The sequence below is a fragment of the Oculina patagonica genome, chromosome 1 (genome assembly GCF_052425735.1).
Source record: "Oculina patagonica isolate OP01 chromosome 1, crgOcupat, whole genome shotgun sequence".
Lineage (NCBI taxonomy): Eukaryota > Metazoa > Cnidaria > Anthozoa > Scleractinia > Oculinidae > Oculina > Oculina patagonica.
The window spans coordinates 17,463,892-17,599,465 of NC_135758.1; the positions used below are offsets into that span (position 1 = coordinate 17,463,892).

General features: G+C 37.8%; 6 protein-coding genes and 1 long non-coding RNA gene across 8 annotated transcripts; 4 read left to right on the top strand and 3 right to left on the bottom strand.

Moving 5' to 3' along the window:
- Positions 1–922: 922 nt before the first annotated feature.
- Positions 923–6,723, top strand: LOC144659674 (uncharacterized). Its single transcript, XM_078520167.1, has 6 exons — positions 923–3,045; positions 3,494–3,745; positions 3,863–4,114; positions 4,514–4,621; positions 5,046–5,218; positions 5,833–6,723. Exons 1-6 carry the CDS (start codon positions 2,802–2,804, stop codon positions 6,178–6,180), a joined length of 1,377 nt encoding a protein of 458 aa, XP_078376293.1. The 5' UTR covers positions 923–2,801; the 3' UTR covers positions 6,181–6,723.
- A 993-nt stretch (positions 6,724–7,716) lies between these two features.
- Positions 7,717–20,023, top strand: LOC144659684 (uncharacterized). Of its 2 annotated transcripts, XM_078520177.1 has the most exons (6): positions 7,717–9,657; positions 10,096–10,347; positions 10,468–10,719; positions 11,577–11,696; positions 13,208–13,395; positions 18,270–20,023. In XM_078520177.1, exons 1-6 carry the CDS (start codon positions 9,468–9,470, stop codon positions 18,615–18,617), a joined length of 1,350 nt encoding a protein of 449 aa, XP_078376303.1. In that variant the 5' UTR covers positions 7,717–9,467; the 3' UTR covers positions 18,618–20,023. The 2 variants fall into 2 exon arrangements, with proteins under 2 accessions (XP_078376303.1, XP_078376309.1); XM_078520183.1 differs by lacking the exon at positions 11,577–11,696.
- Positions 20,024–23,279: 3,256 nt separating this feature from the next.
- On the top strand, positions 23,280–62,161 carry LOC144659700 (uncharacterized). The gene is made up of 6 exons (XM_078520196.1): positions 23,280–24,247; positions 49,251–49,502; positions 51,236–51,487; positions 57,468–57,587; positions 59,353–59,540; positions 61,729–62,161. The coding sequence occupies exons 1-6, from the start codon at positions 24,061–24,063 to the stop codon at positions 61,969–61,971; spliced, it is 1,242 nt and encodes a 413-aa protein (XP_078376322.1). The 5' UTR covers positions 23,280–24,060; the 3' UTR covers positions 61,972–62,161.
- On the top strand, positions 24,110–32,893 carry LOC144636785 (uncharacterized). Its single transcript, XM_078495989.1, has 3 exons — positions 24,110–24,945; positions 30,906–31,157; positions 32,682–32,893. The coding sequence occupies exons 1-3, from the start codon at positions 24,714–24,716 to the stop codon at positions 32,891–32,893; spliced, it is 696 nt and encodes a 231-aa protein (XP_078352115.1). The 5' UTR covers positions 24,110–24,713.
- LOC144659718 (uncharacterized) lies at positions 25,931–27,496 on the bottom strand. Its single transcript, XR_013571949.1, has 3 exons — positions 27,369–27,496; positions 26,448–27,323; positions 25,931–26,096 (listed from the first exon to the last, which is right to left on the bottom strand). It is a non-coding gene; the product is annotated as an uncharacterized LOC144659718 (long non-coding RNA).
- An 11,024-nt stretch (positions 62,162–73,185) lies between the features above and the next one.
- On the bottom strand, positions 73,186–86,211 carry LOC144659724 (uncharacterized). Its single transcript, XM_078520223.1, has 6 exons — positions 83,220–86,211; positions 77,714–77,986; positions 76,775–77,044; positions 75,855–75,959; positions 75,452–75,627; positions 73,186–75,023 (listed from the first exon to the last, which is right to left on the bottom strand). The coding sequence occupies exons 1-6, from the start codon at positions 83,389–83,391 to the stop codon at positions 74,652–74,654; spliced, it is 1,368 nt and encodes a 455-aa protein (XP_078376349.1). The 5' UTR covers positions 83,392–86,211; the 3' UTR covers positions 73,186–74,651.
- Positions 86,212–103,121: 16,910 nt separating this feature from the next.
- LOC144659732 (uncharacterized) lies at positions 103,122–111,792 on the bottom strand. Its single transcript, XM_078520236.1, has 6 exons — positions 111,477–111,792; positions 107,236–107,511; positions 106,516–106,761; positions 105,599–105,718; positions 105,220–105,419; positions 103,122–104,822 (listed from the first exon to the last, which is right to left on the bottom strand). The coding sequence occupies exons 1-6, from the start codon at positions 111,730–111,732 to the stop codon at positions 104,460–104,462; spliced, it is 1,461 nt and encodes a 486-aa protein (XP_078376362.1). The 5' UTR covers positions 111,733–111,792; the 3' UTR covers positions 103,122–104,459.
- Between the last annotated feature and the right edge of the window lie 23,782 nt (positions 111,793–135,574).

The following is a 135,574-nucleotide window of genomic DNA, read 5'->3' on the forward strand; positions in this document are numbered from 1 at the left end:
GGCAGTCAAAAATTCATGAATAATCAATACATTCAATATCCACAAAAATGATCATTGAAACCTAGCTCCCGAGAGTATTTCAGTATTTCAATTTTCGGTCGGAAATACCAAGCGAGCCCCGGCTTTTACAATGTCAGTTTGGTTTTGCACAAATTGTACGAACTTTATGTGACTCACGGGCACGATTTTTCAAAGACTACATACCCGGCAGTCAAAAATGCTTCCCGTTTTTCCATCAAAATTTCCATTTGAACCTGCTGAGATGTCGGTGTAGAAATACCAAGCGATTTTCCAACTTAAGGCCTCAACAATTGCCTCGGCAAAGTAGTACAAAATAGCTACAAAACGCTTGAGCGTTCGGTGACGAAAGTCCGCCACCGATGTAACTTCCGGTGTGACACTTTAGTGGCGTGACAAAGGTGGCACGTGGTGGACGTGGTGTTGGTTTTCGCGCCAAAACGAACTCAGCGTTGGAAGCGACGAAGTTCTTCTGTGGGCTAAACGGCTTAGCGTTGGAAGCGACGAAGCTCTCGGTTTATTTAGTCATTTGTAAGGTAAGTTAAACGTTTTATCGATAAGGTAAGAAACTTGAAAAACCGACTGAACCGGGAGCAGCATGATCATGTGGAGTGTTGAATCATGTGACTGCCGGGATCAGTTTGAACAACCGTGCCCGTGAGCGAGGAATGTACGCCGAGCAAGAGAACGTCACACAAAGAAAACTTATTAGAATCGCCGCCGCAACCCTCGCAGGGTCCGTAGAAATATTCATAGAGGACACCGGGCGAAGAAAAGAGAGTATGCCCAAGCCGAATCCACAAGCCAAAACACGCGGCAAAGAAGTGAGGAGGATGGATGGCCGGGCAGAGGCCGGGGAGGAACCTTCCCGGCTGCCGGGTATCTAGACACAATGTTTATTTTTTTCCATCTCCGATTTCTTTGACATCTCAATTAGACTTCAGAATTTATTTTTTACATTAATTAAGGCCCATTATTAAGTCAAAGATGTCTTATTATAGCAGGGTGTATTTATCCCTTGTTTGCTTTAAAAAAGGAACAGTGTTTTTTTTCACCTCCAGCTATGTGATTGTCTGCTGGTCAGAACAGAGTTTGTTTTACGCTATCAATACCGTGTCAGTGTCACTCTCAAACACTTCACTAATGTAAATACACACATGACAGAAACTTCAAGGCGTTTCCTTGTGCAAGAAAGATAGCATTTGTTTGATGGTCGATGTAAATAAAAAATGTTTGCCTTTTTTGTCCTCTGTCAATCCAGTTAGGCATTTCAGCAAAGAAATTGTTTAATTTGTGTAGACCCTGTGAAGTACATGTACAAAAGATTGCTTTGGTGTCGAATGTTTTCTCTGACTGCCTCCTGCACCGCCTCAGAGGTACTCAAATTTCAAAAGAATCAAATTATAATTATTCATAAATTATTGGAAAAGTTTAGTTCAAAATAAGGAAGAATCTTCGATATAATTTGTCACTTACAGACTTATGACTTTTAGACACACCGAACTGTAATAATAAAGGAAGTTAAAAAAACAGGAAGAAGACATAGGGAAAAAAATTCATGTGTCGAAATAATGTTACATTACAGCGAAAGGCCAATTTTGTTGTCGATATTTAATTGCCTAGGTCAACCTAGCCAAGGCCGAGTGCCAAACGTGATAGTAAATGACAGATGCCGACAAGTATTTACCACTGGTAATGAATCTATTCTTCGACCTTTTATCTTGCATGCAAAATAATTGCTCCACCACCGATATTACCCAATACATAACATCAAAACCGCAGCACACAAAATAGGAACCCAAAGCGATTTATAAGGTTCAATAGTTTGTACATGTAAAAATTTATATAGTGTATGGACATTCATAATTATTGATTAGGAGTGCACTAGCTTTTGTAGTTGTGTATAAAACTGGGTCGCAATATGTAAAACTTATTTCATCAGGAAACTAGAATGTTAAAAAAATACCACTCTTGGTCGTTTGACAAGAGGATAATAACAGAACACGAGTCTTTCGTTATGCGCGATGTCTCGTGACTTTATTTACACTTCCGCTGTCAACTTCCGGTTGCGATTGCACAATCGACAACGTTTTACATTTCAGAACGAAAACTCGTGACTAGTTTCACGCGAGTTTCGCAACACACATTTCCTGAAGGCCGACAAAAAAATCTTCACGAATGCTCTGCATTTGAGCTTTCGTGTTCCGGTTTCACTGCCAAATCTTCTTCATTGGGCTGCCTAAAAGATAAATTTTCAGTCTGTGATTTTCCCAAGTTTTCCCAATAGGATTCAGTCGTCAAAAAGAAAAGAAGCTTTTTAAAATACCCATGCGAACTAATGGAGCTCCTGGACAACTTTTTAAAGGATCTTGCCGATAAAATAAGATACATTTAGGATTCGTCTGCCTTTGCGTACGACAGATCGCGATTTTCATCAGTTGAATCATGATTTCAATTTAAATTATCAATATAAACCATCCTTTGCTAGGTCTCAACAGCACATATACCAATAACCTGCGGTTTGTTCGCAAGGTCGTTATTACTTTGTTGATATTGCCTGTGTTATATTTCAACCTGAACTGAAATAAAATACTGCGCGAAAGCAAGTTATATAAAACGGTTTTACTTGGCTCGTCACGTAAGCCACTTTCCTCGCCACTGCACACGTATGCGTGGGCGGATGTAATGTAATATGCAAACACCCGCCCGCCTGTCTAGATCAACAAACTTCCTGCGTGTGTGGAAGCAGTACTTAACAGAAATGCCACGGGAAGTTCAGCAGAATGGATCCAAATCATTTCAAAGTTCAGAGAACAACGTACAAGTTACTTTTTGCGAAGATGAGCTGCACAATTGATAACGTCTTGGAAGAAACACTAAGCGATATTGACGAGTTTATCCAGTCTGAGCTGGGGTTTGCACCTCTCATTGTTACTGAACCACTTACAGCTGCAGAATTACACGATTTGAGCTCCCTTCTGCAAACTCGGGAATCGTCGAATGGACCACTCTTACGTTGTACGCCAGGTGAGTACAAGTTTTATAAGTACACATGTAGTGCAGAGCGCTGGCAAAAGCTAAGGTTGTTAACGCAGCATTGCCTTATGTAATCTGCGATACAATTGCCATCAGCTCATATAAAGTCGTGTTTTTTTCCATTAGCGTTTCTTGACAAAAGATTTAAAGCGACGTAAATCAGGTGTTATACTAAATTCCGTGAATAGGGATTAGGGAACACAACTGAATACAATAATTAATAGTTTGCGAAACTCCATATTGTTCCGACTACCTAATTGTTTTAGAATCCTTGTCAGACTAAAAAAGTCGGTATTAACCATTTTGCAGTTAAAACCCGGAAAGAACGTTAATTCAGTAACTCTAGTTCCTTTTGCTATAGGAAATGTTCATAGCCAGGAAACGAACGTATATCGATCCTGTCTTTGGAGCTCTTGTAAAATGTGATGTTGATTTGCAGGGAACGAGACAATTGGCAATGTGTCCAGTCCTGAGACGCCAAACAAGTTTCTTGAAGTTGAAGTAGAAGTTCAGATCGTGGGCCTCAAAGATGTTTACGACAAAAAGACCAAGAAAACAAATAACGGATTAGAATATCGTTTGGAAAACTCAGAAGTAACTGTTGCGGTGCGAGCATCTGATGAAATCACCAGTGTTCGGGCTTATACTCAAAGATGCGCCGAAGCTGCGATCAGGACACACGACACTATTGGTAAGCGATGCAAGCTGAGATCTTTATTAAAATGATACCTGTACTTGTAAGCTCTCGTTAAATAGCTGAGGGTTTTCCTGGCTATAATGTATTAACAGAAGTTTTTGAACAATTTAGGTCCAGTTGAACTAGATGTGAATACTCTGCAAAGTGACCAGAGATGTCGAGTTGTCACCGTAGATCTTGGGTCGGTGTACAAAACACAAGAGGGCGATCCAGTGTACTGGCTAGAAAAGGCAGAAGTCATGCAAAGGAATAAATGGGAAATGATAATTGCAATGGAATTCAGTTCAGGCTTGAAAGGAAGTGTTAAGTCAGAAGCATTCAGAGTTACGACTAAAGCAAGTTACAAGATGAGAAGAAATGGAGGTTAGTATAGTACATGTACTTACCGCCAGCAGGAACGAGTGAATAGAAAGTAAACATTGTATTGCTGCAAGCCCAAGTCTATGCGAGCTATTTTTTTTAAACTTATTGGCTGATTGATAGTCAATCTGATCTGATTGAACTGTATTTTGCACGGTCAAGGAAAAACAGTAATCGGTTAGCATAGCAAGTAGATATTTAAAGTTCAATCGCTCCAGACTGTTTAAGGAACAAGAATACTGTAGTCCTATGCGTTCAATTTGACTCCAATGAATGACTTCTCTTTCCGCCAACCTCATTTGCTGGTATTGCATTTCTTATGTGAACAGTTTGGTCGCGTAACGTTTTGAGATGTGTCAGTATGTATCAGAAAGATAGACAAGTTATTGTTTTCTTTTACAGATGTGCCTAGTTGCAGTAACGTGCAGCGACTATTCCGCAAATTCACTTGGTCCGACTACCACGACGTCGCTAATCCTTCTTTTCACCTCAACCATGGAATTAAACAAGGTTCGTTGCTAATTGTTTTCCATTTGTGTATGTGTTGCTGAACATCCCAGCAGTGATGATTGTACGCGCGAAAAATAGTTTGTTGTTTTACGAGATTTAAAGTTCATAATTTCCCTTTAAAAAAGATCCGGCTATTTTATGCATGTCTAAGAGGGAATTTAGTGGGGAAAGCGAATTTAGTGAGGAAGGCGTGAAAGAAGGAGCAGCCCTTAGGCAGCCGTTATTTCGGTCGTTAAGCAAATAAAAATGAGCGACGCGTGAACGATCCAGTTTACAAAAACAAACGCTTTTGACAACTTCAAGATACCATCTCCGTTTTGCATTTGGAACTTTCCGCAGTCACGAATTCCGTTTAAAGGTTTTCCATTTAATTTACCCTTTGAAGAAATCCATAGCTTATTGAATTGTATGCATTTCTCCTCAGAAATTCCAGATCATGCTGATTGTGCTTTGAGTCGAGAGCTTATGGGATTTAGCTTAAAGGAGGAAAATGACTGCTGGGTAACAGAGCAACAATCTGTTGAGAATTCTGGGCTAGGCCCCTCGGCTGAAAAGAAGATCTTGTTTCAACATCACACAGTTTTAGATAGACACATGGTAAGTTGTATTCGGAGTAACCAAGAGAAAATAAGTAACCTTCCATGTATTTCGAATTCAAATTATTTGGACAAATATTGACCTTGTTATGACATTATGTGCAAATTGGCTCTCTAAGGGATCAAAGGGTTAAGAGGCACATTTGTAATACTGATTACTCGCAGTGGAGTTTCTTTGATGTAGTAATCTGCATCACAAGACCTCAGTAGCGCCAAGACTTTTCTTTTTTAACCTCGTTCTTTCTTTGATAAAGAGAACTAACAAATGATATAGTTTAGGGGTATAACTACTATAAACAGAGATAAGCAACTTTTTAAAAACTTTTTCTTCGGAGGCGTGCGTGGTATCGTGGTTAGGGCGCTGGACTTATAATCCGGAGGTGACGGGTTGAAGTCCTCCTCCCTGCTACTGGATGGAATTGTGTACGGTGGTCCCGAAATCAGCTTCCCCACGCTTTGTAAATAGCCAACTGGGCAGCCTCCTACCAGTTAGGATTTTAAACAAATTTCTGTTCTATTTACAATGCTTCTTTCCATATTTGGAGTGCGTTCCACAATTACCACAGCAGTGCTAAATACTCTGACACTTAAATAAAATGATTTTTCTTATTCCAGGTCACAACGTATTACGGACATAACCCTAAGATTCATTACGTTGTTGAGCAGCCTGAACTTCCTGGTTTGTTAAAGCTGGTCGGGAAACGAGCTACGCTGGTGAATATGCGTCGCAAGGCAAATGGACACAAGAACGCTGAAGAAGATTTCTGGTGGGCTTGTGGGCATTGTTTCTTCGAACGTCGCAAGAAATCGACCATAAAAGCTCATGTCATCCAAGGGGTTTGTCAGAAGTCAATAGAAAATAAAAAATCCAGAAGAAAATTAATAAACCGTCACTTCAGTCAGAGTGACTTGGAAGAAAAAATGTTTGAAGGTTATTCGTGGAAAAGCTCCCTTTCTGTCTAAGAAAATGACAATGAGAGGTTCTCTTAATATTTTTTGTAAACCTTGGACTTCTAGAGAGAATTATGTCTGCTTCATGTAATTATATTAAATGCTGTTTGCTTTTTTCAATAACGTGCTGCTTTGTAGTCAAACTTTTATGTGACACCATAGAATGGTAAATAAGTTATCCTTTTTCGCTGGCCGAGAATTTGAAATCAACGACACTCGTTATGATATTTATGTACATATGTTATTTTTGTAATAATGAAAGTTAGTTTGGCGAATATCCTAAATATAATGATCTCGATAGCCAAGTAATATAAAGCGTTTGTAATATATGATGCAATGAAGAATTGTAAATATGAAGCTGCAGTAAGTGGCAGGTCCACGTAAGTAAGTTATAAATCTTTATGTATGTATATTTGTTGAAATTGTGTATATATATAAATATGCCAGATGATTTTTTTTGATATTTTTTGAATCCATTTTATGGAATACCTCGTTTTACGAGAAACATCAGCCTGTCATTGATGTTGTTAACTGTTATACTTCTTTGATTCTGATAGCTGGGGGGGGGGGGGGGGTTGAGGGTCAAGACCGAAAACTATAGAAAATGTACTGGAAAAGTTGAGAGTTCGATGCTCAGTAATTTGAGAATGATTTTCAAATTTAGGGGTATCAAATGGTCTTTGCGAGCATTTGCGAGCATGTGAGCACAGCGTTTTTCTTTGCGAGCACGAGCATTGACAAAAGCCAGCCTTGCGAGCAACGAGCACTTTCAAAAAACCACCCCACTAAAAAAACCGAGCATGCGAGCACTTGTAAAAACGTGCGAGCACGAGCAAACGAGCATCCATTAAAATTTTGCGAGCATTGCGAGCAGAAGCTTAGTTTTGCGAGCACTGCGACATCTTGAGGTACCATTCATGACCCCTAAGTTTTCATGAGCAAATCATGCGTTTTTACTCGTCAGTCATTCCACTTCACATACATCAACCTTTTGTTCTGGTTCCTCTTTATACACGACAGAAATTTTTGGCACGGATCGGGACAAAGGTACGCATATCCAAAAAATTGGTTCGGCACGGGTAAATTTTGTCGTTTAAATGACTCTGCCCCATCCGTGCTGAACCAAAATTTCACCCGTGCTCGAATGAAATGTGGTGACAATGATTAGCCGTGCAGAACCAACTCTATTCTGATGAAACTTCTTTACAAACATTTGCTGAAATTACACTCGATCGACATGGCTGTGAGTGAAACGTTTATTTTAAGACAAAGGTTTCCAAGAAAATCATGTGAACATTCATGGAACAACTAGCGTGTAATAAGAGTTATAAAAGAAAAAAATATATAGAAAGGATTACATTATCTTAATGTTTTTACGTATAATGATGATAATAATAATAATAATAATAATAATAATAATAATAATAATAATAATAATAATAATAATAATAATAATAACTTCGCGGCGCTGCGGCTTTTTTTTTAAAAAAAACTTATGCTCGGTATACTTATAATCTTTATATAATATAAGCTCATGTACTTCTGAAGCTTCACGGCCCCGAGGCGTCTTTTTTTCACCTTATGCTTTTAAGCTTACGCAATATTCCACACAATGGAGAGTGCTCTTGATTTATTTCTTACTCTCAAACCCATTTTCCTATTTTTATACGCGACAACTGTTTCTGAAATAGCTGCATTTGTATTGAAATTTCTAAAACTTCGCGGCCCCGAGGCTTTTTTTAATTAAAAAAACTTGTGCTCGTTATGCTTATAATCTTTTATAATATCAGCTCATGTAATATTTTCGTTCCACGTGTTTGTGCAGATTAGATTTGTCTGCGGCGAAATTTCGAAATTGGATTCAAGAAACAAGACTTGCTTAATTTGCTCTTTTAAAGCCGACGATTTTAATAAGCGATGCGTATCCTACTTTAGCATGCAAATGCAGATTGATTTCCACCTGTCAATCGTCATTTATTATTAGTACACATACAAGAAATTAAAAGATCGTTCGCTAAATACACGATCATTTATGATAATGTGGGCCAGTACTAATACATTCACATAGTTCTATTACTGCATCCAAAAATAAACAACTCCGGCTCTTGACTCAGTGATATCACGCAAAAAATCATTTTTTCAAGCATTGCAGAAGTGGACTGCAGAGCCCGCCGACTTCTTTTTCCACGCTTCTCCATACCGAAGCTCTTGTTGTGGGGACTGTTTAAACGAAAAAAGAAAAAAACATGTGCTTCAAACAAACCGTGACTGCAGTGTGCAGGGGGGGTGGGGATGGTTGAACAATCGAGTGTAAGTTTGGGTAAACAGGAATATTAACTAATTTTCCTGTCTTTCGCAATTCGCGCTTCGCTCTTTCGTTTCCTCTTCTTCATCACCGATCTCTCCTCCTTAGGCACTTGCTATGCAGGCTGTGAGATGACGGTAAACATGAGTACGTTAGTACTGTTTACCGCTATACTGTTTACAGCCACAAGCACCCCCGCTCTTTGGACTCGTCACGTTGCGTTACAGTAGCCGTTCTCCTTGCATGCTGGTATTATTTACCTTGTGTTTAGGTTGTGTGGCTACGCGGCTGTTTTCTATTAAGCTTATTCAGCTTTCATTATTCTGATAAGTAGTATTATCATAGTTTGTAGACATACCTTTAGTAAATGTCTTTAACAATTCTCTTCTCGCTGCCCCGGAACGCGGAAGGTTGCGTAACAAGCTCAGCGTCTGCGTTGGAGACTAGTTCAGAGCAGAACTTAAAGCTCTTAGGTCCGAATTTGAAATTATGAACCAAATAAAAACCATCTCGGCAAGCGTGAGATTTATCTAGGACGCGATAAAACAAATTCAATTGATTTTATAACTTTTAGATATATTTTTTTGTATTTTTTTCTTTATTTTATTTTACAGGTGTTTCACTACACGACACTACATTACACTACATTACAGTATGCTGAAAAACAAACTGACAAAATATTTACAAAGTAGTATTATTACAGTTTGTAGACATACCTTTTGTAACTCTATTTAACATTTTGCAGTAGCACTTTCACAGGCCTGTCTTATTGCTGCTACGGGAACGAAGTTGCGTAACGAGCTCAGCGTCTGAGACGCCCCCTCTGCTTCTTCAGTGGTTTCTGTACCGGGGCCCCCTCCTACATGTACTCTACCACCTATCGCGCTATTAAAGCTCGTTAGGCCAAACAGTTCAGCAATCACTTCCTCTGTGGTCAAAAGCCGGCACATGCAATTTAAGATCACAAATCGTTTCAAAATTTTTAAGGATCAGGATGAGCGGTCAGGAGATTGACACCGTTTTGGAGGAAACAGTGGGTGATATTGACAACTTTATCCAGTCTGAGCTGGGATTTGATCCCCTAAGTGTAACAGAGCCATTTACAGCTGCAGAAATACACAGTTTAAGCTCAATTCTGGAAACACGGGGAGCGTCGACTGAATCACCCTTTCCTTATGCGCTAGGTAAGCACGCACACTTTTGTGTATTGTATTTTATCTCCTAATCATTGCTACTGCTAAGCGAAGGTTGTCAATTAAAGCAGCCACGCTTAACTTTTGCGAAGCAATATTCGTCGGTAATTTCACTTAGTACAGTGTTGTGTTTAATTCCTTATTTTTTATATCACGAGCATCCTTTTTTAAAAACAACATAAATAAGTAGTAATTATTGATCATAGCGAAGTGATCCGGAACAAACTGTAATCATGTATCAGATGTTAAATGCAGTGCGGTATTTTTCCACATATCTTTTACGCTTTATATAGGATCCAGGAAAAAACTTTAATTCACTAACTTGATTCTTTATCTTTAGTCATGATCAGTTCCTAATATCTATTGGTCATCAAAATATCTGAAGAGCTTTAGTAGAATGTAGTGTTCGTTGATTTTTATGTTCTGCAGAAAACGAGGCAACGAGCTTCATGCCCAGTCGTGAGACGTCAAACAGGGCCAAAGAAGTTGAAGTAGAAATACAAATAATTGACCTCAAAGATGTTTACGACAAAAAGACCAAGAAAACTTATAACGGAATAGAATATCGCTTGGAAAACTCAGTAGTAACTGTTGTGGTGCGAGCATCCGATGAAATCACTAGTGTTCGAGCTTATACTCAGAGATGCGCCGAAGCTGCGATCAGGACACACGACACTATTGGTAAGCGATTATTAAGTGATATATTTATTTTGTAAACGTCGTTTAACACATTTCTCGTTTAATGAATGGTAGGGCTCTGCTGGCTTTAATGTATTAATGCAAGGTTTTGAAACCTTCTAGGTCCAGTTGAACTGGATGTAAATATTGTACAAAGCGACCCAAGATGTCGAGTTGTTACCGTAGATCTTGGGTCGGTGTGCAAGACACGAGAGGGCGATCCAGTGTACTGGCTAGAAAAGGCAGAAGTCATGCAAAGGAATAAATGGGAAATGATAATTGCAATGGAATTCAGTTCAGGCTTGAAAGGAAGTGTTAAGTCAGAAGCATTCAGAGTTACGACTAAAGCAAGTTACAAGATGAAAAGGACCGGAGGTTAGTAATGAGTGTTAAAGCATCTTCAGAAAAGATTGTGATAGCCAGTTTATTTAAGTGGACAGGGAAAGTAAACAACGAACTACAAGATAAATTTGTTTCAAATATGAAATTTAAAGGAGTTATCACTTTTGGAGCGAAATTCTCGGGAAATTCTGAGTGCCCAAAATGTGCCATAGACGCTTTCGTCTACAATCAGGTTCGAATTCACGACGGGGACTAAGGAGCAATTGCTCATCAGTTCAGACGGTGTTCTTGCATGAATCGTAATTTGCGTTCGTAAACAATTCTCATAAATTGGCCGATAATCCTGAATAAAACAGCAGAAAAGAATTTACGCTGCAGGATTGCTTTCTTGCAGTTACGTTTCTTTGGCACTGAAAGTTATAAGGCGAGCTCAGATAAGGGACAGTCGTTTTGATAGTGTAATATTTTCCTAGTTTGCAAGATCAAGCTCCTTGCATTACTGGTCATGTTGCAAGTCTTGCACCAAATCACGAGGGTTGTCAGTATATGACAAATAAACTCACTAGTTTTTCTTTCAGCACACGAGAAAAAACCGTGTTTCTAATTCTGGCACACTTTGTTCGATCCATGCCGGAGCGGAGCGGCGTTTGAATCGGTCCATATTCTTCACTGTGCGAAGAGTGTGAAAGTCTCTTGATTATCTGGCAAAAATGTATTAAAGATGGACGAGTTACCATGATAAGACATATTTGTTTTTATAACAATTTTATTTTTAATTCTGATAGCTGAGATGAAGTCATCTCCATTGTCCCCACCCTCACCGAGACGGCCAATCTTTGGTTCAAACCATTAGACTCTATTTAATATGATCCATTGTCTTTTTTTCTCAGATTCGTCTTGTAATGTTAAGGAACAACGGATACGGCGCAAGTTTACGTGGTCTGACAACCACGACGTGAGTGACCTTGCGGGAAGGAATAACTTTCTTCCAAGCTTTGAAATAAAACAAGGTTCGTTTATAACTGCGTGGGTAAATTTCGTTTTTGCACGATATGAATAAATATTCCAAGCGTCCAAGTGATGGTTTCGTGGGTGAGCAAATTTATACTGTAGCAAAATGGAACTTTCCTCAGATCTCAGTAAAGCTTTTGTATATTTGACATAAGATTTAAGCGTGCTTGAATTTTAGCACCTTTATAACCCCCTTTAGCTCACTTTCACGAGCCTGCACCCTGTAACACGAAACAGTCTTTTGACTCGTTTGATATAAACCGAATTTGTGCTAATGTTCTGGGGTTTTTTTTTTTCCTGCGGGCGAAAAAATAATTTTGTATAACGAAACTTTATCACCGCGAGATGTACGTTCTTAAATAAATAGTCGGGCTCTAAATAGTAGAAAAGCAGAGTTTTATATAGTAACCGCATAAGTAGAACTAGTTGATTGCGAAATTTTCGGCGGTCACCACTTCCGCTCCAAAGTCAACAAATTTAATAGAAAGAAAAAATAAGTCTCATCTTTATGGAAAATTTAGTAGGTGAGTGACAGATTCTGTCGTCCAGAAAAAGAATTCTGTCTAAGAAAAATTAATCTCTGCGAGATGTATGCGCTAAATTAAATAGTCCGGCTCTAAATAGTAGAAAAGCAGAACGGCTAAATTTATAAGCGGCTATAAATAGTAAAGGTTTGATTGCGAAATCTTCTGCAGTCACGACTTCCGCTACAGAGGAAACAAATTTTATAGCAACTATATATTTTAATTGCACACGAAAGAAAACTTATTTGAAAAGCTCAAATTATTGTATCCAATCTGGACAAATATAAGGTATAAATATTTTCATTTAAGATGTCATGTGCGATTATACGTGCGTGGTATTCCTCTCGCGCTCTCGAACAATTTAAACCTAACCACGCGTGCCCGTTTCGAAAGGTTGACCCCTTACCGGAACCAAATCAAAAACCAATCTTCAGACTTCCTAGTCAAGAAGGCTCAAGAATTATTTCTAGACATTTTAAATTTGGCGATAATGCCCAAGATAGCCTCTGGGATCACCATAAACCGCACGCCGTTCTGAGACCTTTCTGACAAAGAACAAGCACTGAATTTGAGCATGTTATATTTGAGCATCCAGCACCGTTTTGAAGCCACTTCAGCACTTCCCACGCATAAGCTGTTAAACTTGCTTCTCGACTTTCTCCCTTAACTTTTTTCGGCGGGCTCTCTTAGGGCGCGTTCGTTTGGGAATATTCTGGAAAAAGAATGTATTCCTGAATATATTCCGGCTATTCTGCTCCTGGGAGCCGAATAGCCGGAATGGAAATCCAAGTATTCCGGAATAGGAAGAGCAGACAAGCGAACGGTAACTCGCATTATTCCAATTATTCTAATTCCGGATTGATCCCAAACGAACGCGCCCTTAGTCATCTCCGCGTGCGTTGTAACACAACAGAACAGGGTTTAAAGTTTTCATTTGCTTATGGAGGAAGCCTTTAGAGTACTGAACTGTATGTATCTACACGCAGAATATCCGGACCATGACGCTTGTGCTTTGAATCGAGAGTTAGTGGCATTTAGCTTAATGGAGGAAGACGATTGTGCAACACAATGTCAGTTTGCTGAAAAGTGTAGGACTGAGTTAAAGTCTAAATCAGGCCCTTTGGTTGAAGAGAAGATCTTGTTTCAACATCACACTCTTTTAGATAGACATATGGTGAGTGTTTCGCAGAGTAAACATAACTCTAGTCGTAGCTTAACAAGGAATGCTGACAGTGGAACCTTGCAGGGAAGAAAATTATGGATTAGTAGCTCTAGGTCATCTTACTGAGAATCTTGCAAACGTCTTATGATGCAGGGATGTTATTGTAATGATAGCTCCAACAAAAAATATCATATTCATAAAGGTTTTTTTTTTGGGATGCATATATATAAACGTTTGGGAACTTTACTCCTGCACTGCAGCTTAGGAGGGTGCACTCCTCTTTGTAAGATGTAAAAGCACTTGCCTTTGTGCCAGGTGTAACACTGTGCAGGGTGTAACATTGAGGCCATGGTATGCAAGTGTCTCCATATTGAATTGTAAAGGTACCGGTAGATCTTTTTCTAGCGTGGGAAAAGGTTTGTGTTTATACGTCAAACTTGAAGAAATAATTCCCATTTCAGAAAGCTAAAAAGGCCTCTACATCGTTAACTAGTAATAAAGCCAAACCTCTCTTTTATTAAGAATTAACTTGACAGACTCAGACTGATGAAATGTACTCCAGTAATTTATATTTTTATTTTTTATTTTTGTTTGGAGCTTGTTTTGTATCCACAATTATCACAATGATCGTAGACCTTCTGTTTCATGTAACATTTAAATCAGAGAATTGATTTTTATTAGACACTTCCCAAATTGCATTTTTATATGCACCTTTAAAGTTTGAGGGTGAAAATAGAGTATATTATCAACTAACTATTCGGATCAGTGGGTGCCATACTGACACTTCTCACAATACAAGATGAGGCATCCAAGAAACAGGTAGGACTTACTGCTACGCACGAAACAACGGTGCCATTTGTATCGATAACTGACTTATAAATGGTATTACTACAAGAGAAAGTAATCGATGAAATTATAGTAACGTATACTTATAACATAACTAAATACCCATAATCCTTAAACTGAGGTGTCAAGATAATTTATACTCGTCGTTCGTTTTCATTTGTAATTTCAAATGGTGTACATTATTACATTATAAGGTTTTGTTTTCGATTTATTTGATTTTACATAGGTAATAGTTTACAGGTTATTTTGAAATTTGGTGTTTTTGTAGACTATGGTGGCCATTCTAAATTTAGCAGTTATTATAATTATTATTATTATTATTATTATTATTATTATTATTATTTGTGCTGACAGTTTTAAATTTGATGCAGTAATGGTTTTTTAATTTTTTGGTTAAAGTTTGATGTGGTGATGGTTTTGTATCCTTTTGGTTTAAATTTGATGCAGTAATGGTTTTTAACTTTTTGGTTTATATTTGATGTGCTGATGGTTTTGTATCCTTTTGGTTTAAATTTGATGTGGTGATGGTTTTGTATCCCTTTGGTTTAAATTTGATGTGGTGATGGTTTTGTAGCCTTTTGGTTTAAATTTGATGCAGTGATGGTTTTTAACTTTTTGGTTTAAATTTGATGTGGTGATGGTTTTTAACTTTTTGGTTTAAATTTGATGTGGTGATGGTTTTGTGTCCTTTTGGTTTATATTTGATGCAGTAATGGTTTTTAACTTTTTGGTTTAAATTTGATGTGGTGATGGTTTTGTATCGTTTTGGTTTAAATTTGATGTGGTATGGTTTTGTATCCTTTTGGTTTAAATTTGATGTGGTGATGGTTTCGTATCCTTTTGGTTTAAATTTGATTTGGTGATGGTTTTTTTATCCCTTTAGTTAAGTATCTTTTATTATTGTTTTTTTTTGTGCTGACAGTTTTAAATTTGATCCTTTTGGTTTAAATTTGATGTGGTGATGGTTTTTTATCCTTTTAGTTAAGTATCTTTTATTATTATTTTTTGTGCTGACAGTTTTAAATTTGATCCTTTTGGTTTAAATTTGATATGGTGATGGTTTTTTATCCTTTTAGTTAAGTATCTTTTATTATTATTCTTTTGTGCTGACAGTTTTAAATTTGATCCTTTTGGTTTAAATTTGATGTGATGATGGTTTTGTATTCTTTTGGTTTAAATTTGATGTGATCCTTGTAGCCTTTGATGTGTGATGGTCTTGAAATCATTTGGTTTAAATTTGATATGGTGATGGTTTTTTATCCTTTAAGTTAAGTATCTTTTATTATTATTCTTTTGTGCTGACAGTTTTAAATTTGATCCTTTTGGTTTAAATTTGATGTGGTGATGGTTTTGAATTCTTTTGGTTTAAATTTGACGTGGTCCTTTTAGCCTTTGATGTGGTGATGGTTTTGTATCCTTTTGGTTTAAATTTGATATGGTGATGGTTTTTTTTATCCTTTTAGTTAAGTATCTTTTATTATTTTTTTTGTGCTGACAGTCTTAAATTTGATTCTTTTGGTTTAAATTTGATGTGGTGATGGTTTTGTATTCTTTTGGTTTAAATTTGATGTGGTCCTTTTAGCCTTTGATGTGGTGATGGTTTTGTATCCATTTGGTTTAAATTTGATATGGTGATGGTTTTTTATCCTTTAAGTTAAGTATCTTTTATTATTATTCTTTTGTGCTGACAGTTTTAAATTTGATCCTTTTGGTTTAAATTTGATGTGGTGATGGTTTTGAATTCTTTTGGTTTAAATTTGACGTGGTCCTTTTAGCCTTTGATGTGGTGATGGTTTTGTATCCTTTTGGTTTAAATTTGATATGGTGATGGTTTTTTTTATCCTTTTAGTTAAGTATCTTTTATTATTTTTTTTGTGCTGACAGTCTTAAATTTGATTCTTTTGGTTTAAATTTGATGTGGTGATGGTTTTGTATTCTTTTGGTTTAAATTTGATGTGGTCCTTTTAGCCTTTGATGTGGTGATGGTTTTGTATCCATTTGGTTTAAATTTGATATGGTGATGGTTTTTTATCCTTTAAGTTAAGTATCTTTTATTATTATTCTTTTGTGCTGACAGTTTTAAATTTGATCCTTTTGGTTTAAATTTGATGTGGTGATGGTTTTGAATTCTTTTGGTTTAAATTTGACGTGGTCCTTTTAGCCTTTGATGTGGTGATGGTTTTGTATCCTTTTGGTTTAAATTTGATATGGTGATGGTTTTTTTTATCCTTTTAGTTAAGTATCTTTTATTATTTTTTTTTTGTGCTGACAGTCTTAAATTTGATTCTTTTGGTTTAAATTTGATGTGGTGATGGTTTTGTATTCTTTTGGTTTAAATTTGATCTGGTCCTTTTAGCCTTTGATGTGGTGATGGTTTTGTATCCATTTGGTTTAAATTTGGTGTGGTGATGGAGTTGTATCTTTTTCGTTTAACTTTGATGTCGTTTTTGACATATGTTTATATATACAGTCATATAGGAGTAAACTAAAAGTGTTAAAGAGTTTGTCGCTAATGAAGATTAGAAGTTGAGACAAATTAAGAATTGCTTCTAATAAACAACAACGACAACGACCAGAAACTCTGCTGAAAAGGTTCCCTTGGTAAGTTCTGGGCTACAGAATTTGAGTAGTGAAGGAATAAGGAAATTATTGTTAGATTCTTGCACCTTATTTTGCGTTTCTTCTGACCGAGGAGCTTTTTGTTTTGTAAGGCATCTGACTAATTTTTTAATTTTGCTTAAGGAAATGGGTTTGTTGTGTAGTTGTTTGTTGCATTAAAGGCTTGTTAGGTTTTCAATTAAATTGAGATGTCATTGAGACAAAGAATTTGGATAAGGTTAAGGTTACAATGTCTTAAAGTGGTTAAAGAGATTATCGATCGGTATATATGACGTTTTTATTTGGATTGTTGTTTTCATTGATGAATTTTAGAAAGCCATTAAAAGGGTGGGTCTTTAGGTATCACTTGGTCTTCAATTTTAGATAAAAAAAAGTATTGCTTTTAAATTCTTTATTGGATTGATGGCACACACTCGTTAAATTAATGTTAGAACTATTGATTTTGAGTTATTTTTACGTTTTTTTTTTACCGAAAGCTAAACATGACTTCTTTCAGACCCAAAAATCATAAGCCAGTCGCTAGTTTTTTCCGCCGTGATGCCAAAGCAGTGTCCATTTTTTAATTCCTCGCTCTTTTTATTAGTGATACTGCAACTGTAAAGGCAGAACTGTGGAAATTGCTAAATCGATTTGTTATTAAGTAAAAACAAATCACAAGGCTTACACCCTCGGGACCAATTCAGGCTGTCTGCCTTCGAGTGGTGTCGAAAAAAAAAAGTGAAATTGGGTCAGGACTAGACAGCGTTTTGAAAGGTTCGATTGTATTCACATAATTTATTTGGAAAGTGATCGCAAAAGTACCCATTAAATAAAGTGACTGTTACGTAGATTGTACTCAGATTGAACAGTCAACCCTCGCATAGTGGGTACCACTGTGAGTTGGGCACCTCCCTAAGGAGTACATGGTTGGCTGGCTAGTCCTGGCCGAATTTCACTTGTTTGTCTTTTTAACGTGGACACCTCTTTAAAGCGGAAAGTTTCAGTTTGTCCCCAGACAGTACGCCGCGTAGGGAAAATTCACTGCAATTTACCCTCAACAACGCGGGAGGCACCGAGGCCTGTGTTGGACTCCTGTTTGGGAGGTCCGGCTTTGAAAGCTGGCCAAGCCAGGTCATTTTGTTATGTTCTTTGCAAGATTCTCGCGGTGCATCTCTCCGCCGGTGAATTGGTTAGAGAGTAGCAATACTCCTAGTAGCTCCATTCTACGGAAATTCGCAACAGTGTTGGGCTACTACGCTCTTGAGTTTCCGCAGAGGTCTACGGTGGTGTGGGCCAATTTGGGCCAAATTCCGCCTTAAATTCTTTAACACCCCTTGGTGAAGATTTCTTGTTATAGAAATCTTCCTCACAAGGTGGCTAAAGTAAACTAAAGATACTTGTTATGCCTCAGTCGAATAAACGAATGGATTTATTTTTTTCAGGTCACTACCTATTACGGTCATAACCCAAAGGTTCACTATGTTGTTGAGCAGCCTGAGCTCGCTGGTTTGTTGAAGCTGGTTGGGAAACGATCTCTGCAGGTTAGCGCTGGTCACAAGGCAAATGGGCGCAAAGGTGCCGAAGCCGTTTTCTGGTGGGCTTGCGGGCATTGTTTCTTCGAACGTCGCAAGAAATCGACCATAAAAGCTCATATCATTCAAAGGGTTTGTCAAAAGCCAACAGAAGTTAAAACATCAAGAAAAAAAATAACAAGCCGACACTTAAGTCAGAGCGAATTAGAGGAAGATGGGTTTAAAGGTTATTCGTGGAAAAGGTCCCTTTCTGTCTAAAACAACGACAGATGAGAGGTTATTGCCTAATGTTCATTGTTTTGCCTGGGCCTTCTGACTCAATCTATAATGATATGATACAAAATTGTAAAAAGTTAAAGAAGCTTTTTTGGTGAAAGTGTTTTTTTGTAAATATGAAAATTTGTGAAGTGCCACATACGCTCATCTCTAAATGGTGGGGTGTTCAAGTTATGTATAGAATTTGTGGTCAGTTTGGAATTGTTATTTATGACCCAATGGTCAACATCTCTATAAGTGTTGTACACTTGGAGATGTTCAGTAGAAGGTGACTGGTCCACGAAAGAAGTAACAATTATGCAATATTTTTGACTATACACACTTTATATAATCAATACTGTTATGTACTTTAACTTGACAATAATGACATGAAGTTATCAAAACGTCTCTCTAACACCTCTTGATTCCTAAATATTTCACACTTTTTTGCCTCTTGTCGTGTCACGTGTCTAGAGTAAAGACACGTGCCACGTGATGATAGTGGAAACTTTCTGTATTCCTGTGTAAGAATTGTTCGAAATCCTAATGCAAGTTTCCTAATGCAAGATTACATTGGAATTCTTCGGAATTTGGAGGGCTAATCAAGTAAACAATCTCGCATGGGGCTACTGAACGGATTTAAGTAAAATACAGACCTGCGTTACCGTTCTTAGAATGATATTCTAGCCTTTGTGACAAGATTCTAGCCTGTGTGAAAAGCTGTTTTAGAAACCCTTCCGATTGAATTGAAACTGTAAATACACGGGTATTACATACGGGTAGATGAAGTGTAACTCAACAAGAAACCGCTTAGAACACAAAGCAAAATGCACCCGGGAAGTTAGAAAGTACTAACACTAGGTATAATCGAAAAAGAGAACTTCTGTTCGCCATCACCAAGTTGACCCTCTGCAGTTCGAAATTGGGTGATAATGTGTCACGAGGCGGCCAAAAAAGCCTTTTGGTTTTCTATATAATATATATGTAATCGATTCCATTATGTTCTTTTAAAAAAAACGCAATTGCGAAATGTAAATAATAGGAAAACAGACTGAAAAGGTGTTTCTAAAAAGTCAAATGTTAAATAGATAGGTAGATATAAATAAAAGTAAGATCGGAAAATCCCAGTTTGGCGTTTTGTTTTAAAGTGCGAGGGAAGAGGAGATGAAAATGCTTCCATCTCCCAAATGTCCACTTAGCTCTTTATTTGATGTCTTAACGGTAAAACTTGTGCGCATTAAGGTCATTCGAGCTTGTCTTCATCGCTCTCATCCCCTCGCTAATTTTAACACGTTTTTAAGACAACTCGTTCGTTCTGTAAATGTAACGATATGAAAACCAAAACAAGTCCTACAGTTGCTCTGAGCATCCTCTAACAAGGTAAAATACAAAACAAGCCCTACAATAGAAGATTCTAATCGGTAAAAGGTATAACTAAATATAAGCCCATTCCATGGGCTTCGGTCGGCAGGGATTATTTTCAGCAGGACTCTTGCGTCTGAAGCCAATGATGCACAGTTGAACATTTGCTGAGCAACAAATGCTGTGACAACAAATGTTCCGACTTGAACGTTATAGACCTTGGCTCTATTTTGGTTTAACAACGTTTGACATATTGAATGGCATACCGTAAAATTCCGGTTTTAAGCCCCCCCCTCCCCCCCCCCGCTTATAAGCCTCCCCGGTTATAAGCCCATCTACTTGGAAACAAAAAAATACATCCGATTATAAGTTCCCCCGGATATAAGCCCCCTTCTACTGGATGACAGGACTGAACAGGGCTAAATGTTGCTTTATTATGCGTTTTTAACTTAAAAACGGATAAGCTCCTCCATTTATAAGCCCACCCAAAACCTCTTACGAAGTTGCATAAGCCCAGGGCTTATAACCGGAATTCTACGGTATTTCTACATCACATGATACACTACATTTTAACATTTGTTGAACAGCAGTCGCAACATTTGGTGCTCAACATGTCGGTATCATTGCGATTTGGTGGGCTTATTTATTTTTGACGTGGGGGGGGGGGGGGGTATTTTCGAGGGGGGTGGGGAAAGCTTAAGGCTTATTTTCAGAATTTTACATTATAAAACGAAACTGAAAATGCCGGTTACACACGTTTCCTTTCCGCTTCTAAGCGATGTCTATTACCTCACACGGCTCTTTGCTTCTATCTCTGCTCTCTTCTCCAAACGTCTAAAGAAAATAAAACTGAAATCCAGAAGAAAACTAACAATCCATCATTTGAGTCAAAGTGACTTGGAAGAAAAAATGTTTGAAGGTTATTCGTGGAAAAGCTCCCTTTCTGTCTAAGAAAATGGCAGATGCGAGGTTATCTTAGTGTTCTTTGTAAACCGTTGCCTTCTGGAGAGAATTATGTTAACTTGATAAAATATTAATATAAAAGTAGTATAACATTAATTGCTGTTTCAATAATGTTTTGCTTTGTAATTAAATTCTCATTTGTCACCATATAATGGCAAAGAAGTTATCCTTTTTTCAAGATTTCATACAGTGAAGCGTGCTCTGTTTTTTTTTTCTATCTCTCATACCCAATTTCCTATTTCCATACATGACAACTGTTTTTGATGTTTTGCATTTGTTTTAAAATTTCTGCTTCATGGCCCCAAGGGTTTATTTTTTTTAGGCGATGACGTCGCCTATATGCAGGGAACGATGGAAGATTCGGGTGAGGTACTAGTTAATAATTAATCGAACCAGAGAGGATTGGTAACTAAGCACAGAAGCATTGTCATTTCGTTCCGCCAGTGATTGTGTTTCGCAGCAGTCTGCAAGAGCACGGCAAACACGCAGAGTTGACGAGATTTCGGGGGAAGACCAGACACGGAAATTGACCCACTTCCGGTACTGAGTTTAATACGCGATACTGACTGAAGCTGATGAGAAGTGGAGAAGGCCGAGAAGTGTGAACTTGAGTGTAACTGAGTGCGCCAACCGAACTGACAGATGATTGAAAGGGTGAGCCATTTATGAGCGTGCATCGAAATATTGAGCTATTTTTTGCTTTAACACGACTCGCCATCTTAGTTGTGGCGAGTAAGTAAGAATTTCTGTTACTTCTTGCTTAGATCAGCTTGAAGAGGTAGTGTAGTGAGTCGAAGTAGGGTAGTTGAGGTGAGTGGTAGTGCGAAGTGTTTGAGAAGAAGGATGATGAGAAGAGAAAAGGTGGGGAGGTGGACGTTAGATGCCTGGATGTCACAATTGAAGCGCGAGGTGTAGGTGTAGAAAGAAAAAAGGTTGGCTTGACCAAGCACTGCACCACTGTTCACTTTCTTGACTATTTACTTGTTGCCAATGAAAATTGGAAGTGCCTGAGTTAGTTCATCAACATGTTTTGTGATCACTTAATAGATTGCAATCAAGATGCTAGAATCAAGGGGCAAGTGGAGGCTCTCTGTCCTCCGACTGGCAAAGTACTGACTGACTGGAGTCGCCTGCATGCATTGCATGCCGGTTATTTTTAAAGTTATGCTTTTAAGCTTATGCTCAATGAGCCTGATTTTTTTGCGCTACGTTCACAATCTCATAGAAAACGTGGGCGGGTAGTCTAATTGTTTTAGAAGAAATACTTAAGGTATGCAGTCCATAACCTACAATTATACGCACTTTTAAGCCAAAAATCAAGAAAAATTAGCCTTTTTAAGAGCGACGCGCGCGCGATCTTGTTGTCTCGGCGAATAGAAAACAATGAGAGAACCAATCAGATTGGCGGGTTTCCAATAGAACACGTCTGAGTTTCGATAAGCTCACGTGTATTATTTATGGTCCATGTGCTTGTGAACATTAGATTTGCCTGCGGCGAAATTTCGAATTTGAAGGCAAGAAACAAGACTTGCTTAATTTCTTCTTTTAAAGTCGATGATTTTAAGCGATGCCTATGCTACTTTAGCATGCAAAAGTAGCAATGAAAAGATCTTTCACTAAAATATACGAACATTTATGGAAATATGGACCAGTACTTATACATTTTCCTAATTCTATTATTGCATGCAAGAGTAAACAACTCGGACACGCGACTGCTATCAATTAAAAATTCACTTTTTCAAACACTGCAGAAGGGGACTGTAGAGTCCGTCTACTTCTCTTGCACGCCGCATTTATACTGACCGTACTCTGACATTTGTTGTGGTGACTGTATAAACGAGTAAACTATGTGCCCCAAACACAAGCCAAGACAGCGGTGCGCCGGGGATGCATGGGAGGGAGGGGGGGGGGGGGCATGGTGCGGTGGTTGAACAATCGAGTAGAGATTTGGGACAATGAAAACGTTAACTAATATCTCGTCCGCACTTTGTGTTTCTTTCTCTTTCACAATCGCTGTTGGATGACAGCAAAATATGAGTACTTATTATAATAACTATTCTGATTAGTAGTATTATTGCAGTTTGTAGACATACCTTTTGCAACTAAATTTCTTTAGCATTTTGCAGTAGTACTTTAACAGGCCCCCTCTTCTTGCTGCTTCGGGAACGAAGTTGCGTAACAAACTCAGCGTCTGCGTAGGAGGTCATTAAAGCTCTGCTTCAGAGCAGAGCTTTAATGTTTTAGGTCCAAATTTAAAATTATGTCGTCTTAACTGAACCAAAATAAAAAACTCTCTTTGCAATCGCGAGATCCTTCTAGGAGATGACTGAACTTATTCAATCGACTTTATGACTTTTTAATACCATCACTACTACTGCAAAATGTTAAAAAAAAATTGCAAAAAGTATGCCTGCAAACTACAATAATACTTATCAGAATAAATGATATAATAAGATTAGAATAATAGAAATAATTAAAAGCAGCCGTGTTGCCACTTAATCTGTTCACAGGTCAAATAATACCAGCATACAAGAAAAATTGACGTTTGTATTCATCTTCTTAAACAACGGGATCTTTGCAAAGGGAATATTGACGTAGCCTTAAATTGCAAACAAAAAGGAGGCAATTGTTTTACCTCCAGCCGCGCCGTCCGCTTGTCTAAACATAATTTGTTTTTGATACGTTGCTAATTTCTTGTTAGTCTGTGTAGCGAACACTTCACGCACTTATCTACAAACATGACAGAATATGCCAGACGTTTCGCTAGACATAACAGAGGTAGCTTATGTTGTATGTCCGACATAAATAATGTTTTCTTTTTTTAAGTCAAATGTTCTTTTCTCCAGGGTGATACAAGAAAGTGCACATCTTGTAAAAAGTTGGAAAATAAGAAATAAGAATCAATCGACCGTTTTCACTTCCGCTGTCAAGCCGTCCACCGTTGATTTCCCCGCCCCCTCTGCTCCTTCAGTGGTTCACACCCCCCCCCCCCCTACTTCCTACCACGTGTAATCTCCTACCAATTGTAGTTATGAAATAATTTCCTCTGTGGTCAGTAGCACAATTTAAGATAATAAAGCATTCCAAAATTTGAAGGACAACACATAATTTTTTTGTCAAAATGAGCGACCGCCGGATTGACGCCTTGGAGGAAACAGTGAGCGATATTGACAAGTTTATCCAGTCTGAGCTGGGATTTGATCCTCTAAGTGTAACAGAGCCATTTACAGCTGCAGAAATACACAGTTTAAGCTCCATTCTGGAAACACGAGGAACGTCGACTGAATCATTCTTTCCTTATGCGCTAGGTAAGCACACTTTGAAGTGTATCGTATTTTGTCTCCTAATCATATGGAGTATTTTATTGGTAGTGCCAAGCGAAGCCTTTCTACAGGTGGTCAATTGAAGCAGCCACGCTTTTGCGAAGCAATATTCGGCGGTAATTTCACTTAGAGCAGTGTTACGTTTTATTCCTTATTTTTTTATATCACGGGCATCCTTTTTAAAAATAACATAAATAAGGAGTAATTTATTGAACATAGTGAAGCGATCCGAAACGCACTACAATCATGTATAATGCAATGCGGCGTATCTTCCACAAGTATTATAAAGGACCCAGGAAAAACTTTAATTCACAATCTTGTTTCTTTATTTTTGGAGTCAGTTCCTAATGACTAATGACTTTTGGCTATGTAACAAAATATCTGAAGAGCTTTAGTAGAATTTAGTGTTCCTTGATTTTTATGATCTGCAGGAAACGAGACAACGAGCTTCATGCCCAGTCGTGAGACGTCAAACAGGGCCCCAGAAGTTGAAGTAGAAATTCAAATAATTGACCTCAAAGATGTTTACGACAAAAAGACCAAGAAAACTAATAACGGATTAGAATATCGCTTGGAAAACTCAGAAGTAACTGTTGTGGTGCGAGCATCTGATGAAATCACCAGTGTTCGGGCTTATACTCAGAGATGCGCCGAAGCTGCGATCAGGACACACGACACTATTGGTAAGCGATTATTAAGTGATATTTTTATTGTTTCGAAAGGGTTTACTTCTGTTAACAGCGGATCACGAGAACGGGCACCATTCAACATCTGTATAATACTATTGTCGGGCAATTGTTAAGGATGTTTCCGACGTCCTAATTGTTTCCACAGTAATGGTGTAGTGCTGCTCAAGGACCCTCTAGAATGAAGTTTTTGTAAAAATAGCTTAAAGGGGGACTTAACGTAAATTTGAGTGAAATTTGTAGTAATTTAAAAAAAGGAATAAAAGGAAAAAAATATTCAAGGAACACCAACACCCACGCAACAGCACTCCAGGTTGTCAGGGGGACTGCGTGGTGTACGTCCGCTAATTTTAAACTTCAAATTCTAATTCTTAAACTACATCAAATCTTCAATATTTCTTATTTCTCTAATTTTACACAACACTCCTAAACATAGATTTTTGGGACGAGCATAGGGTTTTTGCATTGCTTTAAAAGCGAACGAGATATTTCCAAAAAACTCATGAACAGCGACAGAAAAAGAACTTTTATGTTAAGTCCCGCCTTAAGGTGGCCGAATACAGTTTTGAGGCATTAAAATCTACACGCGCGGTCACACGCGCGAAAGCAGTCACGTAAGTCCTTTCGCGTGAGCAAAAATCACGCGAGCGCTCAAGGAAAACCCAAAACAAACATAGCGTCCGCGAGAAAATTTTTTAATTTTGGTTGGCGATGCGGTAAGTTTTATGTGAACGGTTATTCCCTAGCACGAAGAGGCATGAAAAACTTACCTTTAAAAAGTAGTCGGAGTTTACGTTTTGAAAACAAATTGTTTGCCCCCGTACGAGCGTGACCCGAATGACCTGGTCTTTATCAATAACATCGTCAAATGAAGAGAGTCACGAAGAGAAAGAATCACCATTTCCTTCGTTTTGGCTATTTTTTGCTACAACAGCCGCAGCGTATGGTTGGCTTGAAAGCCATAAAAGTGTAGTGTATGCAGCCGGGAAAGACGAGAGTAGCACCAGTACAACGCTAACAGATATCCGTCTGCAAAAGAAACGAAAGCAAGCTTCACGCATGCATATAAATATGCGGATGAACAGAGAAAACGAGCCTCCTGCCAAACAACTCTACCACGAAGACTCTGGAGATGATCAGGTGATTACCTCAACATTTTTTGTGTGTACAATTCATTAAATTGTTCAATTTTTACCCAACATTCCACGACTGACTGCAGTGTTTGTTTGCTCTGCGCGCCGCAATTTTGCCGCGACGGTCCCGGGAAAAATGTTGTAGATTTCCTCCCCAAAACATTCCCAACCTTCAGCTTCTATTCTTTTGCTTTGTCTCGCTCACTTAAAACTCTTCAGCTTCAGTACGAAAATAACACTGTATATAGACCTAGGATCACTTTCACTAGTATAGACCCAAAAATTGTTTAATTAAAAGTGCCAACATTTAGTTTTCACTTCAACTCCTTCAATGAAGTAATAAACATTTGTGCTCTTGTGTTGCACAACAAGGTCAACAAGAAGCATGAACAGAAAAGAGCTTCTAGAGACAAATCTGTCTTTGGAAGGATTTAGGATTCTCGACATAGGAAAGCTCCAAAGGGAACTCGAAAAATGCCAGCTTTGCGGAAAAGATATTCATGTAAACAGATAAAAGTACCCATCAGTACTGGAACTGTTATATTTGTGGAAAAGGGGGCAAGGGCGACGAAAGAAAAGAGGATGGGATGCAGAAATCCTAAGGGCGAATGTGACTATTGGCCAACATTATATTTTTGACAGCACGAGGACTAAGGTGGAAACCACCAATGAAGGGCTTGTACATATGTACATGTAACTGTGGAGTACAGGGAGCAGTGTGAATTTACACCCCCTCTCCATCTTCCTCAGAAAAAAGTAACCAATGCTCCAAGATAATAAAGCAGGAAATCACACACTTCTTTTCTGTGCCCAAATTTTTTCAAGTTTTAACAAAGAGAGAAATGGGCTGCCTTTATTGAACTACTGAAAACAATAATATGCCCAATTTAAAAACAGCTGTGGAACAACTGTTCATTATTACCACTCAATGGGGATCTGGCAGGAAATTGTTATGCCCATGCAATATTATACATACCCCCTACTACTGAACATAGGGAAAAGCATACATCTCCCCTTCATGACTGAAGAAAAAAGAAAACACCGCCTTCTCCCATCACCACAAATCAAATGCTTTCCTTCTCCCCAGCTTTATGAAACAAAAAAAGACCAAAAAATTTCAATCTCTTGGTAACTGATTTTGTTGGTTTTACTCTGTCTTGTACTTTTGATTTAAAAAAAAATAGTGCCATGATTTTGCTTGCACAGTAAAACCCCGGGAGTAAGAACCAAACATTTAAGAGCCTGTTAGGCTAAAACTTGCAAATCAGATACCATTTTTATAAGAACCTATTTAGCCTGAAATTTGAAAACAGGTTCTTATTTTCTAAAACATAAGTTTAATTATGTTTTATTTTTATTTAAAAATAACATAATTTACTTTTGGGAAAATGTGATAAGTCAACATAGCATTCTGGAGAGGATACCTAAACTTCGAGCCAGGATCCGAGCCAGGATTCGAGCCAAGATTCGAGCCAAGATTCGAGCCAGGATTCGAGCCAGGATTCGAGCCAGGATTCGAGCTAGGATAATTAAAAATGGGACTAACTATTAATTAAGCGCTCCGGTTAGCCTGAATGGCACTCCGGTTAGCGTAAATAGCGTTCGGTTAGCCTAACTAGCACTCTGGTTAGCCTAAATAGCATTCCTTTAGCCTAACTAGCACTCTGGTTAGCCTAAATAGCACTACGGTTAGCCTACTTTAGCTTGGGGTGCTTGCGGTTAGCTTTTATAATAGGGTTAAGATTTCTATCTGAAAAAAAGGGTAGATCCTAGCTCTGATTCTAGCTCAGATCCTGGTTCGAATCCTGGCTCGGATTCTGGCCCGAATCCTGGCTCGAATCCTGGCTCAAATCCTGGCTCGAATCCTGGCTCGAATCCTGGCTCGAATCCTGGCTCGGATCCTGGCTCGGATCCTGGCTCGAATCCTGGCTCGAATCCTGGCTCGAATCCTGGCTCGGATTCTGGCCCGAATCCTGGCTCGAATCCTGGCTCGAATCCTGGCTCGAATCCTGGCTCGAATCCTGGCTCGAATCCTGGCTCGAATCCTGGCTTTATCATTAGTTTAGTTCTGGATCCTCTTTGGAGATATGTAACCTGGAAGCCTTTTTGCCCCAGATTCAATGTAATGCAAATTTTATACAAGAAAAAGGCCAAAATATATTTTCCTAAGAACCTATATCCGAAAATGGATTAATCTTGGATTTTTAGGATTCGTGATCCGTGCGTTTCTTTGGGAAAGGATTCGAAAAAAGTACCATGGCCCAGCGGTCTTTGCTGTGAAAATACAGGTGCGCTCTTTGTAAACACTGTCATACGGTAAGTTTTCAGGCGTTATTTCGATCAAAATACAAAAATATTTCACGATAAAAGGAAACGGTAGCTTGATAGGTATGAAGTGTCATTTTAAACTGGATACAGGTTTTCTAGAACAGCCACCGTGTGCCTACGGAAGTTGTATCCTTTTGAAATTGTCACGAGTGAAGTTTGCATTCGCAAACATTCTTCGCTCTCAGATGCTTTCTCGCCACATTGTGCTTGAGGCTAAAGAAGAACTATTTCAACGTGTGATTTTTGTAAAAGATTTTGTATGCTGAAATTAAGCTTATTTTAGCTAGGATACATTCAACAAAAAAATAAATTTGTGCTGATATTTTATGTTCTGTGCGAAATGTGTTTACGGGGTTGTCATGGCAAAAAATCCATTTTCGGATTCTGCGTTTCTTTGGGAGCAAAGTATCCGTATGATCTGAGATCAATGATCCAATTTTGGATTTTCCCAAAGAAACGCACCCTAAGTAGCCTAAATTTGTGTTAACAAACCTGTAAGAACCTATTTAGACTAATCTGAAAAACAATAGGTGTTTACTCACAGGTTTTAACGCAGAGTTAGGCTATTTAGGTTGTAAATAGGTTTTATTTCCGAAGACACCTTTACGTGGTTGCTAATATAATTTTCATTGTTTCATTGTGTACTCCTCTGGAAATTCAAATTAAGCTTCATACAATTCCTTATTTTTTTTTGTCTTTGAGAACCCTCCCACCCCCAGGAATTTTTAATCCCTTCTCTTGGAGGAGTATGGACATTTTCTGGAACCACACCTTTATATTTCAAGAGACATTATAAACAACAGTCAAGTGATGAACTTCCCGACACTCGAGGTTGACGTGAAATATCGATAATTCCCATGACAGACTTCGGACATTTAAAAACCAGCTTTATAGTGAAACCGGGCAAACAGTGGTGAAAAGAAGCCTGGCGAAAAAATTGGCAGATTCAGGATTAACCATGACTGACCTGAGGAAAGTGTACACGTCTACTGGTCTGCGAGGCATCGCAGCTTTGTTGTCTCAACCACCTTCCTCTTCGAACGGAACATCTCCTCGAGGAACAAAATGCGCTATCACCCTTCAGAAAATAGTTGACTTTTTGAAGACGGCTACGTAGGCTTCGTAATTTTAAAATGGCATAAGCTTATTAAAGTTGTTGTAGTAGAAAGGCGTAAAATAAAACGACATTGTGGATTTAGAATGAACAAGTCTCCTATTCAATCTTGTTGTCCAGCTTGACTGTTTTTCTTCAATAGATTCAGTTCTAGTGTATTTACCAGCAAATATCCATTAAGCATCAAGGTAAATTGTTGTGAAACAACGCAAAACGCTGAAGTCCAACGACGAAGCTGTGACATCGTGCACGTAGTGACTAATGCGCGCGCAGGATAGTGAATGGGTTTTCCCCGCGCGGTATGCAGTAGTGCGCATGCTCAAAATGGAGGTCGTACGAAACGATTTTTAGTCGTTCGTTTTTCGAAATCTAGCCGTACGACCTCAGGGACGGCGGAGCCGGGGGGGCTGGGGGGCTTTAGCCCCCCCCCCCACTTTTTCAGAAAAAATAAAGACTTACTAACGATTTGTAAAGCGCCTAGAGCAGACCTGGATAGGCGCTACAAAAATGTTTTTTTATTATTATTTTATTATTATTATTATTATTATTATTATTATTATTATTATTATTATTATTATTATTATTATTATTATTATTATTATTATTATTATTATTATTATTATAAGAGAAAAGTCTCTTAAGCCCCCCCACTTAAAGTCACTAGTCAGCCCCCCCACCTGGAAAGCTGCTCCGCCGTCCCTGGACCTATCCTAAATTTTTGATATTTTTAAATATACATCAACCTCGATCTACAGACATTTTTTTTTCAAAATCTGTAAGACAGAATTTGAAATATTTTTCGAAATTCCTATATTTGACATTTTCTTCGATATGCAAAAATCTCTCTTACAGATTTTTGTTTTAACATGTATGAATGGGGGGTAGGGGGAGCCAAGACGGGGGAGCATATTGCTCAAATTATTTTTCGTTTTTTGTTTTTTCCTTCATTGTTATATTAACATGTTAAAACGCGCGTTTTAACTTGAATGGATGTAAGAAGATGAAAAACATTTTCCACCACATAAATTTTTTTGAAATTTTCTGTAAGTAACGAATCTTATTTGTATACAAAAAATCCTGAAAGGCCACCGAGCTAGCTTTCGGGATAAAGCTAACAAAAACTAACAAACCCGATTTCCGATTGTCACAATCCTCGTATACGTTTTTATTTCCGGTCATGCGTTTTGAGCAATACCGCTGATTGTTCTGTCGTTTTTGTCTCATCCGCGCCTCGCTAGCAGCTTCAGTGTTAACTATCCTTCGTGGTACACGTAGGCGATACAATCCAAGATTCTTAAGTGATAGTGTATTTGTAAGCTCCCTTAAATAGCGGAGAGTTCTGCCCGCTATAATAAATTAACACAGGTTTTTGAACCTTCTAGGTCCAGTTGAACTACGTATAAATACTCTACAAAGTGTCCCAAGATGTCGAGTTGTCGCCGTAGATCTTGGGTCGGTGTGCAAGACACGAGAGGGCGATCCAGTGTACTGGCTAGAAAAGGCAGACGTCATGCAAAGGAATAAATGGGAAATGATAGTCGCAGTAGAATTTAGTTCAGGCTTGAAAGGAATTGTTAAGTCAGAAGCATTCAGAGTTACGACTAAAGCAAGGTACAAGATGAAAAGGACCGGAGGTTAGTAATTTATGTTTTTATTGCATCTTCAGTGAAGAGGGTGATAGCCAGCAGAAGACGGGGAATGTAAACAATGAACTATCAGTTAAAAATATGAACTTCAAAGAAGAATTTCCCAGTTAATGGCCCCAAAAGGTGCCATAGACGCTTTCGTCCACTGGCTTTACTGTCTTCTTAGATTCTTCTAAATCGATTATTTTAATCGTTTCATTGACTGCAAGGGAGGCCGGACAGCAATCTTCATGCCCTTAAGGAACTCTGAAGCAACTACTAATTCAGACGGCGTTCTTGCATCGAACATAATTTCCGTTCATAAACAACTCTCAAAAGTTGGCCTATAATCCTGAATAAAACAGCAGAAATAAATTAACGCAGCAGGAATGCTTTCTTGCAGTTACGCTTCTTTTGAACTGAAAGCTATAAAGCGAGCTCAGATAAGGGACAGTAGTTTTGATAATGTTGTTAAAATTATTTTTTTTTACTTAGTAAAACTAAGTTAGAGTGTTGTATTGACCTTATAAGGCTCAAAAAAATATTATCACAGCTACGTTTGAGGCTTGGGTAAAAGTCAAATTAGAGCAAGATTATAGATTATATGCGTCCAATGGCGCGATAAGGACAGATGATGATGATAGAGGGAATAAAAAAAAGATAGAAGGAGTAAACTTTTAGGGTGCATAGTACTTTATAGGAGTATATAGTACTGCATAGGAGTGTGAAGTGCTGTATAGGGTTGTATAGCGTTGAAAGGAGTGTATAGTGCGGTATATAGTGCTTTATAGGAGTGTTTTTTACTATGCCATAGAAAATACAGCCAATCAGAATTCAGGAAAGCCGTTCTATATTATGCGGTATTCAACTTAACCTTCCCATCGTGTGCAACACTTTCTTCGCGGTATACTTAACAATTATTCCACGAACGCGCGTAAGATATGAGATGGTAGACTGAAATTTCGACGACCTAAGTGGAAGTCATCTCCACTCTCCCTTCCCTCCCCCGATGATGATGATGATGATGATATTAATAATGTCTTTATTCATTTGATAAAAATACATATCAAAAGTTACATGAATAAATAAATAAATTAATTTTCGGAAATTGTCCCCCCCTTTTTCGTAACCTTCGGATGACAGCCTAATTCGAGGTAAATGAGTGTACAATGAATGCGCTGAGTCGACTTTTATCATACTGATCTAAAATTTCATGAACATCGTACAAGGTGGAGGTATAGCGCCTCTAAAAGCACCTTTTAAAAAGGATTGTGCAGTATTCAGATCGCCTTTACTTGCTCCGTATATATGAATGCCATACATACCCTTGGAGAGGAAGATTGATCTAAAGAGGAAACCAATTTCGTCCTGATTATACCCTTCCTTCCTTAGCCCCCTAAGTACACACAAACATTTATTGGCTTCACACAGTTTGCTCTTTACTTGCTCTGTAAACCTACAGTTAGACTGAAGGGTGACACCAAGGATAGTTAAGTTCTCTAACTGACTATATACATTGTATTTTGTTCTTAGATTGGCCTAGTAATGGTAAGGAACAACGGATACTGCGCAAGTTTACGTGGTCTGACAACCACGACGCGAGCGACCTTTCGAGAAGGAATAACTTTCTTCCAAGGCTTGGAATTAAACAAGGTTCGTTTATATTTCGTAGTTTTTTATTTGTGCATGAGATGATTTCAAGCGTCCAAGTGATGGTTGGGAGCATGAGCAAATTTATACTGTAGCAAAGTGGACGTTTCCTTGCAGACCCCAGTAAAGCTTTCATATTTTAGACATTTTGAGTTTTAGCGTGCTTGAGATTTAGCGCAATTTTTATGTCATTTTTACTTGCCTGCTCCCTGTAACACGTAACTCGCTTGATGTAAAGCGAATTTCCGCTGATCTTCTGCATGGGAACCTGTTTTTGCTTGGCGTGATAAACCCAAATGAATAACATTTAGTAGGAAGTGACAGAATCTTCGCGCCAGAAAAGGAATTTTGTATAAGAAAGTTAATCACTGCAGTAAGCGATGAATTAAATAGTAGAACAGCAGAGCGGCTTACAGAACGGTTTATAACCAGCCGGTATAAAAAGTGCTAGTTTGATTGCGAAACTTTCAGCAGCATTACTTTCTCTTAAGAGACTTAACTGAATAGCTCTATACTTCTTATCCAATCTGGAACCTAACCACGCGTGTCCCTTTTGAAAACGGTGAACTCTTACCGGAACCAAATGAAAAAGACAATCTGTAAACTTCCTAGTCAAGACGGCTCGAGATTTTTTTCTTGGACTTTTGAATTTGACGAAAATGCCCAAAATAGTCCCTAGTATATGATATATCCGCCAAAGAACAAGCCCTGAATTTGAGCGTGCTTTATTTTAGCATTTTTCATGCTGTTAAAACCTAGCCAACTGCTCGACTTTCTCCTCCTCCTAATCATATCCTTTATTTAAATACGATAAGGGTTTTAAGCACAATGCTTGTGACGTCGTTTGCTAAACTACTATATTACTAAATACTGATACTAATAATAATTACTGCTAAATACTAATGCATTACATTGGATCATAATAACTATAAAAATAAACAAATATATAACTTACAATAAGTAACATATGTCTCGCTTCGCTCGCGTAAAAACCCCACTCGGGAGCCTGTTCGCAGGCTACTGTTCCCAAGCTGTCTGCCTTTCTCCCGTTTGCAATTTTTTACAAAGGTTCTCTGACTTTTTACCGCATTCACAACCAATCTCGACTCACTCTTTGTATCTCCAGACTCTTAAAATCAAATTCCATCCTTTGGATAGCGGGGAAAGGGAAGGTTTTATACGGGTGTTGGGTGGGTCAAGGTTTATTTTGTCATTGATCTTATTGTCCCACGAAGTGACTGACCAGATTACCTGGAGTAATCAGTTACCTTAAGGTTTAAGATGGTAGTAATTTTAGCGATTTTTTTGAGCAATATTTAGCGACAATGTTATTATTTAGCGATTTTCAGATTTTTTAAAAAAAAATCAGCAGGCCCTAGAAAAAAAAAAAATACCCAGTGTAAACCAGTATTTCATAAAGTAATAGCTAAGATGGAAATAAATGTTCAGTAAAAGAACAGAATCACTAGACGGCATTGTCAGAAAGAACAAAGTTTCGATATCCATTTCTTGAAGAATTTTTGATGTCGACTATGATTAATTTATTTTCCTTTGGGGAGGGGGGAGGGAGGTACTAAAATTTAACGAGTATTAAATTTGACGAAGACTAATTTTAGCGTACTTAATTTAGCGATTTTCGTGCTACTCGCTCAAATCACTGAAATTAGAAGCCGTTAAAAATTGCACCCTTGAGGTATGTTGTACTGACAGCAGCCTGGAAACTAGCTAAGGGTTGGCCCTCAGCCCTCAGATACTGAGGTGGACAGGAATTCAGGAAGAGAGGTTTAACCACAGGGAACCCAAACGCTGTATTAGTTATTCGTAATCTTAAAATAAAAATGTCCTTATTTACCTGCGTTCCTGTGTTTTTTACCGGTTTTGGGGCGATTTGAATCAGACCGAAAGCGGTTTACGTTGCGAGTTTTAAACGGTAATAGATCTGTCGCAATGTTAATACGACGCGCCTCAAGTTTCAATTGTTATTAACTCAAGTTACTAACACCATTAACTATTAATACTCCTCGCGGGGAGTTTCGTGTTTCAATTTAATGGTCCCGCGAGGGGAGTTAATAGTTAATAATAACAGTTAAAGTAAAACTTGAGACATAATTGAGGCGTGTCGTATTGACATTGCGACAGATCGATTACCGTTTAAAACTCGCAACATAAACCACCTTCGCTCTGATTCAAATCGCCCCCAAAACCGGTTAAAAAAAACACAGGAACGCAGGTAAATAAGGACATTTTTATTTTAAGATTATGAATAACTAATACAGCGTTTGGGTTCCCTGTGGTTTAACTTAAAAAAAAAAAAACAGCGAGAAAAACCTTGTAGTAGAGAGAAGAAAAGGACCAACCTTGCAGAAAAAAATTGGTCGGAAATCATCTCCTGTCTCCACTTTTCAGTATTTAAAGGTTTGCCCCTTGCCTTATTTTAGGATATGTGGGACGATTAAATGCAGAGGGCCACACAACGTTAGGAAGACTTTGGCACAATTCTTTGTCGGATCTCACGTAGCTTGGAGATGCGTGTACTAGAAGTCACTCGAGTGTATAAAACAGTAATTTTAAATGCACGGCTAGTACGACGACACTTAGTATTGGACAATTTATTAGGAGCTAGCTTACCGTATTTTCTCGATTAAACGCCGGCCACCGAATAAACGCCGGGTCTTCAAGGTAGAGTGGTAAGTAAGTCTTTTAGGCATTTATTTGAGGTGTAATATGCTTAAGGTATGATGGCAAGATACATTCCTGTCACAAATAATGATTAAAACCCCTTGTTTAATAAACATTTTGCTCAAATAAACTGCACCATTCAAATAAACGCCGGATCCACGGAGCCAAGTTTGAAATAAACGCCGGGGGCGTTTAATTGAGAAAATACGGTATGTGTACTAAACAGTGGCGGATCCAGACCTTTAGGTAGGTGGGGGCTCCAATCATCCTGACCTGAAATTAGCTCTTGAAGATGATTTTTCTTGGTCCCGTGGGCCTCGGTTTAGCCTAAAAATAATGGGGACCAGGGCCCAATGGCTTCTCCCCTTGATCCGCCACTGCTTTTAATAGTTGCAGACGCAACAGAACACAGAGCATTTTAACTTGGTCCCGCATTAATGCAACTACATTCCTGGACAAGTTTTTGCAACAGGACCACATAAAGAGCCCTTTTCCTCACTTGTGGAACATGAACAGCTAGTCCAAGTTCATTGCAAAAGAATTGTAGCTGCCACAGTTTTTTCTTCGAAAGAGAGTTTGCCTAGACCATTTCCCACACAAGGGCCTGGTTTAAAAAAACAAATTCTGAAATCGCTAAATTAAATAGTCACTAAATCTTGCTCAGAAAAATGGCTTAAATAAGTAGCCGCTAAAAATAGCAACCTTAAGGTAACGATTACTTCTGCAATTCTGGTAATCTGGTCAGTCACTTTGTGGGACAATAAGAGCAATGACAAAATAAACCTTGACCCCCTACCCCCCCCCCCCCCTCCCACCAACACTCGTATATAACCTTCCCTTTCCCCGCTATCCAAAGGATGGAATTTGATTTTAAGAGTCTGGAGGTACAAAGAGTGAGTCGAGATTGGTTGTGAATGCGGTAAAAAGTCAGAGAACCTTTGTAAAAATTGCAAACGGGAGAAAGGCAGACAGCTTGGGAACAGTGGAGCGAAGTGGAGAGCGTGACGACGGCTGACAACGGCTGGGAGATCGAATGTGTTTGGTATTTGCTCAACTAGCCGAGAATCGTTACTTGTTATGTTTGGACATGTATGGTAAGCTGCTGCTGGTGGTATAGTATCTTTTGCTTTATAGCCAAGAGTGTTTTTTTCTTATTGTTATTGTTAAACAGTAAATCAACAGACATTCAGACAGACATCTAATTCCAGTTCTTGCAGTTCTTGGTAAACATGTACATGTATCAGTTCTGGCGTATAATATCAAGTCGAGGACCCGCACTCTTAAAAGGAAAATATACAAGCAGTTGAACACAGTTACTTCATTTTTCGATGTTCTCCTATAGATACGCTTGTCGATAATATCATCATCTTGTTTATGAACACATACTGTATTTGCAAAATTCATGTTGTTGACACACAGACTGAGGTATTCGAAAAACTTTACAGAATCGATACAGCCGGAACTAAAAATAACTTTTAACAGTGTTAAATAGTTAGTAATTTAATGAAACAGAACCACCAGGATAAAATATGACACGCTTCGAGACTACTTTGTGAAGACATTTTGCTTTGAATTGTTTTATTTCTTTCACAGTGCGAGTTACACAGTGTGAGCGGCAAAGTCGGTAAATATGACACGAAACTTGACCTTTGTATTTTTGCGGTCAGATCAATTATCCCATCCTGTAAAATTAATTTTTATATGAATACAAAACAGTAAATTATACATAAGATAGGTAGATTTTTTCGAGCATAAACTGTAGCCAAAGTGAGCAAAACTAAAACACATTGAATAAATCAGATCGAAATGTGTTTACTAGTGTTGCGTGACCGTGACAATTTTTGTAGTCAATACATGAAATATTCACTATGCGTTTACTTCTCTCAAAGGGTGGTTTTTCAATTGCCCGGGCTGGATTTTTTATATGTTACAGTACCATAATAGTACTTGACGCCGATCTATTTTTTATTCCAAATTTCGATGTACCAGGACACGATTATTGCCACCAAAGTTACCCTTGTTTCAAGTGTTTACCAAAGTGCTCAAAATACCAATTTTCGGGCTTTAAAAAAGATCTGTTTAATTGCATCGTTTTGCAATATTTTTAGGTTTCTGTGTAGTATATTGGATGCCCCGCATACCTGCCAAAGATAAATTTCATAAGTTCAACCTTCTTTTCGTACGAGTGTTTTGAATAACCACAAAAATTCGACAAAATTTTATGGCGGCGGGGACGCGAAAACGGCCTTTTAACCTTTTGCCGATTTTCTCAAATATAAAATCCCTTTGAAAATTTTAAATGTCATTTTCGTAAATAGTTCACCAAAGGGTTTCTTTTGAGTGAATATGAAGAAATGCGAATTAGGAGTTTTGAAATTTTATTCTCGAAAATTCCAGTCGGTAGCACTTAAGCCTTACCCTCCCCACCCCCCATGTATATATTACCCAGCATGACACTGGAGCTTTGATGATTAAATGTACACGAGTGTAATGGCGTCGTTCTCTTTTACTGTTGGTTACATCCGGATCATCCACGGTTAAATCCGCACATCCACTACATTTTGGCAACGAGGACGGTCGTTGGGAAAGATCCTCTGCGATGGCAAGTGTATATTTGAGCGATACACAAGGTTTAAAGCCATTTGACTGTACCGAAACTGCTGGTATTTCTGCACGCTGGGAAAGATGGCTGAGTGCTTTTGAATTGTATGCTGTTGGAAAAGGAGTCAAGAATGTCGATCAGAAGAAGGCTTTATTGCTGCATACTGCTGGTTTTAGTGTTCAAGATATTTATTTCACGTTAAACGAAGAAGGAGGAACAGATAGTTATCAGAAAGTGAAGGCGACTTTGAACAAATATTTCAAACCGCAAGCGAATGTTCCGTATGAAAGGCTTTGTTTTCGTGAGACGAGTCAACTGGCCAACGAAACCATCGAACAGTTTGTGACCAGATTGAGACAGAAAGCCCAAACCTGTGAATTTGGAGATGGTGCTGCTGTGGATGAACAAATTCGTGATCAAGTTATTAGCAAGTGTTTGTCACACGAACTCCGTCGAAAATTACTTCAGAAAGGTCGAGCCTTGACACTGCCACAATTAAGAGAAATTGCCTGGTCCATGGAAGAATCTGAGAAACAGGCACGTTCAATCGAAGGAGCAAGTGGCGAGGTCAGTAGTGAGGTGAATAGTGTGAGTGGAAAGTCTGATTACAAAGGAGATGCGAGCACAAAGAATGTCAAATGTTTTTGTTGTGGAAATGTGGGACATAAAGCAAGTGAACACCGATGTCCAGCGAGAGGGAAACAGTGCAGATGGTGTAAGGGAACTGGACATTTTGAGGCTGTGTGTAAAACTAAGAAGAAACAAAACACTGGTCGTGGAAATGGAGGAGCTAGAGGACCACGTAGACCAGATGCCAGAAGAAAGGATGGTCCGCCTCATCATGTAAGGCAAGTAGAAGCTGAAGATAAGCAGAGTGATGACTGTGAATATGCCTTTGGCATTTCAGACGATTGTATTGTTTCAAGTGATGGCACAATTTCTGTGAAAATAGGAGGTTTGCCAGTAACAATGATTATTGATTCGGGTGCTAGTTGCAATGTCATAGGTTGTAATGTGTGGGAGTACCTGAAAGCAAATAAGGTTGAATGTGTGTCGAGCAAGGTGTCCAAGAAGTTATTTGCATATGGTAGTAATCAGCCATTACAAGTTGCAGGCACATTTACTGCAAAAGTGTCTGTTGGAGAGAGAGTGTTGAGTGGGGTCGAATTTGTTGTTATTGAAAATGAGGGACACGCCCTCCTTGGGCGAGAAACTGCCATTGCCTTAGAAGTTTTGAAGTTGGGTCCTCAAGTTAACTCACTAAAGGTATCTACAGATGGAGCAGAAGGGGTACCAAGCATTTTTGAAAAATTTCCCGGATGTTGTGAAGGTATTGGCAAATTGAAGGATTTTCAGCTAAAAGTCCCAATTGATTCAGAGGTACAACCCATTGCACAACCAATTAGACGAGTTCCATACCACCTTCGCGATAAGCTGAGTGACAAACTGGATGAACTTGTTAAGCTAGACATAATTGAGAAAGTGAGTGGTCCAAGTTCGTGGGTATCACCAGTGGTAGTCGTACCCAAGCCCTCAGGTGACATCCGTTTGTGTGTCGATATGCGTCAAGCCAACATGGCAGTAAAGCGGGAACGTTACCCAATACCCACCATCGATGAAGTTTTACAAGATTTGAATCAGGGCAAGTTTTTCAGCAAATTGGATCTCAACTCTGCCTACCATCAGATAGAGCTGTCACCTGAATCAAGAGATATCACTACATTTTACACACACAAAGGACTGTACCGATACAAGCGACTCATGTTCGGTATAAGTTTTGCGCCTGAGATGTACCAGAAGGTTCTCCAGCAAGTTCTGCAAGATTGTGATGGCGCCCATAACATCCTTGATGATGTGATAGTGCATGCAGCTACTGAGGAGGAGCATGACAGAAGATTTGAGAATGTGGTCCGAGTATTGGGCAGCAAGGGGTTGACATTGAACCGCGACAAGTGTCAATTTAAGATGTCGCATTTGGAATTCATGTGTTGTCAGCACGTGGAATTGGTCCAGCGGATGTTAAACTAAAGACAGTTGTTGACGCCCGGGAACCAACGAGTGCTGCGGAAGTGAGGAGCTTCCTGGGACTGGTCAATTTTACTGCACGTTTTATTCCTGACCTGGCAACGGTATCTGCACCTCTCCGCCAGCTAACAAAGAATGGTGAACCCTTCGTGTGGGGACTGGAGCAACAGAAATCATTTGAAGAGTTAAAGAAGCGATTGTCCAGTGCAGAGACACTTGGATACTTTGATAAGAATGCCCCGACTAAGGTGATTGCTGACGCAAGCCCTGTAGGATTAGGAGCTGTACTAATCCAACAGCAAGGAGAAGAGCAACGAGTTATTAGCTATGCAAGCCGAAGCTTGTCCGATACAGAACGCCGGTATTCTCAAACGGAGAAAGAGGCTTTGGCAATAGTGTGGTCCTGCGAAAGATTTCATGCCTATTTATATGGTGCTGAATTTGAACTAATGACTGACCACAAACCTTTGGAATGTATTTTCTCCCCTAAATCCAAGACCTGTGCTAGGATCGAGCGATGGCTTCTCAGAATGCAACCTTACAGATTTACCGTGAAATACGTCCCAGGTCCTCAGAATATTGCAGATTCTTTGCCACGCCTCCTGCATCCAGTGCCGTCGTCAAGAGACGAAGACCAAACAGAGGAGTATGTGAAGTGGGTAGCTCAAGAATCAACGCCTGTTGCCTTGACAACTCGTGAAATTGAGAGAGCATCAGAACATGACCCAGAGCTGAAAATTGTACGAGAATGTCTCTTGAATGGAAAGTGGCATGCCATAGAATTCAAAGAGTACCTACCTGTGCGAGGCGAATTAAGTGCAATTGGAAAGCTAGTTCTTCGTGGAACTCGAATTGTTATACCAAAGCAACTTCGTAGTCAAGTACTAAAGTTGGCACATGAAGGTCATCCTGGAATTGTATCAATGAAGCAACGTTTGCGAACCAAAGTGTGGTGGCCAGGCATCGACAAAGAAGCGGAGAAAGCTTGTAAGACCTGTCATGGCTGTCAGTTAGCTTCACAACCATCTAAACCTGAGCCGATGTCACGTACAGAGTTGCCTTCTGCACCATGGCAACACCTATCGGCTGACTTGTTGGGTCCACTTCCTTCCGGTGATTATGTCTTTGTCGTGGTGGACTACTACAGTCGATTCTTCGAGATGGAATTTACCAAATCGACTACTTCTGAGAAGATTGTATCAATACTGTCCAAGATTCTCGTCACTCACGGTCTTCCTTTGTCCCTAAGGACTGACAATGGACCGCAGTTTGTCAGTGACTATTTCGAGAAGTACTTGGAGGAGAACGGAATTGAACACAGGAGAACCACACCCTTATGGCCACAGGCCAACGGTGAAATCGAAAGTGAAGACAAACCAGTTGAATACAAACATGCCATGGAACAAAGTGATGTTACTACCCTACGCTCGTCAAGAGTCAAGAGAGTGCCCTCTAGATTTCAAGATTATGTTCTAGGCTGCGTTCAAATGGTCACAGGGTAGAACTTTTAGATCCAGATGTGAACTGGAACTTTGAACTGAACTGGAACTATTAGTTGTTGTGTTACATTTGTACCTATGCCAGTTTTAAAATGTTCCGCAATTGTTAGTTTTGGAAAAGACATTTAGAGACATTTGCATGCATATAATGTTGGTTAGGTTTTTTTCTGTTTTTGTTGACTTCCAACACAACGAGTTATTCGAAGAAGGGAGGAATGTAGTGTTTGTTACTTAAGCCTTACCCTCCCCACCCCCATGTATATATTACCAAGGATTATAATCGTTTTTTCGTATATTGTTATATACAGTCATACAGAATGAATGAAATACTTTATTATAGTGTCAAGGTTTTAGCTTTAAAAAACTAATTGGGGACACTATTTACATTAAAATGTACTAAGATACATAAAGTAGCTTAACCTAAAAGTGTTAAAGAGTTTGTCGCTGATGAAAATTGGAAGTGGAGGCAAATTAAGATATTGCCTCTTGTAAAAAAAAAAGAAAAAACACCAACAACAAGAAACGTCTTTCAGTTTTGTCTTTCACATCAATATGTTGACTCTCAGTCTCTCTCTCATGGTGGATTTCCACTGACGCGTAATTTTTTACGTGCGTAAAAAAATTAGAGACAATGTATGAACGGCTTGCGTACACGTTTACGCAGGCCGCTCATACATTGTCTCTAATTTTTTTCACGCACGTAAAAATTTACGCGTCAGTGGAAATCCACCATTAGTCTCTTACTCTTAGTCCCTTCATTCTGCGGAAAATGGCAACAGTGTTGACCTTCGTGATAGGGGAATGGTTGCGTGACGAGCCTAAAGAAAGTCTGCAAAGTAGTCTACGGTTGTTGCCCAATTAGGATGGCCCAAACTGGCCTGAAATATTATTAACACTCATTTAGTGAAGATTTCTTGTGATAGAAATCTTCATCACAAAGAGATCTTAATCCATGTTTAGTTTAGTTTAGCTTTTTAAATTTTAATTTTATATAGTTTTTTGTTTTAAGTTAGTTTTTAATAATTTTTAATTGTTAATATTTTTATACTTAATTTTTTTAAAGAGGGCCACAAGTTTATTAGTTTTACAACTATTAAGTGTCACCCTCTTTGAGTGAAGTTGATTTTAAGGGGTCTTTTTAAGGCTTAAGTAAACTCAAGCTACGTCTGATTCCTCTGTCTTGGCTGTTGAAAAAGGGCTAATAAATGAATTGTTTTTATTTATTTCAGGTCACGACCTATTACGGTCATAAACCGAAGGTTCATTATGTTGTTGAGCAGCCTGAGCTTCCAGGTTTGTTGAAGCTGGTCGGGAAACGAGCTACGCTGGTGAATATGCGTCGCAAGGCAAATAGGCAGAAGAACGCTGAAGAAGATTTCTGGTGGGCTTGCGGGCATTGTTTCTTCGAACGTCGCAAGAAATCGACCATAAAAGCTCATGTCATTCAAAGGGTTTGTCAAAAGCCGACAGAAGTTAAAACATCAAGAAAAAAAATAACAGGCCGACACTTAAGTCAGAGCGAATTAGAGGAAGATGGGTTTAAAGGTTATTCGTGGAAAAGCTCCCTTTCTGTCTAAGAAAACGACAGATGAGAGGTTATTGCCTAATGTTCATTGTTTTGCCTGGTCCTTCTAACTCAATTTATAATGATATGATGCAAAGTTGTAAAAAGTTGAAGAAGCTCTTTTGGTAAAAGTTATTTTTTGTAAATATGAAAATCGTGTCTAGAGTAAAGACACGTGCCACGTGATGATAGTGGGGACTTTCTGCATTCCTGTGTAAGAATTGTTCGAATTCCTAATGCAACTTTCCTAATGCAAGATTACATTGGAATTCTTCGGAATCTGGAGGGTTAATTAAATGACAGTACCGCATGGGGCAACTGAACAGATTTAAGTACAATACAGACCTGCGTTATCGTTCTTTAAATGTCTTCCTAGCCTTTGTGACAGGATTCTAGCCTGTGTGAAAAGCTGTTTTAGAAACCCTTTCGATTGAATTGAAACTGTAAATACAAGGGTCTTACATACAGGCAGATGAAGTGTAACCCAAGAAGAAACCGCGTAGAACAGAAGGCAAAATGCACCCGGGCAATTAGAAAGAACTAACACGGAGTACAACCGAAAAAGAGAACAGTTGTTCACATTCACCAAACTTTACCCTCCCTTTCGCAATTAGGCGATAGTGTGTCACGAGGTGGCCTAAAGAGGCTTTTGATTTTCTATATAATTAATATGTAATCGATTCAAGTTTGTACTTTGAAAAGATGCAATCGCGAAATGTAAATAGTGGGCAAAAAGACTGAAAATGAGTTTCTAAGAAGTCAACTGCCATGCAATTCAACCCTTTTTTTCTGTTCAGTGGTTGGTCCACATGCCAAATGTGTATCCATGACGAGCTTAGCCCTCAAAAAAATTTCTGTCCAGGAGGTCTTTTAATCTTGTACATAACTTGTCACCGCATGCCAGGAAATGTGAAATGAAACCGGTCCTAGTTATGTGTACGTGATCTGTTTCTTGTGTCACGCAGTTTCTGCTTTCGCGGTTTTGAAACGTGCCGGTGGATCTTCTTTAAGAATATTATTTGCTAAATTGTCGATATCGGCATCGTTTGCGACCTTAAATCGATGATAAATGTTTCATAAGTTTTCCGGGCAACACGGTCAACTTTGAGTCGGCGTTTATGTGTTTTTGTATCAGTTATACGACATTGGATATCCGACGGACAGCCGAAAGCATAAGTGGACTGTGGTAAGTTACAAATGTAAAAGCGAGTCAACGAAAATAATATCGGTAAAAGCGAGATCAACAGTAATTTTGCCGCGGAAACAAGTTGAATGTATGAAGATTGGGGCTTTCAAGGAGTCGATTGTTGCAGGCTTCACGACATGAATTGAGTAGCATTGTTACCAATTTTAAAAGTGTTTTTATCGCATTTTTGTGACATGTTCCTCGCTACGCTGCAAAACTCGTATGGGTGAATGCGAAACAGGAAAGCCATGCAAGATTGTGCAAGGGTTTCGTCTAATAAACGAAAAGAGATTCGGCACTTTCGTCTAATGGTTACAGTTGCCGGGTTAATTTATTCTGGCGGGAAATACGAGAAACTCGGCACTTTTCTTTGAAGACATAGCAGTGCCTGGGAACGGTGAGAATCTATGTCAATCAAGCCGTTGCTAAGAAAGACGTCACCCAGAGTTTTGTTTTCTCAGAAAGATTTAAATATCAATGACTGTATGCGTGTGAAATGCGAATTGTGGCGGTGTTTGCGTTTGATGTTTTACGCCGCCGAGATGTTTTTGCATTTTCAGCAAGATTTATCACCTGATGTTTCACGTCACTGAGAATGTTTTGGTGGCGTACAACAACAAGCGAAAAATTTGTCATGGTTGAATTGTAAATAATTTTAGAATCAGAGGAGTTAACTAGTATAATTCGCAAGCCTTACTTTTGCCAGAGTGGACACCGTTATCACTGTTTGTTGTTTTGATGTCCGGCAAACTTCAAAGAAACAATCAAAATGCAAATAGCTAATGTGTTTTGTGCACGGTTAAGGTCGCGCAGGACCCTTGAAATCATTATGTATGTATTCATTTAAAGAGTATGCACGAACTGCGACGACTGAAGCCGACAACAAACGAAATATTCATGAGAATGTTTTTCTTAAAGTTCTTTGTACGAGTAATTAGACGCTATTGTTCTCAGCTTTGCGTACCGTGCGCTGAAACAAAGCAAATTATCATAATTAGATTCACAGCTGCGAACTATAGCACAAGACGGTTGTAAACATTGACTCGGAAGGTCTTCGGAAGTGGAAAATCCTGCAATTTTGGGTCCAAGTTTTCTCCGCTGATATAGAATTTCAGGAGTTGATTCGCGAGGAACATGAACTTAGTGCACTCTATTGTGTTATGACAAGAGCGAATTTTGAAATTTTGTTCTCAAGTTGAAGATAGCACGTTTCAAAGTTTAGTTTTCACATTTTTACTCTCTTAGAAGCAGATAACGTCTAGCAGTTTTTGAAATCTAAAATTTCGTTCTTGTCATAACACAAAAGAAGTTATGATTCATCACTAGTTTATATAATCTTCTAATTCGGTGCGCTATTGTAGCCGAAACCTTGGACACAAAATCGCAATATCTGCAGTTAAACTTTTAAGAGACTGTAACATTACAGTAAACGGTCATCTCTCAGTAAAAGGACAATCATGATGTAATTCCATCATCCCTTGATATCCTTGATAAATCAGTAGAGAAATCGATGTTCAAAATGTAGCGAATTAAAGCTTTACAAGATAGCACTCCGTCAAGAAATTTGGCTAATGAATTTATTAATGAGCAAGGGTCCTGCGCGACCTTAAGACCAAAGCATGCGAACTAAACAATGAAATTTGTCAAGCTATTCACTACGCCCTTAGCGACCATTCGATAGCTACTGCGCATTCTCGGTTGCCCGGCACCGCTATGTCTCCTTTTTGAGTCAAGTAACAAAGAAAGTTTCTCTCCCCCTTCTCTTAATGTAACGATATGAAAAACCAAAACAAGTCCTACACGGTTGCTCTGTGCATTTTCCAACAAGGGAAATACAAAACAAGCCCTACAATAGGGGATTCTAATCAGAAAAAGCTAGAACAAAATGTAAGCCCATGAGCTTTTGTCCGGCAGGGCTTATTTTCAGAAGAATTTTTGCGTCGGAAGCCAATGATGCACGGTTCAACATTTGTTGAGTAACAAATGTTGCGACAACAAATTTTGTTAGTCGCTAGTCTGGACTCACGTATGAATTATTTGTAGTGGCTATTCCTTCGGGACTCGATTCATACGGCAATCTTCTGGAGGATCCTGGAGCGTCTGGTTCGAAGTTACGCTTTAATTGGGAATATCCTACTTTTCTTTTAATTTCTAAGTATTAATTTATTCTTAAGCTAAGTATTAAATATTGCTAAAGCAGAAAATCGCCGGAATTTCTCGCTAAAAATCTGCCATCCTTCAGATCCTTCGCTCGAATCCACCGACCGTTCAGTAAGTGCAAGCTGCGACAAATGAAGTGCTGCGAAATGAGTAGACCGTTCAGTTATCGTAAACAAACTGAACAAATTTATACTCTGAATCAAATCAACAAATCAAATCACAGGAATTGCTTAAAGAAAGATGATATTTTGAATGGGCAAGAAAAGAACGAAATACCTTGAATTTAATGCTAACTCTTTCTGAAATAACTGCATTTGTATTATTGAAAAAAAAAACTTGTGCTCGTTATACAGTTATAATCTTTATTTTTAATATAAGCTCATGTAATATTTACGGCTCAAGTGTTTGTGCAAATTAGATTTGCCTGCGGCGAAATTTTGATACTGATAGCAAAAAAAAAGTGCGTGCAAATGCAGACAGATTTGTTCTTGTCGATCGCAGTCGATAACATTTATTTGTACACGTACAAGCAATTAAAAGATCTTTCACTAAAATATACGAACATTTATGGTAATATGGGCCAGTACTAATACATTTACGTAATTTTATTATTGCATGCAGAGTAAACAACTCGGACACGCGACTGCATGCTGGTTATTAGCTAATATCTACGAGGAAAAAATTGTAAAGATAACACCTAGAAAATTATAAAAACAAAAACACTAAGCGGAAAAATAAAGTGGTAAAATTAAATTAAAGTTACCTAATACTTCTCTTCCACGCCGCATTTATACTCGCCGTACTCTGACTGTTGTTGTGAGGACTGAATAGACGAATAAACTTTTTGCCTCAAACAAACCTGTGTTGATGAAGCTTGGGGGAAGGGGGGGGGGGGGGGGGGCAGTGATTGGACAATCGAGTAAGGATTTGGGACGATGAGAACGTTAACTAATATCCCTTACTCCTTTGGTCCGCACTTCCCGCTTTATTCTCTTTCAGCATCGCTGCTGCCATAAGATGCGTCTGTTCGAAATATTTTTTAAAGGCATCTTTAAATACCTAAATGGCAGATTTCCCTACCTTTTCACATACCGAAACTTGTGAAATTCCTACCCTTTTAAAAACTGTATCTGAAACCTGAAAAAGGTACCCCTTTCGGGCGGAACCCCCCGTATAGGCCATTATAGGGAGTGCCCCCCGGGCTGAACTTATTCAATCGACTTTATAACTTTTTAATACCATCACTACTACTGCAAAATGTTAACGAAAATTGCAAAAAGTATACCTGAAAACTACAATTATACTTATCAGAATAAATGTTGTAATAAAATTAGAATAATATATAGAAATTAAAAGCAGCCACGTTGACAAGAAAAGCGGACGTTTGTATTCATCTTCTTAAACAACGGGATCTTTGCAAAGGGAATATTGACGTTGCCTTAAATTGCAAACAAAAAGGAGGTAATTGTTTTACCTCCAGCTGCGCCGTCCGCTTGTCTAAACAGAATTTGTTTTTGATACGTTGTTAATTTCTTGTCAGTCTGTGTAGCGAACACTTTACGCCATTATCAACACACATGACAGAATATGCCAGGCGTTTCCCTAGACGTAAAAGAGGTAGCTTATGTTGTACGGCCGACATAAATAATTTTTCATTTTTAAGTTAACTTTTCTTTTCTAGGGTGATGCAAAAGTAGACGTTTGTATTCATCTTCTTAAACAACGGGATCTTTGCAAAGGGAAAGTTGACGTAGCCGCCGTCCGCTTGTCTAAACAGAATTTGTTTTTGATACGTTGTTAATTTCTTGTCAGTCTGTGTAGCGAACACTTCACGCAATTATCAACACACATGACAGAATATGCCAGTCGTTCCCCTAGACGTAAAAGAGGTAGCTTATGTTTATGGCCGACATAAATAATGTTTTCTTTTTTAAAGTTAACTATTCTTTTTCCCAAGGTGATGCAAGAAGGCGCACATCTTGGAAAAATTTAGAAAATAAGAAATAAGAATGAATCGACCGTTTTCACTTTCGCTGTCAAGCCGTCCACCTTTGATTTCCCCGCCCCCTCTGCTCCTTCAGTCGTAGTTATATAGTTAAGCAATAATTTCCTCTCTGGTCAGTAGAACAATTTAAGAAAATAAATCGTTCCAAAATTTCAAGGAAAACACATAATTTATTGTCAAAATGAGCGACCGCCGGATTGACGCCTTGGAGGAAACAGTGAGCGATATTGACAAGTTTATCCAGTCTGAGCTGGGATTTGATCCTCTAAGTGTAACAGAGCCATTAACAGCTGCAGAAATATACAGTTTAAGCTCCATTCTGGAAACACGAGGAACGTCGACTGAATCATTCTTTCGTTATGCGCTAGGTAAGCACACTTTGAAGTGTATCTTATTTTGTCTCCTAATCATATGGACTAGTATATTGGTAGTGCTAAGCGAAGCCTTGCTACAGGTGGTCAATTGAAGCATCCACGCTTTTGCCAAGCAATAAATAAGGAGTAATTTATTGAACATAGTGAGGTGATCCGAAACGCACTACAATCTTGTATAATGCAATGCGGCGTATCTTCCACAAGTCTTTACGCTTTATAAAGGACCCTGAAAAAACTTTAATTCACAATCTTGTTTCTTTATCTTTGGAGTCATATCAGTTCCTAATATCTATTGGTCATCAAAATATCTGAAGAGCTTTAGTAGAATGTAGTGTTCGTTGATTTTTATGTTCTGCAGAAAACGAGGCAACGAGCTTCATGCCCAGTCGTGAGACGTCAAACAAGGCACCAGAAGTTGAAGTCGAAATCCAAATAATTGACCTCAAAGATGTTTACGACAAAAAGACCAAGAAAACTAATAACGGATTAGAATATCGCTTGGAAAACTCAGAAGTAACTGTTGCGGTGCGAGCATCTGATGAAATCACCAGTGTTCGGGCTTATACTCAAAGATGCGCCGAAGCTGCGATCAGGACACACGACACTATTGGTAAGCGATTATTAAGTGATATTTTTATTGTTTCGAAAAGTGTTTCGAAAGGGTTTACGCTATTCTCACTGCATACATAATTAGCCCGTCACGCGGGAATGGCTTAAGTTCGTTAAATTCCGGTGTGTTGTACCTGCGCGCTAGTAGCATGATGCATTGCGACCTCCGCTTCAAATATCACAGTTTCAGTCACCTCGTGGCCAGTTCAACGGAGTTCGGTGAAGTGACTGTAAAAGTTTCGCCCCTCCCACCTCCCCTGGTGGCGGTCGATCACTGCTGTATCCTACATTCTACACGCCAATTGCCCTGGCATTCGCGGGTATCCTCCCATAACTTAGCTTCTCGTGTCAGGGCAATTGTATTCAGTGAGAATGTTTTACTGTACTTCTGTTAACAGCGGATCACGAGAACGGGCACCATTCAACATCTGTATAATACTATTGTCGGGCAATTGTTAAGGATGTTTCCGACGTTCTAACTGTTTCCACAGTAATATGGTGTAGTGCAGCTCAAGGACCCTCTAGAATGAAGTTTTTGAAAAATAGCTTAAAGGGGGACTTCACGTAAATTTGAGTGAAATTTGAAGTAATTTTTAAAAAAAGGAATAAAAGGAAAAAATATTTTAGGAACACCGACACCCGCGCAAGAGCACTCCAGGTTGTTAGGGGGACTGCCTGGTGTACGTATGCTAATTTTAAACTTCAAATTCTAATTCTTAAACTACATCAAATCTTCAATATTTCTTATTTCTCTAAATTTTACAACCCCTTTAAGAAAAACTATCTCCTCCCAAAAATATCCAAAAATCACCCAAATATTTACACAACGCTCCTAAACATAGATTTTTGGGACGAGCATAGGGTTTTTGCATTGCTTTTAAAGCGAACGAGATATTTCCAAAAAACTCATGAAAAGCGACAGAAAAAGAACTTTTATGTTAAGTCCCGCCTTAAGAACGTGAATTTCAAGAAATCCGAGATATAATCGCCATCGTGCTTATAGATATAAAAATATCCATGAGATCAATACGTCTATCGGAATTTTAAATGAAAACAGTCATTTTATGACATAAAAAACCAAGCTTAGGACCAAAACGAGGCTACGCTTCGTGCAGTCAAAGAAAATGCCTCCCACATCCCGCGAGTTGGAGCTCCCTCGTGCGGGTGAACCGGTGAGGGTGGTACTTTGCAGAGATTCTGCGCTCAGTAACTCTACCCCGTTAGAAGGGTAAGGGGGAGCAAAGACGGGGGAGTGTATTGCTCAAATTATTTTTCATTTTTCATTTTTTCCTTCATTGTTATATTAAAATGAATTTGAATGGATTTATCTGGCCAAATTCTCTTACCTAATTTGTGATACGAGAAAAAAACGAGTTAAAAGAATTCGACTTATTAACAGAAAAGGCTGTAAGAAGATGAAAAACATTTTTCTGTAAGTAACGAATCTTATTTGTATACAAAAAATCCGGATAGGCCACCGAGCTAGCTTTCGGGATAAAGCTAACAAAAACTAACAAACCCGTTTTCCGGTTGTCGCAATCCTCGTATATGTTTTTATTTCCGGTCATGCGTTTTGAGCAATGCTGTCGTTTTTGTCTCATCCTCGCCTCGTGAGCAGCTTCAGTGTTAACTATCCCTCGTGGTACACGTAGGTGATACAATCTAAGATTCTTAAGTGGTGTAATTGTAAGCTCCCTTAAATAGCGGAGAGTTCTAAATTTTTTAACCTTCTAGGTCCAGTTGAACTGGATGTAAATATTCTACAAAGTGCCCCAAGATGTCAAGTTGTCACCGTGGATCTTGGGTCGGTGTGCAAGACACGAGAGGGCGATCCAGTGTACTGGCTAGAAAAGGCAGAAGTCATGCAAAGGAATAAATGGGAAATGATAATTGCAATGGAATTCGGTTCAGGCTTGAAGGAAAGTGTTAAGTCAGAAGGATTCAGAGTTACGACTAAAGCAAGGTACAAGACGAAAAGGACCGGAGGTTAGTAGTTTATGTTTTATTGCATCTTCAGTGATATGATAGCCTCAATCTTAACAAATGAAAGAAAGATCCTATCGAGCCCTTTTACTCGCAGTTTTACAAATCCTATCTTTGTCTTAATAAAAGAGCACCAAATGTCGCAGCAAGAAATGAAACTGAGAGACTCCTTCTCAAACTAACTATTTTCTCTAATATACTCAAGTTTTGGCTTCACTTCCTAACCTTTACTTACTAAACCTTCCGAATTCAAGCATTGCCAGACAATGCCTTCAAATTTCAACTCAACTGGCAGACTCTGAGAAAAAATGCTTTATGCCCTCCATCTATGATATACCTAAACAATATGGGACCGATTGTTTTTACTGATCTTCAAACTATGATTGATACAAAAGGAGATAGATTAAAATAAAACATTGTCGATTCAAAATAATCGAAAACTTTAAAACTGATTTAGAGAAGCATCAACATGAATTGATTAGATGTAACAAAAACCTGAAATTTTACTCTACTTTCAAAACAGATGTTACTCCCTCAAACGCACTAAAACTTATTACAAATCTTAAACATCGTCGGGCAGTGGCAGAACTTAGGGTAGGCAACCATAACTTAAGAATAAAAACTGGAAGACATTTTTATCCTAAACTTCCTGAGCATCTGTCAAAACTGCAGCTCAAATGAAGTTGAAAACGAAGAACATTTTTTACTTAAATTTAGTAGATATCATACTGTTAGAAAATCTCTAATATACGATATTGTTAGAAACTATTCTGATTTTAGTTCTTTAGATGCCAATCACAAAATTATTTTTCTTTTTAAGAAATGAATCGACAGTCGCAACAATTGTCACTTAGTTGATTTTATTACCTACCTTTAAATATCTTTAGATGTATTTCGTATTATTATTATTATTATTATTATTATTATTATTATTATTATTATTATTTGTTTTTTAATCTTTCCTATACTTTGGCAATACCATTTGTAACTGGGAATGCAAATGTATAGAGGTTTAAGGGCTGTATTGGCGCTTTTGAGTGGTATACTATGGAATATGCCGCGAGTCACTTGTATTTTTTTCGTATACACACGAGCCTTTAGGCGAGTTGTGTATATATAAAAAAATACAAGTGACAAGTATACTACGAGAAAGTGTTGTATAACTATTTTATACCATGCCATAGAAAAATCGCCTTCTAAATTTCGTCGATAACACAATTGCAGCGCATGATAGGAAGGTTGAGTTGAATACCGTCGAATATTCAACAGCAGCTCAAATGAAGTTGAAAACGAAGAACATTTTTTTACTTAAATTTAGTAGATATCACTACTGATAACACAATTGCAGCGCACGATAGGAAGGTTGAGTTGATTTTCTATTGCATGGTATAAAGTGTGGTATAGGGATGCATAGGGGTGTTAATGGGTATACATTATGTTGTATTACACAACACACTTATTTGAGGCTTCAGTAGATGTTATCTAGTATTTACCTGTTATCTAGTGTTAACCTATAAATTTTTGCGTTGTATTTTTTTTATTTCAATAGAGAAAAACACACACAAATAACCTATAAATATACAAATACAATAATTGAAAAAAGAAAAAAAAACTTACAAGTATAATATTGTTATTAGCACACTAGATCATGAGACCTTATATAGAGTTGTTTTTATCATCAAATATTAAGGTGTCTGCTCAATAATTAATTGATTTTTTTTCGTACCATTTTATGATGTTTTGTGCTTGACTGGAAATTAAGTATCGTTATTCTGAAAAACAACTTAAGTATTAAGGTTACGCTAGAATTAATTAGCAACAGTCCCTTTCTTCTTCAATTAACTTAAAGAGTTGTTGTTTGAGCGAAGTGTACAATAATCTTTCTTTTATTGTACATTCTTGTTACTTATTTTTGATTTTCTAAAAAAAAGGTCATCTTCGTAACTTTTATATTGCCCACGTTGTTTTATTTTGACCAGATGTTGTTTGGATGATAGTGAAATTTAAGAAAGAAAAAACGATTTCGACATTGTAAATAACGCGAACGGTTATATGCTAATGTCTTGAACGCGCAGCCGTTCTTCAACTTAACGAAAACTGTACCTGTCCTTACGTAAGTATACATTTCTGATATTTGACAGTTTGACAGTTATAGTTTGGTCACTACCCTTAAACCCAAAGAGTGTGAACATGATCCTAAGCAGAGTGCAGAGTTGACCGTTGAACAGTAAAAATTGTGAAGTTATCCAGAGTGAGAATCCAGAGAATAAACAAGTTGTCGTCAGTACAGAAGTTGTGATTCATTGCTGTAAAAAGTAGGAATAGTGCTTATCCCCAACAAGTTTCCCTTTTACAAATACCAGTCTGCAACCTCGGACAACCGATATTGAATAAAAAGCGCGAAGGTGGATGGTAGAATTTGCTGACTGGCAATCAAAGGCTCATAAAATAAAACTTTTAACCAGGGAGCAATTTTGTAAACTTTTTATAACAATTTTTCCGAAAAAAAACTGTTGTTAGATGACTGAAATTTCGACGACCTAAGTGGAAGTCATCTCCACTCTCCCTTCCCTCCCCCGATGATGATGATGATGATGATGATAATATTAATAATAATAAATGTCTTTATTCATTTGATAAAAATACATATCAAAAGTTACATGAATAAATAAATAAATAAATTAATTTTCGGAAATTTTCCACCCCTTTTTCGTAACCTTACGGATGACAGCCTAATTCGAGGTAAATGAGTGTACAATGAATGCGCTGAGTCGACTTCTATCATACTGATCTAAAATTTCATGAACATCGTACAAGATGGAGGTATAGCGCCTCTAAAAGCACCTTTTAACAAGAAGCTTGAGAAGCCTAAGAAGCTTAAAATCGGGCGCTTAATAATTAGCTTTCTGTTTTGACTTGAAAGGCAGGGTACAGTGTAACAGTAAAAAATCACTGGAAAAACAGTCACTTAAACCTATTCAGGTCGGGGGGGGGGGGGGGCTTTTGAGGCCCGCGCTGACTTTGGACGCTTATAACTTTTTCAAGATTCAACCAAACGCTGCCAAACTTTGCGCGTTTATCTAAAATTTATCTCGCAATAATTTGGTAGGATTAGTTATTGTGCCAGTAACAAGAAATCACCATGGCAACGTCATTTTGACAGGCTTGTTTTCCCAAATTTGAATTTTTCGTGTTTCTATTTAATAATGAAAATCTGGAATGTTTTCAAGAATGCATTGTTACTTAATGACATAATGGTCTCAATTTATAAAAATATATTTCGCACAATACAAATAAACGATTGAACTAGACGTCTAGAAAACATAAATTTGTAACACTTAGCAAAGTGCAGCCTTTTCGCAATACTTGATAAAGGCGGGGTTTTTACCTGAAGACCAATTTTTCCAACGCTTTAGGTGGCTGACGCATTTCAGTATTTTCCAGCCCTTACACTTTATTGGAACAGTATACAACTCCTAATCAGGTAACTACTATTGTCAAGAAAATGATCACAACTTATTGACCAATGATTACGTATTTGTTTTATACCATTACTGTAATAGCAACTGGTGAAGAATAGTAGTACTGACCCAAAGTATATGGGCTGGAAAACACTGAAAACCATTTCAGCCGCGTTTCAAGGAATCCAAAAAAGCTTTACTTATCCATATATATTTGTTTTGCAGTATTTTGTTAATTTTTGGACGATTTTGGGGGATGTCTGGGAGGCGAAAGTTTTTCTCAAAGGATTAGTAAAATTAAGACAAATAAGAAATATTGGAGATTTAATGTGATTTTAAAATTTGAATTTGAAGTTAAAAATTGGTGGACGGACACCAAACAGTCTCCTGACAACCCGGAGTGCTCTTGCGAGGGGGTCAACTGTTTGGAGGTGTTTCCATTCTTTTCATCAATCCCTTCTTTAAATCTTTAAATCTTTTTTTTACATTTACAATTCTCCCTCCCTTTCCATCTCCTTAGCCTTTCACCCCCACCTGTCCCTCCCTTTCTACTCTCATTCAATTTAATGTTTGTTTACATTTCCTAACCAATTCAGTATTGTACTAATCTGTGCCAAGCAATCAGATAATAACAGAAATGTGCCTTAATTTTGATCTTCCACACCAAGACCTTAGAGTATAAACCGCTAATAAAACAAAACACACTTGATAATAATTCTCTGAGGTTATACACCTTGCAGTATTAACGTACTAACGAACTTGATAACAAACCCCATGTCGTACTAAGGATTTTTACTGATCAACATAGAAAATAAGTTCACAATGGTTTGTTCCCAAAACGTTTTTTACTGTACAGAGGGTCTGTATATTGACCTGTAACTTGTATACCGTATTGAAAAATTCAGAACGAACCGACTTCTGCCCGCTACCATGATATCATGTTGAAAAATTAGCTCGTTCGAAACCGTAGCAAAATCGTTAGAGACAGACAAGATACAGCCGTTTACTGGCAGTCTTTGAAAATCCTGAATTTCGTCAAAATGAGCCAAAATAAAGTTTTAAAATTTCCTTTATCAATATGGTTCTTATCTTTTTATTCAATTCTATGAACTGCTTTTATGCAGTACTGTCCACAAAGATTTCAATTTCCTCAAAGTTTCGGGACAAATGGATACAAAATATTTCGTGCAGAATGTAATTTGATTAAGCGAATGTTTTCACGTCTATAAATACTTCAAGCAGTGAATGAAAAACCGTTTTGTTTTCATCGATGAGAACCACTTTCAAATAGTTAATGCATAAAAAATAACAATCAGATCAGAATACAATAATTATTAATGTAAGGTCTCGCTATTATGTCTCGGCAGAGATACTTCTTTTTTGCAAGTTCAAATGTATGCAAATTTCGTGTGAAATGTAATTCGATTCCATTTTCTTGTTTACAAACTCTTTCTTTAATAAGAAAGTTGTATTTTCGTGAATAAAACCCATTGGCCTGTTTTGTTTTCCTGATCATGTTTGTCTGTGATTTTTACAAAACATGTGGTCTTTTTTTTCGGAACTAATTATAATTATTCGAAGTTTTCATTTCCAAGTCATCTTTTCATTCGATAGCTTTACTGATCTCGTAAAAAATTCCATTCAAGTTCACACCATTACTGTACATTGCCAATGTTTTGCTGACGTCTTGAGAAGTGTCTTACTAACGTCACTAGTCAAATCTAACATATATCCAAACCATGTTGTGCCGCAAACATTCTACTCGTGACAGGCGACTTTTTGCTCAACTGTGCGGAAATGAAAATCGACATACTTCTTGCTAAATATATAACAAATAGTTTTAAAGTGGAGTCCGCCTCAAAAAAATGTGCCGCCTGCAGATCACACTGCTATTTGTAGAAACCAGCAAAGCGTCTAGTTTCAAAGTTTCCCACAAAAACATTGCGTGACATGAATGACATTACCTCTTTTATTAACAAAAATAGCTTCAACTTGTCAAAGCAACTACAGTTTCACAATGGTGATTATTACTACTTTACCCCTTAAGCTTTTTTCTCTGTCCTCCCGCCGAAGCAAAGAAGAGAACCAGATTGCAGATTAGCCCAAAAGTCGACCTAGTGTTCCTACAACGATTTACTGTCAAAACTGAAATGAAACCGATTGGCCCAGGCTATCCCCGTCATTTTTAGCCGACAGGAGACTATCGTCTAGGACGCCCAAAGGGTAAACTATAAATCGGCCACGCCCGATTAAAAAGGATAGTGCAGTATTCAGATCGGCTTCACTTGCTCCGTATATATGAATGCCATACATACCCTTGGAGAGGAAGATTAATCTAAAGAGGAAACCAATTTCGTCTTGATTATACCGTTCCTTCCTTAGCCCCCTAAGTACACACAAACGTTTATTGGCTTCACACAGTTTGCTCTTTACGTGCTCTGTAAACCTACAGTTAGACTGAAGGGTGACACCAAGGATAGTTAAGTTCTCAAACTGACTATATACATTGTATTTTTTCTCAGATTGGCCTAGTAATGGTAAGGAACAACGGATACTGCGCAAGTTTACGTGGTCTGACAACCACGACGCGAGCGACCTTTCGAGAAGGAATAACTTTCTTCCAAGGCTTGGAATTAAACAAGGTTCGTTTATATTTTGTAGTTTTTTATTTGTGCATGAGATGATTTCAAGCGTCCAAGTGATGGTTGGGAGCATGAACAAATTTATACTGTAGCAAAGTGGAAGTTTCCTCAGATCCCAGTAAAGCTTTCATATTTTGGACATTTTGATTTTTAGCGTGCTTGAGATTTAGCGCCATTTTGATGTCATTTTCACATGCCTGCTCCCTGTAACACGTAACTCGCTTGATGTAAAGCGAATTTCTGCTGATCTTCTGGGAACCTGTTTTTTCTTCGCGTGATAAACCCAAATGAGTAAAATTTAGTAGGTAAGTGACAGAATCTTCGCGCCAGAAAAAGAATTTTGTATAAGAAAGTTAATCACTAAATTAAATAGTAACAGCAGAACGGCTTACAGAACGGTTTATAACCAGCCGCTATAAAAAGTACTAGTTTGATTGCGAAACTTTCAACAGCATTACTTTCTCTTAAGAAACTTAACTGCATAGCTCTATATTTCTTATCCAATCTGGAACCTAACCACGCGTGTCCCTTTTGAAAACGGTGAACGCTTACCGGAACCAAATCAAAAAACAATCTTTAGATTTTCTAGTCAAGAAGGCTCGAGATTTTTTTCTTGAACTTTTGAATTTGACGAAAATGTCCAAAATAGTCCCTAGTATATGATATATCCACCAAAGAACAAGCCCTGAATTTGAGCGTGCTTTATTTTAGCATTATTCATGCTGTTAAAACCTAGCCAACTGCTCGACTTTCTCCTCCTCCTAATCATATCCTTTATTTAAATACGATAAGGGTTTTAAGCACAATGCTTGTGACGTCGTTTGCTAAACTACTATACTACTAAATACTGATACTAATAATAATTACTGCTAAATACTAATGCATTACATTGGATCATAATAACTATAAAAATGTTATTAGGGCGATCAGTGTTTGACATAATAAAAATTTGGTTTGTATCTGATCTTAAAATCTGTTGGTAAAAAAAAACATATAAAACTGAATTTTCGGTAACTCTCTGTTACCTTCATCAGAGTTAAAATTGGTTAACTCTGATGAAGGTAACAGAGAGTTACCGAAAATACAGTTTTATACGTTTTTTTTTTACCAACCGATTTTAAGATCAGATACAAACCAATTTTTTATTAACTATAAAAATAAACAAATATATAACTTACAATTAGTAACATATGTCTGTGGAGCGACTGAACTGACTGGGCATTAAAATTAAGCTCCTTAACTTAATTATCATTCTTCACTCTACGATAGAAAGCAGGAAATTGGGAGCCCGTATTATATTAAGAAACAGCGTTCCATAAGATGGCACCTCAATGGCTAATTGAATTTTTAACAACGTATGAGTTAAATCTAGGGACCGTGATCTTATTTCTCCTTCTGAGGCTGTAAGACACACAGGCTTTGTTCGTTTATGGAAACAACGCAGCTGGTGCTCCACCGTTAACCACCCTGTAAATAGTTTAATTATCCGGAGATTGTATAAGTAGTTTAGTGTGCTCCATTTCGTATACTGGTAGCCTTCAGCGGGTGACATGTCGCGGGGTAAGTTGTAAATCACTCTGGCCGCCCTGCAATGGAGCACTTCCAAAGAATTTAGTTGCTCTGCATTAACGCAAGCGCCCCAAACAACAAGACCATAAAGAACTGAAGGCAGGATGACCTTAAAATATAAATCCAGTAGGGCTTCTCTCTATTGCAGTTATTGGTAAAGTCCTTAGATTACTGAAATGTATGTATTTATCTGCAGAATTTCCGGACCATGACGCTTGTGCTTTGAATCGAGAGTTGATGGCATTTAGCTTAATGGAGGAGGACGATTGTGCAACACAATGTCAGTTTGCTGAAAAGTGTAGGACTGATTTAAAGTCTAAATCAGGCCCTTTGGTTAAAGAGAAGATCTTGTTTCAACATCACACTGTTTTAGATAGACATATGGTAAGTGTTTAGCAGAGTAAACATAACTCCAGTCGTAGCTTAACATGGCATGCTGAAAGTGGAACCTTGTAGGGAAGAAAACTATGGATAAGTAGTTCTAGTTTATCTTACTGAGGATCTTACAAACGTCTAATGATGCAGGGATGTAATTTTATGATATCTCCGACAATAAATATTATTAAAGATTGAAGCGCAGCCAGGATAAGACATAATAAAAACAAACGTTCACTGGCTAAAGATATTAAATTAAAACAATGAGCTTTCGGCTGTCGCTCTACAGCCTTCGACGGAAGGCTGTAGAGTGACAGCCGAAAGCTCATTGTTAATAAATATTATATTCATAAAAGTATTTTTAGGGATGCATATATGTAAATGTTTGGGAACTTTACTCCTGCACTGAAGCTTAGGAGGTTACACTGCTCTTTGTAAGATGTAGAAGTACTTGCTTCTGTGCCAGGTGTAACACTGTACAGTGTGTAACATTGTGACCATGGTATGCAAGTGTCTCCGTTTGGAATTGGGAAGGTATATCTTTGTTAGCATGGGAAAGGGTTATGGATTTGTGTTTATTCATCAAACTAAGAATTAATTCCCGTCTCAGAAAGCGAAAAAGGCCTCTACATCTTTAGCTAGTAATAAAGCCAAACCTCTATTTTATTTAGAATTGACTTAACAGACTGATGAAATGTACTCCAGTAATTTATAATTTCCTAACATTTTTTGTTTGGAGCTTGTGTTGTATCCACAATTATCATAATGATCGTAGACCTTCTGTTGAATGTAACATTTAAATCAGAGAATTGATATTTATAGTAATAAAGCCAAACCTCTCTTTTATTTAGAATTGTCTTTGCAAACTTATGAAATGTACTCCGATAATTTATAATTTCCTAACTTTTGTTTTAGTTTGGAGCTAAATATATTCTGTATCCACAATTATCACGATGATCTCGTTGACCTTCTGTTTTAGGAAACTTTTAGACTTGATTTTTATTTTACAACTTCCCAAATTGCATTTTTATATGCACCCTTGAAAGTTTGAGGGTGAAAAAATAAAAACGTATATGCGTATGAATCAACTGTTCGGACAAGTGCCATACTTTGAACAATAATTTATAGAAAGTGAGGACTTACCGCTATGCATGAAACAACAATGTCATTTGTATCGGTATACTAATTTATAAATAGTATTACTACAAAAAGAAAAATAAGTATAGTAACGTATACTTATGACATAAGTAAATACTCATAATCTGGCTTAAACTTAGGTGTCAGGATAATCTAAACTAGTCGTTTTTTTTTTAAATTTTTGAAAAAGAAAGGTTTGATAAACGTTTTGTGGCTTGTTTTCGACGTTCGTTTTTACTGGCAACGTTTGGGGATATTTTACTTACTACTAAATGCTGTTTTGGAAAAAGAGGCTTGTTCTTTCAATTTTATCTTTTCCCCAAGGGTTATAGTCGTTTTTTCATATATTGTTATATACAGTCATACAGGAGTAAACTAAAAGTGTTAAAGAGTTTGTCGCTGATGAAAATTGGAAGTTGAGACAAATTAAGATATTGCCTTTTGTAAAAAACAAAAAAAAAAAAAACAACAACAACAAGAAACATCTATCAATTTTGTCTTTCGAATCAATATGTTAAAGGTTTCGCTGGTTGGGCTACAGGAAATTATATATATAACTGGAGTACCTGCTGCTCACTTTATTTGATAAAAAAATTCCGAGAAAAGCCAAAAGTGGACAAGGCTATAGGCCGAGGCCAATTTGGCTGTCAGAGGAATTTCTTGAATCTAATCCAACTATGTAGTCCTGTTACATATTAATAATATAGCTAGAAGTCAGTCAATCCAGTGTTATTAACACTCATTTAGTGAAGATTTCTTGTGATAGAAATCTTCATCACAAAGAGATCTTAATCCATGTTTAGATTAGTTTAGCTTTTTAAATTTTAATCTTATATAGTTTTTTGTTTTAAGTTAGTTTTTTAATAATTTTTAGTTGTAAATATTTTTATACTTTATTATTTTAAAGAGAGCCACAAGTTTATTAGTTTTACAACTATTAAGTATTACCCCTTTTTGAATAAAGTTTGATTTTAAGGGGTCTTTTTAAGCAAGCTACGTCTGATTCCTCTGTCTTGGCTGTTGAAAAGGGCTTATAAATGAATGGTTTTATTTATTTCAGGTCACGACCTATTACGGTCATAGACCAAAGGTTCATTATGTTGTTGAGCAGCCTGTGCTTCCAGGTTTGTTAAAGCTGGTCGGGAAACGAGCTACGCTGGTGAATATGCGTCGCAAGGCAAATGGACACAAGAACGCTGAAGAAGATTTCTGGTGGGCTTGCGGGCATTGTTTCTTCGAACGTCGCAAGAAATCGACCATAAAAGCTCATATCATTCAAATGGTTTGTCACAAGTCAATATAAAATAAAAAAATACATAAGAAGACAAGCCGTCACTTGAGTCAGAGTTACCAGAAAGGTGAATATATATCTCTATAAGTGTTGCACACATGGAGGTCATGGAGATGTTCAGTAGAGTATATAGCTTTATATATAATCAATTCCATTATGTACTTTGGACTTGATGATGATGCCATTAAGTTATCAAAACGTCTCTTTTACACCTTTATACCCCAAATATACAATTGTTGCCTTGGGTTGTGTCATGTGGCTAGACACGTGACACGAGGATATAATAATAATAATAATAATAATAATAATAATAATAATAATAATAATAATAATAATATGATAATAATAATGATAATGACGGTTTATTTGTAGTATTTTCACTGAGTGGCTCTTCACCTACAATTACCATATACTACAGCAATATTTAAGGCTAATAATAATAATAATAATAATAATAATAATAATAATCATAATATAATGTTTAATGGATAATGGAAACTCATTGCAGTAATAACTGAATTACAGAGTAAAATACAAGGTATAAATATAAACTATTAATTACAATATATATACAATATAAGGTTCTATTATAAACAAGCTAGTTCGAGATTTATAGCGAGAAGTGACGAAGTCCTGAGAACGCTTCGTTCTGCTACGACTTGTGCCGGATCTTAAATCGTAGTTATGTACAATCTCCTCACGTCGAGGCAAAATAAAATGAAGAGGGCTATTTTCATCCTGAAGTTTACTAAATTAGAATTTAAAATTTTTTCAATTCTATTAAAGAATAAAAATATTATTTATTGCAATTAAAAATGTGAAAAAAAAGAAACACAAAATAATTATTCAAAGAAAAAAAGAACTAAGCAAACAATAAAGTAACTACTGCATCTAAGCTAATCTGGAAAACGCCTTCGTTTGCAGTTATTTCTTTGTCTCTGAGCTGAAGAAATTATAGTCTGAGCAGTTTCTTAGAAAAACAAGGAGACAAATAAATAGGTGTGCAGCTTGGTCTTGGAATGTATTTGATATTAAAGATCAAATGAACGAATCTTTCGATTTTTTTTTTATTTTAGGCCAATCTGTTGCTTAAAGGGACTGTGTCACGGCTGAGTTAAGTTTATTTTATTAAGTTTTGCTAAATACTCGCGATGAAACTAATGTTTGAAACAAAATTACTTCTATGGACCAAATGACAAAACCATAGCTTCCTTGCAACCAAATGTGAATCCCGGGCGTTATAATTTAAACTTACAAGCAAACAAAATTAACTTTGAAACCCGTTCAGCCCAACAATATTTCAAAAACCCATATCGCAATCCGTTTCAATCTTCGTTACTTTTGGCCATCCGTATCTTCTTTTCTTTTTGGTTTGTTATTGAATTGTTCCTTCACTGTTTAAAGACGATATTTTTATATTTCAACGAATTTGATGGTCATTTCCCATGCCTTAATTAAGCTAAATCCGTGACACAGTCCCTTTAAGAGCCAATTAAACATATTCTGAAGTTTCAAAGTAATTGCACTTTGCATTGCAGAGATATTGCAAGCTGAAAAATGTTTATTTTTTGCCTTAATGGGGCATGCTAATCTTTTCTTATCCTCGCATTTATGTCCCTGTCTGCTGCACCATTTGTTTTAGCTGATAACACTTTCTACACATCTGAACTTGTCCACTTTTTCTATGGGTTCTTCATCGATTGTTATGGACTTCCTTTACCTTTCCATTAATTCCCATCATTTTCGCCTTTGATACATCTGTTTGGTTTTCCAGTTTGGTAGCATTCATTCAGGCGAGGCCCATTGATGTTTCAGTTTCCCATCAGGTTGTAGGCTGCAGGTTTGAGTCATAAGCGACGCACTAAAAGACAAATGAAGGGCTTCGTAAAGCAGAAGACGCATAATTCGTCTGGACAGACCATGGGGCTTTAATATAAAAAGGGCGAACTGTTTACACTCGGGGCCAAACGTGAAGCTCGGTTCTCGGCAGCGACGAGAAATGACGAGAAGCAATGTAACGGAACGCAATGATGCCTCTAGTGTAGATTCCCCCTTTTATATCAGTGAACGCGATTTTGCAGATATCGCTGGCGTTAGTTCAAACCTGAAAGAGGGTTCTAATGGGGGCAGTTAACTACTAATTTTTACCCCAATTGGCAGTTAACTACTATTTTTTCGGCCAATTGTCAGTTAACTACAAATTTTAATTAACTACTAACTTTCATTGTCTTACAGCGAAATTATTGCGCCATAACTCGAATTTCACCACGTTAGTTATGAAAAAAATAAATAAATTGAAAGGCATGCACGACTCTCGCGCACGTGTATTAGCCATTTCATAGTTTCGATATCTCTGGTATATCTTTGAGAGACCTACCCCTTTTGAAAAATATTAGGGAAGGTCCTTCGACTTTTTTCTTGAGCAATTGTTGTTGCATCAAATGCCAATTTTTCATGAGTTTTTGCTTCTAGTTTGGTCTGTGTTTGGTACTGCTGGTTGGTATTGCGTTGCAAAGGGCAAGAGTTTTCGTTTGTTTTAAGTTTTGGTTGGAGGGCCTACTTCCTATTTTCAAAATTAACTACCGCTAGAGTTCTTTGGACTAGGCTTTCTGGGTATTACCACTCTCGATAAGACAAGATTATTGAAAGTGCTTGATTTTTCCTCAAATTTTGTTTTGGAGGAATTTTTTTTAAGTAGTCTCAAGTCCTAACCTTTAATAAAATACTTATGAACTCGACGAGTAATAAGTATACTGAAATGTTTCAATGGCCTAGCAATATGCGTATGTCAAGCACAAGTTTATTCGTATGGACCCGTATGATGTGAACGCCATTTTATTGCCCATGGCAGCTCGGTGTGTTTGATTGTTTGTCATCTCCAACATTCTGGGAGACACGTGACCAGCGTGTACTAGGGTCTCTCTTCTCTCGCTGCTGGGGGCGGGAAGATGAGAGACGCTGGGAACGAGGTTGTGATGGTAACAGCTTTCAGGTCAAAAGCACCGAGTCCAAGTTTCTTCGCTTGCCGTTTTTCCATGAATTCAAATCAATAAAATGTTTTCAAATGTCGTTCGATTGCCGATCCTTTGACAACATCTCGATAAAAGCTCAGAATAACTTTGACCACGCCCCACTCGACGCCATCACGGAAATCAACATGTGCCTGAAACTACCCTGGTAACTTTCGCATATAATTGTAGAATGAGCGTGTAAATGCGTGCGTGTGGAATGTGAGTGCATTATGTAATTGACTTAATATATGCTTGTAACGATCGTTTAGTTCAGTTCGAATAAATTGTACTTGTTGGTTGGAGTTCATCTCTCGAAATCGTCCATAATATCAATTTATATGTCACCTGGTAACGCAGCGGGACAGGTAAATGTCACGAAAACTACAAACTATTACTACAATTACTAGAACTTGTTATGCGGTGGAAACTGCAAAAAAAAGTGACAAAAAGCGATATTTACATATAAAGTAAAAGCTACAAAAGGAACAAATTACATATGGAACACACCGGTATACTTAGATATTATTACAGCTTGACTAGTTTTCTTCTCGGCGCAAATCATGTTAGACAAGTCATAGTTTGAAATTTGGGTCCTTCAATCCAGTATGCTCTACGTGGCCTCACTCACCTTAGGCTTAAAGTGTATCAGTAAAAACGATTTTGAGCTTAATGCCTGATTTGAATTCAACGAACGATTTAAGACATTCGCCTTGGCGGAAAAGACAAATCGTAGTTTTAGAGTGTGTCTTTTTAATCGGGCGTGGCCGATTTATAGTTTACCCTTTGGTCGTCCTAGACGATAGTCTCCTGTCGGCTAAAAATGACGGGGATAGCCTGGGCCAATCGGTTTCATTTCAGTTTTGACAGTAAATCGTTGTAGGAACACTGGGTCGACTTTTGGGCTAATCTGCAATCTGGTTCTCTTCTTTGCTTCGGCGGGAGGACAGAGAAAAAAGCTTAAGGGGTAAAGTACTAATAATCACCATTGTGAAACTGTAGTTGCTTTGACAAGTTAAAGCTATTTTTGTAAATAAAAGGCGTAACGTCATTCATGTCACGCAATGTTTTTGTGGGAAACTTTGAAACTAGACGCTTTGCTGGTTTCCACAAATAGCAGTGTGATCTGGCGGTACATTTTTTTGAGGCGGACTCCACTTTAAAACTTTTTTTATATATTTAGCAAGAAGTATGTCGATTTTCATTTCCGCACAGTTGGGCGTCAAAGTCGCCTGTCACAAAGAGTAGAATGTTTGCACAACTTGGTTTGGATATATTTTAGATTTGACTAGTGACGTTAGTAAGACACTTCTCAAGACGTCAGCAAAACATTGGCAATGTACAGTATTGGTGTGAACTTGAATGGAATTTTTTACGAGATCGGTAAAGCTATCGAATGAAAAGATGACTTGGAAATGAAAACTTCGAATAATTATAATTAAATACCAATTGAATTTTAGAAGAGAAATTCCGGAAGTGACATCTGTGTTCAAAATAGGAATTTTTGTACAACTTAAAGTTCCGAAAAAAAAGACCACATGTTTTGTAAAAATCACAGACAAACATGATCAGGAAAACAAAACAGGCCAATGGGTTTTATTCACGAAAATACAACTTTCTTAAGAAAGAGTTTGTAAACAAGACAATGGAATCGAATTACATTTAACACGAAATTTGCATACATTTGAACTTGCAAAAAAGAAGTATCTCTGCCGAGACATAATAGCGAGACCTTACATTAATAATTATTGTATTCTGATCTGATTGTTATTTTTTATGCATAAACTATTTGAAAGTGGTTCTCATCGATGAAAACAAAACGGTTTTTCATTCACTGCTTGAAGTATTTATAGACGTGAAAACATTCGCTTAATCAAATTACATTCTGCACGAAATATTTTGTATCCATTTGTCCCGAAACTTTGAGGAAATTGAAATTTTTGTGGACAGTACTGCATAAAAGCAGTTCATAGAATTGAATAAAAAGATAAGAACCATATTGATAAAGGAAATTTTAAAACTTTATTTTGGCTCATTTTGACGAAATTCAGGATTTTCAAAGACTGCTAGTAAACGGCTGTATCTTGTCTGTCTCCAACGATTTTGCTACAGTTTCGAACGAGCTAATTTTTCAACATGAAATCATGGTAGCGGGCAGAAGTCGGTTCGTGCTAAATTTTTCAATACGGTATATACAGACCCTCTGTACAGTAAAAAACGTTTGGGAACAAACCATTGTGAACTTATTTTCTATGTTGATCAGTAAAAATCCTTAGTACGACATGGGGTTTGTTATCAAGTTTGTTAGCACGTTAATACTGCAAGGTGCATAACCTTAGAGAATTATTATCAAGTGTGTTTTGTTTTATTAGCGGTTTATACTCTAAGGTCTTGGTATGGGAGATCAAAATTAAGGCAAATTTCTGTTATTATCTGATTGCTTGGCACAGATTAGTACGATACTGAATTGGTTAGGAAATGTAAACAAACATTAAATTGAATGAGAGTAGAAAGGGAGGGACAGGTGGGGGTGAAAGGCTAAGGAGATGGAAAGGGAGGGAGAATTAAAATCCATGCTTGGTTATATCACGCAACCTTTGACTTCTGTTGTTTTCTCACAAGAGCAAAACTTAAGGTGGGGTTCTACCTGAATTTGAATGGAACTTTAAGAGATTTAAAGAAGGGATTGAAGAAAAGAATGGAAACACCTCCAAACAGTTGACCCCCTCGCAAGAGCACTCCGGGTTGTCAGGAGACTTTTTGGTGTCCGTCCACCAATTTTTTAACTTCAAATTCAAATTTTAAAATCACATTAAATCTCCAATATTTCTTATTTGTCTAAATTTTACTAATCCTTTGAGAAAAACTATCGCCTCCCAGACATCCCCCAAAATCGTCCAAAAATTAACAAAATACTGCAAAACAAATATATATGGGATAAGTAAAGCTTTTTTGGATTCCTTGAAACGCGGCTGAAATGGTTTTCAGTGTTTTCCAGCCCTTATACTTTGGATCAGTACTACTATTCTTCACCAGTTGCTATTACAGTAGTGGTATGAAACAAATACGTAATCATTGGTCAATAAGTTGTGATCATTTTCTTGACAATAGTAGTTACCTGATTAGGAGTTGTATACTGTTCCATTAAAGTGTAAGGGCTGGAAAATACTGAAATGCGTCAGCCACCTAAAGCGTTGGAAAAATTGGTCTTCAGGTAAAAACTCCGCCTTTATTAAGTATTGCGAAAAGGCTGCACTTTGCTAAGTGTTACAAATTTATATTTTCTAGACGTCTAGTTTAATCGTTTATTTGTATTGTGCGAAAGATATTTTTATAAATTGAGACCATTATGCAATCTTGAAAACATTCCAGATTTTCATTATTAAATAGAAACACGAAAAATTAAAAATTTGGGAAAACAAGCCTGTCAAAATGACGTTGCCATGGTGATTTCAAGATACTGGCACAATAACTAATCCTACCAAATTATTGCGAGATAAATTTTAGATAAACGCGCAAAGTTTGGCAGCGTTTGGTTGAATCTTGAAAAAGTTATAAGCGTCCAAAGTCAGCGCGGGCCTCAAAAGCCCCCCACCCCCGGCCTGAATAGGTTTAAGTGACTGTTTTTCCAGTTATTAATCGGGAGTGGCCGATTTATAGTTTACCCTTTGGTCGTCCTAGACGATAGTCTCCTGTCGGCTAAAAACGACGGGGATAGCCTGGGCCAATCGGTTTCATTTCAGTTTTGACAGTAAATCGTTGTAGGAACATTGGGTCGACTTTTGGGCTAATCTGCAATCTAGTTCTCTTCTTTGCTTCGGCGGGAGGACAGAGAAAAAAGCTTAAGGGGTAAAGTACTAATAATCACCATTGTGAAACTGTAGTGGCTTTGACAAGTTGAAGCTATTTTTGTAAATAAAAAGGGTAACGTCATTCATGTCACGCAATGTTTTTGTGGGAAACTTTGAAACTAGACGCTTTACTGGTTTCTACAAATAGCAGTGTGATCTGGCGGTACATTTTTTTGAGGCGGACTCCACTCTAAAACTATTTTTTTATATATTTAGCAAGAAGTATGTCGATTTTCATTTCCGCACAGTTGGGCGTCAAAGTCGCCTGTCACAAAGAGTAGAATGTTTGCACAACATGTTTTGGATATATTTTAGATTTGACTAGTGACGTTAGTAAGACACAGCAAAACATTGGCAATGTACAGTATTGGTGTGAACTTGAATGGAATTTTTTACGAGATCAGTAAAGCTATTGAATGAAAAGATGACTTCAAAATGAAAACTTCGAATAATTATAATTAAATACCAATTGAATTTTAGAAGAGAAATTCCGGAAGTGACATCTGTGTTCAAAATAGGAATTTTTGTACAACTTAAAGTTCCGAAAAAAAAGACCACATGTAAAAATCACAGACAACATGATCAGGAAAACAAAACAGGCCAATGGGTTTTATTCACGAAATAAAAAGTTTCTTAAGAAAGAGTTTGTAAACAAGACAATGGAATCGAATTACATTTAACACGAAATTTGCGTACATTTGAACTTGCAAAAAAGAAGTATCTCTGCCGAGACATAATAGCGAGACCTTGCATTAATAATTATTGTATTCTGATCTGATTGTTATTTTTTATGCATTAACTATTTGAAAGTGGTTTTCATTGATGAAAATAAAACGGTTTTTCATTCACTGTTTGAAGTATTTATAGACGTGAAAACATTCGCTTAATCAAATTACATTCTGCACGAAATATTTTGTATCCATTTGTCCCGAAACTTTGAGGAAATTGAAATCTTTGTTGGACAGTACTGCATAAAAGCAGTTCATAGAATTGAATAAAAAGATAAGAATCACATTGATAAGGGAAATTTCAAAACTTTATTTTGACTCATTTTGACGAAATTCAGGATTTTCAAAGACTGCTAGTAAACGGCTGTATCTTGTCTGTCTCTAACGATTTCGCTACAGTTTCGAACGAGCTAATTTTTCAACATGATATCATGGTAGCGGACAGAAGTCGGTTCGTTCTGAATTTTTCAATACGGTATACAAGTTACAGGTCAATATACAGACCCTCTGTACAGTAAAAAACGTTTGGGAACAAACCATTGTGAACTTATTTTCTATGTTGATCAGTAAAAATCCTTAGTACGACATGGGGTTTGTTATCAAGTTCGTTAGTACGTTAATACTGCAAGGTGTATAACCTCAGAGAATTATTTTCAAGTGTGTTTTGTTCCTCGCGAAGCGAGGTGTATAATTTTGTCCCTCAAAGGGCTCAGGCGGGATGAAATCTCGTGTGGAGTTTACGGTCATATATATATATATATATATATATATATATATTTGTGAGCTTGGTGTCTGGCGGAAATGACGTCACACGGCCGCGCGCTGGTGGCCTAATGGTAAGGCGTCGAACTTCAAATCAGATCTTCGGGACTGAGGGCGGGGGTTCGAATCCCGCTAAGGTTTTTTTTTTTTTTTCTTTTTTTTTCTTTTTTTGTAGGTTCGAATCCTGAGCCTTTCATTTTTATCGTTTTTCTTTTCGGATTAAAATAACACTGATTTCCACATAATACTCCCTCAACGCCTATTCAGGCTATAAACCTTTCATGGCCATCAGGGGCGCGCGGGCGGAGGGTTCGAATCCTCCTGCCGTTCGTTCTTCTTTTTTTAATGCCCTGAAATAAATGTCCAAAATGCGAATATCCAATAATTTGTCGATGATTTTGAAAATAGCCTGCGCTTCCCAACGCTTTATACCTCTTTACGAACCAGAAAGAGCCGCCATTTTCAAAGCGGAGTAGACCCTGGGAACGAGGGTGTCGCGGCCATGTCCGTTACTAGGCAACAATAACAAATCACCGGTTAAAACCGGTTATCACTCCTTATTTATAACACCCCCCTCCCTCCCCAAACCAGAGCTTCGCGAGGCCCTGCGAGTCACGTATTACTAGTTTTATTAGCGGTTTATACTCTAAGGTATTGGTATGGGAGATCAAAATTAAGGCAAATTTCTGTTATTATCTGATTGCTTGGCACAGATTAGTACGATACTGAATTGGTTAGGAAATGTAAACAAACATTAAATTGAATGAGAGTAGAAAGGGAGGGACAGGTGGGGGTGAAAGGCTAAGGAGATGGAAAGGGAGGGAGAATTAAAATCCGTGCTTGGTTATATCACGCAACCTTTGACTTCTGTTGTTTTCTCACAAGAGCAAAACTTAAGGTGGGGTTCTACCTGAATTTGAATGGAACTGTAAGAGATTTAAAGAAGGGATTGAAGAAAAGAATGGAAACACCTCCAAACAGTTGACCCCCTCGCAAGAGCACTCCGGGTTGTCAGGAGACTGTTTGGTGTCCGTCCACCAATTTTTAACTTCAAATTCAAATTTTAAAATCACATTAAATCTCCAATATTTCTTATTTGTCTAAATTTTACTAATCCTTTGAGAAAAACTATCGCCTCCCAGACATCCCCCAAAATCGTCCAAAAATTAACAAAATACTGCAAAACAAATATATATGGGATAAGTAAAGCTTTTTTGGATTCCTTGAAACGCGGCTGAAATGGTTTTCAGTGTTTTCCAGCCCATATACTTTGGGTCAGTACTACTATTCTTCACCAGTTGCTATTACAGTAATGGTATGAAACAACAAATATCTAATCATTGGTCAATAAGTTGTGATCATTTTCTTGACAATAGTAGTTACCTGATTAGGAGTTGTATACTGTTCCATTAAAGTGTAAGGGCTAGAAAATACTGAAATGCGTCAGCCACCTAAAGCGTTGGAAAAATTGGTATTCAGGTAAAAACCCTGCCTTTATCAAGTATTGCGAAAAGGCTGCACTTTGCTTAGTGTTACAAATTTATATTTTCTAGACGTCTAGTTCAATCGTTTATTTGTATTGTGCGAAATATATTTATAAATTGAGACCATTATGTCATTAAGTAATAATACAATCTTGAAAACATTCCAGATTTTCATTATTAAATAGAAACACGAAAATTAAAAATTTGGGAAAACAAGCCTGTCAAAATGACGTTGCCATGGTGATTTCAAGTTACTGGCACAATAACTAATCCTACCAAATTATTGCGAGATAAATTTTAATAAACTCGCAAAGTTTGGCAGCGTTTGGATGAATCTTGAAAAAGTTATAAGCGTCCAAAGTCAGCGCGGGCCTCAAAAGCCCCCCCGGTCTGAATAGGTTTAAGTGACTGTTTTTCCAGTGATTTTTACTGTACTGTACCCTGCCTTTCAAGTCAAAACAGATAGCTAATTATTAAGCGCCCGATTTTAAGCTTCTCAAGCTCCTCAAGCTTCTTGTTTTTTATTGTTCTGTACCCTTCTCAAGCTTCTTGTTATTCAATATGCTTTGTACGGCATTTTTTATATATCTTCATACGCTTCTCGTTCTCTGTGCTTAGTTTGCTGAAATGCGACGATCGCAAATTAAATGAAATGTCGACCGTGCGATTCAAAGAGGAATTCAAACCAATACATTACGTCATCATGACCCGTTACTCCCACTTCATCCGGGCATTAGTTGATGCTACGTCGTCATTTTCCATGCATTTATCCCGTGCGCGCCCTGTCTAGTCACATCGATATTGTCTATTGTCTATGTTTTTAAATAACTGTAGTTCTTTAAAGAGGCAATAACATGTTAACGGTAAAACTTTGAAAAAGAAAGTGTTTCGGAATTTTAGAATTTTAATGACCTCACAAAAAACCACCGTTATAGTTACTCGCACCTTTTATTATCACAAACCCCAACTTTTATAGTCTAACTACCTTTATTATAACCACATCTACCAGATAAACTATGCGATGGTTATAAATAAAGCGCCATTAATCCCATTAGCTAATACCTCGTTCACACTAAGTGTTTAGCTGGCGTGGTTTAAAATTCTTCAGCTGGTGCATTGAAGTTTTTCTACTTAAGCCAGTTTGGAAATTTTGAAAACTTCCATAATGAAATCGTGATCACGCTGAAGTTGATACTTGTTAGAACCCAGTGTAAATCTAAATCTGTTTAGTTGGCGAGAATGAGATATTAGACCTCTAACAGCTATTTTCCCCTTTTTCGTGGGGTAAACAAGCCATGTCTAGTGACATAATTGATATATTAGTGTAATATAATTTGCTTAATATTTGACAATTAGACTATAACCTCAAAATAAATAAGGAATTGAAAGCGAATAATCTAAATCTAATTTTAATTTTACTTGACTGAAAGACTATTGGTCTAACTTGCATTGGAAAACTACGCGGACGTTTTATTGTCAATTTGCTCGCCATTGTTTATTCAACAAAGTTGAGACCGTTTTTCAGGTCGAACAAGAGTCAAAATCTTTTAGTCTTTCCAGCGCTAATGTAAGTTCACCTTGACACATCGCAAGCAGAGGTAATTTCTGACTTGACGGTAGTCTGCTTCCTTTTATGATATTTGTCTTTGAAAATACTGCTACTGAATCTGTTGGCATAACTCTCTGAGCAAACTTATTCCTCCACAATCGGGTGGAGTGTTTAAAGGTAATTAATCTAAACAACATACTGTAAAATTCCGATTCTAAGCCCCTCCAATAATAAGCCCCCAAAATCGCAGACGTAAAAATCCTTTCCACAATGAGCCCATCCACCCCTTGGTAAACAAACCTCCCTGAACAAATCTAAGCCCAGCGCTTATTATCGGAATTTAACAGTAGTTATTCTTTGCATATTTAATCTCAGTTACACGGTTTAGAAATAGCGAAATAACTCTCCGATGACCTCGCCTTAAATAGCTCTTTCTTGGAAGCGTGCTTACTTTTCTGGCGTTGAAAAAGGTAATTCTCAAGTTTTATTTTCCTTACTAGTGAGACGGTGGGAACATAATTGTTTTTGTTCAATAAAAATCTTCAAAAAACAACGAGGAGAAGCCTCCTATGTATGCCTAAGGTGAACAATAGTGACTAGCTCAAAATTCAACCAAAGCATCGTTTACAGCCAATTCGTTCCAAATCTTTGGCTCCTTCGTGTGGTTTGTCTTTTTACCTTTGCTGCTTTGGGGAATTCGTTGCTAGATAAAGAAAAAACGTTACAGATATGCACTTCGACAGCGATGCTCAGGTTTGATTTTTTCTAGTTTGACATAAATATGAATACGGGCTGTTAGATTTAAGCGTTGTGAATAAAGTAGCTGTTAAATAGTATAGACGTGTATATGTACCATATACTACAGGGTAGCTCTAGTATATAATATTTGTATGATTTTATTTTTATCGCAATTGTATTCGCTATTTGCTATTTACTGGATCTTTTAGTGAGTAGAGAAATTAAATGCATAAAGAAGGTGAAAAGTCATATATGTTATTATTTGTAAATCACGTTTTAGTAACTGGTTGAGGCATGCACTGCAGCTAGCAGTTCATTCTATTGTCTCCAAGTCATGCACTGTTATTTAACAAGTGGCGATGAGTGATAAGGGATAAGTGATAGCCGACTACGTTTCGACAGATCTAAATCCGCAATAACACGGAGCATAATCTCAACTGCATGTATTTTTCTTTTGCACTTCGGCTTTGATCTTGCACTTTGTTTGAAACTCTGCTGCATCGTGTTGCTATACGCAATTCGAAGGATGGTCAAAAAAGTACGACTAGTTGCACCAGCCAATTGACTTTGTATTAGACAGAAAGAGGACTATTCCATGTCAATGAGCCCATCTCTTCAAGTCCCTCGGTGCTAAATTCACAGCTGGCGTATCGTTTTAGATGGCCTAATGCCTTTCTTCTCAGTCTCATTTCTTTTCTCAAAGATGTTTTCTGACAAACTCTCTGTGTCACGTGGGCTTTTACTGTAGATTTCTTTCGCCTCTCAAAGAAGCACAGCCCGCATGCCCACCAAAAGTCTTCTTCTGCGGTTTTGAAGCCATTTGCCCTTCTCCTTCCGCCACTTGTGCAAGTTGATCGGTGGCTCATAAGTTTTAACAGATCAGGAAGATCTGGTTGTTCAACGATGTAGCGAGCGCGAACATCACGATTGTAGTGCATTGATACCTGGAGGAACGAAAGAAATCCACAAACAAAGGTTAATGTTTTATGAAAAGGCGGAGGAGGAGGAAGAGGAGGAGGAGGAGGAGGTGGTGGTTGCGGTGGTGGCAGAACACTAGTCGACAGTTATATTTCAAAATATGCCCAGTTCAACTACTTTAATGTGAATGTTCGAGTAAGGAGAAGTCTATTCCAAGCTTTGCGGCTCATCGCTACCCGGGTTAGTCCAAACTGAAAGTACTAACTAACAGTTGGATCCCGATCCTACTTTAGGAGCCATTAAAATAAGTACAATTGATCATTAGAATGGGGTTAAAAATATATCGTATATTAAGAAGAGATTCATTACATTTGGTAATTCAACTCAGACGAGTTTATAAAAGGGGTTGATGTTTATGTTCATGATGAAAAGAAAACATGATGAAAAAACTCACCCTTCTCTTATCAAGTTTTGTATCTGGTCGAAGAACGACTTTTCCGAGAATGAGAGGATTTGTCCTTAACGCTGTCGGAGTTGAGCTGGGACTTTCGTCACTAAGATGAAGCTTCGAAAGTTCTTGACGGAGTTTTAAAGCTACTCTATTAACAACGGCGTTTGTAGTAAGAGATTCTGCAAAAGAAATATTTGATAGATTTGCTTGAAGTACAACTTTACTATGGCAATCTGAATGCTACAGATTGGGAATTGTAGCGATATTTGTTTTCTTGCCCTCTGTATCCCTTAAAACTCAGTGAGGTACAACTTAGTGTATAGTGTCATCGATTAAATAGCTTAGTAGATTGTCTCCCGTTCCGTTTTCTCTTGTGTTTGACTAGTGTTTGATAATGATGACCTACCTATTGCATTTTCGCGAGCTTCTGGGAAATGGGGGCTTGCTGTCGATTGATCCGGAACCTCACAACAGTGCGTGGGTATTCTCTGGACGTCATTTTCAACGATACCTAATAAGGAGCAAGTAATTATAAACTTAATTCTAGTCGAGTATACTGACTAAGAAAAAGACGGTCAGTTTTCTATTTCTTACGTTTCGCGAGTACAGCTATAGTAAAACTAACAAATCCGTCCGCGACTATGAACGCTAGCCGTGGCGGTTGTTGTATTCCCAGCCTACAGTGACAGCCAGATGGATACCAGTTGATGAATACAGCAGGTGTTGCTTTCACGGAAGGCATAAAAATTACACTCACTGCATAGGTTCCCTGCTGACGTCATTCTATTGATACTTTCCCACTCGCGTTCAAACAGGTCCGGAGAAAACCACCCAGCCCCAAACACGTCAGCTTTTTAGGAAGCAATTCAATATGTTTTTCCTTTACCAAGAACTAACAGCTTTGCAACAAGATCGGGCTCAAGAAAGGATTACACGATTAACATGTCTATTGCCAGACTGGGGTGGCGAGGCAGGACTACAAGATATCCGACCCGGATGCAAAAAAAACCGGTTAATACTCGTTAGTACGTACGTCACATTTTCCAGTCTGCCCTTTCCACTCAAGTTATCAATTAAGTTCTCCTTGCTATACGCAGTTCGCGCTATGTTTTAAGCGTCAACTGAAACTCTTAATAATAAATTTCCTATGTGGTTCATGTATTTGGCGAATTTTGAAGCGTGCCAAGAGAATATGGCCTAAGCTTATCAGTGATGATTTTTTTCCCAGTCACATGTCTTCATCAAACTGTTCTGCTTTTGAAACATGTAATTTGGATGTTGCACTAATTCGGTTCTAATTTTGCGACTGAATAAACGTTCACTTACTTAAATTCTCTTGTTGGACTTCCGGATTCTTGGGCTTGAGACTGGCCCTTGTAGTGATCCTAAAAGGCTTTGACTTGACAGTGGTGACGAATCCTTCATGAAAACCCATCATGATAATCAGCTCCCACTTATTTCTTTCCAAGACATCAGCCTTCTCTAGTCGGTACACGGCGTTTCCGTCTTCTGTTCTGTGTACCGAGCCCAAATCTACTGTCAGGACCGTCTGGGAGTGGTCGTGATGCTGCAACCTAACTTGAAGCTCAACGGGACCTGTAAAAAACGTAATAGAATAAGGATGAGAGCGATATACTTGTGACTACAATTTAAAAAGAAAAGTTTTGTGCTTTTGTTGATTGACAGCGTAAAATGTAAAGGCAAGAACCTACTCTTCACTATGTCAGAAAGAAGCCAATAGTTTTTTCTGATATCGAAGCTGATTATTCGGGATAGCCTAAAAATGTTTACTCGTGTGAACATCAGTCGATCTTAATCTTTGTTAATAGTATTGTAAGCTCTCTCGAACCTGAACAACGACGATGGCATTTCTGTGAAAAAACCTACAAAGCCGTTTTCTCATACTTGATCATAAAATCTTGTACGTCTTCTCGCACTAGTTCAGATTTACTTTTTGGCTTCCACATAGTTTGAACAACATGTAATTTTATGAAATGAAATGAAACCTTTATTAAGGTGTCTACTAAAACAGCAGTAAAAAAATTTAAAAAAATGGGGACACTATGGGCAGGAATTAGTTGTTTAGTATGGGGATTCGTGATATAGCAGAGCGAAATCTTAGGAATTGACGGTGGGGTCCAAAAGATTTGTTCAGTGTGGCGGTGGCAGTGTTTGGCTACATGGTGGTTATATTGTATGTTTAAGTTAAGTCGATGGGCTTTTTAAATCAGCTTTATTTCGTTATACCTGTACCTTATAACTTACCTACTGTATCTTGTGTTCTAATTGCAGCTTCAGGACATCTCTGAACATAAACTTTAACTCTTTTTATTTCATCCGATGCACGGGCCACAATGGTTACTTCTGAAGATCCCAGTCGATATTCGTACTTTCCAGACAATTTCTTTGTTCTCTTATCATAGGTGTCCATGAGGTTCATTATTTGAACCCCTACCTCGGGACGTAAATGTTTTGGATAAGGGTCCTTAGAAAGCACCTCTACCTTGGCACCACAAGAGGCTGGAAAACTCTGGTCGGCTGTTAAAAAAAAAAAATTGGGAGGTTGAGCACTTTTGAAATTCTGGAGACCAATATAGCAACTATAAACTAAAGAACAAGCATTTCATCTGTAATTGTCTTATACATGTGGATGTCCGTGGGTCGAACAAAAGAATCGTTTCTTTCTGCTACTTATTTCTTGAAAAAAGTCAACCATGCATTCATTATTCAGAGCACGCTCAGAGCGGATGTTCCGCTTCTGCTTTGTACGTGATACTATTAAATTATTTAGAGCAACTTTTGTTTTTCGAATGATCGTTTTGTGGCATCGAATATTGAATGCTAGAAGATGAATTATGTTGTCTGAAGGCGGGAGCCGGAATGTTGATATCAACCTTGACCCTAACTATTGTTTGAAATTAATGGTGTGTTCATCACGCGACTGAACCGTATCTGAACTCATTGAGTCAGGGTTATTTTAGTTAGCTACCTCGGGCACAGTTATGTTGGCATGAAATTGTTGAACGCAGCAAGGGCATGCAAAGATAAATTCTAGTTAAAGTTGGAGAGCTGTTTGTATGGTAGTAGTCAGCAATGCCTTCGACAATGCTCGATTCCGCATTCAAGAAGAAATCAATATGGGCTATATGTTTGTTGACACGTGCATTCTGACACAACTGATTATCGCTGCACTTAGCTCGTTGAACTAAAACGGAATAAAACAACACGAAAACAACTCCACTCCCTTAAAACCGGATGTAATTTGAAATTGTATGGACCGTAGCTCACTCGTGAGGAAGATGTAGTGAAATCTACAGCAACGAAAAAAGAGAAAAGGACAGAAAATATAGCGATTTTAATGTACATAGAAGCTGTAATTTTTTTCAAGTAGGTGCAGTAGTGTCTTCCCCACGAAGAATCGCTTTACACGGTTGCACATTCAGTCGTTCTGTACAAACACCTTGAATCTTATCACCTGCAGTTCTTAGCGAACAGGTTATTGAACTCGAGCATTATCTGCAACTGAATGGTGTTTTTTCCGCTTGGCGTGGGCAAACATGCATCATTTCTGCTCAGAACATGTTTTCAGTTTTCGTCAGTCGACGAAAATATCAGCGATGGTTTTCCCTTTTATAAAAAAAGGACCGGAAATAATCTGGGTATAGTGTAAAGCGATGCACAGGTTTGTAGACACGAAGTTGCAAACGTGCAAGTGGCTGCTGTACAAAAAATTAATACTGAAAAAGTCTTTTAGTTGAACCAGTGCTATAAACCATGAGCTAAGCAAAGCGTCAACCTTGTTATAAAAAGCTAAGTGTTTGGCTACTTCAAATGTTGAAGCAAATAAACTTTTCAAGTGCCAAAAGTGAATGTGAAGAAAATGCTAATTTGGCGTTGCTATTGTTGTCAGGCAGCTAACTGTACGTATTAACAATATGGCGGCTTAATAAAAGCTGACTTGATGTTGAAAACAAGCTGCTACTTATCCCTTCCGTCTTACACTACCCATTTATACTTTGATTTCTAAATTAAATACACTTCGAAGTTAGTGCTTAAAATGACCTGAAATACCCCAAGAACTGAGATGTTAAGAATTCGAGTGGTTTATTGTAGGCCGTCATCATTATTCGTTCATTGACTGAGTGCATGCGACAAAGAACTCGTGAACTAAATCTTTTATCTTTCTTCAAAATATGCGTGGGCCGAATGGGGTATGCGGATTAATATTTTTAACTGTAAAGGTAGAAGAGTATGGGAAAAACTTCCTGTTTATTACAGACTAAGCCGTTGTTTGCATATGATGAACGATGGCCATATTGGCATAATTAACAAAATCGAAAGTTTGACAGACGTAACATTAGTAGATTATGCCTTGTTTCAAAGAAAGAAATTCAATTTCACTGTTAAAATACCGGCACGGTAAATTAATACATCGAAAAAAGCCATACGACCTTTGACTGAGAAAACACCTTGCTGATTTTTAGTAGATCGGGCAGTTTTAAAGCACAATCAGCTTTTTCTTTCCAAAGACAATCGTGTCATCCTTTCCGTCATATGTTATTATTAGCAGCCTTGCACTGACTAACTTAAAATTCAACCCACGTTTAAAGCTTATACAAGCAGTTTCATTTAAGAGTGAAGTGCCGTCGCCTTTTGGAACTGATGAGAAGAATTTAACGAGTCTAACGCAGGACTGTTTAGAGCTACGAAAATTATGCCAGCCCATTTTGCCATGGTCTTGACAGTGGATGATAACAATTTACTGCCATGTTTATGTCTTTTTTTTGTTTGTTGTGCGGAGACATTTTTAAAGTTTGAACTAAATATTCTTTAAAGCCGAGAGACATGAGTAAAAGATCTCATGATTTTTTTTTTATGGAAGATGTATAGATTTAGAATTGTGTTCATGCACTCCACTGCCATAAAAGGTCCCCAGCTGGTGGCAAGGCCTTTTAGTAGTCTTTCTTTTTTTTTCGATTTAGTGGTACGCTGAATAAGAACGTGTGATGCCTCCTTGAATCCCGGGACTAAAGAAAACCCATTTATTAATAGTTTCCTGAATTTAGTCGCTTTTACGTGGAAAATACATCGAGATTGCAAGTGAACTATGGTCGTTTTAACCAGTTCTCAAGTTCATTGATATCGGAAACAAAGTTAGGTCCTTCGTTGTTCTACTTGATCGTATTGTGTTCTTGTTAAGTTACTGGTGGTATATTACAAATTTACACAAAATAATAATCTTCTGTACCAGTAGGTTGTTCAGACAACCTTGTCCTTGTTGAATTCTCAAGTGTTTCACTTTTCCGAAGGTCACTTAGTTGAAAACGGCTGCGCTGCTTATTTAGTTTGTCGATCACGAGAAAGCTCTCTTGTTGTAAGATAGGGGTGACAATGAAGTTGAAATTGTAGAAAGAACGAAACAAATGTTTTTGTTTTTCTTTATTCTTGACAACAACTAAGCTATGATAGTGTTAGAGGACAGTTGGCGATCCAGTAAAGCTAAATGATGTTTTTTTTAAGTTTTGTTAGTTGAGTTACCATCTTGGTCGCATCAAGTTGTTGCTTGCATGTTCAAAGTAAAATAAAAATCTTTGCTGATGTTCATCCAATAAAAGTTTGCTTTTACTCATAACTGATGAAAATTAGGGAAGTCATTTAGATATTTGGTAGAAATTCGTGAGAAATTTTGTACTTTTTTCTATTGATAACTATATCAAAGCAGTTTGTTTAGATGTTTCTCCCAGCTCTATACCCTTACCAAAAGGGAGCTGTATGTGATGGTTTACAACTAATACCGTTTTACACGGTGTTAATATGGTGCAATAGGAATATTAATAAATGAAAGAAGTACATCGTATTTTGCTTTAGGTAAAATGCAAAAATTTGTTGTTTAGTGGGCCTGCCAATCCGCAAAATTGACGAGCAAACTTCTCTTGTGTTTTGTTCGTCCTTTTGAGTTTTGTGTTTACCGAGAAATAAAACAGTAAGGAATGATTATTATCACAAAAAGAAACGGATTATTTACTACAAATATTGTCATTTATCATAAAGTCTTCAAATGTTTTCTTATGAGGGTCAAGTCATTTCGATTAAAAAAGGTAGGGAATACATACCTTTCAGGGGGAAAAACGTCTCGAAGGTAACTTCGTAAATGTGATGCAATAGCTGATGGAAATACAGCGATTATCAAGGTGACGATAGCAAAAATCCGGCCATTGCTAACCCAATTTGCAATTGTCAGGGAAGAATTTGAAACTGTTACAAAAGCCAACTTAAATATTTATCGAATGTATGACCATCCCACGCTTTAACCCTGTAGGGCAGTAAAACACTCGTTTTTGATGTTGAACTTCCTGACATCATAACTATAACGATTAACAGTCACAAAATTGTAAATCATGATTATCGTAGTATTTTTACTTTGTTTGGTAAAGTCGGAAAAGTCCATTTACCGGCCATGGCCCGGTTCAGCAAGCTGAAGTGAGAAATCCCGGCTTCCGCTGATGATCTGACGCTTGGACAATAAACAGAATCACAAAACCTTCGTGTCACTTCATTAAATGATTTTTATTTTATTTTCTCGCATCTTTTGTCCCATCATTATCTTGTGTTCGTGAGTTAATCATGACTTAACTAGGCGCTTAAAGTCCGGCATTTGCCACGTTATATATCCAGCAAGCAGGTCCACAAGAGATTGACGGAATCAGGGTAAATGTTTAGTGACAACAATAAGTTTATCAGTGGAGGAAAACAAGTAAAATAAGTCAAAAGTGGAACATGTACAGGAACCATTATTTATATTGATTTTCAAGGAGCTGGAAAGTGTAACACTTTTTTATAGTACGAGAACCTGTTTATTTAGTTTTTAATATTGTTAATGATTTGATGCGGACGGGAAAGAAACAGGATCTTCGATTATACAATGATCAATCCGAATAAATTTGAAACAAACTAACCAACATTGTTATTTTTTTCTGTTACCTAGAAAACCGTCTGTCAACATCGGCACTTCATATTCTGTTAAGGGAATATTTATTTTCTATCCTTTCCATGCATCTCTGTAATTCAAGCTTGGCGCTGCACGCGACTGCAGCTTCTTGTCCCACCGGTTGATGTCGCGATAAACAATAAGATGGGATTGTCAGTTAAAAAAATTACACACGGAAAAGTCAATTTAGTGTCAGTTCATCAGTTTGCTTCTAAGAGGAAAAACAATATTCAAAACCGGACATAAGAGAGCACGTGGACGAGCAAAATGTGACGAACCGTTCCAAAACGTAGCCTACAAGCAATATTACTGAACCTTTCCAAATGGATGCTGCAATCAATTGAAAAATTGACCTATATAAAAATTCTATACGTAACTTGTTACCTTTCGCGGTAAAAATTCTTTGGAACTCAAGAACAAGATCACAAGAGCTCCTGAAGCCTTTTTCTGAAAATAGTCATCCAGAATATTTATACCCTTGTAGTTATCGAAGATGTGACTGCAGTAATTAAATGGTTTAATTTATTGGTAAATTATTTTGTCTACACTGCTCCAGGGTTAGGTGCATACTACGCTTTAAAATAATATTTTTTTACTAGAGAAATTGTATATAAGGTGATATTAAAGTGAACGAGATTGGAAATTGCAAACAAAACAATGGCGACGCCTCATAAGGAGCTTAATTATAGCTGATTGCCACGTACAAGCTTCAAGTTGTCTTGTTGGCAAATCCCTCCTTTTCGTTCCGCCGATGTCTAATATGAATGAAATTCCAAGACCTACCTCTTATGTTCCAGGAGCTAGACTGTGCTGGGGCTTCCCCGGTTTGTGAAGGCAAAAGCCACTCGCTTTGATTAAACCCAACAGTTAAATCGTCTCCACACTGCGCCCTAATAAACTCATCTATGTCATTTAACTGTTGCTCTAGGTCGGGATCGAAAGCGAATTGACTCATTTTCTTCAAAGCCAGTCTGTTGATAGGACCGCAAGAAACTCTGCAAGCGAAGTCTCTATACCCTGGGAGGAAGTCGTTCCTTAAATCTTTTTGGAAGAGTAGTCAAATGTCTGACAATGAGTGGGAGGCGTTTCCGGTTTAAATGTCAAACAAACGGGAAAAAGATGACGTATGTGGCCTTTGTTTCCAGCCTCGAGCGTGGTTTCCGGGTGATTGTTATTCTAGCCAGTACTGTTTCAGTGACTAACGATGTTTGAGACTCAATTGACTCAATCTCGACGGTTATTTGTCACATTGTACACAGACGTGTCTTTATAAATAGCCGTATCTGATGAAACCTTTCACGACAATTACCATTTCACTTGTAAAACAACTTTTGTAAGCAGCCATCCGTAAATATAACGTGACGTTGTAAATCTTATGACTTGTGTATATTGGTTGGAGAACATGTGTGCCTTTTGTTATTACCTAAATAACATCTTTAAATAACAATCCAGCACCAAGCAAAACATAAACATTTTTTCTAAAATCCAGCGAAACAAAATTGTCTTCATTTAATACTTCTACTTTTTTACTCATTATTATTTTTATTTTTAATATTTTGAAATTTGCACTTCATCTGTAATTGCTGATGTCTTGCCTTTTAGCTTGTGACTCGCTCATTGACCTTTAACTAATGACGAATAAAGGTTCGGCCGTTATTACTTGTAATAAGTTTCCTCGAATACTTAGACGTCAGATCAATCCTCGGCTTGGGCAAAATCACGTACACACTTAATCTGGCATAAGTAAATTATATGATGACTTCTAGCCTCCACACTCGAACGCTAATAAATGAATACATTTTGTTAAAATACAGGTGATCTCATTTTGTGACTTAAAGTAATGTTTAATGTAGACATCATTCTAATGTGCTTGAATAAACGTGGGCGGAGGAGCGTTGTGTATATATCAGTTCTTCGAAATTGGCGCGCCTTTGCTAACCTCTTCAACGAAGGTTAACACCCACGGACCACTTGTAAGTAGGGTTTCAAGATAAAAAGTGATATTATTAATCCATCCTTGGTTTTATTTACAATCCTATCAGAAAGGTTGGCCTCCTTTCTAAAAATTAAAAAGATTAAAGAGAACGTATCAATGTTTTCACTACCTCCAGAGTTAGCCTTGCAGTCGAAACCCAGTTTCAGTGCCATTTTTGGGCTTTGCCTCGCAGTCACGTCGCGTTACTTTGTTGACGTCTTCACACAACAAACCTTGCACAATGTTGAACCGCAATGACGTAAGTGTGTCACACCTTCCACGCATGCAGCATATTGCGAAATCCATAGCGTGTTTTCATGTCACGTCTCTGCATGGAGTCACGTCATGTCGGGCTTGCAGTCAAAACAAACTCAGTCGCGCATATGTTTTGCTTATTTTGCAGTGCACAGTAAGGTTTATCGCCAAATGTATGTATCGGCTGAGCAGTTTAGTGGAAGAGACTTAAAGCAATATAGCTATTTTTTTTCTGTCGTGACCGGTTCTGAGCGTGGAGACCAAGGAGGTGTAAATTACGACTCCGTAATCCATTTCTTCACGGTCGATGGTTATTATTCTGGTTCGCTCGATTACATATATTTCGTTCGCTCCTACAGCCACTAGAGCAGGCTAGTTTCACATTTTAACTTAGCTAACTTTGAGGCAAAATACTTTTGTTTTTTAATAAAAAAAATTACGGGCTTAAAGAATCGTGTGCCAAGAATTTGACGAAGACATGCAGTCTGTTTTGCGCAGCGTGAGAAACGTATGGGTTTATAAATAGCCAAACTAATCAATAGTCTCTGGCATCTCTTTGCGTGTCGCTAATCTTATACCCCATCCTTAGTTTAGACACGTTTTAAATTTCTAATCTTATTTTTTCAATAATAATAGAACGGACCCATTCCAGAGTTTAATCCTTTTCAAGAAAAACGCACGCCGTTCGAATTTGGGAGTGTGACCCGTGGCTGACTGTTTACCGTAGAAACGGATATCGACTGGGAGTTTTAAAATTCCTTCCAAATTTTTCTTCTAGAATTACATCTTCGTTACTTCAGATAACGCGAAATACAACCACTTGCATGAGTAGTGATATACTCAGCTTTATCACTTATGCCTTCAGATATGTTTCCTTTGACAAAACGCCAGCAGGGTTTCTTACCAAAGATGGATGAAAATACATAATTGTGGTTTGCTTCATTTCCGTCCTTATAGTAACAACCTCCTTTTCAACACAGCATGTAATTTAAACCTTTCTTCGACGTTTTCTTCAGTTAATAACATCTGAATTGCCCTATATAGGAAACGGAAAAATTCTAGCACGTGAAAGAAGTGTTTGCTTCAGCTCTGTTTTTTTCCATCTGCCGTCATCGCTGTATATGTTGGTAATATTTGGTGCATCCAATACTTGAACTTTAGTCTTATCGATTTAAGACGGAAAACCACCTGGCGTCCCCCTTTGAGGCGAATTTTCAGCTAATGAATTGTCTCGTCCATTTTCATCTTACGACTATCCAACACATCGTTTTGAAGCTTAAACGGAAAGTGTTGTTTTGTATGTTTGCCAAACGTTAACGTCGTTAACGTCGCCGGAACCATAACATGATCGAATCAAGCTCCTACCACCTCACAGGCCACTCTAACATCTGTCATACTGTACCAGCCTTCATGCGCCTCACATTCCAACAAACTCGTAGCACACAAAATAAGTAAAGTAGCACTAGAAAACCTGGTTTCGTCTTCTCGGTACGTCTGTAGAACCGAAGTTAAACTCTCTACTTTTATTGTAAACCGGAAGTATTCTAGAAAACTCCATACATTAATTTTGTGACAGTGAATTGAATATGATATATTCTAGAATATTCAGGCAGTAACGTGACTTCACGGTTGAAATGAAAATGAAGTTCTTATTGTTCTTCAAATTAATTACGCTGATAAAGAAGATTTAATGGTTCCTTAGTAACTAACTAGCGAACTGGTCCCAGAGATATATTTTCCTCCGTTTAAGAGTACGCAGTCTTCAGAGAAACGTGTTGTTGGTTACTTAGAATGGATAACCGAGAGAGAATTGATATTCTTTTTAGATATAGCCTAAAAAGTACAAGGTATCGAGTCTTAGCCAGTAATGGCTTAATAAAGCGAATCCACCGTCTTGGCTTAGTTCTACAAAAACTGTGGGTGGATCTATAACTCGAGGTCTTGCTGAAAAGTTCTATCACATGCCCACCGGCGCAGCACAGGCGTCCCGTTATTCACGTCACCGTAACAATCCTCCTTATTGAAATTACCTGTCACGACACTCTACATGAAATTTTCTATTCACTTAGTACGTCACGCCTCCACAAGGGCCAGCTGAACACCTGTCTGTAACGATAACAATTTTTTTTACAGATTTTAGACTCTTTTAAACGAAATTGACTAGATTTGCTACCCATGCCTTGTGAATGTGTATCGCCTCGGGCCAATAAGAGCGCAGTGTCACCTGTATGCCATCATTACGTGCACGAACACTTTTGTTTAGGTTTTCTGGCACTGACACATTTCTTTTTACTGTCATGTATTCAGTTGGGATTACAGTATACCGTTTTGTTTTTGTTTTAAGTCACGCATTATACATTTGAATATTCATCCGGATCGTGTTGTAAACGTTGGTCGATTTAAAAAAGGGTGTAGTTACATATTTGAGCTTTGATTGCCGAGAACAAACAAGTAAATATTTTCGATATCTTCTGATACGTGATAGTAACGTTATCAATTTTTTTTACGCCATGGAAACCTTTGAAGTATTCTGTTGTCAGAGTATGACATTGATGGATGCTCATTTTGTTTCCTTTTGAATTGTTACGCGGAGGTTTAGTGACGGCACATAGCTGTGCAAAGCAGCAGGACCACTGGGCCGGGGTAGCGGTAGTTTGTCGAGACCTAAATTGTAAAATAATTTCGTATCGTCTAGCGGCATGGCTGACAATAGCTTTTGAACCACGTGCCTTAGACTGGCCGGAGACTTACACCTGAGGTTGTTTCTTTCGTCGTAAACATTTTTGACTGCTGAAATTCATTGCCTTCTGGTGTGTATTGTAATATGATCTATGAACCGTTATCTTAATTATTATTGATGCAAAAATGGAGGAGGTTGGTTGAAATGTTCTATGAATCGGCCAACTAGTTCATATAGCCGGATAGTTAACTGTGCAGTGAAAAGCGTAACAACTAGCATTTGAAGTATTACTTACCAGAAGAAAACCTGTCTGTTCGCCAGTTTCGTTTGAGAAAGGCAGCCCGCCAAAACCACCACTATAGTGTGTACGGATGGAATGTTCAGGCGAATTTGTTCAAAATAATTTGATCAGCGATTGCAAATTACCCGATGAAAAAAAATCCGAGTTGAATTTTCCTGACCGAACACTGGTACCTGTCGGAAGGTGGGCAACATACTCTACTTGTTGGGAAAAGATATCAATATTGTTTACATGTAATTCTAATTGCGCAAGTGAAGGTTTTTTCTGCGATGAATACTTTTATGTCAAAATAATCATATCTGCAGTTTATGACTCATTTTTATGTACATCAGTTGCCACTTTTATATCAACATGAATGAATGAATGAATGAAATACTTTATTAAGTGTCTGAAGTATTAGAAAAAAACTAATTGTGGACACTAAATTATTATCCTTATTATGCTTGTTCGTTCTTCCAGTGGTCTTTAAGGCCAGTGGAAAGGCATTTGCACTGCTCTGCAGTACTCACTGGCTCGAATCTCACCTAGAATCCGGTAAAACAAGGCTTTTTATGCTAAGCGCTTATGTATTGTGCTTTAAACCTACTATTTAGACCGCATACTAGTCCAAATCCTGTTGAAGAATTCGTTTATTCTGGGCTTTCCGTCTGCAACTGCTTGATAACTGCGACAACGATTTTAATTTATAAACTACCTTTTAAACAGTTCAGTGCTTTTGGCATATGTGAAGTATAGGAGTCTACGTTTTGATGAAGATGTATTTTGTTAGTATCGTGTGATGGTGTCCCAGTCCAAAAAAATTGCTATCGGCCAAAACATTTTTTTTGCAAAAGGATTTTCTTCAGGGCAGCCATATGTTTCGCGTTTTCTTTTTCATGTAACATAATAATTCCACCATGAGACTTAAACCCGCCAAAACCGCAACTGGTGGATACAATACGCGTTATGCCGGCTTGGCGATTAAAAAAATGGCCTCACAAGAAGACCACAATGGAAAATCACAGTTTCAGTAGTGAGAATGAGTATGGGAGGAACAAGGAATATTTATGGAAAGATAGTAAAAATTTTAGCCACAGAGTTTCTTTTACAGATGAACATAAGCAGCAAACATTTCGACATATTTGAGAAACGTGTGATATTTGACTCGACGAAAATGTTGTCCGGGTTCGAGGCAATAAGTAAAAACCGAAATTGAGGACAATAAGAAAGAAAATAATTTACTACAACCAATATCAGACGTGTCGCGTGTGATTCAGAGCATATATATCGTTGTTCCGTGAAGGTTGTCTTACAGTAGCATTAAAACGTACACGACATTTCCTATAGCATTATAATGTAGGTAATAGTAGTTCACCTTTGCTTGATCAAGGTTCATGGTGTTTCTGCACGATGGAAGGGCAAACCATGAGTTCTGATGAATACGCAGTACAGGCTCTGTTGGGGTAGGTATGCATGTCACCCGTCTGAATTTAAGCTTGTCATGTCGCAATTTGGAATTGTCTGCATGTTACTTTTAAAAGGGCATTAAATGTTTTTCCCGAACAATTAAAAACGTCGTAATTAACTTGGGTACACGGTAGCAGTGACACTGAACTCAATACACAGAACAGGAGTTTATCGTGCATTTAAAAGAGCAGTAAAGCCAAATTATTTTTTGACACTTGAAAACGACGTGACTAAGGCCTAGTTAGACATCGTGCTCTGCGTGGTTTTTTTTGGCGGCGTTTTTTTTTTTTTTCCCCCCCCCGCCCCGTTTTCCTGGTGGGGGGCTTTTTTTTGTTGGGGGGGGGGGGGAGAAGCTAAGTCGCAAGAGCGGGAGTTTCTAGGGTATTTTGAAGGAGCCGTGAAATTAAATTTAATTTTTTGACACATTGTAAGACTTAAGTACACAAGAGCAAGAGTTTCTCGAGCATTTCATAAATGAAGTTAAAACTGTTTAAATTCTTGACCGATGAAAATTTCGCTACTGACAAAAGCATCTTTCAACTGATCAAAAATTCTCGATCGCTAAAAATATTTCTACCGACTGGAAATCTTGACCTCGTCAAACACTGCACCCGCTGCACGTCGGCAAAAGCGGGGCACAGCCGGCTGAAATGACTACTGGGCTTATTGTCTTATTTGCTTATACTTTGCTATGCTTAATCAGAATGTTATACGTTAGTTGGTTGCCAGATTAGAGCAGCTACATTCCAGCTCCAACTGAGATAAATAGAATATATATTAAATGCAACTTGAAGCCTATTTACATGCGTAGCAATTTATGCTAGTTGTTTCCTTTTCAGTAACTATTTTGGAGTGAAGTTATGACTTCTTGAAATTGTTCAGCCACAGCCATAACAACAATGAGGCCGAACTAACATCTAACATCTATCAGGCTAATATGACCATAGAAATATGTGGCTATTTAAGATGGGATTATGTTTGTTTGAAGAAACTGCAAACGGAAAGTCATCAATTTGCTTTTAAAGAGAAAAAATGGTCAGGACAAGCATGTGGACGAGAGAAGTTTGATAAACTATTGGAAAGTCAAGATGTCACAACGAAACCGCCAGATGCTGAAATATATAATAACAGTATGACTAGAAAATTTGGTAGAAGTTCTAGAATAAAGACACGAAGCAGGTTTGCAGATTCTTAAACTTTACAACTAAAGGTACCCAGGAAACTTTAAGGCATGTAGGTCTTGGTTATTTGAGTGTCGCAGGCGGTCTGATACAGCTCGTGAAACAGGAGAATCTTCCAGTCTCGTGGAATTCTTTTCTCTTCTTTTTGTAAACAAAATACTACGGTCACGACAGTGGCTAGGTCACACCTTACGGAAGCCTGCCCGTACCATCACAAGGCAAGCTTTGACCTGGAATCCTCAAGGGAGTCGAAAGAGAGGTCGACCACGAAACACCTGGAGACGTTCACTAGAAGCAGAGATCAAATCCATGGGCAAGAGATGGGACCAGCTAGAGAGGGATGCACAGGACAGGAGGCTATGGCGATTGGCGAGAGACTGTATATCAGCTCGTCGTCGAAGATTTAAGACACCAAAAGTTTTGCCAAGGTTGTTTTATTTAATTATTTCCTTCGCTGTCGCTATTTCAATTAACTTCTTGTCATTTGTCACCATTTTGTTCCTTTTATGTCGCTGTTTAAACGCCTTGTGGTATTCATGATTTCCCCTCCAATTACGCTGAAACACCGTGGACTTTTATCAGCGGCGGGTGAACTATGACTACACTCTTTTTATTTTATATGAACCATTTTTATAAGAACGTCGAGGCTGAGATTTGCCCCATCATTTAAGAAAATGTATGGACTAAAATAAGTACATCCTCAGGCTAAGCCAAATTTTACGCGTTCTTTAAAAAAAAGAGTGTACTCATAATGCCTTTCAACATTGTCGCGTACGCTTTCATGCTTCTTTAGAACAATGTTTCTGGAAAAGAGCTGTATGATGTCGTAATTGAGCACGTATTTTTATAGCTGTTGTGGTAGGCGACGTTTTTTGAAATCGTCTCCGTAGAAGTTTACATACAATGCAAGGCGAGGTATCTTTGCCAGTTTAGGCCAATGCATATCTTTGTTTCAAGCTTGTTTATCTACAACCAGTGGCGATGTTTGTACTACATTTACTTATACCATTTTTTTTTTTGGGTGCGAGTGATGCGTTAAGTTTCTTCGCATTATGAAGGTGTATTAAGTGAACGAATGAAGGAGCGAAGTCAAGAACGACTGAATGATTTCCGCGTACTTTACCTGCCAGTTACGACCGAACAAGATGCGTCAATTGACAAAACTCGCAGAAATTTAACTGAGCAAAGCACGGTCAGTGTAGAACAAAGTGATTCAGTCAGTTTTCTTTATTATTTAGATATATTTTCGGTCATAGGCCAGGGCTGGTTGACGCGAAAACCTTAAAGACAGGACTTAACTGAACAGTCAAAACAACTAAGTTGTTTTGTGCAAAATACAACAAATTAATTCCTGAAATAACTGTTGAGAGTTTACTTGCTTTGTATCGTTCCAGTTAAGTTATCGGTCAGCCCACCCGTGGTTAATCGTTTTGATTGCGTTTTAAGTTCCGCAATGTTGTTTTGCTTCTTCTTTTAAATCATGTCATAATAAATAGAAGTCTGGCCGATTTCGCCTACAACGACAGTGACATCGTGTGCTTGTTTATCGCTAACACTAGCTTCTTAAAATTTTGGGGTTAAAACTTGTGAACTTTTTCTTTGTTTTGTGGCTATTGTTTTCCTGCTCGGTATTGTTTTGGAGTTCTTTGTCGTCTCGGTCGTTCTTTGTTTTATTTCACTGGTAGTTTCACAGGTTTTTACACCGAGGATGAGCCACATTTCGAGATGTCTCGTCTGGCTAAACTTGAAAAAAAGGAAAAATGAAATAATGGCAAAAGATTCAAGTACGCATTTTATTCTTCAGGTAAATAATGAAAGCAAATTCAATAGCTTCGTGCTGCTGTTATGCGCGACCATTTGGCGGACAAAGCACAGAGTCCAAAAAAATAATTTTATATATTCAAAATAAATTGAAAAGTAAATATTTGAAACTAGTTTTCATTTCAATGAATCCAGCGGAGTGTTCGTCGTAATACGTAGTTTACGGCAAAAGCGGAAGTTTGATGATGTAATAGTTTTATGCTATTCTTAAAGATAATAGGAATGCAGTTCAATTTTTGTCATTGAATAAAGAGAACTAATGACGACCACTAAAGAAAACAACTTTTAAAAATAATTCAGTTGTGAGAACAATCGTGCTTCAGTCTTGCCATTATTATCACCATTGTAGGTCAAGGTGTTATGAATAAAAAATTGCACGCACAGTTCTTTAATCATGAAGAATGTCCGAATTTAGTTAAATTACCACTGTCTTGTATTTTACACTTGGAAATTACGTATTTGAAGTGGGAAAAAACCTTTCTATAACTAAAACTTTTATATGAAATTCAAAGCAATTGTTCTTTACAGCTCAAGAACGAAAAGTTGTCGTAATTGCTAAGTAAATGTCGTGTTAAATGAATAGAATATTTTGGAAGATAAATGGATTAGAACTGAGTGTACTTTATTGCCATGGGAGGTTTCTAATGGCCTTGAGGATTCTTGGTGGTTTTTCTAGTAAACTATTATTTTCTGAATTAGCAAGACACTGTTCAGAAAATAACAAATTGTTTTGAATACTACATAGAAGTGTTTTTTAGCAGCATCCGCAACTAGAAAATTTTAGCAAAAGAATAGATGTTGGTGCCTTTTTCTGTTTTCCGTTTTTGGGCTATTCAAAGGGATGTTTGTGTAAACTAACACTGTTTAAATTCTTTAGCTGAATATTGAAGTGGCAGAAATTTATAGAGAACAGTGTCAATGTCAATGTTACACAAATTAAAGCCGGCTGCTGTTACCTTTCTGAAAATCCTAGCTGCCCATGTGCATGCCCAAAACGAAATCTTTACCTCCCCTCTCCGAGAATAATATAACCGTCGTAATTTTGCTCGATACAAAAGTTGGAGATAACATTTCACAAAAGAAAACTTCAGTTTTTTCTCACACTTTTGTAATTCACATATCGAATATTGTTATGTGCCCTTAAATTTTAAATGGATCATTTGTGGATCGAGTCCGGCTGGGCCTGATGTCATAAAATGATATTGGAATCTTTGCTCCCCCATTTATTCACATTACGTTCTTGCTGAGTAACTGGAGGTTTCTTAATCCTGTTATTAAGAGTTCACAAAAAAACATCTTCTCTTTTCAGCTCAGATTTTGTCTGCCAAGTTGGCCCTTTTTCAAGATCAGATAAAAACAGACTTCTCCTTCCAAAGTTTTGTGAGATGTTGATTATATTTTGTCATAAATGTGGCACTGAAAAAAATGACTAAGCCAAACAACAAGAAAGGAAGGAAGAAAGACTAAAAGAAAATGTCTTGACAACAACTAAGCCATTGTCAGTGCTTTGTTTGTTTATCCGCATTGAAAGACGTTTCTAGTTAAAACTTTCTTGGCAGTTATGCAAGCCAAAATTCTCGGTCACATTGGTTGGTTGCTCTTATGTTTAGTTCACAAGCCTGTTAAAAAAATTGTACAGTAGAGGAAGTGCTCCAAACTTTCAGGGAATATGTCTGGTAATGTAAGATTTTCAATTTTTGTTATTGAATAACAAAAATTGTTATTCAATTGTTAAACATTTGGTTGAAGAAAATCCTGACAGATGTATTTTTGGACCGAGCAATCTTTCGCCCAATTTAGTAACTGCTTTCTCTACTTCGTGTTTACTCAGTAATAAAAAATATGCAGTTGAAATAGCGGGTTGTAGTGTAGCGCTTTTGCTTAAGTTTCTAGAGTGAGGTTAGGTTCATAAAAGTGTGAACAGGCTCGCAATGGAGAGCACACTCGGCTCAACTCACCCGCTCTCTTTTCACCATATACGCCACTGGGAAGCCGGTAAAAAGGTAAGGCGTGCCTATGCCAAAAAACGCGTATGGCACAAAGGATTGTGTTTTTTTTTTTCAGTAATGGCAATTGTGACTGATGATAGTTTTTACCATTAGGCCTCAATTTTTTTTTATAAACCACTAGCACGTTTCTTAACATAATTCCTTTGCTAAAAAATAAAAAAAAAATAAATTTCGTGTTGTCGTGTAGGTCAACTAGCTTCTTTTAAATTATTTATTTAAAACCAAAACAAGGAAAGGAAGAACATACTTTTCGGGGTGAAATAATCACATAGGCAACCTTGATGCTAAAGTGCACGTGGAAATAATGTCAATATTAAGATAGCAACACTTTGGATCCACAATTACTGACTAATTGTCAGGGAAGAATTGAACAGTAAACAGCCAACTTAAATATTTATTAGGTCTATGAACGTCCGGCCACGCTTAACCCTGCAGAGCAGGGAAACACCCATTGAAGCTCGTGCCTGAAATAATCCTCATTACTTACAAATGTTAGGATCAGTGAACATCATTAATTACCGTCCGTTTTATGCTTTGTTTGACAAATACGGAACAACTGGCTCGGTTTGTCTGAAGCCCAGTTCAACAAGCTTCAGTTCAATATTTTTCCACCTATTATAAGATGACTAAACATGGAGCACGAAAACAACAACACGTTTACTTTAACCGGATATCAAGTAAAATTTGATAGTCGAGAAATAATGCATGCACTCGCGCAGGGACAATTATTTATAGTGATAATTAGGAGTATCTGAAAGTGTAGAATTTTATATAAATACGCCGCAGAGAACCAGTTTATTTTCTTCGTTCAGTGTTGTAGTCAAGTTGATATGAACGGGAAGGAAACAGGCTTTTCAATTATAGACTGATCACTAAAAAATAATAACCAAATTGGCTGACTTCAAAAAACGTCTCTTTCTGTCACCGTTCAAACAGAATTAACACTTTTAAAATATAGAGAAACTATTTCAATTTATTTGTAAAATTCAAGGTTCGGTACTGCTTCTTGTACAGCCAGCTAATGTGACCATAGAAAAATGTGGACTTTTTAAGATGGGATTATATTCGGTTGAAGAAACCGCAGACGGGAAGTCATCAATTTGCTTTTGAAAAGGAAATTAATCACGACCAGCACGTGGACGAGAGAAGTTTGATAAACTATTTGAAAGTCAAAATATCACAACAAAACCGCCAGATGCTAAAATAACTGACTGTATTACTAGAAAATTGGTAGAAATTCTAGAATAAGGGGCACTAAGAAGGTTTGCAGATCCTTCAAAAAGTTGCCGAGAAAATTTGCAGGCATTTAGGTCTTAGTTATTTGATTGTCGCAGGTTATCTGATACAGCTCGTGAAACAGGAAAATCTTCCAGTTTTTTGGAATTCTTTTGTATCTTCTGCGGTTTATAAATTAGCTGCATATCTTTTTTAAGGATATTTTTGAAGAAGAGAACAACATATCAATAAACGAACGCAGAGGTGCTCGTAAAAATTATTGTGATGCCACATCATGCACAACAAGCTTATTTCATAGCAGTTTGCCATGTCATGTTAAAGTTGCATTGTTGGAAGACCCTTTCTTTACGAACCATACACATATTCTCAGTCAACGTCTAATAAAAATGAAATTCCAGACCTACCTTTTACGATCCAGGAGCAAGGCATAAACTGTGCTGGGTCTTCCTCAGTTTTTAAAGGCAACAGCCATCTGCTCTGATTGAACTCAACGGATAGAGCTTCTCCACACTGCTCCCTAATAAACTCATCTATGTCGTTTAACTGTTGCTCTAGTTCGGGATCGAAAGCGAAAAAACTCATTTTCTCAAAAGCCAGTCAGTTGTAAGGACCGATAAAAAGAACGCACTTTCTATACCCTGGGAGGAAGTCGTACCTTTCCTTTAACAATAATGAAATGTCCTCATAATAATGAGTGGGAGGAGTTTCTGATTAAAATGACTACTAACGAGTGTACGTATGCTATCTTTGTTTTCCACATTCAGCGAGGTTTTGGGTGAGGCTTATTCTAGCTCTAGTAATTTGCTTGAATTTCAGCCGCATCCTAAGGTTTTCAAACTCGCGAGAAAGATGTGAATCACTGTTCTACTGTTTAACCCTTTAAACGTGCCTGTCTTCCAAAAGGAAGGAATAAAACCTAAACAGCTGACCTAAACAAATTGGCCTTTTAAAGTAGTTCAACGCTAAAAGATGTCACGATAAAGTGAGTTTACAGTTTACACCCTTTTTACTGGCCGAAACCTCCTAAACGGATACTTCTCGAAATGGGTGCCAGCCTCTTCTTTCTGACTGTAACTAAATTGCTTTCCGCATCTTAACTACGCATAATGCTGCTCTAATTAACGACTATAAAAGACCACTGAAACTTGCCAAAGGGATAAATGGTTGTTTTCTTGAAAACAAACAAGAAATGTTCTGTTATAAAAGCAAATTATCACCGGAAACGTGAACTTAGCCTGGTGGATGCGTACATCAATTGCAATATTCCAAATTTTGCTTTATTCTTATCTTTTCTGCTCACACGAAATGTTAAATGAAGGGTTTAAATAAAAACGTCATTTATGGCTGATATGGCAAGGAATAATGAGGCACCTTTAACTGATCACATTTCTTTCTTGGGCATGGTGATCCATTCTTTTTTATATGTTTAGAAATATTATCTCGGATACAATGATTAACCAGGAAAAGTTTCATGAAATGTCCGTGTCAACTTCAATTTTAAGAGAAACACCGTTTTAAGACGGACGCCCTACTTAAAAGGACAAAGGACAATTTTGAAGCGGTTAATGGCACTCTTGAAATGTTTATAAGTGAAAAATACCATTAAATGTTCAAAAACCGGACGTATATATTTGACAGTTCTGTCATAACGTACTTTATTGTTCTGTAACTTGACAATTCTTGCATAAACAACGTAAAAATAAGGAGAGTATTATTTAAATGCTAAAAGCCGTGAATAGAATCAACTGTTCAGGCAGCGAAAAATGTCTGTAGGAGCTGTTTAGATCCAATTCTTAGTATTGATTTTCGTTTTTTTCCCCAAACTTTGGCTTAAAAAAAATGGCTTTGTCCGAAGCGGGTTCGGCCTCAGGCTGCGAGTTAATCCAAATTGTCATAACCAGAATGTTGTTTGTTCCAGTCTATTGTTTCATAATGACATAATAATACTCACTTTCGCGAAGACTGGCGTATCCGTTTTATGACATTTACCACTAGTGAATGAAAAAAAAAAGTATGCGCGCCCTTTACTTATCATGGCTTTTTGCTTATGGTCTTTGCTATCGTTTAAACACTGATAACAGTCCCATTCTATGCTTGAATAGTTTTGTTAGGTTATTTGAGCCATTAAGGTTTATCGGCGCAACAAACGCACGCGTAGTCCAGTCCCTGAACTCTCTCTTCCGCGCGCGTGTTCAGGGACTGGACTAACGCACGCGGGATATTAGAAGGACACGAGAAATACTTGTAACATCATGACTGGTAGCACCAAGCGCCAAGTTATAAGATAATATGGTCATCGATTGTTTTCGGTTTGTGCGCCAAAATTATGGAACAATTTGCTTTAGAAATTCATAGATGCTCCAAAATTAAGTAAAAAGCGCATCTTTTCTTAAAATTTTATTATCGCACGTTCTTAAATTAGCTTATTGTATTTGTATTTTTTTGTAACTTTTGGTTATCATATTAGATTATGATTGTAATACGCGCGCTCAATAAATTAAGCGGCCAGTTTCTTAAGTCCCGTAACTATTTTAGGTATAATGACTGTAAATAAAACCCCTTTTAAGGGGTCTTTAAGCGGCCACCTTTTTTAAGCGGCCGCGGCGACCTTTCTGCCGTCCGGGATGAGCGTTCTTCTTTTGTTTTTACCCCTATTTAGCAGCCTCAGTAAGAATGTAATATACGATGTTTGGATTTATTTTCAACAAGCTCGGACATTAACGGCTGATAAAATCATCTAAACACAAGTTTATTGTCGTCGTCATTTGTTTCCGTTATTCCTGTTCACGTTATTTTGTATTGAAATAACGTGACCTTTGTAAAAGGTCTTATGCTAATATCTTACGAACCCCTATTATTGTATTAACCGGCCAACCTCTATTAACAACCAGGTGCCATTCCCCCGAGGGTGGCCGCTTAATAGGCTTTTATTTTATCATAATCAACCATGGTCAAAGATAATTACAGTCTGCACATTGACAAACTTTATTTAAACACGGTTGAAACATCAGTATAAGAAAATAAGATCTATAAAACTGTACAAGGTACAGACGGAATGAAAGGGACGAAATGAAAGCGTACACGATAACATCTGTGCTCACTTTTGTTGTCTTTAACTCAGTTACCATGCTTGTTGCACTGGAAAACAAACACTGCAGCGCTGGTACCTACAATGTAGGTCCACGATGTGAAAATAGTCAAACAATCAGTACGATTTGTGGCTCTTTGTCAGGAGTTTTTTTTTTCTCACAATGGACTCGTACTATTCGTACCTTCACGTGGTGGATAAGACTATCCACCGGATAGTGCATAGATAAGTGTTGATAAACTTCATACAACGCTATCCACTGGAAAGCGATTTATCTGGTGGTGGATAACGTTATCCATCCTTTGAGCAACTGGGGCCAGGTTGATAGCCGACCAAAACAGCCGTTTCTTCGCCTGTAAGGCCAAGTAAAAAACAACAAATGATTGTCGTCCGGATTTCCATAAAAAAGAGTACGTGCGGGCGCTTTTTTTACTTTTTTTATTTATTATTTTGTTGCCGGCATTCCTTACATGTGTTGTTCGAATGTCGATGTTTTTTCCTCCATCGACAAATTCTCCAGAAGTGAACTTGCAAAATAAATATTAATCCTACAAGGTAATTGACCTTTCCAGTACGGACCTAGCGTAATAAGGCTTAAAGGTCCTTAAAAATTTTGGCCTGAGTTCGTATTAAAACACAGACAAACGCCAGGTCTTACAGACTGTTCAACTACGTACAAAGTGAAAGTAACGCCTGTTGGTTTTTGTTCGTTCCAACTTTTTCAATAACATATTATAAGAAAAGAGAGGCGCCCGTCAAAAATGAAGAGGGCGGGGACTAGAAACATTTGTACTAACATCTGATGTTTTTTTTTTTTTAATTTTCGTCCTCTCGGTTTAACAATAAATTGATATCGGAAAAGGAGTAAAAGTTACGAGTAAAAGGGTAAATAATTCCAACCTTTGCTTTTTGAGCGTGCGTGTACATAATTTGAGTATTCACCAACATCTTCGCATTGTTCAATTTTCGTGTCGCTTTTCAACCGGTTGTTTGTGAGACTCAAAATCGATGGCTAGTCAAATCGGTTTAAACATTTAATATCGAAAAAGGGCCACGAAGTTAGTACAAGAAATCGGTCTGCTCGAGCAACAATTGGGGACTAATTGTACCCGTGAATAGATCAGACTTTTTAGTGCCACTTATGGAAATTAAGGAAAGTAGTACAATTCATTGTTTTAGCTTGGTCACAATGTTGCTCAGGGTAAATACCGATCTGCACGTGCGTCGACTGATTACATAACACATAAGAGTTAAGTAATGTGGCAGCTTTATACGGCGACTGTTCAACCATAGTTAATATAGGGAAATGGTTAGGAAGCCCGGCAAACATCAAAGGAGCAAACAAAGAGGCCAAGATTTATGTTGGAAGGTCCACGACCCTGCACATCTTTTGTTTTACGCTCATACACTATGCATGAATTACGTAATCGCAATGTTTTTATTGGTTAGTTACATGAACACACGTAACCACCTATTGTATTTTGTCAGATTTTGTGCAGGGTCAACCCCCAAAATAGCGAACAAAAACATACAACAAAGAACTTTTTCGGGATTTCTAACCATTTCCCTCTATTAACTATGGTTCAACATGTGAGTTAAACGTACGTATGACGTGGGTTATTACTGACAAGGATGTTGGCACGTTAATTTTTTTCATTTGGGCTCGGTATTCGGTAGTTCAGTTTTACTGTTTGAAGACAAGTCGAGCACGATGAGTTTTAACAGTAGTTTAAGGAATTATAGTATAAGGCTGTCACAAATGGCCGACAACGAAAACGATCCAGGATCGAAATATCCCATTGGCTGGGATATGTACTGCAGTTCTGGTTCAGGAATCACGTCGGCCGGGACCTAACTATCATCGACCTACTGAAACGTTACATCTCCTACCAGTCCACAAGTCAGAAGAAAGAGGTCTTTGCAACTTCAAGGAAGATGACACTGATCGGCAGCAGTTCACCGACAAGACTATAAAGTTGGCTCAAGAGATCCTTATTTCCTCCAGAAATGTGGTCTTTTGTCTCAAGCAGGACGCAACCAACACACACGATCCGTTGACCTCAAACGCCGTTAAACGTCCGTTGAATACGGCAGAACGGTCAGAAAGAGATGAGTCGAGTTTTGACCATTTTCAGGCAGCGATGTTGGCCAAACGCAGAAAAGCTGTCTGTAAAGAGATTGAAAAGGAACCTGAGGTCAACGGGACAAACTTGAAGATCTTATGGCGCAGGTTGGTGTATGGCTACAGCAGTTGTTATCATTCTCTGATGTAAATCGGAACGACGCTTTGCTGAACTGAGGAAAATATTATTCTTATTTTTAGAATTGAGTGATTCGAGAGTCCCTTCAGGGGGGGGGGGGGTTACATGTTCCCATGATCCCTTAACCTTTTTGTATTTTATCCCTTGTTCCCCATTAATAAAAACCCATTGTTCCCAAAAATGTTTTAGCTCATGTTCCCTTGATCCACGACTCCTATTGGTGAGATAGTATAACTTTGCCCTTCAAAGTTTTGCTCTAACGAATACGTTCTTCAAAGACCTCCCCTTTCTGTATGGAAGTTCTGTTGCCCGCTTAAGCGTTGACATGTAAGCGCTTTACCATGGTAACCAAGGTATATCAATAAAATGACAGGAAAATGGCTATCCCTAACACCAAATCTGTCACGAATTCCATACCCTTACAAAGATTCACAAACCAAACCCAGACAGGAGACCAATCATATCCGGCTGTGACAGCCCAACAGAACGAATCTCATAATAATTTGATTACCTCCTTTAGCCAATTGCTAAAACACAGAAATCATATCAAAGAATCACCATTGTATGTAATGAAAACATACGAAACATTCCACCTATACAAACCTTCGATCACCGCCAACACCCTTCTTCAGAGATATACTTAGAAAACTCTTTCCAATTCAACGGAAAACTGACTTCAAGCACATGGTACCGCAATGGGCACAAAAATGGCAGTATCTTTTGCCAACATTTTCTTGGCTGCGGTTGAAAAAGAAATCATTGAACGCTCATTTGAAAAAGATACATAGATGATGTCTTCTCTGTGGCACATAACAGAGAGTTAAATAAACGCGTTCACAGAGCTAGCAAATAACTATCGTCCGACCAAAAAATTTTTGACTGAAATTTTAGATACAGAAATAACTTTCCTGGATACATGCGTATACAAGGGCCATTCAATTCTTGGCGTGTCACTCTCCAGGTGTCTGAAAAGGTTTCACAAAAGGCGAAGCATTACGCCTTCTTAAAACCAAAAATTTCTTCAAAAGCTACATTTGAAGAAAACATTACATAATTCAAGATCACGTGACAGAGGTTACCCAGAGAACCTCTTAGACAATACTCTCTAAGAAGTTAAATTTAGCGAAAGAATATCGGCCCTACGGAATATATAAAAAATGGGCAACACAATTTTATCGTTTGTACCACCCTTCAGTGCCTAATCTTAAAAACATCCTTATGAGCAAATGGCATTAAATAAAAAATCAGCCTTTACTTTGAGAGATCTTAAAGACCCTCCCCCTACTTTCATACCGAAAGAGGAGGTATTTGAAGGACGTACTCTTTGGGGCACAACTTTAAGGGTGACAAAGTTATACTATCTTGACCAATAGGAGTCGTGATAGGCCTGTCAATTTTTTGATACATCATTACAAACATTCCCAAGATGCCTTGTACAGCTCGCAATAATAATCATCTCGAAATAATCTCGCCTGACACTCAAGTATGTATTAGATTTTATATTTTAGGGGCTCAGAAAGTTAAAAATATATATATAGCTTTGAAAGTAGATTGGTGTTCCCCTGTTCCCAACAATCTACCCAGGAGTTCCTTTGTTCCCTGAAAATAAATGCTCCAGTTCCCTTGTTCCCTAAAACCCCTGGGAGAGGCTCATTTGACTTTATGACCAATTGTTTATAATTTTGTAGCTACCGTGAGAATCTTGTGATTTAAGAGCCCAACAGCCCGCAAAGAGATTTTTAATTTGTTTGCCCTAAGCTGTGTTCACGCTAGGCCGAAACATTATTAGTCTCGGTGATCACAAATGAAACATGTTTCGTTTATAATATGAAACTGAAGTATTCACATCAATCAGTGCTTTGAACGAATCACGATCGAAACACGATTATTCTGAACATGATTGAAACAACCTCACAAGCTAGTTTCGAGTAATCACCGATATTCGTACCCAAACATGTCGGCGATTTAGCTGTATAGTTAATGAACCTTCGAGGTTGAAGTTAGTTAGCCAGACATTGCCGAAGCTCAATAAAGAAGAGAGAAAAGATTCGCATCAGTGGTTTAGAGTCCTGGTTACCTCCTCTTGCCGTGGCTAATTCACGAGACAAACAAAACAAAATAAATAACTATTAGTTATCGAGAGTTTTACAATAATTTCTCTCGCCTATCAATACAAGAAATGCACCAATGTGGATATGTCCAGTCTAGCCGCATGAAGGCGAATGTTGTGTAATGAACTCAACTCTACACATATGTACTGACTCAAACGAACGGTTTCATAACAAAAACACTCAGAATATTAACTTTTGATAGCGCACTTGCTTAGCCTTAGAGAAAAAAAACACTTCAAATTAAGAGACCATTGGTTTATTTTGTAAAAGCTGTTTTAATTCATAATATTAATATTATCTTTGAATGAAACTGACCTCACAAAACCAATCTTAATAAATTTTACCCAATATTCGGTCAAAGAAGAACTATGACATTCCTTGCGTTCAGGAGTAAAGAAGATAGTCGTTCTCGGCTGATCTGTACTTTTCACGTCACCGTCGTACCCGGAAATCATGAACATGTTCAACAAGTTCGCGTTAACAGCAATACGGAGAAGGCAGGAAAGCTAATAAGGTAGGCAAAATAATGCCATTCAATTCATATCGAAATGAAGTTTATACCTGATGTCCCTCTCCTCGCTTGCAACTTCCTTTGGCATTGACAAAAACGTTTCTACTGGAAAGTATTCAAAACTTTTTAAAAGTTCTTAAAAGCTTCTGAAAACTTCACAAGGCAGTAATTAACACTAAATTGTATATGGTTGCAAATACTGGTGCTATTGTCAGTGGTCAAGTGATCTTATGTAGAAAGAGAACAAAACAACAACGACAAACAAGAAGATCCATGCAGAGAAGCAACTCGCGATCGGGCAATCTTTTTTTCCTAGGGAAAAAGCACCTCTGCATTGCTGTCATTATTCTCGGAAGATCGACCCGTCCTAGTAGTCAAGAATCTATGCCAAGACCATAATTGGGTGTCAAATTTCATTATTATGGTTGGTTTGGAATAATTACTCGGTGTCTTGACTTATTTTAAAACTACGCAAGCCCTTTGTTTTTACTGTAAAAGCACTGAAATTGCCTATAAACTTAGAATAATCTCTAGTACAATACATACATGGTTACAATAAACGTATCAGAAATAATAGTAAAAGAACAGTTGAAATTTTCTGATTTTTACTTTTTTGCTTCCTTAGAAATCAAGTTCCCAATATGCATTATAATGTGAAAATAAACATGGCGGCTATCATCAAAAAGACATATTGAGCCCGGGACCGTTGCCATACCGGTGCAAATGCTCTACGAACTGAGCTACCAAACTACTGGAAGCAGTTACTGTATGAATGAGTTTTTTTGCACAACGGCGACTTGATCATTTATTAAGTGTTTGTTTGCACTTCCCTTACACGATTTACTTCATCGATGTATAATATGATTAATGCAGTTGTTGAACATTTCAGTGGTAACAGAAACCAACTTCGATAACTTTTTGAATTATTTCTAGCAGTTAAAAGCTGCGTATCAAAGTACGTCTCTCCAAAGTCTTTTCAGTATTCCATCTCTATTTATTGCGATTCAAAACGATTTGAAGAAAAGAAGAAAGATGACGCTTTTGAGTTTTTAAAGACATGTTGGACAGGGAAACAGTTACAATGTTATATCTGTTATGCATGAGTCTCTTATTATATTTAAACCTTTCACGACTTTAAAAATGTTTCTTTAAACTGATAATGACCTTTTCCATGAATCAGGCTTATACTTGTTGAGCTCGGAAGTTTCAGAGCTACTTCTTAAACGACGTTCTAACTCCGAACCAGAGTGTATTCTCTTCGACAGTCGTCTCGGCTTTCGACAAACTCCTTGAATTAAATGAGCCCTGATCGTCGATTTTTTGCGACGTTCAAAAAAACAGTGTCCACAGGCCCACCAAAAGGTCTCATCAGCGGACTTTTTTGTTTTTGTCGTCTTCCGGCGATCGCTGACCAACATGGATCGCTTTCCCACCAGCTTAAGCAACGCAGGAAGCTCAGGCTGCTCAACAACACAACGGACCCTTGGCTCACGATTGTAGTATGATGCGACCTGAAAATGAAACCAGAACACTTTAATTTACAAATTATTGATCCCATCAACAGCTCAATTGTAGCTTTTTTATATAAAGTGTTTGGAAAAGAGTCATGTATGAAACCCTCCACTGAGTTGTCCTAAGTCTTCTTTCGCGCGAAAAAATAGATTTCTTTGGAGTTTTTGGCCCGGTCACGACAAGATATTGTAAGGTAGTAAATGTTTTCGTTTCATTATAACATGAAGGATCATACTGCGATTATCTTTCATGTGTTAAATCTTTTTCCAACAGAATATACCTGACAGTTTATATTCACTTTCAGAAATAAGACTAAGAAATAAGTCTATGGAACAATAAATTGCAAACTTAGCAAGGAATAAACACTATATATTGGTATCTGTTCGGATTGCTCACCAAATGTCTCTCTAATACTGTGTTTGGTTGCAGTATTATTCTCTCTTGTTCCACAGAGTTTGGTTCACACTGAATGTTTCCAGCGAAAGGATCTTCCAAGGAAGTCTCGTCTATTTCAGCGAGGTTGCACTGTAACAGATCTTGACTCAGCCCATTGCAAACAATGTCATTTTCCATTACTTTAGAGTTCAGAAGTTTTCCTGAAGTGAAGGGGATAAAAAGACTTTCAGTAGGCACTGTGGTTGTTTTATCAACAATTCAGTTATACCAGCTGAATTGCACTCTTTTAAAGAGGAAGCTCCCGTAACACGGAGTGGTTTTTGGGTAGGTCCTCAAACAAAACTGAGAAGTATAATCAAAATCTATTTCATCAACTTACCCTTCTTTCTATTTCTATTTTCACGAAGTGGAGATACACCAGTGTCGGTGATGGCCTGGCGGCTTTGTGGCGCTGTAATCTTACAACTCAGATTTTGCACTCTGCAGGCACTTGGATAATCTATAATTAATGCAAAAACAATACGCGTTAATTGTTCTTTTTAGTGTGTCACAGTCGTACGTATCACGCATGATAATATGTTGGGCAATAGCAAAGACTAGATTGATAATCACGTGTTCGACAAGAGCATGAATACCGCAGACAATACCACATACTTGTCAGGGAGAAGCACACACGGGTACAGTCAGTCATATCAGTGAAATATCCTAGAATATTTGTCCAAATAGCGAGTCAGAATATTTGATATTTGTTCTCCTTCTTGTCCCGCGGCTTGTTGAAGGCACAAGTGTAATAACAGGTTACAATTGTAATAAAGTCACAAGTGTAATAAAATTCGGTCACATTTTGTAATAAAGTCACAAAAGTTTTGGTCACAAAAGTAATAAATGTTTTGCACATAGGCACAAATGTGAACGGCACCTGTCATTCAAACTTATGTTGTCAGTCCCCATCGCTTTAAATCTGCAAAACATTTATAATGGAGAGCTTGTCTAAATGGACATTCACTAATACCCGCGAGCAAGAACCGATGGTGACTGACAACATAAATTTGAATGAAAGGTGCCGTTCACGTCTGTGCCTGTGTGAAACATTTATTAAATTTGTGTGACCAAACCTTACTACACTTGTGACCTTATTACAAATGTGACCGAATGTTATTACACTTGTGACCTGTTATTACACTTGTGCCTTTAACATCACTAAGGGCAATATTGTAATACTTCATGTTACTGGCTATGACGTTTGAGAGAGTGGACGAGAAAGCGATGTTATTGGCCAGGTAAAAGTCCAGTTACCTGCGCTCCTCTTGTAATTGACTTTAGTCGTAACTCGAAATGGTCTGGATGTAACACTGGCTGTCAATCCTGAGATCAACTCTACTGTAATGGTCATTTCCCATTTATTCCGCTCTGCGACGTCAGCCCTCTCCAACCAGTAGACGTGGTCCCCATCTTGTTTCTTGTAAACTGAACCAAGATCGACACAGATGACTCGTCGCTTCGTCTCGCTTTGCAAAGTACTGACTTCTAGTTCAACAGGACCTATAAGAAGTGTCAAGTTAAATAGATAGCTACCGGTTTAAATATATAAACATTTGCGCACAAACACAAAATTAGCTGAAAAAAGACTTTTCATTGTAGATTAATCATACAAAAGAGTAAACTTACGATAGAAGTCTTCGGCCAGTGAGCAATGAAGGAAAGGGAATGGGATCAAACCCAGGAATCTATATTCTTAATTTAATTGTTAGAGAACATGGGGATCAGCTCCCTTCGTTATTTAGCTTTGGTTGGTGGAAGACGTCGTTGGTGCCAACCAAGAAGCTCATCAATTCTAATAATACTTTTACATTTAAGAGAAAAAGCTCCAGTGTAAGACGTGAGTCAGTCCGGGAAGACCATCAGGCCTCGCCCCGCATCAGCGAGAACTCTAATGGTGGTGTGATAGAATGGTTATTGACTGAGTTATGTCAAGTCTAGTATGGGTTATATTATGCAAATAAGAGATTTACTTACCACTTGTGTCATGCGTTCTAATAGCAGCTCTAGCACATCTCTGTACATAAGCGCAGACTTTAGTGATTTCTACAGATGCTCGGACCACTACAGTCACCTCAGAGTTTTCAAGTCGATATTCCAAGCCTTTAGCTCCCTTCTTAGTTTTCTTGTCATAGAAATCTTTAAGGTCCATAATTTGGACCTCTACATTCACCTCGGGATTCTTATTTTGCGGCCTAGGATTAATGGCGATGTTGGTCTCATACGGCTGTCGCAGTGTTTCACTTGAGGTACCTAAGAGATAAAATTACATCATACCAAGTTCAAGTATTTTTGAACAGCTGGGTATCCTGCCTTATTTTTCAGGGTAGTGGATGGTTGGGTACGTTGGTATGAGAATGTTAACAATATCCAAAGTGTCGTCTCTTCCTCTTCACACACTGAAATAGGCTAGAACTTATTTCACAGCCCTTTAGTGTTTAACTGACACATACCATTACTGCATTAAGACAGTGGTTACACAAGCTATTTTCTCTTTAATTGTATATGGGCAAGGGACGTCCTGGGGTTTGCCCAAACCTCCCTCTCTCCTCGTAGCGTGTAAGTCCAAACATACAAACACACATGCAGTATTGAAAATCCGACAAATATGTAACAATTTTGGCAGACACCCGCACCTAAAAAACTTTGTTAGATTTACCAGGCAGTTGTTAATATAACAGTTTGACAGGAAAATAAGGCGAAACAATCATTTTAGCAGGAATATTGAAGCCCCCATTTGTTGTTTACAAATTACTATTTGATCAAACGTTTACCAGTTAGAATTTCATCTTTGTAAGACATCACTTTAGTTACGAACCCCTGCACGGTACAATTGTACACGTAACGGTTTGATGTTTTCAACCTTAGGAAGCTAAAATACTCCTTTCACACCATCAGGATAATCATGCTTAATAAAACCAAATATGATTAATTGAAAATAACTGTGAGAAATACTGGAAACCATTCCAAGGCTACAAGACCCTGGGTAAAATCATCTTCTTTCTTTACAACAATTATTAAGTATAATTTTCTACAGATAAACCAATATCACAGTCTGTTGGCACACGGATGCATATGGGACGAGTCTTTTAATGTTATCTCTCCTTGAAATGGTTGTAACTTGTCCTGAGTGACAACAAAACAACCTCCATTTTTCCATCCTCCCTTCAGTCCGTAAATAATCAGTGTTCCCTTGATGACTGTAATATTTAACTACCGATCATGATGCGCTGTTGTTTGTTGATATATATTGCACGATAGGTGCTTTTAAACGTTTGGAAGGTTAACTTAATTAGATTTATTTTCAAATCATATGCAATACTCCCTTCATCATAACAGTGTTTTAAGTCATTGCCACGCATGTGTAGGCCTTTTTCGAGTTGTCTTTTGCCTCCGTGTCAGAGTCTTCCTACGAAGACTCATAAAAGTGCAGCTTTCGAGATTTTGACTTCTTGGATATCTTACTTACAATTAATACTACTGAGAAATTAAACAACAACAAATTCATAAAGTTGAATATAAAACACAATCAAAATGAAAACTTCGCCTTCTTTGAAATGACAATTAAAGAAAGTTTAGCATTGACAAACTTTTTTTTTATAAAGAAAGACCAGCTATGAAATGCTTAAAAAGACTATAGATCTGTTCCAGAATGTTAAGATTAATTCGTACTCGTAAATTGTTCTCTTTTAAGCATTGCAGAGTTAAAACTAACAGCAGCTTTCTGAAAACATCTCAACAGCAATTTAGATGCTTATCTACTTGGCGAGTAGTTTTCGTCTTTAACATTGCATGCTAGGCAGGAACATACCTTTGGGATGGTCATTTCTGTATGGTGGAATTGGGGGGGGGGGGGGTACCGGTGTTTGGGTATCATGACTTTAAGGCTCCTATTAAGGGGAGAGGGGCAGGAAAAGGGTGATTTTCTATTATACTTTGCAAAGAAGCGGTAGCTCAATTAGTGAAAGTCTTCGGATCATGGGGTGGCAAACGATTAGAAGCCAGCCTCGATTAAATATCTTCTCAGTAAATACATCTTAGGTTTTTTAACTTCCCTTCATGCCGTGCCCCTTAAGGCAAATTCTTCCCTTTTCACCATTAATCCACCGCAATAAGAACTGGTGAAATTAAACTGAAGATGATACAAGCTACTGTCTTGATTAACCTCAACTGGTCAAACTAAAAGTCTCCGAATATAATTCAGGAACTCGTTGAGTTCTTTTTATAGTTGATCAGTATAACCAGTCACATTCCATCATACACCATCAATCTTCTTCACTGTCATGCGCGTCGTCAATTGGTTCCACAATAACAATGTTATGTTTGAAATCAATTTTTGTTTTTCTTTCTCGTCTATTTACTTTGCAATTGGCGATTTTCCATGCACTTATCCAGTTTTTAGACCGTCAATTTCTGACTTAATAAGCTAAGAAAAGTTGAAATCAAGAGCCGAGAGTTGGCTTGTTGTATGTTTCTTTTCTTTTTAAGTATCTCTTTAGGAAGATACAACATTTCCAGGCACGTCTGTTATTTTACTTTATTTTGCATTACATTTCTAGATAATTTATTATTTTACCTCTGATAATTCGGAACACCTCACAGCTTAAAAGAACTGACATGTCAGTTATACTAAGTGAATAGTTCTTTTCTTCTATCTGCTTGTTACTGGAAATTGTTGGTAGTTTGCAATCTGGATGGATATTCCTGGGCCATAGAGGGTAAAGTTATCATTAGAACGAGGGAAGGACCAGATATGTTCTCACACGATTTTAATAGACTAATTAAAAATTTTATTTAAAAAATCCAACCAATTTCAACTTTTTGTTTTGTAGTTATGTACTCTTGACAATATTGTCGTTTCCATAAGTCAGTTACAGCACAGCTAGTTTGGCTTCAGTAGACATCTTTTTGACAAATTTTAAAAGACAAGCTTTTCTGTTAATTGAATTAATTTAAACTCATAAACTTCAATTTGATTGCAGTAATCTGGAAATGAGTTTAAATCCAGGGAAATGTATTGGTACCTTACTGTTAAGCATTGTCACGATTATTGGGTATCATGTGTTCCAACTGTTGTGTTCAGTTTAACTTACTCAGCCTTCGTACTTTAGTTTCTTCGTAAATTAAAAGAAAGAAGAGTAGCATCAGCATTGCAAATGTGGTCAAAAATTCCTCAGGAGTTATATATAAAATAAGTGTAGTCCTATTTGTACACTAATTGTATATACCATTCAAAGCATTCCCTTGTCTTATGCTTAGAAGCAGCATTTTAAAGCACTGTAAGGCTTTTGAAATACAAATCCGACAGAAAATTAAGCGATGTTTAGTATAAAGAAATAGTCAGGTGCACAAACAAGCTATCGATACTTTATAATAAAGTGAGAATAATACTCATTAAAATAATTTTAAAACTATAGCCTTAGGGAACAACATCAACAACTGTTTACTAAAAACGACCTGCACCTCTAAACAAAACGCCGTTCAATTTTATGAAATACAATCTGTACACAGTTACAAGTTACCACTTAACGATATCAACTGATGAACCAGGCAAAGGTCACAGCCAAACTATGTGTTGCATCGAAAGACATCCCCAGCCACAAAAAGGACCGAAAACCCGAACCTCTGACACATTAGAGCCACGTAACAATAAAATTTATTTGCATCGCTCGAGCTTATATCTCTTGGCAGTACTGAATAAAGTCTTCATCAACGTTACTGTCGACACACATGCTGCAGGAAGGCATTATATCTACTATATCGCTACTGAGGTCGCTTTCTTTATTTTCTCTCGAACGAATCTTTGCAGCTTTCTATAAACATAATTTCACTTCGTGCCTCATTATTAAACATTAGTCACAGTGCTTGTAAACTCTTTCCAAATGCCGGATTTGGTTTTGTTAACCGGTGGCTGGGTGTTCAGGGCGCGAAAAGCTTTAAATGGTTTATCTTTAATTCTGAATGTTAGAATAAAACATGCTGATCTAATAAAACTGAACTCTTTCAGGCTTACGACTTCCATCTAAGTAATGTGATTGCAATGACCGACGCTCGAAGAACTTGCCTCGTGTTATTTGAAGTTGCTTGGCACTTACATTTTGCACTTATTAACTACAAAGGTAAAATATCCTGCAGAATGTTGATGATTCTGCATTGAGCTACACTTGAGATAGTACCAAATAACGCCTGTGACAATTAAACTCTTACGTACACCTAACCTGGGAAATGCCACTCTGTTAAGCTCGCGTCCGCCATGGGCTGCATATGTGCGCTCAATTCTTGCACCTCTGCCTGACCAAAAAGCTGTGTTCCCCAGTGAAAAACTTCTGTGCGTCCTAACTCGGACTGTATTAGTTCGTCAATGTCATTTAGAGTTTCTTCGCAGTCCGAATCGAACTGCATCATGTGGCCCGATCTGAAAAGTTGGGCCCTGCGAGTTGTTGTATTAGATCCGTGAAATGTCGTTTGCAGCATGTACCGACTCTGCGTATTAATTAATATTTAAGTGTTTCGTCGATTGATGCCGTGACGTTCAAAGCGGAACTTCTTCCTTATTGCACATGAGTTTCTGCTCTATTCACTTCCTTTCCGAACAGTAGCGGGTAGGAGTAGTGAACTTCCCATGGTACGGATTTGTTCTAGAACAGAACCTAAACTGTGACTCTCAATTTTAACTTACGATCATCAGTCGCTATCTTTTGAGCAGCGGTCGTTATGGCTCATAATCGTTAAGGAAAACGTCCTTGCGATGACTTAGTCAGTCATAACACAAAAAGGGAGATTAAAAGAAGTTCTTGTGCTTAACATCCTCTGCACAAAAACGGACACGTGCTTTTTACAGTCGAGTTAACTCACTATTGCCACCCACGCCAAGATCGAACACAGATTGCAAAGACGCTAATTTTAAAATAGTTACCTTTTATCGATCCCTTTAGGACTCTAGTAACACTTGAGCTATTAAAAAAATATTCTTAAAATACTTTTACGATTTGATTTTAAGTATTTTACTTCTCGTGTTTTCTTTCACATTGTGATTTTGCGTGACTACCAAATACCACTGAAGCCGTGCCGGTCTAGATGTCACGTATTTCACTTCAATGTTGTTAGGTCTTGGTTCATCAGTTTGTGGTCGTATCCTCTTCAGCTGGGAACATTAAACATTATGTAATAGTTTTCTAGAAGTTTCGAGGAAGTTATAATTATGGCTGTAACCCAGTCATCTATCTTATACCTAATCTTAAAGCCTCTTTATAGTTTTTAACCAAGAAATCTTGAATGGGCGTAGTTGTGTTGTATCAATTCTCGCTAGGACTCCGAGAAGAAAATTACAGCTTGTAGCTACTAGGCTCTGAATGGCATAAGTGGTTTAAGAATAGCGTAAAACCAAAGTTCAAGTTACTCATTACGACTCCATCGCGCTTTAAATGTGTCTTTCTGAAATGGGCAATACCGCTGGATATTGTAGTCTGAAGGCTCCATTTATTCCTTTAGATATAAAATTCGGTAGCTGCCGAAACTGTGTCGCACAACTTCGGTTTTATTCGTTTCTAAAAAGGTGAGATATTTTGGAAGAAGCCGCCCAAGTGACTTCAAAAGACTGGAACAATAGCGCAATTAACCTGCCTTGAGCGAATGGAGTTGTGAACGTATCCTTTTGTTGTTGAGTTGTGATTGAACTTCCGATAACCACTACAGACATTTTGCAGATTTAAGTCTTTCGCAATGTATTTTTCGCTTTTATATTTATTAAAAAATAAAGAGCTTGTTGAGAGCTTTAAAAAGAGATCTTGAACGAGCTATTTTGATCGTTGTAGGCGATTTTAGTTTTGTTTTCGCCGAGCGCGTAGTGGCGGGCTCGATTTACAGAGTTAATTATGCGTATCCAAATTCTGACACATGTTGATAGCTCCCAAATCGCTTTTAAAAGATTTAAACTCTTCCTTCTGTTGTTGGTATTTAATTCGAAGCGTTTTTAGTGCAAATAAAAGAGATTTTAATCAAGGACAATTCTCTATAGTCTATCTAAGCTGAGTGATTTTTGTTTTTGAAAGTTTAGCGTTTTTGTCTATCCCGTGCCGTCTATGAAGTATGTATCCCACAGAATAAAAAACAAACAATGAATTTGATTTGATTTTTTATTTTTCCGCACAAAAATGGGGGTGAAACATTGATTTATAGTTTTGTGAACACAGAAAACTCTTTAAGGGTTTAATTTTCTTAGCCTTCGGTGAGAATGTTTTAATGTGAAACCGTGCTACACGCGCGCCAAGTTTAAATATTTTTCGCCGGCAGTTGTTAAGCTTACTAAATATAATCTTCGCTTAACTATATTGTGTGTCAGGCCAAACTTTTGATTTACGTTAAACAATTATTTAGTAATTGAAACGAAACGCATTTGTTCAGTCTCGATTCGACTGAGTTGCTTAAATAAACGTGCTGTCTTGCAGCATTTGTTCAGTCTCGATTCGACTGAGTTGCTTAAATAAACGTGCTGTCTTGCATAATGTCACTCGTCTAAATGTCACTATAGTCACGCAAAAACCACGGCCGATCGAATAAAATATCCCAAACAACAAAGGCAAGTGTACAGTGATTAAAGGGTCCTGTTTTATTTGTTTGTGGTATTCCTTTTTACACAATTCCTTGCTTTGTTTGCATGGAAAATATTTTCATTCGGTAGAAAGAAAATATACTTTAGTGCGCGAGCTTGCTTTGTTTATCTTTGCGCGCGTCCACTCGCTCTAAAACTTTTGCAGTTTTTAAGTAAATGATTTACATTTCCACGCATTAAAAGTGATAGAAAATAAAATCAGTCAAGCAGATTCTCAGGAGATATTTTTCAATCTGTTAACAAAAGAAATACTTCTCACCTACATCAAAGATGTTGCGCTCTTCACGATCTTCGGAAGCATGCCGGCTTGTCGGCAAATACATCGGAATGAATAGGCAATAGCTTGAATATATGATTGCTTAATAACCTCAAAATTTGAGGTACACATTTAAAGCGCTGTGAAGTTGTCATGAACTTCCTCTTGTTCTTAAATCAATGTCACAGGAGCGACGAATTAAAGAATCCAAGTTATTTTTGCAAACCTCCAAAACAGGCGGTTATAATCCGCCATGTTCAAATTGAGCTGGGAACGTTAGACATAATGTTGTTTATTTTGTAGAAGTTATTATTATGGCTGCAGTCTAATCATCTATTTTATACTTATTCTTAAAGAAATATTGGATTAAGCTGTGCATGAATTTCTCGTTAAATCATAAGTAGAAAATTACAGCTTGTAGCTACTAGGCCCCAAATGAATAACGTAAAACCAAAGTTCATGTTAACTTCCTCTTGTTCTTAAATAAAAGTCAGAGGAGCAACGAATCCAAGTTATTTTTGCAAAGCCAAAACATGAACTGGCGGTTATGATCCGCCACGTTCAGTCAAAAGGTGCTCTTAAACTAATGCGCTGTATCAATAATAGCTAAATGTAAAACTTGACCTTCGCTTTTGTTACGATCCTTTTTTTTTAAGCTTTACTTACTTTCCTTGCATTGTTCTATTAACGCAGCGGTTTTATCGTCTGGACCCGACTGCGTGATTATAACGTGCAGGCTGTCAGGGGTCAATTGTCTAGAAAACACTTTGGAAGTGTTTAGAAATGTCGAAATGGAAGTGTTTAGGGCGCATTGTTCCGCTCACTTTAGAAAGGTTATTTGTAAGTTCTGGTTATGTCCAGTGCAGAAGATTCAGGTAACAGCTCTTTATGTGGTTCCTAAAGTTTAACATTTCCCTATAATACTCAGAATGACATTGACTGTACCATGCGGTTGTGTTCTTGGGATTTTTATGCACATTTTAAAACGTTAAATTGATTGCGCAATTTGCATTACGTGACTGTAATGCAAATATAGTTGAACAACGCTACAGTACATTGAACCCCGGTAAATCGAAGCTGAAGGGAAATGAAAATCACAGTTCGAGGTAGCGAGGCTGCGAGTTATCGGGGTCGATTGAACATTCATTTTGCCATGTAAATAATTGATAATTCACTGGTTTTTCAGCACTTCATGCAGTATAAAGTACAGTGCAAATTAAATTTATCTCGATTATGCATTCTTTAATATGATTATACAGTACTGGGAATGTATTTGTGACTCACAAATTCGGAAAATGACTGTCAAATACGTGATCTGTTCTTTGCACTTATTAAAATCTTGTTGCTGAAGTGTTAGTTTTAGGTTTAAATCCGATCACACGACAAGAAGAGCTAATGGGATATTTCAAGGGCATCCGTGCCGAGTTGCGAGAGCCGGAATTCTAGTTATCGGGGTAACTTTGACCGAAATTCTGATCGAGGGAAACGAAATTAAGTTCGAGTTATCCGAGTTTGAGTTAACCGAGTTAAAATGTCTGAAAGGTGGGGTCAAATCCAAGGGAAATGGGACACACTTTGAGTTAGCGGGAGAGTACGATTTACCTGGGTTCTACTGTACTAGCATTTAATAGAACAACAACTGTTACTCAAAAAATATTCAAATAACCTCACCTAATATCAAACAAAAGAGGTAGGTCTCTCAAGGATATACTCGTGAGATCAAAACTATGGAAATGACTAATACACGTGCGTAAGAGTCGTACATGCTGTCAATCTATCTTTATCACTGTCGATGCAAGAATTTCAGTGTCAAACAAGTGTCAGGTCTGATGGGGGATGGGAGGTTCCCCCAGACCCTTCCTCTTGGATCCACCACTGTAGAAAAAGTTATGGCAAATGTAAACTTGTCTTCTACCGCACCATAGCAAACAAGCGCAGGGGACAAGGACTGTTTATTATTTGCCAGAGAATTTAGTAAACTTTGTCGGAATGTAAAGGGCAAAAACGCCTTTCCCGGATCTCTCCTCCACCCCAGTCCACCATTATATAGATTAAAGATGTTTTATAGAATAAGTGTTTAAAGAAAAATGAATGATACCATTACTGCATTTAAGTAGTTGTTACACAAGTTATTTTAAAAAGATTCTAAGCTATAAACGAAACTTGTGCTTGTTGTTTATGAAGTCAATTCACCGATATAACCAAAAATGATTCGGATTGAACTCTGGATTGAATTTGTGACAGTAAACCACTCCATACTGCTACACGGGATAACATCATCAACGACAACGCATGCTCCGCTTTACAAACATTGGGGTAGGGAGAGTAGAACTATTAAACACACAAATACTACAGTATATAAAAATTGTTATGTTATATACAAATTGTGTTTTTGTCTCTTTATTACATTCGAAGTAAAATCATAGGTTCTAAGCTCAGTAGGTAATTATAACCTGGTGGGGCATTTCCGCTGCCTTTGTATATCGTGCATTCGTAATTGGTACATTACTACTGAAAATTTATAACTGATAAACAATGGACCCGTCGGGTGTTTTTTCTTACCTCATCCTCTCTCCTGTTAGCGTGTAAGTTCAACATCTTTATATTCTGGTTCCCATATCCCTGCTAATTGCTCTTCCATGTAGGTTAAAGAAAACATGTCATATTCAACTACTGACTTTGATGTGTTGTCGTTTGTTGATTTTGCACGATAGCTGCTTTTTAACTTTTGGGAGGTTCACTGAACTAGATTCATTTTAAAATACATATGCAAAACTGTCTGGTCTTGTGCGTTTAAAGAAAGGTTTCCATTCATAACAACAGTTTAAACAGTATGAGAAGCCAGCCTTGATTACACATCTTTCCAGTAAATACATCTTAGGTTCTTAAGGTTCCTTTGAATGCCCGGCCCCTTAAGGCGAATTCTCCCCCTTTCACCATTAATCCACCGCGATAAAAGCTGGTGAAATTTAACTGAAGATACAAGCTACTGTTTTTATTTACCTCGGCCTTTCAAACAAAAAGTCTCCGACTATAATTCAGGAACTGATTGAGTTCTTTTAGTTCATAATAGAATAACCAGTCACAGTCTATCCCACACCACTAACAAAAAAGTCGTCTTCACTGCCATGCGCGTCCTAACTTGCTTCCTCTATAACAATGCTGTAAAAATGTTTTGTTTGAAACTGAATTTTTGTTTTTCTTTCTCGTCTATTTAATTACTTTGCAATTGGCGATTTTCCCCATGCACTTATCCAGTTATTACACTGTCAGTTTCTGACTTGATAAGCTAAGAAAAGTTGACATCAAGAGCCGAGTGTTGGCTCGTTACATGTTTTGTTTCTTTTTAAGTACCTCTTTAATATTACCTTATTTTTCATTTTATTTCTAGATATTTTATTATTTTGAACATCTCTGTCTCCATTTCCTGCATGTTAGGTCCCTTATTAGCTTGAAAAACTGACATGTTAGTTATACTAAGTGAATAGCACTTTTCCTTTATGTGGTTGTTACTGAAAATTGTTGACAGTTTGTGATTTGGATGAATAATCCTGGGCCATAGAGGGCTTAATCATTAGAACGAGTGTAGGACCATTATGTCCTCACACGATTTTAAAAGACTAATTTCAAGTTCTATTTAAAAATGAAACCAATTTATAATTTCTCTTAAGTAGTTTACACACTCTGAACAGAATTAATGTTTCCATAAGTCAGTTACAGCACAGCTAGTTTGGCTACAGTAGTCATATTTTTGACAAATTTTAAAAGAGAAGCTTTTCTATTAATTGAATTAACTTAAACTCATAAACTTCAATTTGAGTACAGTAATATTCAAATCAGTTTAGAATTGGTGTGCCTTTGATGTAATAGAACATGCCGGAAAATTTATTGGTACCTCACTGTTAAAGCATTGTACCGATTATTGGGTATCATGTGTTCCAGATGCTGTGGTGTTAAGTTTAACTTACTTAGTCTTAGTACTATAGTTTCTTCATAAATTAATAAATTGAAAAAAGGAAGAGGAGCCTCAACATTAGAACTATTCCTCAGGAGTTATATGTACAAACGTAAATGCAGCCCTATTCTTACATGTACACTAATTGCAAATACCACTAATAGCATTCCCTTGCCTTATGCGTAAAGGCAGCATTTTAAAAGCACTAAAAGCTTTCGAAATGCATATTCGACAAAAAAATGGAGCGATTTTCAGTATGAAGAAATAGTCAGGTGCACAAACAAGCTATCGATACGGAAAATGCAAGTAAAATAATACTACATTAAAACAATTTTAAAAATCCAACAACTGTTTACAAAGAACGACCAACACCATTAAACAAAGCACTGTACAGAGTCTACAGAAGTCAATTCATATGATTGCTCAGATATGAGTAAATTCAAACGTAAAATAAAATACAATTTGTGCACAGTTACAAGTTACCACTAAACGATATCAACTTAACATTCACTCAGCCATACTATGTGTTACATAAAACGACATCTCCACTCTCAGCAACAAAGTAGGCCGAAAACCCGAACTTCAAATCAAGTAAATGTAATGGGATTCAAGCTAAAATTCGGAACGCTAACAACTTTATAAATTGTTTAAATAGTAAATACAAACATGCAGGTATTAAGGTACTATATATCCTTAAAGTACCTCACCTCTCAGGTACAATAATGGTTACACAGAAAGGAGTAACAGGGAATTTGTTAAGGCAGTAATCGATGCAGCTAGCAACAAGAAGACCTATAAGAAGGCTACCTTTTCCGAAAGTACGGAGGTATTGCAAACTTATAGGTATCATAACCCCAGTGAAACATAAGTGTTCACACTGGATCTCTACTGAATTTAAGCTGTACCTTCTGGATTGAGACTCATAAGGAGGTCTGGGAGTTTGCAGTGTTCGACATCATGTTTCTTCTAACGCCAACATTATCGCAAATTCGCATGTTATAGAAAACATAGAAGGTCAGAATACAACATTTCATTTTGTTGAACTATCAAATTGTAGTTTGAAAGAGTGACAAACCCAAGCTACAAAATTACCTAAAGATAATGATAACTGAAGAAACCGGAAGAAATAATACAAAGGAAAAACGAATATAAATAAAAGCATCTTCTACCACTCTGACAGCCTTCCCAAACAACACTGAAGTTTATGGATACAAACAAAAATATCATATCCAACAGCCCTTCAAATAGTTTAAGGCGCACATAAATTGGAAACTGTTGAAAACAGATCATTCTGTAGAAACCTTAAAAACCTATGAATGTTGCAAATCTTTTATCTGGCAAAGTAGTTCAGTTTAGTTAATATCGAGCTTTCGCTTATGGGGTCCACATCTGGTTCATCTGGGCATCAGCTCAGAACATTTCGGGCTTTATAAACCAGGTTTAACAAATGTACGTATAACATAGGAGTTGCATGATATCTCACATTAGTACTCGCTAGCAGTTTTCAAATCCGACTATCGTTGATATGACAACTGCGAGCCAACAACAAGACAGCACTTGGCTGGCCTTAACTCCGCCATCTAACTAAGCCCCCATGAACATAATGAAATCTCTGTGGCAAGAAAAGATTTAACATTGCACTGATTTAACATTGCACTGATTAACTTTGAAATTAACTATGATTGATATACTATGAAAATGATATTTTAAATGCTTCAAAATTTTTCGATGACCTGCAGTGAACACCGGAAAGTCCTGGGCGTGTTAATGTTCATCGGCACTGTAAGCCGCTCGTGTGAGATGACAACTGACTGATGATTCACTTCGACATTTGAACTACTACCACGCAGAACGTTACTAAGGAAACCTCTGCACAAACAACTTACAAGCCACAACCGAACATGAACAATCTTAAAGTTAGCTATTCAGGAGAATTTAAAACCTTTCAGTAAACAGCCGAACTGACACATTGCAACAAAACGTAACAAATTTTATTTCCATCGCTTGGGCGAAACTCTTGGCAGTACTGATTCAGTAGACGATTTTCTAAGAGCAAGAACAAGACAAATTAAAGATCTTTGATTTTTGAACCCAAGAAGAGGTCTTTAATGTTACTATCGACACACATCCTGCAGCAAGACATTTATATCGCTACCGAGGTCGCTTTCTTCATTTTATCTCGAACTGAGCTTCGCAGCTATCTCTAAACAAAATCTCCAGCCTCGTGCTCCAACATTAAACATTAGTCACGGTGCTTGTAAACTCTTTCCAAATGCCAGATTTCGTTTTCTTATCCGGTGGCTGGGTATTTAGGGTGCGAAAAGCTTTAAATGATTTATCTTCAATTCTGAATGTTAGAAGAAAACATGCTGATCTAATAAAACTGAGATCTTTTAGGCTTACGACTTCGACCTAAATAATGTGATTGCAATTACCGACGCTCGAAGAACTTGCCTCGTGTTATTTTAAGTTGCTCTTGCATTGAGCTTCACCTGAATGGTACCAAATAACGCCTGTGACAATTAAACTCACATACACCTAACCTGGGAAATGCCACTCCGTTAAGCTCGCGTCCGCCATGGGCTGCATATGTGCGCTCATTTCTTGTACCTCTGCCTGACCAAAAAGGTGTGTTTCCCCGTGAAAAACTTGTGTGCATCCTAACTCGGACTGTATTAGCTCGTCAATGTCATTTAGAGTTTCCTCCCAGTCCGAGTCGAACTGCATGGAGCCGATTTGGAGAGCCGGGCCCTGCGAGTTGTTGTGAGATGCGTGAAATGCCGTTTCCAGGATGTACCAGTTCTGGATATTAAGTGATTCGGCGATTGATACCTTGACTTTGTGGGAGGAACTCATTCCTTGCACAAAAGTTCTGCTTTATTCACTTCCTTTTCGACCGGTAGCGGGGGAGTAGTGAAATTCCCTTGGTACGGTTTTGTTCTACAATTAAGCCCACTGTGGTTCTCAAATTTTAATTTACGATTACAGTCGATCACAAGTCGCTATTTTTTTTTAGCAGCGACCGCTATGCCCCTCATAATCGTTAAGGAACACGTCCTTGCGATAGCTAAGCCAAAACACAAATGGGGATTGAAAAGGAGTTTTTGTGCAAGTCAATTACAATCTGTTTTGACATCCTCCTCACAAAAGGGGACACGTGCCCGTATTAAAGGTTAACAGTCGAGTTAACACACTTTTGCCACCCACAACAAGATCGAACACAGATTGCAAAGACGGCGATTTTAAAACCTTTACTTTTTTTATCGGTGCTTTTAGGACTTTAGTCCACTTGAGATCTTTAAAAATTGATCTTACAATATTTTTATAATTTGATTTGAAATATTTTGCGTGACTACCAACTACCACTGAAGCGTGCACGTCTAGATGTCACGTGCTTCACTTTAATGCGGTTAGGTCTTGCTACATCAGTTTGAAGTGGTATTCTGTTCAGTTATAAACGTTACACATGATCTTCGTTATTTTCTAGAACTTATGATTATGGCTGCAATCCAGACATATATTTACCTAAATCTTAAAGCCTCTTCAGTTATAATATCTAACCAAGAAATGGTGGGTTTAAATATGTACAACTGCATCAATTTCTCGCAAAATCATAAAAAAAATAACAGATTGTAGCTACTGCTACTAGACTCAGAATGGTATAAATGCCGGGTGTAAGAATAGGGTAAAACCGAAATTCATGTTAACCCCCTCTTGTTCTTAAATCAATGTCAGAAGAGCAACAAATTCAAGTTATTTTTGCAAACCCCCAAAACAGGCGGTTATGATCCGCAAAGAGATATCATGCAATGGGAGTTGTCACGTTCAGTCAAAAGGCGTTCTTAGCCAATGCGCTGTATTTATAATCGCTAACTGAAAAATTTGGTTAAAACTTGGTATATGGTTACGACCCTTTTCTTCCAGCTTAACTTATTTTCACTGCATTGTTCTATTTACCGTAGCAGTTTAATATCTATCTCGCTGTCTGGGCCCGACTACAAGCTCGCGTGATTTACTGTTGACGGGATATAGCTTGCGGGCCGTCAGGGGTCAAAAGTCTAGACTGATCGCTTTGTAAACAATGAAGTGGTCAGGGTCATGTTTTGAAAAGCATTGTTCGGCCAACTTTTGAAAGATTATTTAAGATCTGGTTTGTCCAATGCCGAAGATTCATGTAACAGCTGATTCCTAAAGTGGTTCCCAAAGTAAAACACTCCCCTGTAATCCTCATAATGACAATGTCATGTTCTGGGATTTTTATTCACATTTTAAACGTTCAAGTGGTTACGCAACTAATAAATATTCTGAATGCTCGAAATGTCACGTAATGCAAATACTAGAAAGTACTCGATCGATCTGGTTACTGCACTTAGTTCCGCACGTGCGTTCCCGCGCTTGGTTAAGGAAAGGAAAACACGTTGTCCGTTTCGTTTCTAACATAACCGATTGGCGTAACATACGGCTTTAAAAAACGGGCCATAAAGTGGCTGCAAAAGATAACTGTTTATGGCTAAGCTTTGAAATGTACAAGCCATTTTGAAATGTGTCACGTTTCCACGGCAACCTAGCGAAATGAATAAACAAGGAAACGACAACACGTGGGACGTGGGACGAGGTACTGAAATTTCAGGCAGTTGAAGTAAAGTGTGTTTTGCTAAGTTATGAAGTCTCACACAAAAGGCAAATATTAACTGGTCGTCTTCGGCGCCATAGAAAACAAGCAAAAAGGGCAGAACTGTTTATCACTTTCCACGAACTTAAGGAAATTTGTTAGAATGTAAAGGGCAAGAATATCTTTGCTTGTCCGACCTGATAATTTTCACGATAAACGGAAATTCCGAGAGGTACGTACTCCAAAAATTACCACAGGGATATCCGAGCTGAAAATGTGTGTTTCGTAATGTAATTTCGGCGGTTCCTCAGCTCGCTTCCTGGAGTAAATTTTGATAAATCGATCGGAACGTACACGCCAAACATTGAGAGATATTTCCGTTTGCTTTTTTTTGTTTTTGTTTGCACAATAATAATAATAATAATAATAATAACCTTTATTTACCCTCGGCAGTATTTATAGCACAAAGGCTAGTGGGGCCGAGCAAATGAAAGAAACAAATAAATCAAATAAACATAACAACGTTAAGAATCCCAGATGGCCGGAGGCAAACCAGCTGGCTATTTACAAGCGTGGTCGAGAATCTGAACTTGGGACTACCAAGAACAAATTCAGCTAGCGGGTAGGGCGGGACTTGAACCCGGGAACTCCGCATTGCAAGTCCAACGCTCTAACCGCTCGTCCACGCTGCCTCCACGCTGCCTCCATAAACCATAGACGAGCTGTTTTTCTCATGTAAATGGTAAACAATTGCAACCCGGCAGAACATTTGCTCAGATTGATTGAAACGTGCTACAAACACGGGCCGCTGTACGTGTTGCATCTGTGTGTGGGTGGGTTTCAATCCCTCCTGTGACTCAAGGCGAGCTCCCAGCAGCCCAGCCTAGAAGATGCAATCTCCTCACTAGAAGACCCGTGCAAATTGAATTGGCCGTTTAGAGGCTGTACCCTTCCTATGTTAAGTCAAGATTTTTAATATTTCTCCGGCCCGGTGTAAATTTAAGATTTTGCAACCAGTTGGCATCAACGGCCATCAGCTGAACTACGGTATGTCGTATTTATTGCGGCATATGCATTCAATTCTTCAAAAACGCAGGCACGTGCTGAATTGAAAAAATGTTAGTGGGCTCTGTTGATAGACGGTGGTAAGTCAAATGCCAACCCCTGTTGGTGTAGGGCAAATATATTCGTTTCATGAAAAACAAGCCTGAGGTAGCCCAAAAATACAAACAGCATGCCTGCACTATATGTCGGATAAACCTCAAGTCAATTTTACTAAGCAGGCAAGCTTGGTTACCACTGCAGTTTATGGAACTTAGTTTATTAACTTAGTCATTTAATATTTAAGTGCTTGTATAAAATAATAGTAAAAGCCTATTCTCTTGCGGAATTTTTTTTTTTTTTTGGGGGGGGGGGGTGGGTGGGTGGGTGCGGGGGTAGCTTTTTGTGCTCGTGATTGAGCAATCGCTCGGAAACGGTGGCGGTTATTAGAGTGTGGCCTTGAACTTAAACTTCCTCCTACATGTAATTTGCTGTTACTACGAAGTCTGTAAGAACGATTTGACTTAATGGCACAAGGAACGAGAACTGACATGTCGTCTGGGCTCCACGAAAAGGAGAACCTTGACCTCCAGGTTCCAACCAGGCAAGAACTGTCATGCTCCCCCAGCGTTTTCTTGCCACTGACCACAATAAAGAGACCACGCTTAAGTGTCAAACACTACCGCACATTCCGTGAAAACTGGTGGATAAGCTTGGAAACAAGTAATTCGTTTACATTATTCACTACAGTTAATTTTCAACGCACGTGATTTGCGCGAAGACTTCTGAGTAACACGTGAAAATTATCTGGCCGGACAAGCAAAAATATTCTCGCCCTTTACCTTTCCTCAAGTTCGTGGAAAATGATAAACATGCCTCCTTAATGCTTGTCAGTGCTATGGCGCGTAAGAAGACCAGTTAATATTTGCCTTTTTGTGTGAGACTTCATAACTTAGGAAAACTCACTTTATTTCTTTCTATCAAACTGCCTGAAATTTCAATACCTCGTTCAACAACGTCCCACGTGTTGTCTCTTCCTTGTTGTTCACTTTGCTAGGTTGCCGTGGAAACGCGACATAGTTCAAAATGCCTTGTACATTTCACTGCTTAAACCATAAACAGTAATCTTTTGCAGCCACTTTATGTCCCGTTTTTAAAAGCCCTTTTTACGCCAATCGATTATGTTTTAGAAACGAAACGAACAAAGTGTTTTACTTTCCTTAACCAAACGCAGGAACGCACGTGCAGAACTAACTGCAGCAGCCAGACCGATCGAGAACTTTCTAGTATTTGGGAGTTACGTGACATTTCGAGCATTCAGAATATTTATTAGTTGCGCAACCACTCGAATGTTTAAAATATGTATAAAAAACCTAGAACACGACCGCATGGTACGGGCAATGTCATTCTGAGTATTACAGGGAAATGTTTAACTTTAGGAACCACTTTAGGAATCAGCTGTTAGCTGAATCATCGGCATTTGACAAAACCAGAACTTAAAAAATCTTTCTAAAGTTAGCCGATTTATGCGTTTCAAATCATGACCCTAAACACTTCCACGTTTACAAAGTGATTTCTAGACTTTTGACCCCTGACGGCCCGCAAGCTATATCCCGTCAACAGTAAATCACGCGAGCTTGTAGTCGGGCCCAGACATCGAGATAGATATTTAACTGCTACGTTAAATACAACGATCCAATGAAAATAAGCTGAGCTTGAAGAAAAGGATCGTAACAATAAACCAATAGAGAAAGCGATGGCCAATTTTTTAGTTAGCGATTATAAATACAGCGCATTGGTTAAGAATGTCTTTTGACTGAACGTGACAACTCCCATTGGATGATATCTCTTTGCGGATCATAACCGCCTGTTTTGGGGTTTGCAAAAATAACTTGAATCGTTGTCTTCTGACATTGATTTAGGAACAAGGTGACATTTACATGAATTTCGGTTTTACGCTATTCTTAAACCATTTATACCATTCGGAGCCTAGAAGCTATAATCTGTTATTTTTTTTATGATTTTGCGGTAAATTAATGCAGCTTTACATAACCCACCATTTCTTGGTTAGAAACTATAACTGAAGAGGCTTAAGGATTAGGTAAATGGATGTCTGGATTGCAGCCATAATTATAAGTTCTAGAAAATAACAAAGATCATGTGAACGTTTCCAACTGAATAGAATACCACTTCAAACTGATGTAGCAAGACCTAACCGCGCGCATTGAAGTGAAACACGTGACATCTAGACGTGCACGCTTCACGTAGTAGTTGGTAGTCACGCAAAATATTTAAAATCAAATCATAAAAATATTGCAAGACCATTTTTAAGATCTCAAGTGTTACTTCAATCCTATAAAGACACTGATGAAAAAGGAAAGATTTTAAAATCGCTGTGCAATCTGCAATCTTGGTGTGGGTGGCAAAAGTGTGTTAACTCTGTATACCTCACTTACATGTGTCCGCTTTTGTGCGGAGGATGTCACAACAGATTGTAATTGACTTGCACAAAATCTCCTTTTTAATCCCCATTTGTGTTTTGCCTTAGCTATCGCAAGAACCTGTTTCTTAACGATTATGAGCCGCATAACGGCCGCTGCTCAAAAAGATAGCGACTTGTGATCGACTGTAATCGTAAGTTAAAATTTGAGAACCACAGTGGGCTCAATTCTAGAACAAAACCGTACCAAGGGAATTTTACTACTCCCACGCTACCGGTCAGAAAGGAAGTGAATAAAGCAGAACTTATGTGCAAGAATGAGTTCCTCTCAGAAAGTCACGGTATCAATCGACGAATCACTTAATATGCAGAACTGGTACATCCTGGAAACGGCATTTCACGCATCTCACAACAACTCGCAGGATCAGGCTTTCAAATTCGACTCCATGCTGTTCGATTCGGACTGGGAAGAAACTCTAAATGACATTGACGAGCTAATACAGTCCGAGTTAGGATGCACACAAGTTTTTCACGGCGGAAAACAGCTTTTTGGTCAAACAGAGGTACAAGAATTGAGCGCACATATGCAGCCCATGGCGGACGCGAGCTTAACGGAGTGGCATTTCCCAGGTTAGGCCAGGTGTATGAAAGTTTAATTGTCACAGGCGTTATTTGGTACTATATCAGGTGAAGCTCAATGCAGAATCATCAAAATTCTGCAGGAGATTTTTACTTTTGTAGTTAAGTGCAAAATGCAATTATCAGGCTACTTAAAATAACACGAAGCAAGTTCTTCGAGCGTCGGTTATTTTATGCAACCACGTTATTTAGTTTGAAGTCGTAAGCCTGAAAGAGCTCGGACGATTTTATTAGATCAGCATGTTTTATTTTAACATTCAGAATTAAAGATAAACCATTTAAAGCTTTTCGCGCCCTGAACAACCAGCCACCGGTTAAGAAAAGCAAATCCGGCATTTGGAAAGAGTTTACAAGCACCGTGATTAATGTGGAGCACGAGGAGATTTTGTTTAATATAGAAAGCTGGCAAGATGCTTTCGAGAGAAAATAAAAGAAACGATCTCAGTAGCGATATAGTGTCTTGCTGCGTTTCAAATAAGGTTTGATGCAATTGTGTCAGTTTGGCTGTTTCCTTTTAAATTTTCCTGAATAGTTAACTTTAAGATTGTTCATGTTCGGTTTTCGGGCTTGTAAGTTGTTTGTGCAGAGGTTTCCTTAGTAACATTCTGCGTGGTAGTAGTTCAAATGTCGAAGTGAATCATCAGTCAGTTGTCATCTCACACGAGCGGCTTACAGTGCTGATGAACATTTACACGCCCAAGACTTTCCGGTGTTCATTGCAGGTCAACGAAAGATTTTGAAGCATTAAAAATATCATTATCATAGTATAATAATTATAGTTAATTTCATAGTTAATCAGTGCAATGTTAAATCTTTTCTTGCCACAGAGATTTCATTATGTTCATGGGGGCTTAGTTAGATGGCGGAGTTAAGGCCAGCCAAGTGCTGTCTTGTTGTTGGCTCGCAGTTGTCATATCAACGATAGTCGGATTTGAAAACTGCTAGCGAGTTCTAATGTGAGATATCATGCAACTCCTATGTTATACGAACACTGGTTAAATCTGGTTTATAAAGCCCGAACTGTTCTGAGCTGATGCCCGGATGTCGATCATTAGCGAAAGCTCGATGTTAACTAAACTGAAATACTTTGCACTGGGCCAGATCAATGATTTGCCCTATTCATAGGTTTTTAAGTTTTCTACAGATTGATCTCTTTTCACCAGTTTCCAATTCATGTGCGCTTTAAATTATTTGAGGAGCTGTTGGATATGATACTTTTGTTTGTATCCATCAACTTCAGTGCTGTTTGGGAAGGTTGTCAGTCGAAGTGGTAGAAGATGCTTTTATTTATGTTCGTATCTATATTGTATTATTTCTTACCGTTTCTTTAGTTATCATTATGTTTAGGTTATGTATTAGCTTGAGTTTGTGTCTCTTTCAAACTACAATTTGATAGTTCCTTAAAATAAAAAAATGCTGTGTCCTGACCTTCTATATTTTCTATTACATGTGTATTTGCGTTAGAAAAACCGCATGATGTCGATCACTGCAATCTCCTTATGAGTCTCAATCCAGAAGGTACAGCTTAAATTCAGTTAAGATCTAGTCACGTGAACACTTGTGTTTTACTAGTTTGTGTTACCTATAAGTTTTCAATACCTCTGTACTTTCGGAAGAGGTAGCCTTCCCAGGTCTTTTTGTTGCTAGCTGCATCGATTACTGTCTTAACGAATTCCCTGTTTGTCCTTTCTGTGTAACCATGCATTGTGTCTAAGAGGTGAGGTACTTTAAGGATATAGAGTATCTTAATACCTGCATGTTTGTTAGCGTTCCAAATTTTAGCTTGAATCCCATTAAATTTACTTGATTTGAAGTTCGGGTTTTTGGCCCACTTAATTTGTCGCTGAGACTGGAGATGTAGCTTTATGTATCACATAGTATGGCTGTAACCTTTGCCAGGTTAAGTTGATATCGTTTAGTTGTAAAACTGTGTACAGATTATATTTTATTTTACGTTAGAATTGACTCATATCTGAGCAATCATATGAATTGACTCCTGTATAGTGCTTTGTTTAGTGGTGTTGGTCGTTCGTTGCAAAACGTTGTTGATATTGATCCCTATTTTTAAAACTATTTTAATGTAGTGTTATTCTCATTGTATTTTTTCAGTATCGACAGCTTGTTCATGCACCTGACTATTTCTTTATGCTGAAAATCTCTCAATTTTCCGTCGGATTTTTATTTCAAAAGCTTCACATTGCTTTTAAAATGCTGCTTCTAAGCATAAGACATGGAAATGCTATCAATAGTATTTGCAATGAGTGTATGAATAGGAATGCGTTTACGTTAAAACATACAACTCCTGAGGAATAATTGTAATGTTGAGGCTTCTCTTCCTTCTTCAGATCAATTTATCAAGTTATGAAGAAACTAAGTACTAAGGCTAAGTAAGTTAAATTTAACACCACAGCATCTGGAACACATGATACCCAATAATCGGTACAATGCTTTAACGTTAACAGTGAGGTACCAAAAAATTCACTGAATGTTTCTATTACATCAAAGGCACACTAATTCTAAACTGATTTGAATATTACTGTACTCAAATTGAAGTTTACGAGTTTAAATTAATTCAATTAATAGAAAAGCTTCTCTTTTAAAATTGTCCTTAAAGATGACTACTGAAGCCAAACTAGCTGTGCTGTAACTGACTTATGGAAACAGCAATTCTGTCCAGAGTATGTAGACTAATTAAAAGAAATTATAAATTGGTTTCATTTTTAAATAGAATTTGAGATTGGTCTTTTAAAACCGTGTGAGGAGATAATGGTCCTACACTCGTTCTAATGATTAAGCCCTCTTTGGCCCAGGATAATTCATCCAGATTACAAACTGTCAACAATTTCCAGTAACAAGCGCATAGAGGAAAAGTGCTATTCACTAAGTGTAACTAACATGTCAGTTTTTCAAGCTTATAAGGGACTTACATGCAGGAAATAAAGAGGGAGATGTTCAAAATAATCAGAGGAAAAATAATAAAATAACTAGAAATAAAATAAAAAATATGGTAATATAACAGAGGTTCCTGAAAACTTTGTAGCTTCTTAAAGGGGAACTTATTAAAAAAGAAAAAAAAAAAACATGCAACAAGCCAACACTCGGCTCTTGATATAAACTTATCTTAGCTTATCTCTTAATCTCTTAGCTTATCTCTTAGCTTATCCATTATTATTTATTTATTTACTCTGAGAGTACTACGTGACTGCGTGATGCAGTTAAATGTGTGTGTTCATTGACATAATGTGATTTGCGCGATGCAGTCGTTGTGTCACCCACAAATGACCACTGCTCACCATTAGAGTTCTCAGTAGCTCAGTGGTTAGAGCGTCCGACTAGTGTACGGAAGGTCGTGGGTTCGAGTCCCATCTGTGAACTCAGAATTTTTTTCGGAGTTCTTTCTCTCCACACATCAATCCATTATTATTTAAGTCAGAAACTGACAGTGTAAAAACTGGGTAAGTGCATGGGAAATCACCAATTGCAAAGTAAATATAGGACAAAGAAAGAAACAAATCCAGTTTCAAACGTAACATTGTTATAGCATTGTTATAGAGGAACTAGGTGAGGACGCGCGTGACAGTGAAGACAGTGGTGTGCGTGACAGTGGTGTGGGATGGACTGTGACTGGCTATTCTATTATGAACTAAATGAACTCAATCATTTCCTGAATTATATTCGGAGACTTTTTTTGAAAGGCTGAGGTGAATTTTAAATTTTAATACCGTTTTAAATACAGTACCTTGTATCTTCAGTTTAATTTCACCAGCTTTTATTGCGTTGGATTAATGGTGAAAAGGGGAGAATTCGCTTTAAGGGGCCGGGCATGAGAGGAACCTATGAACCTCGTATTTACTGGAAAGATATTTAATCGAGGCTGGCTTTTCATAGTGTTAAAACTGTTATGATGAATGAAAACCCTTCTTTTAATTAGACGCACAAGACGAGTATTGCATATGTATTTTAAAATAAATTGAACAAGAACATTGAGAAGCTTGAGAAGCTTAAAATCGGGCGCTTTGCCTTGAAAGGCAGGGTTCAGTACAGCAGAAACCACGAAGCAGTTACTTAAGTAGCACTCAGTCCGACTGTGTTTGTGTAAGTCACAGGGCTTGCATGAGCTGTATTAGTGTGCATAATATAATTTATTATATGGCTACAATAGTACGCGCGCTCTGATTGGCTGCTGAGCGGGCATTATTTTCTAGTGATGACCGGGCATTATGAAAAATTTTCTCGGCTCGGCGGTTTTTACATGGTTTTTTGAGTTGTGAGTAAAAACTTTTAGCGCAATTGCGAGAACGACAATAAATACCGGCAAAATGTAACTATCTTTTCAACAACTGAAAGAAAGATATTAGCATACCGATTCTTCTTTAGTATGAGCGACGAAGAGAGCCACAGAGAGCGAGAGCGAGTTTCACCTCGGTGTTTTTTAGATATTTCAGTTTAGAATAGCGCTAAAGGGCCATATAATAAATAACTTATTAACCTCGTCCGTTCGGTCATTACAGGGCAATCTCAGACCTCGGCCTTGATGTATTGACCTCGCTGTCGCTCGGTCAATACATCAAGGCCTCGGTCTGAGATTCCCCTGTAATGACCTCACTCTCGGTTAATAAGTAGTATATCTAGAACGTTGTCGAGATTGCATTATTACTTAATGACATGATGGTTTCAATTTATAAATGTATCTCACACAATACAAATAAACGATTGAAGTAGACGACTAGACAATGTAAAGTTTTAAGACTTAGCAAAGTGCAGTGTATTGGTAATACTGTAAGGTGCGGTTTCACCTGAAGGTCGTGTGCTTTTCGGTATTTTCCAGGCATTGCACTTTGATGGGACAGTACTACAACTGTTTACCGGGGAACTACTATTGTCAAGAAAATGATCACAACTTGTTGATGAATGATTGAACATTTGTTTCATACCATTACTGTAATAGCAATTGATGAAGGCTTTTAGTCCTGAACCAAAGTATAAGGACTGGGAAATACTGAAACCCATTATCAGCCACCTTAAACGGAAATATCTTGTTGGTGTTTCAAGGAATCCAAGGAAACTTCACTCATCCCATGTATCTATGTATTGCGGTATTTTGTAATTTTTTGAGTGATTTTTGGGGATGTTTGGCAGGTGATAGTTTTTTTAAAAGAATTAGTAAAATTTAGACAACTAAGAAATATTGAAAATTTAATGTGAATTTAACATTGGAATTTGAAGTTAGAAATTGGCAGACGGACACCAAACAGTCCCGTGACATCCTGGAGTGTTTTTGCATGGGGGTCAACTGTGTGATGATGTTTCCATTTTTTTCTTCAATCCCCACTGATAAAGAACTGTTGTTGGTGTTATGTTGGTGTTATCACATGTCAAGCCTTTAACAAGGTATGAAAGAACACAAGGATTTAAATTATTCTGGTGCTCAATTTTTGCGTAACTAAAATTAATGTTACTCAAATTCCTGATGGATTCTGTCTTAAACTGTTACGAGCTTAGTATTTCCAAATTATTGCATGTCAATGTAAGGCAAGACAAGACATGCCTTGGTTCTTATGTAATTCTCTTAAAAACACATAAGATATTGACTATAATTTTGTCTGTGCTATGGCAATTCACAGTGGGGTGGTCTTGATGTGTCTTTAACTTGTAGACTGGACTGGACTAGTAAAACGCGGACTAGTAAAACGCGGACTTGTAAAACGCCTCTAGACACTTCGAATTCCTTGGCCACAATCATCTTACGGCTCTCTTCAATACATAATGTCTCAAAAAAACAGTAACCTCAGAAAGAAGTCAGAAGCAAATAAGGTCGAAAGACCGAATTTGAACATATAACGGCAAATGTTCTAATGTCACGAACGTAGGAGTCGTGTAGGCCCGTCACCTTTATTTACCACATACTGCCCCCAAATTAAAACAGTACCCTCAGAAAGAAGTCAGAAGCAAATAAGGTCGAAAGACCGAATTTAAACATTTAACGGCAAATATTCTAATGTCACGAACGTAGGAGTCGTGTAGGCCCGTCACCTTTATTTACGATTAACTGTTGATTTCTGGACGGGCCCCGTTCTACCTCGTGCGAGCAATACAAACGACTGCACTCAACAGACGTCAAGTAGTGGAAAGAAAGAAACATATGCACACAACTCATAGCATCAATCCCGTTGTTTTAGTAGGGGTTTGCAGAACGAACATGTGCTATACTGCAAAAACATCTCCACGCTAAAACAGACCATAGAGTGCTCAAAAAAGCTAGAAATATGCCGTCGAAGAAACACACAAGAGCTTCAAACACAAATTGTTTCGCTCGCTAAACCGTTTAGTTTTATCCGATTTACAAGCGCTTGTTTTACAAGTCCGCGTTCTACAAGTCCGTGCTTAACAAGCCCTCGTTTTACAAGTCCGCGTTTTACAAGTCCGCGTTTTACTAGTCCTCGTTTTACAAGTCCGCGTTTTACCTGAGTCCGCGTTTTACTAGTCCGCGTTTTACAAGTCCGCGTTTTACCTGAGTCCGCGTTTTACTAGTCCGCGTTTTACAAGTCCGCGTTTTACTAGTCCGCGTTATACTAGTCCTCGTTTTACAAGTCCGCGTTTTACTAGTCCGCGTTTTACTAGTCCAGTCCAGTCCTCGAAATACAGTATGCCAAAACTCCCCGCCCTCTAAAGATAAGTCCTTGACGGTTCTTGTCGTTTTTCGGTGCCTATTCATCTTCGGCATCTTTCTCATCCACCTCTCGTTCTGTCCTGTGTCTGTCATCACACGAAAGAAAAGCTGATTCTCAAAAAATCTGCCACAAAAGGAAATTGACAAAAACAATATGAAAACCATATATCGAAAGTTTCTTATTCTAAAATTTTATCATACGTCTTAATTCAGAGCTACAAAGAAGTTCCTCCTTTTGAGTTATTGATACTGTTCTTACAGTACCTCTTTCCACTAGCGAAATTTTACAAAATTCCTTCGCGGCGAAAAGGTAGCGCGAATCCAGAACAGACTCCAATCGAGAGTGGGTTAATTCTAGATTACTATTAATTAACTATTACAACATTCATTTTTAAAATAGTTTCCCAAGCCGACTAAGCTAACTAAACGTCGAGTGTATCTTTCAGTAAACAAAACATGCCGTTATGACGCCGGAAATCCAGCTCACGCATACTATACCCCGTGACTCACGCAAACCTCCGACTTACGTGCTACTACAGTCATTCCTTTCTAAACATTTTTTTTGACCACCACCGTACCTTTCTACCCAAAAAACTCATGAAACCGCCCGGTTTTAACCTGTTTTAACCTTTCAAAAATTAGAGCGTTCGAAACTATTACAATAAGATCCGTAATCACAAACAACATACAGCCGTTTACCAGCACTCTTTAAAACTCCTGAAACCCTTCAAAATCAGGCAAAATAAATCTTTGAAATAACCTTTATCAATGTTTCTTATTTTTTATTCAGTTCTATAAAATGCCTTTCATACACTACTGTCAAACAAAAATTTCAATTTCCTCAAAGTTTCAAGACAAAAGATTAACAAATATTTCGTGCACAATGTAATTTGATTAAGCCAATATTATCACGTCTAAAAATACTTCAAGCAATTCAATGAAAACCCGTTTTTTTTTCGTATCAACGAAAACCACTTTCGAATAATCAATACATGAAAATAACAATAAGATCAAAAGGAAGAAAGGAACCTTTCTAATTATTTGAAGACTTTCAAAGCCGTGATATTATGCATCCAATCCGCGATAAAATTTAATTACAACAAAATCCAAGTTCTCATTTTGAATTCCATTTTTTTCAGTTGATACCTTTATCCAACTTGTGAAAAATTCCATTCAAGTTCCTATTAATACTGTACATTCCCAATGTTTTGCTCAGGTCTTCAGAAGCGTCTTACTAACCAAATCTAAAATAATTCCAAAACATGCTGTACAAACATTCTACTCTTTGTGACAAACGACTTGACGACCAATTGTTCAGAAATGAAAATCGACACAGTTCTTGCTAAATAAAAAAAAAGTTTTACGGCGGAGTCAGGCTCAAAAAATATACCGCAAGATCACACCCCCATTCATAGTCAGAAACCAGCAAACCATCTAGTTTGCTAAAAAAAACACTGCGTGACATCAATGACGTTACCTTTTTCATTTACAAAAATAACTTTAACTTGTCAAAGTAAGTGCAATTTCACAATGGTGAATATCAGTACAGTATGGGGCCCAGTTCTCGGCCGGGTCCAGTTCTCGGCCACTTTGTGTTTAACGCGTTTTTTCACACTCCAGTTGAATCAAAAGAAAAAGGTATTTCCTTCAAACGATAGACTGATTCATGTGCTTTAAGTATCTTGAGTTTGATCGTTCAATTCGATATAGAAAGCTCACACGTCGAGTTTACGCGGAGGTAGGTGAATTTGCATTCCCGAAAAAGTTGTTTGTTTACGGCTCCAAATTCATGGATGTAGTTAAATTCGTATTTTATCCAAAAGCCCCCACCATACGAGCTAATTTTTGGCATGTGAAACGTAGAATAATTCAGCTTTCTGCTTTAGTTAACTTTTCGTTGAACCGTTGTATTTTTTGGTCTTAATTTACTTCGAAATTTTTTCTTGCGACGTTTGCGTATTTGCCAGTTCTCGGCCACCCTGCTCGCTATCACAGCTTAGCGCTTGGTTTTTAATATCATTTCATCTGCTGCTGCCAGAATGAAAGAAATAAATGTTTTAAAAATAAAGTTCAATCTTATCTCTAAGTTTTA

Bases quoted from the DNA above. Each gene is read 5' to 3' on its own strand.
- LOC144636785 (XM_078495989.1), top strand. From the start codon at position 24,714: ATGCCCAGTCGTGAGACGTCAAACAGGGCCCCAGAAGTTGAAGTAGAA. The intron at 24,946-30,905 runs GTAAGCGATTAT...TGAACCTTCTAG, and splicing joins CAGGACACACGACACTATTG to GTCCAGTTGAACTACGTATA. The intron at 31,158-32,681 runs GTTAGTAATTTA...TTTTGTTCTTAG, and splicing joins CAAGATGAAAAGGACCGGAG to ATTGGCCTAGTAATGGTAAG.
- LOC144659674 (XM_078520167.1), top strand. From the start codon at position 2,802: ATGGATCCAAATCATTTCAAAGTTCAGAGAACAACGTACAAGTTACTT. The intron at 4,622-5,045 runs GTTCGTTGCTAA...ATTTCTCCTCAG, and splicing joins CAACCATGGAATTAAACAAG to AAATTCCAGATCATGCTGAT. The intron at 5,219-5,832 runs GTAAGTTGTATT...TTCTTATTCCAG, and splicing joins CAGTTTTAGATAGACACATG to GTCACAACGTATTACGGACA.
- LOC144659700 (XM_078520196.1), top strand. From the start codon at position 24,061: ATGAGCGACCGCCGGATTGACGCCTTGGAGGAAACAGTGAGCGATATT. The intron at 57,588-59,352 runs GTTCGTTTATAT...ATTTATCTGCAG, and splicing joins AAGGCTTGGAATTAAACAAG to AATTTCCGGACCATGACGCT. The intron at 59,541-61,728 runs GTAAGTGTTTAG...TATTTATTTCAG, and splicing joins CTGTTTTAGATAGACATATG to GTCACGACCTATTACGGTCA.
- LOC144659732 (XM_078520236.1), bottom strand. From the start codon at position 111,732: ATGCTGCAAACGACATTTCACGGATCTAATACAACAACTCGCAGGGCC. The intron at 106,762-107,235 runs GTAAGTAAATCT...CACTTCTTATAG, and splicing joins TAGAACGCATGACACAAGTG to GTCCTGTTGAACTAGAAGTC. The intron at 105,719-106,515 runs GTAACTGGACTT...CATTAATTATAG, and splicing joins CAATTACAAGAGGAGCGCAG to ATTATCCAAGTGCCTGCAGA.
- LOC144659684 (XM_078520177.1), top strand. From the start codon at position 9,468: ATGAGCGGTCAGGAGATTGACACCGTTTTGGAGGAAACAGTGGGTGAT. The intron at 10,348-10,467 runs GTAAGCGATTAT...GAAACCTTCTAG, and splicing joins CAGGACACACGACACTATTG to GTCCAGTTGAACTGGATGTA. The intron at 13,396-18,269 runs GTGAGTGTTTCG...TATTTTTTTCAG, and splicing joins CTCTTTTAGATAGACATATG to GTCACTACCTATTACGGTCA.
- LOC144659724 (XM_078520223.1), bottom strand. From the start codon at position 83,391: ATGAGTCAATTCGCTTTCGATCCCGACCTAGAGCAACAGTTAAATGAC. The intron at 75,960-76,774 runs GTAAGTGAACGT...GCTCCTTATTAG, and splicing joins AGTCCAACAAGAGAATTTAA to GTATCGTTGAAAATGACGTC. The intron at 75,628-75,854 runs GTAGGTCATCAT...TTTCTTTTGCAG, and splicing joins AGCTCGCGAAAATGCAATAG to AATCTCTTACTACAAACGCC.